General features: G+C 40.3%; 3 protein-coding genes across 8 annotated transcripts; 1 reads left to right on the top strand and 2 right to left on the bottom strand.

The window, feature by feature from the left end:
• The first annotated feature begins 2,364 nt into the window (after positions 1-2,364).
• On the top strand, positions 2,365-30,952 carry IL17D (interleukin 17D). 2 transcript variants are annotated; one of them, XR_008574453.1, is made up of 4 exons: positions 2,365-2,471; positions 2,612-2,910; positions 13,526-14,040; positions 30,888-30,952. XR_008574453.1 is itself a non-coding variant. In XM_054807497.1 (3 exons), the coding sequence occupies exons 1-3, from the start codon at positions 2,457-2,459 to the stop codon at positions 13,839-13,841; spliced, it is 630 nt and encodes a 209-aa protein (XP_054663472.1). In that variant the 5' UTR covers positions 2,365-2,456; the 3' UTR covers positions 13,842-15,482. The 2 variants fall into 2 exon arrangements, 1 of the variants encoding a protein (XP_054663472.1); XM_054807497.1 differs by lacking the exon at positions 30,888-30,952 and having other exon boundaries at positions 13,526-15,482.
• On the bottom strand, positions 18,630-32,324 carry EEF1AKMT1 (EEF1A lysine methyltransferase 1). Of its 2 annotated transcripts, none has more exons than XM_054807475.1 (5): positions 32,247-32,324; positions 25,003-25,156; positions 24,015-24,097; positions 23,139-23,419; positions 18,630-21,649 (listed from the first exon to the last, which is right to left on the bottom strand). In XM_054807475.1, the coding sequence occupies exons 2-5, from the start codon at positions 25,150-25,152 to the stop codon at positions 21,522-21,524; spliced, it is 642 nt and encodes a 213-aa protein (XP_054663450.1). In that variant the 5' UTR covers positions 25,153-25,156; positions 32,247-32,324; the 3' UTR covers positions 18,630-21,521. The 2 variants fall into 2 exon arrangements, with proteins under 2 accessions (XP_054663450.1, XP_054663459.1); XM_054807484.1 differs by lacking the exon at positions 18,630-21,649 and adding an exon at positions 21,722-22,551.
• A 3,516-nt stretch (positions 32,325-35,840) lies between these two features.
• Positions 35,841-121,069, bottom strand: XPO4 (exportin 4). Of its 4 annotated transcripts, none has more exons than XM_054839611.1 (23): positions 120,811-121,069; positions 98,255-98,360; positions 93,249-93,390; positions 92,853-92,991; positions 81,481-81,597; positions 80,542-80,695; positions 71,208-71,320; positions 68,612-68,769; positions 68,166-68,340; positions 63,344-63,520; positions 61,270-61,412; positions 61,008-61,153; positions 59,547-59,724; positions 57,652-57,811; positions 55,815-55,984; positions 54,679-54,853; positions 53,274-53,567; positions 52,201-52,381; positions 50,562-50,680; positions 49,668-49,798; positions 48,797-48,914; positions 47,457-47,549; positions 35,841-44,249 (listed from the first exon to the last, which is right to left on the bottom strand). In XM_054839611.1, exons 1-23 carry the CDS (start codon positions 120,886-120,888, stop codon positions 44,052-44,054), a joined length of 3,465 nt encoding a protein of 1,154 aa, XP_054695586.1. In that variant the 5' UTR covers positions 120,889-121,069; the 3' UTR covers positions 35,841-44,051. The 4 variants fall into 4 exon arrangements, 3 of the variants coding, with proteins under 3 accessions (XP_054695586.1, XP_054695600.1, XP_054695609.1); XR_008578997.1 differs by having other exon boundaries at positions 44,208-44,249; positions 48,692-48,914; XM_054839625.1 differs by lacking the exons at positions 80,542-80,695; positions 81,481-81,597 and having other exon boundaries at positions 71,208-71,267.
• Positions 121,070-121,896: the final 827 nt, after the last annotated feature.

Below are 121,896 nucleotides of genomic sequence, written 5' to 3'. Positions count from 1 at the left end.
AAGGTGCACATGGCTGCTATTCTGAATTTATTGATTGAAATATTATCATATATTGCATCAAATCCCGGACAGACTTTTTATTACTAAAGATTTTTTTCCCAATATTTCATTACATAGATATCTTGAAGTCCCTCAAATTCACAGAAAATTATAAATCAAAGTCAATGACAATGATACTGGTACCTTAGTAATATCTTAGTGACTTCTCAAATTCATGGTAGAACCTAAGTTTTGCCAAAGTGAATTTTTTATGATTCAGATGTCTCTAGGGTAAACTATGCCATGAGAGCTGGCATAGCACTCTTTCAGTTCCCATGTAATGGAATCTCATTTGCTGCCCTTCTGTGATTCTTATTATTATTATTTGAATCAATGAGACTGCTAATCAGACAATATGGTGCAACTAATTTATAGAATTAGAATATCATCTAGATGAGACTCAAAGCCTTAAACTCACTGGCAATTTAATGTCTGTGCAGTTGTTTCTGCTCCTTCTGCTCTGATTTTTTGAGCCAGACCTCTCCCAGAAATGTCAATGCATATAAAAGAAGTGCATAAAAGTCATGTTTTGCAAAGTGAAATGTGACATCCTCACGCTACTTGGAAAGCATTGAGAAAAGATACTGGTTTATCAGAGGAAGAGCAATATAAAAAGATCTGTCAAGATTAATATTAGTCATGTTGCCACACATATTACTCGAAGGTGTTGAAGTAACTGAAGGCCAGGTGCAGCATAGGGCTCAGGAGGTTAGACTGGCCTGGGCTAAATGGACAGGTCCCTTGCCCGAGTCTGTCACCCGAGGATAGGACTGCAAAGCAGAGCTTTGAATTCAATTGGAAACAAAGTCCTTCCTCAGAGTTGAAACCTGATTCAAATCCCACACGGTTCAAGGTTAAGACACTGCTCATGAGTGATACTGACCTGTGATGCATAAGGTAACAAAACCACTAAAAATCACACTTTGACTCAACTCAATCACTTTTCAGAAACCATGAAATCAAGTAACTTCATCACTTGATGAATGCCAGATCATTCTGTTTCAATTTCAGCCTGGTCTGTGAAGCTGATGTCTTGTATTTCTGTGGTACCAAGCTGGGGTTTCACAGTCCTTGTATGACTTATGAACACATTTTCCCTTATTCCTGATCAATATTTTCATATTTGACTATCCTTATAGTACATGCCTCAATATACATGCAGGGCTTAATCATAGCACACCAAATATTTTATTCAAGTGATAAATTTTAAAGGCTGTTTTTAGTGCAAAACATTTCAGTGGACCACATCTTTTATGACCTAGATTACTACAGATGCTCATTTTTGTGGGTTGTGCCAGAGACTCTGAATGTATTGCATTATGTGTCTGTTAAAAGTACCGAAAACCCAGCACAGAATGGACGGAGAAGTCATTAGAGGTGAGACTCACCTCAATCTCATTTAGATATGTACAATGCAAGTTTCTCACCTTCTGAAGTTGGCTTCCTTTTTAGTCAGTGGAGAGTGACATTGTCGAGCGTGTCTGCTGCGGGCCACCTCGGCTGGAAGAACAAGTGGATGGGGCTTATATGGACAGCTCGAAGCAGCCTCCTGTGCGCCATGCCCAGTCCTCCCACGGGACTTCAACCACCCCAATATCTGCTGGAGGAGCTACACAGCAGGGCTGTTTCTGGAGAAACAAACCAGAGGTGCTACCTGGAGCTAGGCATGTCGGAGATCCCAAACCCCTACAAGGGACAGTGCCAGTTGCTCCAAAGTGACTGAAAGAGTCAGGACTGCAGCAATCTCCTCCTCAGCTGCAGTTCCATGGCCAGAGTTGTGCTATTTTCAGCTCTAAATCCCCACATTTTTTCTCATCAGCCTTGACACCTTGGCTCCTACCGGGCCAAAACCATCCTGGCTCTGCCTCAGTCTCATGCCCTGGCCAAGTGGGTCCCCGAGTGGGTCCCACTCGAGGCTCTGGGCCTCAGTGGGCTTGAGGAGAGACCAACTCATCTCCACACCACTGAGGGTGGTGGCTGCTGCTGACCACAGGTACGAAATGTCGTGGAAGGGAGCGCTCGGCCCCTGACAGAGGAGGGGATGGGGGCCCGCAGCCCCCCAGGTCTGAAGGGAGAGCCGGGCGGGTCGCCCTGCGGGGTTACTGTGGCCGGACCCCGGAGCAGGACAGCAGCTGGTGGCGGACCAAGCCCGTCCGTGCCTGCGGGGCTGCCCCGGTGGCCAGGGGCAGCGGGGCAGGACGGCGGGGCCGTGCCGAGTGCGGCACCGGCCAGCTCCCCGGCGCTGAGCGCTCGCCTCCTCCGTGAGCGCCTAAAATGTTCCTGGCATGCGAGGCCAGGGGAGATGCAGTGAGGAGCGGGGCACTTTTCCAACAGCTCCTCCGCCGAGAGAGCCAGTGGCACGGCGCGGCTCCACTAGCCCGTCGCTCTCCTCAGCTTCCTCGAGCAGCCCAACCGCCATGCAGCGAGGCAGGGTAAGGGACTGCGGGCCGGGGACCGGTCAGGGCGGGCCGGGAGGGGAGCGCCCCGACCCCCGGGCCGGGGGACTCCGGAGAACGGCGGGTGTGGGGAGGCGCGCCCGGTCCCAGCCCCGCTGACGGCGGCGTCGTTGCAGGTGCGGGCGGCGCTGGCGGCGCTGCTGTGCGCGGCGCTGCTCCCGCTCCGCCCGGAGGCTGTCAAGGCGCCCAAGCGGCCGGCGCGGACCCGGACCTGCGGCGAACGACCCGAGGAGCTGCTGGAGCAGCTGTACGGGCGGCTGGCAGCGGGCATGCTCAGCGCCTTCCACCACACCCTGCAGCCCGAGCCGCCGGGCCGCCAGCACAACGCCAGCTGCCCCGCCGGGAGCCGGCCGGCCGCCGACAAGAGGTTCCGGCTCCCCGTCAACCTGCGCAGTGCCTCGCCGTGGGCCTACAGGTGACTCCGGGGCACCGGGGGGGAGGAGGGGGCTCCAGCCGCGTCAAGGGGAGAAGCGGTGCCACGGTGGCGGTGAGCTGAAGAGAGCCCGTTCCGCTGTGTGGGACCCCCCGGTGCCTCGCCTGCCCGGGGCTTTCCCCCCCTTTCTCCGCACCGTGCCCGGAGTCTGGTGCGGAAGGTGCCGGTCCTGAGGGGTAACTTGCTGCACCGAGCAGCAGCCGCACGGAACGGTGTTACAGTAGGCTTCTAAATAGGCAGATATGAGGTAAATATGTAAAAACATATGTGTGAGGAATATGTCTAATGGGCAGAAAAAGAAATGAAAAACGAATGAGGTGGAGCAAGCTGTGAGATGGAGTTCACACACCCCCACTTGCCTGGGAGCACAGACCACCTCTCAAAAAGTCACTTCGGCAAATTGTCATATGTGAAGTTCACTCAGAGGGCCCTCGGCAAAGGGCCACCACCAATAAAGCCCCTCCTGACTCTGTTGCATCCCCAAAGGGGCTCAGATGCTTTCCCTGAGATGTGACTTCAGACACTGTGCTGGTTTCTAAAACATGTCCGAGTGCAGTGTGTGTTCTGGTTACATACCAGCAGAGCCGTATCTTCACTAACATGGCAAGGGCTTGCTGTCCAGTTTGCTGTACAAGCACAGGCAAGGAACGAGTACCGCAATTTTCTACATCTGTGTTTGCAAACCCCCCCCCTCCCCTGAGGTGGAACAGGGGCTGACAGACTATTTTTAAGGGGGCATAAAAATAACTAAGTAAAGTAAATGTGTTGTTAGGCTGGTTAATATACAAAACAAGGGTCTGCACTTCTGTAGGGAATGCTGGAAAGGCTTGGAAACCACTGATCTAGAACACTAAAATCAACGTGTGATCACATTCTCACTATCAAGTCCTCTGGTAATTTTGTCTGAATAACACTGACAGAGTTGGGTTCTGTTTTTGGCTTTCAGTAAAGACACTGCAGACAACAGGAAGCTAAAATATGCACAAACTTAAAAGGAACTGACTTTCTTGCTACTTTCTCTATATTATCATTCATATATACCTTGATGCAGTTACTGTGTATTCAGCAAACTTAAATATCTCCTTGTTAGCGATCTCCAATAAACATTTATTTTGTGGCATGGTTTTTGCCCGCTTTTAGTCTAAGAAGTAATCCTACTGAAAGAAAAATGGTTTATTTGCTCAATAAGCCTTTCATAAACAAAGTATTTTTAGAAATAGTATTTTTAGTAATACATTTTCTCTAAGCAGACTGAGGATTTTTTAAGCTACCTAAGCATGCAAAAAGCAAGTACAATGAACAGAACAACTACCGTGAGGCTTGGGTATTTTTTGCGTTGGTTTTGCCACCTACTAGTGCTATCAGAAAATTGTTCTCCTGATCTGAAAACAGTGCCTTCCATGCTTATGTCTCATTGGGCAGGTATTTATTTTTTCTTGGAGCTCTGTATAGACTTACTTCTGAACAGAAAACCAGCTGCTATTTGGGGACTCGCTTACAAAAAGTTTATTAAGAAACTGTAAATCCACTATACTTTTCACCAGAATGGTTTCAAACAGTCCACTAACCCTTCACATACAAGTAACTTGATGACATCTCCAAGCTAGAAATTTTAAAAGATAGTGAAAAAAAGTATTACAGTGTCAAAGGCAGAATCTAAAATTATATTTAGGGGAAAAAATTGTTTCTCTAGGGTGCAGAGGCCTGAGTACACTGTCCAGTTAACAGATCTCATTTATAGCTTTTTTTCTTGATCCCATTTTTACTGTATCATTAGTGTGCAATGAGACAGCAACAGACATTGCAAGATGTGTAATGGAAGTGTAAACTATAAAATTGCTCATTATGAACAGTAAATGCACATTTGCTATTACAACCTGCTATTTCATAGATTTTGAAGCCATATAAAAGCATCATGAAGATCTGGTCTGATCTGTGGTGTCCAGCCAATTACCCTGGAAGCAAGTTCCCAAATCCCTTTAGAGCTACTGCATGTCTTTAAAAAGGACATGCAACTCTCCGTTAAGGATTCCAAGTAATAGCACATTACGTCTTGTCAGTGGCTAACCAATTCCACTTACACGATCCCAACAATTTCTTCTCCACGTCAGGGGTGTTATTCTGAAAAACTGCATACAGCTGTCTTCTGTAACACAGAACTTTATTAACAAGCCTACTTATGTTTAATTCTTTTAATCTTTCCTCATGAGTTGCTCCCCTTCGCTCATCTTGCCAAGATCCGTTGCTGTCTCTTGAACTGCCTTTGAATGACTGGAGTTGTTCTAGTAGTGCATGCCCAGAAATGAATTCACTGTAGGCAGTCCTCTCTTGTACACCCTGATAGGACATCCCTCAAAGCATGAATTTGACTATTTGAAACTTGCATCAAGATTCCTGCCCTGTTTCTATGTGTCTCACAGACATCCTGCTCTCCAACTTCTTTTCTGCCCCTAAAGAGTTACAGTGCAATTGATTTCTGCTCTGTGCACAAAGGGTCTTTCTTCTTTTTGACTTGCATTTTAATGTCTGAGATATCTCCTGCTGTTTCTCTGTCTTCATTGGTGTTGCAGCAGTTCCCATTGTTACCATCTGCAGATTTCATTAACATACTGTTTATACTCCATATTCCAGGTCATTAATAATAAAGATATTAAGTCTGGCTCTACTTACCTTCCCCTGCATATCTCCCTAGGCACCTGCTCCCAGCTGTTTAACGCTGTTTCTTGTAATTCTTCTGCTCACATGACCATTCAGTTCAACTGATTTTTTTTCATATCAGCATTTGTGAGAAAGAATCAAATATATTACTTAGAGATCTGTGTATAACATTCACCCTACTGCATTGCATATATCCAAGCTTGTCATTCTATTCAGCGTGGAAGAATTAGGCTTGATTGGCTCAAAGTACAGATAATCCTTTGTGGTGGGTTGACCCTGGCTGGAGGCCAGGTGCCCACCAGAGCCGCTCTCTCACTCCCCTCATTCACTAGACAGGGGAGAAAAGGCATAACGAAATGCTTGTAGGTCGAGATAAGGACAGGGAGAGATCACTCACTAATTATCGTCACGAGCAAAACAGACCAAACTTAGAGAGGGAATTCATCTAATTTATTACTAGGCAAAACAGAGTAGAGGAATGAGAAAATAAAATCAACTCTTAAAACACTTCCCCCCACCCCTCCCATCTTCCCGGGCTCAACTTCACTCCCGGCTTCAACCTTCCCCCCCTCAGCGGCACAGGGGGACGGGGAGTGGGGGTTACGGTCAGTTCATCTCACGGTGTTTCTGCCGCTTCTTCATCCTCAGGGGGAGGACTCCTCTCATCGTTCCCCTGCTCCAGCATGGAGTCCCTCTTATGGGGTGCAGACCTTCAGGAGCAAACTGCTCCAGCGTGGGGTCCCCCACGGGGTCACAAGTCCTGCCAGCAAACCTGCCCTGGCGTGGGCTCCCCTCTGCACGGGTCCACCGGTCCGGCCTGGAACTTGCTCCAGCGTGGGCTTCCCACGGGCCACAGCCTCCTTCAGGTGCCTCCACCTGCTCCGGCGTGGGGTCCTCCACGGGCTGCAGGTGGAATCTCTACACCCCCTCATCCTTCCTCCATGGGCTGCAGGGGGACAGCCTGCTTCACCATGGCCTTCACCACGGGCTGCAGGGGGATCTCTGCTCCGGCGCCTGGAGCTCCTCCTCCCCCTCCATCTGCACTGACCTTGGTGTCTGCAGAGTTTCTCACATCTTCTCACTCCTCTCTCCGGCTGCAAAAGCTCTCCCTCTCTAAGTGTTTTTCTACTTCTTAAATATGTTATCACAGAGGCGCTGATTGGCTTGGCCTTGGCCAGCGGCGGGCCCGTCTTAGAGCCGGCTGGCATTGGCTCTATCAGACACAGGGGGAGCTTCTAGCAGCTTCTCACAGAAGCCACCCCTGTAGCCCCCCCGCCACCAAAACCCTGCCACGCAAACCCAACACATCCTTATGTGGCTTCTTTCCTTGTCTTTATTCCGTGCTTACTATTTATTTTCTATTACTTGGTCTTTAATTTGGTTATACAAAAATCAAGATTTACATCATTTTTGGCTTACTACAACCCAGAGATACAGGAGTTGCATGTGGATTGCACCACAGATCCATCTGGTCCACAATCCTGCTGCTGGCAACAACCAACAGTTGGTATTTCAGGCAAAAGTTAGAGGAACAATATTAGTTCATCTGCCTGATACTGAAATTCCATCCTGATGGCTACAGGAGATCAGTATATAACTCAGAGCACAAAGTTTAATCCCACAAATCGCTCTTCACCCTGCCGAGCTATAAAGAGACAGCAGAGTTCCCTGAAACCTATAGAGTGGAGTGAAATCTTGAGCATACTGGGTTTGCTCAGCATGTCAGGAAGTTGGTCTAAGAATTACCCATTTTTTAAAAAAAATAGAGCCAGCGGCAGAAGCTCTGCGGTGAAATCATCATGCCAGGAAATCATCAGGCTGACTGTGTGCCAGTGTGTGACATCTATCCAGGAGTTGCCTGGATAGATACTGGTTGTTTAGTAGTATTACATGGACGGTGAATGAAATCCAGAAAGCTTGCTTGTACAAGGAGGTACTGGCAAGGGCCGTGGTGCTTGGCTATTGCTATGCTTCACAGTTGCTTCACGAGAATTAGTGATATGGGTTGTCTTACCACCTATAGATCCCTGCTGACAGCACAGGTTGGGTGTTGCTTGTTAAAATTTAGAGAAACCGTAAGCATGGTGAATGTTTACCAATGCAGGCTCAGCTCCAGAGATGCACACACAAGTTGCTCATGGATAACAGCCATTATAAAAAGGATTAATTTTAAATGTGTGCCTAAGTGTTTGCAGGCTGTGACCATAAAGCTCAGAGTAATGGTTGAAAAATGTGATCCCATTGAAGTCAACAGCGCATTTACAGGTAGTGTTGATTTGTGATTCCATTCATGGTGCTGCAGAGCACGGGTGCCATTTGGTAATCAGCTGTACACACCAGCTCTATTTTTATTCTCTGTTGTCTTAAGGTTATAATACGATTCATAGCTAGTTCGTGGGAATACATTCAGAGTCTTCTGCGTGAATTTAGCAAAAATTCTGTATGCGTATTCAAGAAGCCGTTCCTGCTTCTGAATTTCCAAATCTCATGGCTTCTGTGTCCATCTCTGGGGCCTAATCCTGCAGTTGCCAAGGATTCATTTACAGAGATTGAACTTTTATCGTCAGTGTTGATCTGATCATGAAATCCCATGTTAGCTAGTCCCTCTCTCAGACATTGCCCAGCTTGTTTTTTCTGCTTTTCAAAAACCAGTTTCAGTTTATAAGCATCCTTGGTTTAGTGCTCATCTACATAAAATATTTATAAAAGTAATACAGGCAAGTCTTTTTTTTACTGGTAAAAGCCAAGCTTGTCTGCAGTGCTTTTGAAAAAAGTCATACAAGAGGGCTTTCCTTTAAATAATACTCCAGTGATTTTCAAGAATCTTATCCAAGACATTTTCCAGGATTTAACATTAGCATGTGGCACAGTGTGCATATCCCAAAGATGCAGCCGAGGGAAAGAATACAAGGGGACGCAGAACTGCCATCCTTTTTATTTGAGTACATATTCATACAGCTCTTCAGAAAATCACTGTTAGCACTAGGCTATTCTATGCAAGCACTTATTGCCTGTATATAAAACAAACTAAGCATAATGTGAACAAAAGAACACCTGCTATAGAGAAATAGATGCCTTGCCAAGAGGGAAGAAAAGTTGTTAGCTCTTAATCCTGTAAGTATTTCAGACTGCAAAGTAAAGGGATGATGATCGGCTTGTTAGACTTCTGATAACATCCAGCTGTTAGTCTAGTGCTAACAGTGATTTTCTGAGGAGTCAGCGGTATCTGCCTGCCCCAGCACAGCATCTGACTCACTGGATTTAGAAGCTTGGAAACTATGAAGTGATAATATTATTAAAAATACTACATATGAAAGTAGCAGTTCAGGACAAGACAGATTAAGTCTTTGCAAGAGTTTTACTTCTGACAAACTTTTCTCTTGAGTTTCCAGGCTTAGTACGTAAATGGCAGGAAGTTTGTTTTTCACTGGGAGCTCTCAAAGCACTCGTAGGGTCGTAAGGAAAAGCAGCCTAGAACTAGTCACACTTCATTAGCAGTTCCAGTTCAGTACAAACCTGCTTCTTGTTCCAGCAGATCGAAACACAGCAACCCAGCATAGCTCACTGCTCCTGTCATTTGTAAATCAGGAGCACTGGCTAGGCAGAGTAAGCTTTACGTATCAGTAACCTGAGTTCACAGGACAAGGGCAACCCTCATCGAAATGGCTGGGCCGTCTGGTTTGCAGCAGTGGCCACAGCAAATGACATGATGATGCAGGGGATGCTTGGGTGCCAGAGGAAAGTTGCACTTCTCCAGTCCTCCACCACTCCTCCCAGCTGCTTCTGTTGTGTTCACTCCAGTTGGGTGCATCTTTCACTATATATAGCAAAGAGTTAGTGGGAACTTGGAGCATACGTTTTATCCAGTTAATTAACCTGATCAAACATGTTTGCTCTGTTCTAGGGGAAGACATAAAAACATGACTTGTAGTGCTTGGAATAATGGCGATCATAGAATCCTAGAATGGTTTGGGTTGGAAGGGACATCAAAGATCATCTAGTTCCAACCCCCGTGACATGAGCAGGGACACCCTCCACTAGACCAGGTTGCCCAAAGCCCCATCCAACGTGGCCTTGAACACTTCCAGGGAGGGGGCATCCACAACTTCTCTGGGCAACCTGTTCCAGTGCCTCACCACCCTCATTGTAAAAATGTTTTCCTTATCTCTAATCTAAATCTACCCTCTTTTAGTTTAAACCCATTACCCCTTGTCCTGTCACTACACTCCCTGATAAACAGTCCCTCTCCAGCTTTCCTGTAGGCCCCTTCACATACTGGAAGGCCACAATTAGATCTCCCCAGAGCCTTCTCTTCTCCAGGCTGAACAACCCCAACTGCATCAAACTACAGTAGCTGAGGCTGTGGTCATTATATGCACAGGGTGATTATGTTCAGTACGTGCAAACAGAGGAAGCATGTCACATAATTGTATTTATATGGCTGGGTTACTGGTGTTTGTTAGTGGTTCAGGCCCAAATCAGTCTGGGTTGCCTAGAAAGATAAAAATGAGGCTTTAGTTATATGGCCTTTCTTAGTAGGTTTGAGATGAAGATACAGAACCTTGGATATGGCTCCAAAGTTTAGTGACATTTGAGTTCAGCGTTTAATTTCAGGAGGCATTACTTAGAGCCTTCAGCCTTAAAGTTCTGGTCTGGAGGCAAAACCACATCTATATTTTGGATCTGTCTTTGGGTTTAGATCCTCTCTGATTCCTTCCAATCCTCACATGATGGAGTAGAGGTATCTACATCAAGCTTAGCAATATGAGAGATTTTTTTATGGAAAGCAGAAGACCACACCACATCATCCTTCCAAGAAAACATCATTTATATCTGACTTTTGCCATATGGGAATTTGGAGGGGGGAGTTTGTTGTAGACCATGATTCCAGTGACAGTGTACTCTTGTTATTGGTGAAAACTCTTATGTTTGCATCCAGAAGCATGTTCACGCTTTCCAGTAACATCATAAACCAGGTGCTAGAGATAATATAGTAGAGGAAATACCAATGACTTGACATATGGTGTGTTTAACAATCCACCACTGAAATTATTCACACTTGAGTTTGAAATGGGAATGTATCACAGGAGAAAAGTCTGTATTCCACTTTCTTCCCTTCTGCTGGCTACCAGACATTTTATTTCACATTGATGTGAGATCCTGTAACATGAAGGTATTTCCTGGGGAAAGTAAGCAAGTATAAATGGGACAGAGAAGCTTTGCAAAAAATATCTGTGACATTACAGATGTCTGGCTATGAGAAAACTGGTCAGAGTTTCCTGTGAGGAAAACAAATTCCTTAAAAAGACAAGAATCCAGATTATATGGCCATTGCAAAACAAACAAACAAGTCTTCTTTGATGACAGGATAATCAAGTTTGAGTTTGGCTAAAGCTGTGATTCCAGATTTGTTTTAACCTGATAAACTGGTGTTACTTCTGAAAAGGGCAGCTCCCGTCTGCCCTATCTACAGCTGCTTATTCACGCTGGCTTGTTTGTGTAGGGCTCTGTGTATATGTGGACCAAAATCCAGCTTTTGATGAGATTACTTGTCAGTTGGCTGAATTCCCCCATCCATCCTGTGACCAGAAGAACATTAGCATCATCCCAGGGGTGGAGGCGAGAGGGAGAGCTGGGCTGCCTGTGTTGGCAAGTGCGGATTTTGTTGACTAGGAGTGACTGTGTAATCACAGCTCAAGGCAGATTTGCACTGTCTCTTCCACAGCTGAAACCTCTTCTCATCTCAGAGACTGCCTGAAAAGATAAAAGGCTAATGCTTTGATACCCAAGGAAGTGGTACAACCCCTGATGGGGTTCTGGGAAACAATCTAGGAATCACTTTAAGTCCATTGTGTTTTTCAAAATTGGTTATTTTGAAAAATGCTGTGGGAAGTTTGTATCACTCCATAAATAATTATATTAATGATAGGTACTTAACTTATTCATTTTTCTAATGTAATTGCCTCACTTGATCTACTCTGTGGTGATCCTATCCCAATCCCAAATAGAGGATGGCTTAAAACCCAGTGCAAGAAGTTTTACTGGTTTTGCAGCACTTCACAGTAAAAATTTCAGGCTTGAACATTCTCTCTTATATCAAATCTTTGACTGTTACTCAGTTTTTTAGCCAAAGCTGCTGTAATTTCCCAGCCAAACATGGGAAATGATTGATTTAGTTTGCGAGAAAAAAATGGTCCACTTCACTGTTAGGAAAACTTACCAAGAAAAGAGGCAGTGAAATACTGCAACAGAGTCTCTGGGCAGGCTGGGGAATGCCTCTGAAGGTTTTTAGAACAGGCTGGACAAACATGGGCAAATACATCAGACTTTTCCTGATGGAGACATTTGGACTAGGTCACCTCCCAATGTGTCTTTGCACTCTCTGTGTGCCTGTAGGATACTTCTGCTGTGCACCGTGTGTAGGTCTAACCGTCTACTGTGCGAAAGGAGGAGCAGGGGGAACTGGCAGGAAAGGGGTTTCTGTTTGCTGACAGATAAGTGCTTCTGATAGTGCCCTCAGGGTCAGCATCCTCCCAAAGCAGGGACTGGCTCTGGGGAAGGAGCACCGAGGGGTGGCTGGTGGTGCTTCTGGGCTGAATGCTGCTCCAGCCAAAGAGAGCTGTCGTCCCTCTCCAGATGGACAGTGCAACCACTGCTGAAGCAGGGCTAGTTCTGTAAGTGTGTGAGAGCAGAAGGTGATCTGGAGGAATCTTTTAGAGGTACAAAGAGGACAGCTGGCAAGGGGTTAAACATATTAAAAAATCCTCTTTTTCTGGAGGTGCAAACATCTTTTCTAGAATAATGACACACAATTGTAATAATGTACAAGTTACAGCTATGCCCAGCAATTACTTCCTGTATAAGCAGGAAGAACGGTAAAGAACAAAGCAACAAATACATCACCACGACAATAAGCAGCATGGCTACACACTCTAGTACGTGTACTCCGCTGTGTACTTAGTCTTTTATTTCAAAAAACAAGCAGAATGTATCAGCTTTTACTCTCTTTGCTGAAAACAATGGCTATAGGCCAGCCAGGATCTGTATGACTCGAGACCATAGTATCACATATTTGTTTCTGCATCCAACAACATCCAGAGAGGAATGTTGGAACTTGGACTTTGTTGGTCCAAGCTGTACTTGGGTTACAATCTTTCCAGCTCCTGCTAATCAGGAATTTCCAGAGACAGGGCATTAATAAGCAAAAAGAAAGGTTCAAACAACAAACTGTAAGAGAACATAAAATAGAAGCTATACTCTTGAAGCTTTGGGGTAATGCTTTATTTCAAACTGTAGCAGGAGTGGGCAGAAAAAACATTAACTTTGCAGTTTATCTCAGTGTGGGCATGCAAACATTACTCGTCTCTGCAAGAGACAGTGGAGGTGAATTAGAGAAAGAAATACAGACTTCTGCTTTCAAGAGGAAGGTAACTTTATAACCTCAAGTATACTAGGGAGCAGAAACTATTGCAGAAATAGTAGTGTAATTTAATTCTATTTAAATTATAAATTTTTAAAACATCATGTCATGGCTTCAACAATAATAATGTCAACAAGGATTTGTACCAGTTTTTGAAGAATTCAAGGCAGATCAAAAGTTTGGAAATGTCCCAGTGTCCTTTTTAATGCTCTTTTTACCCATTCAGTCCAAAATGCAAAACTTACTCTGCTTAAACCCCTGAATCTCACATTTTAGAAAGCCAGTCATACTTCAGCGTGCACTGTAGGACCTGATCAGTTCTATAAGTTGTTCATCTTTTTTCTTTACACTTTACAAATAAGAAGCCAAATAGCAACAGCTACAGCTATTTTTCCTGGCAAAGAAAACAAAAGCAGTATATAAATGTTTACGGTCAAATCACATTATAATAATGTTTTCCAGATGAATAGATCTATTTTTAGAGATACTAATGAATCTTTATTATTTACTTCCCTATAGAATTTCATATGATCCCACAAGATATCCTAAATACATTCCTGAAGCATACTGTCTGTGCAAAGGCTGCCTCATGGGGATCTTTGGCGAGGAGAATTTTCACTTCCGCAGCACCCCCGTGTACATGCCAACAGTCATCCTCCGTCGCACGTCGTCGTGTGCTGGGGGCCGTTACGTCTACACAGAAGATTACGTCACTATCCCAGTGGGCTGCACTTGTGTACCTGAGCAAGAAAAAGAGGCTGAAAGTGTAAATTCCAGCATAGATAAGCAAGAAATGAAGTTGCTGGTAAGCCAGAACAAGCCGTCATCAGAATGAAGAATATATAAAGAATCATGTTACAGTATTGGCTTCACATCATCATTTCACCACCTCAGGAAACTGCACCACAGCAGCAAACACATCAACTTACCCTCTTTTTCTACTTACAGTTATTTCAGTTATAAGATGGAAAGTTTTGACCAGTCACTCAGATCATTAGAGGTGACAATTCATATTAAGAACTTCTTTAGTTCATGTAAGTATTTGTTGCAAATTCCAGTGTAGCTTTTTTTTTTTCCTTAGAGCAGAACATTTTATCCTTGCTTATTCACAGTAAATTTTAGAAGATGATGCAACTGTAAGACATGCTAGATATTACTATAGCAGACTACTGGTTGTAGATATTTTAAAGGAGTCTCTTATACTCTACTTTTAAATACTCTTATATAAAAAATCACATAGCTGCCATACATGTGCCAAATCAGCAGTTAGAAGGATAATTTCTCAGGCTGCAAGAGCCTTCCTTTATATTGCGCATCTCAACTCCAAGCAGTGCTATGGCTGTTACATGTTTGGCTATTTATACACTATAGCAAAGAAACCTTTGCTGAGTTTGTCATTTGTGAAACAATATTATATGAGTTTGCTATTTTCAAACTCGCCAAATTGCTAAGGGTACAAAAGTGTTGAGAAAAAGCATGCTAGAATATTGTAAAACTGCAGTGGACTTTTCTGATGTGGACTAAATTTAATTGCACAGGAAATACCAATTAGAAAAAACACAGATTGGGTCCCAAGAATTCTGTATTGGATTTCATTTGTCATGAACTGTTCCTTATGACAAAACTGTATTCTGTACAGTTGAAAGGACAAAACCTTTTCCATGTTAGGAGGGGAGATTCCGCATTAAAAAGATAAGTACAAAGGGTAGGCTTCATCTCAGGTGAGTAAACAGGCTAGGTCTTAACTTATAGATGCTACAGAGGTCATTGAGGTGAGTCCCAGCCAATCCAAACGTGTTAAATCCAACTGATTTATAAAGTTAGTGTTACTCATTTTCCCCTATGCTACATGTAACAGACAATCACCTGTAGAAGATGCTAGTCTGTGGAAGAGCAGCCTTCCATCTTTGCAGCTTACAGAAACTTGATGGCAAGCCATAAGAAGAAACCCTAGATACAAAACAATTTGCATTACCAGAACAAAGGACTGAAGGTTGACTCAGTCTAGTGAAAGAGAATCAAGAGTAACCAGGCATGTCTTGCGTGACCGTAACTCCTCAGGGGGCCACAATCACCAAAGTTGGTAAGCAGAACAGCAGAGAATATCTTTTATAGTTGAAGGATCATGACTGCAGTATCATTACAAAAAAAAATAAATACCATATGCAGCAATGTATTTGCTACATCAAGAATCTCAAAATTTGGCTTAATTCATAGCAGAGAAAGTCCCTATGCTACGCAAACACACACTCCTTTGGAGTGTCATTGGATGAAGAATGGAAAGATAATGAACTAAACAGAATTAACAAGTTAAACAGAGCATAAAAGTCATATGAAAACTCCTTGTTGTGGTCCGTAATTATTGACTCAGTCTAGTATAACAGTATTTTTATAGTGCAATCTGTATAGCTTCTTACAAAGCCTAAAACAACTTTAAGAACTCCAGAAACCAATAAAAGATTCCCATCACAATGTCAGATGGAAGTTTATAACCGCGTTTCTTGTGCAGATGCTTTTCCACAATTCTGCTTGTTTTCAGATCTGTGTTTCCTCAAATTGTGATGCTTCTATCTCAAGGGGATTCTCAAAGGAGGGTTCAAAGAAGGTCATAAAGTGTTTATACTACTCAGAGAACAGCTAATTGCCTAGCTGCTGCCAGCAATTAAAGGTAGTTACCTGTTCCCTGGAGAATGTAAATACTTGCAGCAATTACAGCCACTTTTCCTTCCTCCTAATGTGGAAGAACTTCTCACCTTCTGAGAAAAGAGAAATCGTAATTAAAGACAGAGGGCCTCAAAAGGGAAGCAGACCCTCAAAACTGGAGAAACACTGCATTAGATGATGCTTCAGCAGTCTAAGATCTTACGGTTTCGCTGTTAAATTGTGGGGTTTTTTTTTTTCTCCACACATGCACACTTCAGACAGGATGAAGTTGTACGTTCAGACTCCACAGCATAGAAAGCAAAGCCTTCACAGTAAAAGGCTGTAAAAAACCCCAACAACAACAACAACAAAATCCCAAACCACGCAGCCCTTAACGTTTAGTAAATAACCACGGGGGCTACCAGCTAAAGCTGACTAAACACTGCCCTCCAGCAAAACTCATGTTTGCCCACGCACTTTTGTTACACAAATTTGTCTGCAACAAATTAGTTTCGAGAGCAGATGGACTTATTTGCATGATGTGGAGGAAAAAAAAAATCTCACTTTTTGTTGCAACTCTTTTGTCCTGCAAGCATAAATTATCGAGTCAGGTTGAGGTTTTCAAGAGCATGTTCTGGGAATTCCTGGGAGTCACAGGCTAAGATCAGGTAAATGGAACACAATTGGTTTTGCCAATCCAGAAAAACAGATGCTTTAGCTTACATATAGCTTCAGGAATTGGATGACTGAAAGGAAAGTGTTAGAGAACTGCAAAACCTCAGTGGATCAATAGCTCATGTAGGTTGGCGACCTCCTCGTCATACTGCAACAAGTGCAGAAAGCTTCCTATGGTTACAGGTAACCTCATGTTATCTTACTGAGAAGCCCATTTTCCTTTTTTAATCCTCACCCTCTTCTGTGACTTTTTTAGCTGAGCCACTTTGCTTCCCAATGCAGCTTTCCAGTTTTGTTTCTCTTAAAAGCTATGTTTCAGTGTGAGCAACTGTTTGATAATAATTTGTTAGTGAACAACTGTTTGTTAATACTTAACATCAAGAACTATTAGCTACACAAACAATTGTTAACCTTCAAAATATCCTTCCCTATATAAACCCTCTCCACATTACTCATGTGGAAAAGGTTGAGTATTAAATGTAGTTTGAGTTTGTTTGGATTTTTTTTTTTTTTTAAGAGATCATCACATTGTGGATTTATATCAGTTTCACTTCAACTGTGGTGTGACATTTTCCAGCTTCTAGCCCTCTGGTTACAGCTGCTGCAGCCTTGCCTTTAATTTGCAAGGGGAGGGGGGTTCACTGGAGTTGCTTCAAGGCTCACAAACTGTTGACACAAGGCAGACATGAAATGCTTCATTGAACCAACTCCAGGCCCAATAAATGCAAACAATTCAAAGCTGAAACTATCTGGCAGCTGCAGCTGATTTGAGAAAATTCTTGTTGCGCCAGGAAAATCTTTTCCTTCAATGATGTTGTCCCTGGAATACATTAGGAGCCACAAAACACAGAACAATATCCGTGGTAAAGAGATTATTTTCTTCTCTGTAGTATCACTTAAGATAGGTTGGAAAATTTGTATCATGCAGGAAGGTTGAGAAAAGCCTGAGATGCTAGTTTTGGTTTACTAGCCAGTCATTACATGAAGGTGTTTGTCTGAATAGGTGCAGGTCTACAGCTGCAAGGAAACACGAAATCGCCAGCAGCAAGGGAAAAAGGCTGTGATGTGCTCAAAGTATAAACACCATTAATCTCACTGGGATTAGGGAGCAGCCATAACTACCTGGATTAGGGCACATGAGGGAGATCTAGTCAATCCTACAAGTTTTGCTGAGTAGCAGCATGAGCTACCACTTGTTTTTGCTGTACTCCCATCTAAGGAGGCTGTGAAGCATGGCGAGAACCAGAGCAGCAGCCCAGCTGAGACGCTGCTGCTGAGGGGCAGCCCCAACCCAGCCACTCTTGCCCACCTCGCTGCATCCTGCACGTAATGAGGGAAGAGTGACAAAACCAGCCACCTGAGATGTTTCCCACTTGCTCTGTTACAGAGGGGCATGGGCGGAGGGGAGAAGGCAATTGCATAGTACAGAGACAGGCTAACTGCAACGTCGAGCTGAGAGCATTTTTAATGGGAAGTGCAGATTAGATCTTAATGGCAGCAGTACCTTGGACTTCATGCAACAGCGTTTCTAGAAATGTTTCATTTGCCACAGTGGGGGAGATGCTGACAGCTGTAGTATATTCTCTTCCACCTACAGCCATCAGCCTGTGCACAAGACCCCAGGCTTCCTCTGCCAAACATCACATTGATTCTGACAGCAGGGCATTGAGATGTCCTACTGCTGCACAGTGCCTGTTCCTGCAGCAAGAAGCTGCAGCACATATGCCTCTGCAGTCGTAAATGCCACTGGAAGAGTAACATGGTGATAACACTTCACCGTCTGTTCCAATAGAAAGTCCATCCACGAGACACCCACAATAAAGCAAACCATAACTACTTGACACAGGGGCTTTTTCATAACCCTATTACAGAAAAAAAGAAATTTTGCTGTCACATAATATGACTTAAAGTTACTGTGATGGCACAAAGTACCAATTCACTATGAATTTTTGTGATTTGTAGCCTGTTCAGAAACACAGCTACTTCCTTGGAAACAAGCATGACAAAAATAGTTTACCTCCTCTCATTGATGACGGCTGTGAATACCACTAGTCAAGCTCTGCTTGGGCAGCTGCCTGCGCTCACTGGGCTTTTGAGAGGGAAGCCGGTGGACAACGGGCTACTCTGTTGAGTGCATCTACAAAGATTTACACGTACCCTCATTTTCATAACCGTGCATCTTCACAGTGCCGCTTTTCAAAGCCATCCAACCTACATGCAAGAAGTAGCAGTTATTTTCTTGGCGAACTGAATTTCTTGGTACAACCAAATGGTATACTTGTATTTTTTTAAGAAAGGTCTCTGATGAAGTTAGCAAAGTTGTATTTTAATTCTGATAGAGCACACCACCACATATTTAGCAAAATTAAGCAGACAAATGAAGGAATTAATAGCAAAGCCGCAACATAGGTGAAGTTTGTGCTTGAACAGTATGTTTTAGTTTAGGTGGGTGGCAAGGGGATGAGTGTCATCCCTTCTGGCAATCATACCCGTCTCACTTGAAGTCTCTGCGTAGTTTAAAGTCTCAGGAGTTACTTCATTGTCTCCATCTGCTTGGTGTGCAAGACATTGAGGTAATAAACATAAAACAGCTTACAGTTGTGAAGTATAGATTTGTGCCAATACCTATGCATTTAACATTTTGGTTTGCTTTCTTGTTTTGAAACTGGCCACATAAAAGTAATGGCATGGCCTCCTGGAAAACAGTTAAACCCAGCTGTGTGGCACCTGTGGGCAGTCATTTTCAAGGGGGATTCTGGCTTTATTGAGCTCAGCAGCAAGGATGGCTTCTGGTTTGAAAGGCAAAACTGTATCAGCTGTGGGCTCAGAGACTGTCGGAAGAGCCTGGTCTCCATTTTCCCTGTGAGCTCTTCCTCTGCTGCACTTTTCCTCATTTTAACAATACCTGTTACCAGTCTGATAGGAACCAAGGCGCATGAAAGAGAAAGAAAACTGGTATCATGAAACTGATGAACACTATATGGAGAGAGGAAGCAGCAGATAAAAGATGTGAGGAGGGAAAAGCCTTAGGAAGTGACCAGATCTCTTGGAACGTGGGGAAGAAAGTAACAGTGGCTTGGATGGGTATTTATGAAGTAGTGTTGTGTCCAGCTCAGGAAGCACGATTCTCTGGGCACTAAGAGAGGATTATATTTCATATACATTATTTCTGCTCATTTGTTTACTCCACCAGGTGGGAAAATCTGCATCCAAATGGCAGAAATGCACAGAAACAAGTATTCTCTCTACCTTATTAAAAGTCTTGTCTCACAAGCTTAATTAGGTTTATCCCCATTGCAAAATAAATTTCTTAATACTTCATTTTAGGTGCTTAATTTTGTAGACGCAGTGTTTCTGTTCACCTTTTACACAATCCCAATATAGAAATATGGCATATAAAGACAGCTATTTATGTTTTGTACAGTATATTTATAGCTGATAAAACCGATGAGTGCCTTGGAATTTATGAACCAACATTCACCCAAAGAGACATTAGTAGTGTAGTCAAAGATTAGTCAAAACCAACTTTTAAAATTCCCAGTTAACGAAAATCTCTACTATTCCAAAGCAAAGTTTTTCTAATGTATCATCTGTTTTGATTGAAATTGATTGAAACATAGCCCAAACCTTGTATATAAAATTCAACATTTGTCTATTAGAAACAGTAGGAGTTTATCAATACATTATGTTATACCTGCATGGCCTTCTAAAATTCAACAATTTCTAAGATGCTTCTATTCTACTACTCTGCTGCTGCCTGTGGAACAGGAGGCAAAGATGAAACTGGGCAATTAGGAAAAAGGACTGTGCTTGTAACTACAAACCTGACATACCTATAAATCATCTTTAGCTTGATATTGAAATGTATTAAAAAGCAGGCACTGTATTTAATCAGATCCATTATGATTTAAGATTTAGGGGACTAACATGTAGGGGTCACATTACTGCAGAAGTATCTCACAACCAACAGTATGAGTAACTTGAAGCAAGAACCCATGAACACAGTCTGTAGCAGGAATGCAAGCAGTGGCTGATGTGTGGCGTCTTTATTTAGTAATGACTTTGTATTTCAGGTGATTTGGCCTGACTAATGTATAGGATTCTTAATGAAAGTAAAGCTCTAATGGAGAAACCCTTATCGTGCTTTTTTCAAGGAGACATCAGGTTTATACCACCTCTGGAGATTAGCTTAACTAGTAAATAGAAGAGCCTAGTTGTGTGGGTTTTTTTTAAAAGCTCATGACTTTTTCTTGCTCTAACACATAAACATCGCAAAATAAGTGCACCGTACTTCTGCAAAGAGATGTTTAACAACTTACATTACTTTTTCTGTAGTACAGCATACATACACACACAAGTTTATACGGTCATAAGTGATGACAAAATAGATCTGATCTTTTACAAAAAGGAGGGCTGGGTTTGTGACCAGGCTTTAGAAAAAAGGTGAAACAATAACCAGAAGTTTTTAAAAAGCCAGTCTTATCTTACTTGGCAACTGGTAGGCAGTTCTGATTATTATTAAAAGCAACTGGAGAGGCCTCCCCAGAAGGAGACCTATTTTCTCTTCTAGTAATCCTTTATAAAAACGTCAGCCTGCTGGATAATGAATCTGAAAACACACGACATGTTCAAACCTCTCTCAATCCTTTTACTAAAGGAGCATCTCTCAAGATTGAAAAGAGACCACTATTCGTGCTCTTTGAACCATCCAGTTGTGGTTGTTATATATATGTGTTATTATAAGCCAACCAGCTAAAATCACTTCAGAGAGGTCACTGAAGAGTCCTTGAGTGCGTCCTGTTCTTTCAGCTGGGATAGAGTTAATTTTCACAAGAAGCTGGGAGGGGACACAGCCAGGACAGCTGACCCAAACTGGCCAAAGGGGTATTTCATACCATGTGACATCATGCTCAGGACAGAATGGTAAAAACTACAAGTTAGAACGGAACTCTAACAGAGAAGTTCCCATTATCCAGCACCTGCATTATTTGGTCCCCATTTACCTAATAGGTAAGATACAAAAGACAGTAACTGCATATGTCTACACATTTAAAAGAGAGAGGTTATCACACCGTGTTGATTAAAGCTAGCCCGGAAAACATTACTTGGAGCTGAATATTTCAGCATTGAGAAATGTGGAGTCACTGATAAAAAACCAAAAGGAGTTTGGCTGAAAAAGTTGTAGATCTTATGAGAATCAGTCCAGTCCAGAAGCATAGTTCACATAACATCGAAATTCATTGGCTAAATTTCGCGAGTGTTTTGGAATAAACTTGCATATCTTTACACCAAGATGCTTTGCTGCCTGTTCCTCCATGATTGCACCTGCAACAAAAATAATTAGTATTTGATGAGAAAAACAGTAACAGAATGTTTGGGCTTTTTTAATAGCTCCTCCCAAACGTGTATATATTGAGCCGGCTTTTTTTAAGGAAGCAAAGCTTAAAGCAGCAACATTGTCAACCCTCTTTAACAACTGAAGGTATTGGGAAATTTAAAATAAATCTGAAAGAATGGAAGATGCCCCAAGGAGATGAATGTCCAAGGAGTTTCATAAAAATAGGTAGAGGGTAAGATCAGTGCCCCTTTTATAGAAAACAGAAATTTGAACTCAATCTTCTTGCTACGTGCCAAAGAAATTACATGGTAGGGAGCCATGGGAAATGCAAACAGATTACACACACTCTTCTACTTAAATAAACTGCAGTGTGGTATTTACAGCTACATGATGAGAGATCACTTCCTTGGGCAGTATTTCTCAAACTTTGTAAACTGAAGGACCACCTATCCATTTGAGGGGAAAAAATTCTGAGAACCATCCTTGTGCATGACTGCCATGTGCAATTAAACAAAGAAGTAGGCTTTCTATGGCCATATATTATTTTAATTTTTATTTATTTTGCCTGCTTGGTTGACTTCCCTCAAGTTGTATGTATAGAGGGCTTTTGTCCTTTGTTTTTTGCAAAAGTTGCGTGGACATCTTCAGATGTCTTGTAATAAGATTACAGTTTAAGAAACACCATGACTCAGGCAGATACTCGTCGCTTCTTAAACCAGTAAGTGCATCTTCATCAAGAAGGACCTGCAAGTATAGTTGGTAAGTCTTCCAGTTTCACTGCTCTAGTCGCTGGGTTTTCATTCCTCCTGCTGCATTTCAGCATCTAAGATCTCCTCACTTGAATCACAGTGGCAGAATCTCCCATACATTGTAATTCACATTACAATTTCTATGTTTACCAGTAAGGACAGGTAATATGAAAAAAAAAAAAAAGAGTTTACTTTTTTTTCTTTTTAAGACTTAGCTAAAATCATCCCACTTTACTGAGCAGAGGCCATTCCAACCTAGTTGTCGTTCTTTCTAGTTAGCTCACCTTAGATGCTAGGTAGCATGTGGCAGCTGAAATCCTGCAGCTACTGACATGTTTAGAAAATCACAAATTTGTCAGGTTATTCAATAAGACGTTAGGTTGCACCTATGTTTGTCATATCCAGAATTCAATCATTGCGATTACAGAGACTGGCCCTTTTACAAGAAAAAAATATTTCTGGAACTCTGCAGGACTATCTTGCAATTCTTCAAGAATTTAGTAAAACTCATAATGCCATATGAAAAAAGTACTGACTTTAACTATTAAAAAACACAGCCTTCAGTTTAAAATAAAGGTTGAACTAAAGTATTCCCAAAAAAAAGCTCAGGATACCTCCTTGAATTTATGATAAATTACTGAGTTAGTATTTGTCTCACTTGAGTAAGTTTGTCTTTTGAGAGAGAAAAAGATTCTTAGTGGTGACCTAATATTTTTATTAATTATACCTGTGCAAAGCAGAATCTTTCCTTTTGTTAAGTATTTGATGGTCTCGGCAGTTTTTTGAAGACATTCCTCAGACAGATAGGGTGGATCTGCTATTACGATGTCAAAACTGTGTGGCAGGAGATTTTCAGGTAAGTTCAAAGGGTGGTTGTAATCATAGAAGATAAATTCTTCTCCATATACAGAAAACCTTCTGTCGTACTCCAGTATACACACTGAAAAACCTTTACCATCCTGTTCTTTCAGTTTCTGGTACACACTTGGTGCACTAACACATGCTATCCTGAAAAAGAGACAGAACATTTAAAAGGCAAACAACAACAAAAGCAGTCCTCGGGGCTGCTTTGGGAAAACATTTGTCCCAAAAATGTGATCTACTCTTCCTCCATTTTAACCAATAATTACTTTAATAACAAAGTTTTAAGTCATTACCTATTCAACCTCCATGCTGCACAAAGACTTTAAGCTTAACTACAGAGAAAATCTTGTTTCAGAACAGCAAGGAAATATACTCGAAAACCTAAAATTAAAAATGACTCCTTACAAAAATAGGATGAAAACTAAGTTTTTCCATCTGTTCTACAGAAACATTGCATGAAAAAAAGAATTAAAAGTCATTAATATGCTCTGGAGCTCTTTGTATTTCTCAAAAAATAAAGATTCATAGGCAGAGCCCACAACATTCAATGAAATGCTAAACGGTAACATCAGTATGAACTATTAATTAAATAACACCAAAGCATTTCTGCAATATCTCAATTGAACAAAGATGAAGTACAATGAGTAATGAATTAAACAGCATGCTCAGCCTATGTAGCAGAAACAAAGTATTTACAGAAAAGATATGTTAAATCTACAATGAAATCACTAAAACCTACCTGCCACCTTTTCCAGCTGCCACAACCGCTTCATTAGCCAGGCACGATGCAGTTTCATCACTGTACCAAAACTGGCTCAGTTGCTGAGAAAGATAATGCACAATTACAAACAATATCAAACCTTCTGACCATGCGATGTACAGTTAGTTGTGGTGAGTCACATTCAAAGAAAATCAAAATCCACAGCAACTTCTCAGTTCACAAACAGTAAAGCTGGAAAGCCGACTATTTTCCTGATAGCCTTTTTACTTCTGTAATTCAGTGACAAGCAGCAGGTAGCCTATACTGTGTGTTTCCAAAGCATTTACTGCAGTACCAGGAAAACCAAGTCATGCAAAATCACTGACAAGATTAGTTCAAACCGTAAGTGCAGATGCACAATATTTACGTGCTCTTCAGTTGAGTTACTTTGGCAGAAGAGGAAAAAGGAACTTGAAAAGTGACAGTATAGGAGGAAATAAAGGATAAAGTACCAACCAGAAGAGATCAGGAAGAGTACAAAAAAACCCCCAACCCAGAGACAAATAAAAAAAAAAAATCAGTCTGTCAGAAGAAAAAAAGCAAGGCAGCCATCCACAAAACCAAAGAACTAAACCACAGAAAGAAATAGGATGTGAAGGGAAAGATCACTCAAATTTGTTACACTGTTGGTCTCAAACTCAAGGAAGAATCTTTACTATCTTTCCATGTCAGGCTGGAGTTAAAATTTCCAGAAGGGACAGATGCTTCCGTTGGCAGCTTTATTTCCCTCTCTTCAGGTAATTTCATTTTGTACCCCCACACACAGAGAACGGAAAACCGTGCCCAGATTTAATATTAAAGCAAATATCCCTACCGTGTTACTGTCCGTGAGTGGTTCAATTTTGCCACTCTAGGAACATCTTGAGTGTTCCCCTTATTAATTTAATTTCAGTATCCATCCACAAAAGAAACCTGGTAAAGCCTGTTCCTCTAACTGTGCTTCATTTCTGGATGTTTATTTTCTTACCCAGTCTTCTTCTATTGAGCCAACGGAATATTGATTAAACCCTTGGGAGGTCTTCATGCCCTCTCTGTGCTGTTGTTCCAAATAGAACTCCTGGAGGGCAGCCAACGCATGGGATGAAAGCTGGGGAATGTCATCATCATCATCATCCATCTCTCTAGATGTCAATCGGAGGGGAAAAAAAATAATTAAATTACCCCTTTTCAGTGGTGAACACTTTTAATAATGGCATACTCTGCTGAAGTAAAACAACCTCTACCGACACTGCAGACTTAGTCTAACAGCTAACTGGGAAAAGCTCCTAACATGAGAAAACATACTCCCTCTACTTAGGAGCTCTTAAACCAGTGAGAGGCAGATTGAAATAACATGTCTCCAGAGAGAATTCAGGAACAGCAGCAACACTGTTCCCTTTCTACACAACACAGATTTGGCTTGTATTCTTACAGGTAAGTTGTCATTACAGTTCTTGATTTCCTGAATTCATACACCTTTTTTTGTATCAGCTTGCAGGAAAAAAAAGCTTTAGTGGATTTGGCAAATCCTATACAAATTACTGCCTTTCCTCCCAGAAATAATGATAGCTACTGGTCATTCCGTCCCATGTTCAAAAGTCAACACAATTCTGACTCAAAATGAAGTAAACTAGTATTCTAGGATCAGCATCACCTGGCTCTTACTTCCACACCAGAATGCCAGAAATCTTCTACAAACAAGAGCAGGCAAGAAGCTCAAGAAGATGTTTTTCTAAGAAAACACTACTTGACTGAAAAATCTGTGTATTTTGTGCGTAAGAACACAGCCATAAATTGTATCAGAGAGACATGGTATATACTAATGGAAAAGCGCAGCCATTTTCAGAAAACTCTTGAGGTGGGTTACGCTGCACAGTATCACTTAACCCTGCTCGCCCCAGGCAGCTAAGCAGCATCTGCCCAGAGGGAAACCTGAAGCGTTGGTGTCCGTCCCAGAAAAGACAGTGACACCTCGGGGAATGAAGGTGATGAAAAGAGGAACCCAGCACCTGAAAAGTACTAGAGAAAAGTGGAAAAGATTCTTCTCTCAAGAAACCCATTTTTTCTGCAACTGGTCTAAGAACTAGTACACAATAACTTTAACAGAACTTAGAAACAGGTGTACGCTGCCCTTCTGCAGAAGTCATCGAGAGAAACGTGCGTCATCTGAACTGCGTGCAACTTCAAAAATTCAGTATAATTTGAAGTATAGCTCCTCAGGATTTTTCTTCTCCCTATTCTCTGCATTACAACAGAGGAGACAGCTTTCAAGACATTTCCAAAAACTCAGCTTCTCCCTACTTGCTGGAAAAACGGTACCATTAACTTGCCACTGAGAGATAACTCATCAGTATTCATTAGAATAATTACTCTGCCATTCCACTGACATGGTACGCACCTATATGTGACAAGAGTAAAGCTCGTGGCTTTTCCAGAGTATCGTTTATTGACTTACTGGCTTCTCAGGCCGGGTTGACCAAACAGGGAATCGTTCAGAGCCTAAAGACCCACCTATGCCATTAGCAAGAGAATTCTGGAGTCAAGCTACCTACTAAAACCAAAATGGCTAGTTTTGTCCCTAGTTTTTGGTTGAATAGAACATAAATGCTTTTAAAGTATTTATATTATTATATTATGTATTATTTAAAGTATTTACTATAAAAATTACTGCAAGTTCACACAGATAATATAGTTTCTAGCAACAATGCTGTAACAATACACAATGCTACAATCCATTTTAGGCCCTGTACAAGAACTTTTTTCATTAAGACAGATGTTAGAAGTTTAAAATCACTCATCTCACAACTTACTTTTTTATTAAGTGCATCATACATGTAGTAATCTAGTTTGCTATTATCCCCTAGGCAAGGACACATCTATGCTTTGACACTAAGAAACTATAACAGCTGCAAACTTGCAGTTCTTAAGTCAAAAGTTGAAATTTTGATGATCAGTGAGCCCACATAGGCATTTGCAAGGACTAAATCCATGCCCATGAAATGAAAGTCTCACCGATAACATTGCTGATGAAGCATTACCCATTGTTTCAGTAGATAAAAAGGCATACAGTCATAGACATCTTTTTTCTATAAATATTTTTGTAGTTGATTTTTAATAGTCTTCCTTTCGGTTTGTAAAGTAAAGCCTTAGGAACCAAGCGGTAATTAACTGTGAGGTTGCAAGGAGAGGTAACTCAGAACATATGGTAGAAATATTATGTACATCTATTAAGAACACCTTCAAAATTCAAGATATTTTTCTGAACATACATATATTGCCTAGAAATACTGACGTAGGTCATTAGCTTGAAGACATTTTCATGCTCAAGAACTACATCAGAAAACTATTAAAGTGAGTTTACATGAACGAGACTTGTAAATTCCTTTGGCTTCAAGGCAGTAGAAAGTTCTACTGTTTGAAAGCCCCTCTATACCCCCCCTCCCCCCCAAAAGCTCAGCTCTCTCAAGTCCAGAAACAACCTTGAAAGTTTTGGGGGAGGATGGGAGGAAGCAGAGACATCCATGGTGCCTCTGGCGCTTAGGGAACCTTTAAACTCTGTTAACTCCCAAGGTCCCTGAGCCCTGAGGCTCCAGCTGGCCCATCCATGCTTGCCCCAGGCCTCGGGTCCCTCCAGAAGCAACTTGGAGCAGCCTGTCCTCTGTCCTCTCTACTAGAGCCACATGGGGGACGGGGTTGCATTTTAGGAATGCCCTGGGATTCAGAGCGTTTGCAACACATTCAGTGCTAGTACAGCCATATTACCTACACTAAAACCTTGTATGAATAGGGATACAAGGTTTAAAACTAGCAATGTGGGAAATCTTCTTTACTATTACTTCGTAGCTTAAGTGTTGCATTTGCACCTAATTAAAAAGCAAAACAATAAAGAAATCAGATCTCCAAGAATAGTTCAAGAACATTGCATATAGAGCTTGGAAAAATAAGACTCACGGTGAAGTCAAAGTTCATCTAAAGGAAAGCAGGAAAAAAGGGGGTAAGCTCCCACAGAAACAGCAGATTAACAGGCAGGGTTGTGTTCATAGGGTAAAATGGCAAATGCGAATGCTACTGGCCTCTGAAGGGCCAGATCTACCCATAAAACGGGAAAAGTGAGGTGACTACAACGATGCCACGTGGCCCACAGCTCACACAGTGCAGCAGGTAGGACGCAGGGGGTGGAGGTGCCTGCAGACTCCTTAGTCCCTTCCCCTCTGCACAGCTCAATCTCTCTCTTACTAGATGATGAACTGTTCAGGTAGAAGTCATCACTACAGAGTGAAAGCTCTTCAAAGAAAACAAAAAATAAGTGAAAAGAGATAATACCAAGTGAAAACAGGACTCCAGGAGACTCCAAGGCCTTGTCTATGCAAGAATACTGTACCTATTTAACATTACTTTCCAGCTGTCATGTATGAAAACTCTGATTTTATATAGCCAAATTCTAAAGGAGAGGGGAAAACAAGTTAGAAGGAACACTATGGAAAAATTAACTCGTTCAAAAATGCCTACAGTCTTTGGTCCCCTGTACATTTGGTCCAGCCATAATTATGAAGTTATGATCATCTGGAAACCAGTCCTCTTTGAGACAGAGTGTGGCTTCTATGCCCAAATGTAACTGTGTGCCCTGTCCAGAGAAGTTTGGAAACCTGCAGATCAGCTGAGGCAAGTGCCCTGAATGCCCTTGCCCCACTGCTTACCCCATAAAGACACAAAACATAGCTTCCTCCAGAGGCCAGATCCTTCTAGATCCACAGCACCGCTCAAGAGGAAGCTCCTCTTCCATGGGGGAAGGCAGGCAGGAGGTGGGATCCACATTTACAAAGCCACCTCAAAAAATACTCTCACTGTAAAGTACAGAATTGCTTCTTCAGAGCTTTTACCAATACATCGCACCAAAGGTGACCGGCTAATGTTTCTCCACCAAAGAGGTAGTGTCAAGCAAATTCATGTCTGTAAGTCAGGCATCCCCAAATGCACACCAGCTTGGAAATACCATTTGGTAAGTGTACAAGAAGGACACATTGCTGCTCTGCCAGTTCCCAATGCTCGTTCTTTCATGGTACCCTAAAGATGTCATCTTGTAGTAAAACGTCCCTTAGCTGAAGGGGAAAGGAAAGATTAATGAAAGGCCAAGGAATAGGAATAGAACTGGAAAGCCACTCTGTTCATTGCTGGGAGAGGGGAGAAAGAAGATGGTGTTAGCCCCTTAGATTTTTACCAAGAATATAAAAAGTACATGCGCAACTTCAGAGATTTTATTCTAGAGACAGATAGCATGTAAGGGAGTTAAATATAGTTGTCTGTATTTTTGACGAGCCACCCAAGTCAATATTTGAAACAAACAGCTGAACATCTATGATGCAACACATTTCAAGAAAAGCTGGACAGTGGTGTGCAACCGTAATGAAAATCACCTGGAAGGGGCTGCAGCCACCTGCCTGGAGGTGAACAAGTCCCTATCAGAGGGACCGGAAGTTACTAAAGGCTGGACATGTGCCCTACCACCTTAAAGCCAGGGAGGTACTGCTCTCTGCTCGAGCTTCAGCTCCTTAACACGTACAGGGATCCAGATCCCACAGTCCCAGACAACGATCGGAGGGGGTGGCCAAACTAACCCACATGTAGGTGCTGAGGGAAAAAAAAGCCCAGAGAAAGAGTGCCTCCTACTGGAAACAATTTTTCAGATCTTTAAATCCTAAAAAAAGTTGATTGTCAATGATTTGACAAGATACTGGGAGTATCGTCAAATGCACTTTCACAGGAATGACTGACAGGACAAAGTGTATGAAATACATCAGTCTAAAGTAATTTAGACAAAACAAAGTCCTCCTGCTAGCTAGTGTGGTCTAGCCAGAAGAAACGAAGAAACCTATATCTGTTTTGCAGAGTCTTCTAATACAAATAAAAACTTTTCCAACATCTGAGAGGTCATCCTCAGGCAAGGCAGCCAGCTTGTTCCCTCACAGTCAACTGGGAAAAACTCAAAACCTCAAGTTTTTGGGGCCCCAGTGCCATGAAACAGAACAGCCTCTGAACAAGATGGCCAAGCCGGGGGATGTCAGAAAAGCAGAACTGACAAACCTGCACACAAACCTGAAGCAGTTTTCTTATGTACTAATGGTTTTGTGGAGTAGGAAAAGAGGGACAAGGCAGGATTTGTGGACCACGAGCAGCTCACCTGCCACAGATCTGAGAACAGCTCCATTTCAGGATTAAGTCTGGAGAACTTTTTGTTAACATCTATGGCAAATGGTTCAAGAGGAAAGCTGTACTAGTTCAGAGCAAGGGTTGATAGTGGTCATTCTTGAAGGTGGCCGAAAGCAGCTGTCTCGGAGCAAGATAAGGCAATTACATGTGATACCTCCCCACTCTATACTCTCCCAGACTTTAGCCATTTTTCACTAAGGGAGTTAGTTTTGCATCTAAAGTGATTTATTCTGTACATGCAGTTCTCTTAGAGATGCTTGTCCAGTATCCCTTAAATTCACATGAAGCTTTTTAGTCTATAACGTCAGCTGGTAAACTACCTCTTCTTGCTGTGAACTTTGCTACTAGCCTCATGTGATGCAAAAACTTTGCATATCAGAAGAGAAAGCAAATATACAGTCTCTCCACACCACCCCACATGTCATTTCACAGACACCTGTAAGTTATCCCCTTCCCTTACTCCACAAGTTGGCTCTGTTCTAGCCTGAAGGGTCTTCACCTACTCCATTGGCTGGCTGACACAAGTCCACGCATTCGCTCATCCTTGTTACACACTTCTAATACACGTTTTTTTTTTTTTTAGATGAGACTAGAACTCTATACAATTATATAAGATATGCATGATCATGTATTTATGCTGTCGCTTTATGATGTTTTCTGTTACAGTCTATTTGTTTTCCTAAAAAAATCTAACATTGGAAGTGTTCTTCTGGCTGCCACCAAACACTGACACAATGCTTTTGGAGAATCACATATTATAACCCTGAAGTCTCCTGCCTGAGCGGAAATGGTGTCTGCTGAGAACATGATTAAGTAGAATTTACAAAGAAATGTAAAAGGTCCTGCCAAGAGCTCCAAGATACCAGCACATACAGAACCAAACTAAACAGCAGCTCTGGTCCCTTCATCTTAAGAAAAAGATGAGAAACTATTGAAACTAGAAGAGGTTCAAGAGGGGTAGTGAGACATCCAAAGACTAGGTTTTGAGGAGAATGAGTACGAGGAAGAAGTAACTCAGAAGGGGTATGACAGAGCCTGTAATCACAACTGGCAGGAATACTGTGGGCAGAGATCACCTACTGTTTCCCAAGGCCAGAACTAGAATGCAACAAGTGTGGACTGTAAGAGCCTGGTTCAAAAAAAATCAAAAGGAGCTGGTTCTTGACATGAGGTGTTGCTGAGCTACAGAAGTATCACTGTTGATGACAAAATTTCACACTGCTTCAAACTGACACAGAAAAGCTTATAAAAGAGAAACTCTGAGAAGATTACTAAGCATGTAGAAACTGCATTGGATTCAAAAAGTAAGGTCTGGAGGCCAGGTGGCTACTTGGAGAAGGAAAGTCTGATGTATTCTAGCCCAATTCTCACCCGTTTTAATACGCACAGTCCGAGAGGGAGAGTAGGCTGGACTCAGAACGGCTGTTACCCTCCTACACGTGAATGACGAAACACTGACAGTTTCTGAAGGCGGCCCTTTTCCCTGCTCCCTCTTGTATTTAATTGCTTAGAGCGCCCACTGCTGCCAGTGCATCACCGCCGCGCCTCTCCCGGCCAGCACGGTCCCCAAGAGGAGAGCCGAGCCGAGCCGAGCCGCGCCCCCCGCCGCCCCCGCCCTCTCCTCGGCCGCCACCTGGCCTAGAGCAGCGACAAGCAGAGCGCGGCCAGTCGGCGGGAGGCTCTGCGCTGCCCTACCATTGCCGGGGGTTACCCTCCCGCCCGCCGCCTCAGCGGCCCCTTCAAAGCTGGGAGCGGCACGTCCCCGCCGCGACAGCCTTGCGCTTCCCCCAGGCCCGGGGCACCGCTGGGAACAGTCCCCCGGTCCGCAAACGCCACTCGGGCGCAGCCGGCGCGGTCCCTCCGCTGCGGGAGACCCAGCCCGGGGGCAGAGCGGGCCCCAGCCCCGCCGCCCATGGAGAGGGGAGCGCCGGCCGCCCTCACGGGGAGGAAAGGCGGGCGGACGGGCACGCAGTCTCCCCGACCGCAGCACTCCCCGCACCGAGCCTGCCTCCTCGCTCCACTCACCGGCCGCCAGATCCCTCCGCGCACGCGGACCTGTCCCACCCCGCGCCAGTGCCGCGCGCAGCGGTGCCGGCCGGGGGCGCGCGCCCCCTGCCGGGGACTTCGACCGGGCGGGGCGGGGCGGCGGTCCCAGCGGTTGCTCCGCCATTGGCTGGAACGGCCGACCCTGGCCCCGCCCCACCTCCCCCGCTCCTGCCGGTCGCCGCTGACAGGGTGCCCGGGCTGAGGCGCTGCCGTGCGCGTATGGCGGCGGCGGCGGCCTGCGGAGCGGCTCGGCCTGCCCCCGCCGCGGTTCCCTCACCCTGTCCCTCGCGGCCCTCCCGGCCACTTACACACTCCGGCGGGTGCCCGCCTGCGCGGACGTCTCGTCCGAGCCGGGACCGGCGGCGCCTGTCCCGGAGCGTAGCTACCTGAGGGGGCTACTGGGGCGATGCTCCCCCGGCAGCCGGAGGGCAGCCGGCTCATTTCGCTGTGCCTTTCACCACTGCGGTGGTTCGGGCGGCTTTAAAGCGATCCGCAGAAAGGTTTCCAACTTAAATACGAGCTTCATAAAAACATACGACCTGTGCAGAGAGCCAGCGCCGTTAACTGCCTCAGCCCGGAGCGCTGCTGCCGCCGGTTCTCCCCCGGTTCACGCGTCCTTCCCCCGTCCTGCTGCGGGGTCAGGCCCAGGGCAAACCCGCGTGGCTCGGAGTAGTTTGCACAGATAGAGAAATCTTAGCTAGGATCCACCTCAGGCTAGACATCCACAGGTAGCCAGTCATGTTAGACTTGAGAACGACGGATGTCTGTCACGTTAGATGCCAGGCGTTGAAAAGCCAGGAGCTTCTGACTGCAATACCAGCCTAGCTCCCCGCGCTGTTTTGCTTGATCCGGCTCTCCTGTCCAGTCTCTCCATTTGAACTAAACGTTATCTGGTAGGAACAAGCTCCCTTTCTTGCGTACAGACAGAAGTCAAGCTGCTGCTTAGATAGTTTCAAAAGAGAGCAAGTTAGGCACGCAAACTTCTCCCCATTTCTCATGTTGTGCAGGCACAACACGCTTGTCTGGTACTTGTCATCTCACATTGCCCCAAACAAAAAAATTAAGAACTTCCTCACCCCTGTTTTGTGGGGGTGTTTTGGGGGTTTTTTTGTGGGGTTTTTTTGGTTGTGGTTGGTTGTTTGTTTGAAGTTCCTTCTTTATAAAGGCTTTATAAAGTCTGGTAATTCGTAAAAAGCATTTTCATAACATTGTCTTTTTGCTCATTCACTCTCCTATAAACCAACTCATAGAAGGTCACCCATCAGATTATTTATAATTAACCCAACAGCAGGCTCTCCTCGCATTCTCCAGAGCTAGATGTTCCTATCAGCACAGAGTTGAGTAAGAAACTGCTATATTACGTACAACCTGTTGTATCTTTATCTGCTGCAACACTTCGCTGTGGCTGAACAGAAAGTTCCAGGCTCAGCGCTGGGCACCTACAAGCAGAGCAGAACTAGTTCCTTGAAGAAGAAGTACTAAATTCTGATGAAATATTTTTGCAGCACAGCTTACGTAGGCAGCAGAGAATCAAATTTTCTTGCCACCACAGGCAAGAGGTGGAGATATGCTGATTTTTCATTCAGATCCTCATAGCTTTTACATCTCTCCCATTTAGAAACAAGGCTTTGCATGACAGTAGAGAACTGCGAGCATTTCCATTTGGTTTTAAAAGACTTCCAAGTAGTCTGGATCTGGCACTCAGTGCATTACCCCCTTTGTCTTTGAAAGGTCTTGCCAATAAAGGTCTTCAGCCCAGCACAGAAGATTGGCCTATGTGGAGTGCACCCATATCCATTCATGTTACCACCACTGCTGCAATTTAAAACAAAACCAACCCTTTTCCCTGCATTGCTGTAAAGGGACAGTTATCAGACACCTGCATGATATTACGGAGTGCAGTAAGAAATCTAGTTTAGATTCTACAGAGAAGTGACACAAGTAATTTTCTTATTTCATGCATGTTTGGAAAGCATTTTACGTGAAAAATGTTCTGCATAGGGCCGACAATGAAAGGATAGAGGAGACCAGGCAGACATACTCCTTCCAGATTTCCCAGAGCAAAAGTCCCCTGCTGTGACGAGCGATTCCTCCTCACCGGGAGGGTTACACAGATCATGTGAGGTCACATGGCTGTGCAGGGCCACATTACTGAGGTTATGATATCAGATACTGCTTGGCAGCAAACAGACATCTCAAACCTTGCTAGAATCCGTTTCGAGACAGTTCTAGAAGGAAAGCTCAGGAGGAGCTGGAGTGACCCTGTAGGAAGGAAAAAGGGTTATATCCTCAATGCAATCTCTTTGGGATGGGAGGACAAACGAACCACAAATACAGGAACACCTGTAATGTGCACCCTGCAAGAAATTTCTTATTAACAGTTAGGTTTTATTTTTATTGTTTCCTAATCTTTTTTACAGAAAGGTATGTCTAGTTAGGCCATCTCCCCTTTCCTTCCACTGACAGACCCATGTCATACAGCAGTGACAACAGTCTAAGGCTTGAACCTGACAACGCAGACCACTGTACTAATGAATTTCCCAGCACTGTCAGACCAGATCAGGAACAGAGCATGGAACAGTGTTTAAAACCACAGTTCTACACTGGAAAGTAACAGTTACGTTACTTTTGTGGTTTAGCATTTTTTCCTTTTTATTTTATAGTCTATTGTATTCTTTCTTTACTAATGAAAGTCTATACTTTCCAGTCCTCTTGCTGTAGCACAAGCCATAGCCATATGAAAAAGTATAATCAGTTTTAACTAATAGGAAAATAGATTATTAAATTCCTAATGTAGAGTCTCTGCTGTTGCCATTAAGTCTAAAAAATTTAATAGCTTTTCCCCAAAAAAATCTCGACATTTTTAGGGCTGGCAAGCCAACTGCACATTCATTTGGACAGCAGCCAAGCATGCAATGCTTTACAACCATACAAGGATTGCTTCTAGTTAATGTCAACATCATCCCACTTCTGAAGATGGAAAATAATAGAAGTGGAAATACTCTACCTGCAGAACAGCCTGCAACATCTCGTCTTTGTAAGAGAGGCTTACTGCACTTTTTCTTTCTGTTCTCCTACAGATGCAGGAGAAAACATGCACTAGAGCCCCATGGGGTAGCTTGGACAGCTTCAGGAGCCCTTGGGTCATGCAGTAGGACAGATGGACAGTCAGTCAGGTAGCCTTTTCAAAGCTTGCAGTCGCTCTCTGCATGCAAGTTCAGTAGTAAGTTTTCATCCTCAAAGAGTTTATGGGCTCTCAACTCTCTGTTGGAGATACAAATCTTCTTAGAAACATTACAGTGATACATGATGACAGTGATGTCGTCTTTATTTTGCCAGGCTTTGTGGATCCCTTGGAAGTAATTCAGGGACCACAAAGAGGGCTACAGACTTCCGACTGAAAAACTTTCTACTTAAGTGACTACTAGTCACTTCATACCACCTAGTAGTATTGACATTTTAAATGGATTTTAGAAGTATTTAAAAAAAACACCCTGAAACAGAATTACCAGTCTTTATACCTTTGTACATTTTAATATCCCCATGATTTCACTATGCCACAGTGCCCCCAATTTATGCTGTTCTCTCAAAAACCGCCCTGAGATACAGGCTAACGTACAAACTTGATGGAATTTTCTGGCCAGAGCCCTCTCGTGGTTTGCTTTCCCCCCCAAAGATGTAATCACTCTGCCATCACAAGAAGCAGGAAGGAAAATATATAAAATATATTTAGCAAAACCAGTAAAATTAAAATGGAACAGAAAATGCAGTCAAGTAGCAAACATTATGTACAGCAGCAGATTTTACAGTTTTTCCTACACATACCTCTACACTTATTTCACACACTCTTTTTAAGGAGGAAGAAGAAAATAGAAATAAGCTAGTGTTAAGAAAGAAACCAGCTTTTTCCTGAACAGTAAACGGGCTTTATCACTGTTTTTTGCTTTTGAAACTCCAATTCCGACTATATATACCTCTAAGAAAAATAAGAGGATGACACCATTTTCTCAGCCCCTAGAGAAAAATTACACTGTCCTCCTTTTACAGACTACACTGGTATCTTAAATAGTTACAGGATCTAGACATTATCTGGCCATCTTAAGGGATGTAGGTAACAAACATTTTAACCAAGATACAAAACAGGTATCTGATTTTTCCAGCTGTCCTGAGGCTGAGTGGATTGTTTAAATACATGTGCGCTTATCAAAATCCATGTTACAGTACATTTTTAACAGTAGTTTGTTAAGAAATTGTGAAAGTGCATAACAGCCTAAAAGCAGGCGAAAAGTACGTCAGAAGAACAGTCTTTCCTTAATGTGGCAGAAGGATGTAAGCCTTCCCCAGAGCAGTGATCTTGTGAGGACATCAGTGATATTCCTAAAGACTCCACACTGTGGTGGTGAGGGTTTGGGTTGGTTTGTTTGTCTGTAATAATTTGAATGAACAAAAGACCACTAGAAGCATCGGTGCAGTTCTAAAAGTAAATTAAATGTCCTGACCGCTTATTAAACCAAGTTATGAAAGAGGCTTTCAAATCGATACTTGTGTTGGAGTCTAGTGATGACTTTCATTCAGTAAACACCAAACACAGGGATTGGAAGCAGTTTGAATGTGCCACAAACCCAAACGGCATCATCCAAAGCAGTAAGTTAAAGCAAATCCAATATTCATGCCTTCACAACCACCAACAGCAGGCCAGACACAGAGGGGAGGAAAAAGGGAAGTACGTCACACCCAAAGCTCTGCCTTACTCCAACTTGCAAAGGCAACACAGTGTCAGAAAAATCAAATCTGATAACATCTGATAGACGTTAAAGTGAAAACAGTTGTTCTGTAAGAGTCAAATACACAAGGGAGGAAAACTAGTAATGAGTTATAGATCAGAGTGGGTAACTTTGGTTTTCTCTTCGGAAATGTAGATTTGTCTGGAATGTTTCCCAAAAGAAAGATGATTTTATTATTTAATTAACCACACTCACACCGATAGTATCACATTTCATACAGCTCCAAAATAGCACTTTCTCTTTTCCTCAAAAAACGTGTTGATAAAATGGCCACCATTAATTAAGCCTTGTCAGGATGGCACGGGTTATGAAGTTACAGGATAACACTTGGATTATGGATTTTTTTTTCTTCTTATGGATTAGCTTCATCTACTATTTTACTCCACATAAGGTTGCAAACTTTTTACTTTCTTCTCCTCCTCCTCCTCCCCTCTTCCAGTTCATGTATGACCATCTCCTTGGTTGGCCTGCCGACAAATTCCACTTGGAAGGTTGATCTTTCCGACCTTTCTGCTTACAATACATGGCAAATCAGTGAAGGAAAAACCCCACTCCCAACTCCACTGCTCACCACTTGAAGCAAATTTAAGTTTCATAAAGGCAAAATCAATGGGTTTTGCGTACACTTACACAAGTGTGAGTAAAGGCTTTGTACCCAAATCATTCAAGTTTATTCCAGACCTCATATTTAAGGTAAAGCAAAATAGTTCCATTTTCTACATGAAAGGCTCTTGGATATGCTGCTGCTGTTCATCTTACCGGCTGTTTTCAGGGATTTCCTCAAAAATACCTTAAATGTTTCTGTCTTCCACCAAAACATTCACTGAACTGAACCAGGCCAATATAAATATATAACTGCAATAATTTTACTTCTAAACCCAGTAAAATTCTAGCAATACATACAGCCAAGATGTACAGCAAGCTGCCACCACCAGAGCTGTCGCGTAGTTTTACTTTCAGGATTTGTGAAGCTTCTTTTTTTGCCCTTTTTTTTTTTTTAAAGATGTGAGTGCATGAAAGTAAGAGGGGGAAAAATAGAAAATAGCTGCAGTTAATCCAAATGTCATTGTATTACAGCACATTAGGAACTGCTGCCTGTTGCTGAACCTTTCTGACATACATGAAGTAACACACTGCTAGATATCCCTTACGTGGGAACAGATTACGAGTTTGGAGAACATTTCCGTGCCAGATATCATCAGAAACTGTTTAGATTAAATCTACACCAAAAAAATAATTCAAGACCCAGAAATCAGTATGCCTTCTGGGTAGAAAAACACCACCAATAATAGTGACCTGAAAATTCACTGTTAAAATTTTTTTGGAAGTTGAGGGAAAAGCTTAATTTGATTATATATTCACAGCCACTTCTGGTACTTGTAGTCCAGTCTGAGATACTCCTGTTGCACACCTCATCACGTTTGTTTTGGTTTTTTTTCTGTTGATGGACAAACTCAAGCCTGAAGTGCTGATGTAAATTTAAGTCATCCCATCAGCTTTAACTGGATTTCTTTGCATTCACAGTAGCCAAAGAGCACAACATGCAGCACAACGTTCCTATTTTTTTTCTACCGTAAGGAGGTATAACAAATGCTATTTCAGGTATTCAACACAGGTGAATTTTAGAAAAATATTAAACAAGAATACACACAAATCACACACGGCCAAAACAAAATAATAAAAGTCTTTAGTGGAAAACAATTTTATCCTCCTCCTGCTTATGGATCTTAAAAATACACAAAAGTGTTCATTTCAAAATTGAAAATTCAGTTGTGATAAGGCTTGATTCCACAGCTGTTTCCCAAGTCTTATTGCAACAAATTGTAAAATATTTCTATGCAACTTCATATCTGCAACTGTACAGGTAAAACAATACTTGAAATCAACTAGCACTGCAATCCCTGCATTTTTAATATATAAACTCAACATAGTACTGAATTATACATTTAAAATATTTACACACTTGACCAACAGCAGTACTAGCATTTATTGCCTTAAAACTGCATGTTCACTGCATGGAGGTTCCTTATTTTGCACAAAGGGAACAAATAAAAGAGGATAATATTTTTTTCCTAATTATAAACTCTAGAATGATTCAATGGGAGGTTGAAATGTGCTGGAGAATGCTATTAGAAAGGATTTTATCAATTTCAAGTATCAAGCTGTAATAACTTGGAAAATCACATGGGTAGTATATTTCCCTTGAGGTTGGAAGGGTCTTCCAAATCTTTTTGTAAGAATGGCTTAAAAGGACAGGAAAAGCAAGATAGGGAAAGGGAAGAAATGGAAAAGCAGAATCTACTTTAATTCACTGAGGAGAAAGGAAAGCCAGGGATATCTTACTTCTCAGTTGCTAGGGCCCCAAGAAATCTCATATTGACAAAAGGGGGTTGTAAGACAGTTGAGAGCTTAAGGCTCCAGAGCAAATCACACTTCATGATTTGCTTCGTGATTAGTAATAGAAAGCATTCATCTCATTTACTGCAAAGAGGGCACAAGCTACTCATATTAAAAGCAAATTTATGGGGGGGTGGAGGTGGGTCAGGGTTGGCTCTTTACGTTTGAATTGTTATCATTAGGCTTTGGTTATACTGAGCGACTGGAACAGATATGGGAGAAGTGAGTGGTGTTTGTTCCTTGCAGAAAAGTGTAAAAAACCCAAACCAAACAAAAAAACCCTAGCACCACAAGTGGCACTTGTCACAAGTAGAGGCACCAAAGCCTGAATAACTAACAACTGTCCTCTTACTATGTAGACCAGAGCCGAGGCACACTGGTGGGGAATCTCATCTCATTGACGAAGTAGCCACTGTTTCAATTGGCTGTAATTGAAATAACTACAATTTACAGCAAGCATCACTGTACTGCAGTAGACCGGTTTTGGGGAATACTGCACCACTGCTGCCTCTACTGGGCTTTATAATTATGAAAATCTTCTGTTTTCATTACAGTAAATCTTACACCTCACAAAACTAAAATTAAAAATATTTAATATTTACATAGCATCTCAGATCCTCAATGCATTTTATAGGCATAAGCTAATCCTCACAACATCCCTGCGAGGTAGGTAGGTATTATCGCTATTTTAACAACAACACAGATCTAGCAACTTGCCAACGGCCACAGAGGATCCAGTGGAAAAACTGATACAAAATTAGAGGAGCCTGGCTCCTACTCCTGCGCTTATATTCATCAAGCTACTTCCATACAAAACACGCCTTCTTACGTAATTATTTAACCAAAACTGAAATTACTTGAAGTGTTTTACAAGCGAAATGCTGCAATTTGTATTTTTGAATAGCTTTACAGATCACAAATTAGAATTTGCTTTACATTTTAAAGAATTAGGTTTTAAATGGACAACTGACTGCTCTGAGCAAGCTTATTTTCTAGAACTACATGGCTTAGATATAAAGGGATTAACCCAGGTAAACACTGGGGCTTTAGTGAGTGCTACACATTGTCAAGAGGTGACACTGATTCAAGCCCCTCTCTTTCAACTAACAGGATTTGGACATGCTGAGAAAACAAGCTTCTCATTCCTGAGGAAAACAGTGAGCCCTTTATCACTGAAGAGTGAAACGCAAACCTCTGGGCAATAAGTAGCAGATTCCAGCGGTAATTCACTGAAGATAATTAAGGCATAAATGCACATGAAAGTGGAAGTTTCACGTAGTAGTAGTCCACTTCTCCCTGTCCATGTGTATCTGTGCTTTTGAGAAGGTCTTGAATTTCATGACCTAACTAGATGGTCATGATTGCCAGCATAAAAAAATCTAGGTTGCATAACAGAAAATTACTATGCCAGCATTAGAACTAGCTATTACAATGGGAAGGAGCTGGCAAAATGGGGAAAAAACTACTTGATTTCTAGTCTCAGAATGAAAACACTGGAGCAATAATCTGGTTTAGCAAAAAAAATCTAGATAAATATATTTGTTACAATTATATCATGCAGCATTTATAATTCAGTCTGAGTTGCCTTTTTTTTTCTTCCCTTCAAAAAACAGGTGTATGTTTAGAACCATTATTCACTTTGCACAGTGAATGGAGAATCAATGCAGTGATGCTATAAAAAATTCAGAACACTTGTGTGGAGCCAACTCTCAATGTTCACTAAAAATGGGCTACGAGTCTTTCCTATGGGCTTGAATGAGATTTTGCATCTAGATATACAGCAACTGGATGTGTACAAGATCACTGAAGGATTTTTTTCTTTTTTTAATTATTTTTTTGGAAGGGATATAGAAGCCAAATAGTTACGGTAGAAGCAGCCACCTAGACAGCAGGAGTATGAATTAATAAAACTTCTTCCCAGAACCTTTTGCAACAGTTTCATGGATGTCACTAAGCAGAGACATCTTAGTATTTGCTCTAAAAGAAACATAAAATGGCATGGAAAGATCCCTGTTGAATACATGAGAATGGAAGAAAAATTAAGAAACAAGAAAGGAAGAATGTTGTCTAGCATAACATCAAGCAGGAAAACTATAAAAAACCCTTACTAGGACAGTTTCCATTTAACATATAATATTAATTTTAAATGAAGGGCAAAGGAAAGTTTTAAGCAACTTTCAAAACTAGTCTTTGAAAGTAAGTGTTTGTACTTTAACAAGTCTTGATAGTCAAAAGATGCTGTGCGTCTCTGCTTGCTACAACACAATGGGCCTGACAACAGAAGTACTGGGTATGCACGTTACTTTGTCCTGAACACCAACTCAATTTGTGCTCCCATTCATCAATCACAATATGCAGGAGGATTTCAAAATTTTAAAGTTAATAAATATTTTTAAATAGTGACCCAGCTTTAGGATTAAAAAAATTATAGTGACAGAGCTAGTTAAAAGAGAAATGATGACTGAGTATATCAGTTATTCAGTCAGATCCAAAAAAATTGAAGGTATTTGCTATGATCTCTTTGAAGACTTTGGCCTAGGTATTTGACATCGAGCACATCATGACCAACTAGCAGCTCCTGCTGCCGCTTATGTTCCCAGGCTTTAATGCCCTTCATCTGAAAAAAATGAGGTTTCAGAACTGCTGCCCTATCCAAACTCAGAGAAACTCTAGAAACAGTTTCAAAAACATAGCAAACCCCAGACAAATTTAAAAAAATCAGCCATCAGAACAGTTTAGGATCTGCCAGGATCAATATCTTTTGTGCAAGTGCACAGTCAAGAAATCATTTAAAGAAAAGCATTAGAGTTTCAAGAAAAAACTGAGCGCAATACCCCTGTTCTAAAAATACTACACAAATTATCTTAGAAATAAAATACTAGCTGGGAAGGTACATTATATCTAGGAGGTTTTATGGTCACTTTTTAAGGTGTAAATCTGCCCTAGCTCAGTTTTCACATTAATTAAAAGAGAAAAGTATCACAAAGAGATGGCTTTTTTGGCCTTGTGGATCCATGCTTGAGACAGGTATGGATTTAACTAAAAAATAAGAAAAGCCTTAGATCACTCATAGCACAGTATTACACATTTATGTCTTAAAAATTCTGGCTATTGTGACTAATTTTGAGATGAATAGCTGAAGAATGGCACAGAGTTGCAAACATGATGCTATACATAGCCATGTAAAGGTGTATACTGTACATTTTATATAAATTTTAAAAACACATGGGAAATATTCAACAGCATAATCTAGCAGAGGTCTTAAACGAAAGGGCCCACTTCTATGTCCATGTATTTCAATCAATTTTACTAGACATACAGCATTTGTGTTTGCTTCAGTCTTCTCTGGCTCATGACTGGAGACAAAGCAGCCCTTGTGCTGCTCCCCCTTGTTGGTCCGCTATACCAAGAGCACTATACTCTGCTGTTGCAATAGCTACAGTGCTGGTATAAAACATTGAGCAAGAGCAGAGCAGCTGGAAGGGCTCTGCAGAAGTGGGGCTAGATTCAGCAAAACAAAAAATCCCCCACAGCACTACACATCCCAATTACCTTTCCTGACTCCAGTCAAACAACTATGGCCCATGATAAATGGGTTTGACGCCCCTGTTCTAGCATAATTGTTTTAGCTAATGCCCCAACTTTAAAAGTCTGCCAGTAACTTACACCTTTTGAGTTGTTATTGCTTATAGCAAACAGTTCAGTGTAGAAATACATTGCAGTTGCTTGCAACCCAGGTACGAATCAAAACAGATACTGAAAGTAAAACTACACATGAACCTTGCATTAGACACTCATTCCAAAATGACACATCAACGTGAAGGGCTGCAACAGGTACACAGCAGCTTAATGCCAACATCCTAAACCAACTCTGAAGAGTCAAATCTTGCCTTACACTTCTTATCTAAAGTATATAAGCTTTTTTTTTTTCCTTTTAAATTAAGGCAATGAAATGGCTACAGTTCCTAAAGTTCATTTTAGGGGAACAAAAATATACAGCTTTTTTTTTCTCTGAACTTTAGGCAGCAGAACATAATGTAAAAACCTACATTGCATTAAACATGCAATATCAGGTTGATGTAGAAAAACAGAACTAAACACAAGTTAAAATACCATTTGGTTTTTCTTCCCCATTGGAACACAAACTCAAACTTTAAGAGAGGAAAAATAAAGCTTAAAATCAGCTAAACTGTTTAGAGCTTTATATGTATCTGCATCACACTCTAACATGATTTTGGGTAGAAAAGAAATCTGTACGTTTATCTGACCATTCGTATTTTAAACCAGTGCGGGGGAAAAGGCACTGCATTTTTTTTCATTGTGCCCACATCTGTTTGCACATATATGGAAAAAATTTAAATTCAAATTTTCTGTTCATTCTCTCCCACACACATGTACGACAGATTGCAGCTAACACATAATAGCAGAAGCTGATTCAAAGTTGACCTCTCCTATTCCATTGTGTTATGTTCAGACTTCCAGGCTCTCTAGAATCTGAGATGGCTGCAAAGAACCCAGAAACAGGTACAAGATTTAGTCAGCATTCAGCATTTCTCAGTGCATTTTGCAGAAAGGGTCTAAGTTAGGCATAGAGTTTTCTTGTTTATTTTACACAGAGAAGTCCACCAACATTTGCCATAAATTCTTCTAAACTCTTTAAGAAGGCCATCTTCTGCTTACGGTCCAGTGTAGGAGGAGTGCTGCTTGCAGTAAGCTTGTTGAAGGCATCTGCTAACCGCTGGTAAATTACTGGATCTTGTTGAGTTGATAGCAGTGTTTCAACTAGCTCTGAATATTCAGCCTGTTGAATAAACAAGAATGCCATTAACTTAAAAAAAAAAAAAAAGATACCATGTATACAATGTCTCTCATCAGGACACAATCCAGAATGGAGGCTGTGACAGAAAACTATCAGCACCTCTCCGCCTGTGCTCCAGTTTCACTGACTCGAGTACCAGAAGCGACTATGGACCTGCAGCCTTTCATACATACCTCTACACCAGGTAAAGCCCTGGGACCATCAGGTTTTTTAGTAGAGGCTAAAGAAGCCTCTAGAGCTGGGTACAGTGCTTGGCAGTGCAGAGTAAGAAGAAAACTTTAAGGCACACCCTTCAAAGTGCCTTTTGGCTCTCACTTAGCACAGGCTTACTCCCACAAACCGCACTGCTCTTTCTTCACGTCTGCCCCGGGTTCAGTGTGCCGTACCTACCATCTCCTCCCACAGGTTCTCCCTTTTCTAGATTGCCTTCCCTGGCACAGAGAGCTTCGATTCCTTACTAAGAGTTTCCTACTTATGCTCATGCTTGCTTGGAGAGAAACAGAAGACAAAGAACACGTCACACGTGACTAAAAGAACACTGCCATGGGGCCCCTGGAGCAAGTCCAGAGTGACTACTGAGCTCTAGGAGGAAGGGTGAAGGACACAGGAGCCAGAATGGCAGTCGCCTCCATTCTGCTGGTAAAGGGCTTGGGTGGGGTCAGACACCACAGGAAGTTGCCACCTGTGGCTGATGTTACATGGTCTTGCCAGCCTGGCAGGAAGGGCTTTAAAGGGCACGCTGCGGGATGGTGGTAACACCTTGTAGATAAGTGAGGAGACAGAACGCAAGGAAGCGTGATGGGTTTAAGAGTGCTCATTAGGAAGGATGAAACAGGTTGAAAGGAGGCCAGTCTCAAATGTCCGTGCAGGAATGCATTCAGCTTTGGAAATAAATAGGAAGAGCTAGAGCTCCATGTGCAAGATGCAGAGCTGCAACAGCACTGCAGGCACTGAGTTGTGGTGGGACAGGTGGCGTGACTGGAGTGCTCCGATGGATGGACTCTTTAGGGAAGAAGCGGACAGAAGAATGCCATTTATGTGAAAGGGCAGATCAAATTAAGGATGCTTTTCTATGGACTGCGCAATAATCTAGTTGAGTGCTTATGGGTCATGATCAGAGGAGAGGTGGTTAAAATGATATCAGGGTGAGAGCTTGTTACAAATCACCAAAACAGGGTGCGTAGTCGACTGAGCATCTTCAAGCAACTTGAGGAAGTTTCCAGATCAGACTTAGGAGAGATTATCTCCCTGACATTTGCTGGAATGCCAGATGGGCCACCCAGGGGCAACTTTGCATCTGCTACTCACAGCTAGGAAAAGCTGGTCAGGGATGTGGTAATTAATGGCAGCCTTGGCTGAAGTGATCATAAAATAGTGGAGTTCAGGATCACTAGGAGAGTGAGGAAAGAGGGCAGCCAAGTACAGACCCCAGACATCACGAGAGCAGATTTCAACTTATTCAAGAGACTGATGGGCGGGATCATGTGGGAGAGAGCTCTGAAGACAAAAGGAGCTCAGGGGAGCTGACAGGTCTTTTAAGGACAACCTCTTCCAAGCACAAGAATGGTCTGTCCAGATTCTGAGGAAAACAATCTAAACACATCAGGACACTGACTCAGCTAAGTAGGGAGTTCATGACTGAAGTCCAGTGCAAGGAGGACACATGCAGGAGATAGAAGCAGGGACAGCTACAAAGGAGGAAAACAGAAACGTCTGGACAAGGACAATGACAGAAAAGCAAAGTTCAGCTAAAGCTGAATTTGACAAGGGATGTCAAGAACAACAAGAGCAGCTTCTACCAGTACTTTAACAGTAAAAGAAGGAACAGGGAAAATGTGGGTCCTGCTGCTGAATGGAGCAGGTGATTTAGTGACAACACACAAAAGAGAAGGCTGAAATACTCAGTGCTTTCTTTGCCTTGGTCTTTGCTGACAGGTCAACCCAGGTATCTCTTGAGAAATCCTGATGCATACAAGCTCATGAGACCTGACAGAATCCATTCAAGAGTTCAGAAAGCTGACTCATGTCATTACAAGGCTGTGCTCTATCATCTTTGGACAACTAAAAAAATCATGAAGCAAGTACTCCTGGAGGCTGTCTCTAGGCACGTGAAGGAGAAAGGGATAGAGAAGAGCCAGCATGGATTTACCAAGGGTAAATGATGCTTTACCAACCTGACCGCCTTCTGTGATGAAACGACTACATCTGTGGATGAGCGGAGAGCAGAGGATGCCTGATGTTAGCAAGTCTTTAGCAGTCTTGCAGAGCATCCTTGTAACCTAGCTGGGATTTTTATTGTCTAGGTGGATGGACTACTATGTGGGTGAAAACACATCTGTATCATCAGCCTCTAAAGGACTGTGGTTAATGGCTCATATTCCACCTGGAAGCCGGTTACAAGTGGCACTGAGAGCTCTCATCTGGGCCCTGCCCTGTTAAATATTTTAGTTGGTGACCTGGAGAAGGAGAGGAAGTGCACTCTCCTCAAGTCTGTGGATGAAACCAAACTGGGGAATGCAGCCACAGGCAGGACTGACATTCAGAGACACTTCGTCAGGCTGGAGGAATGAACTGACAGAAACTTCATTAAGTTCAAAAAGGACAAATGCAACGTCCTGCAGCTGAACAGACTAACCCCCTGCAACTATACAGACTGGAAGCTGACAGGCTGGGGAGCAGATTTGCTGGATACACGACCTGAAGGTCCTGGTGGACAGCAGATTAATCAAGTCAGCTGCATGCCTTGTCAGCAGTGAACACTAGCAGCACACTGGGCTGTATTTATTATTTGTCTTCACACAGCACTTGTTAGATTAGATGTGGAATACTGTGCCCAGTTTTGGACTCCTAACACAAGAAGGATATTGAAGAACTTGAATGAATCCAGTGGTGGGCCACCTAGACTGTCTGGCAGGTGCTGAAAGCACATGACTTATAAGGATAATACAGCATTCAACAGGCTGCTTTGGAATATCCATCTTGGAGGCTTTCAAGACACAGTTGGAAAAAGTCCTGAGCAACCTGATGTGAATTCAGTGTTGATCCCGCTTTGAGCAAGAGGTTGGACTACAGACCTCCTGAGGGTCCCTTCCAACCTGAGCTATTCTATGATTTGCCAGGCGCACTGTAACTAACCACTCTCCATTAACAATGGCTGGTTTTCAGGGTTAAGTTGTCTAAATGCCATACCTGATGCAAACACACTAATGTGTAGAATGCTTCACCTGCTGCAGTTGTCATTTCTGTATTGTGCTTCTGAAGTACCAGCATATCAAAGACCATCTGAAATCACAAAACAGAAGTAGTTATGGAGGTGTAAACTTAACTTTCTACTTTACCAACATTTGCTACTGAACCTCATCTTCCTTTCTGATAATAATAATAATGAACGTGTATTTACAAACAAGGTTGTTGTTTGTTTTGTTGCCTTTTTTTAAATTTAGGTATCAGTAATTGGAAAGCCAAGTTCTTTTAGAAGTCGAGTCTTGGCTTAACAGCACAAATTCACATCTGAAAGCACTGAAACCTGTTGCTGATTTATACGTGTTCTTCAGAGAGAAATGGCATCTCTTGTATTTTTCACCAAAAGTTGCAAATATGCCGGAGAAATAGTGAAAAAAGCCTTTGCTCTTCCAGAATAAAACAGGGAAATTTTTCCTCAAGTTTTGGCAAGTCCTACAGCTCACAGAAAGCCAAACAGGGAACAGATTAATAAGAATGTTATTTTAAGTGGAAATTTAGAGAAAAGGCAGAAAGCTATGTTAACTTAGCAGAAATATGAAGACAAATAAAATTATTTAAGGTGTTTCTCATTCTCTCAGCTTGGCTGATGTATGCTTTTAATGAGCAATCCCCAGAAGTTCAAATGTCAGTTTCGTAAGAAAAGATGTCTTAAGGAAAACTGAAATCTTTACAAAATCAGAAGACAAGCACACAAATTCCACAATTACTTTGTTCCCAGTTAGCAGGAACCTGGTTATTACCAGGTCACTCCAAAATTTGATAAGAGTGGATGGTCCTAAAAGGAAAGTACTAAATATGCTACTGGATTGAGAAAACACATAATTTTTGATACATTGAATAAATGACAGCATTTTCTTTCTAGTTCCCAACTATGCTCTTTTTTCTGCCTCTTGTTTTAGTACTCTACCCAGCCTCCAGTTCACAAAATTCTGGAAGCTTTCTATTTCACAGCTTTCATGGTAACTGCTAAAATTGTCAATCAGGTTCATCCTAGAGCTTGTGTGTAGAGCATGGATAAATATAAACTGCATTTCGAGAAGCTCAGTCTCTTGTTGATTAGCAATAACTAATTTTGTCCCTCTGCGCCTCCATCCTCCTTTCTACTCTAGTCCAATGTTTGCAGTCCTTCATGCTCTTTCTTCTTAAACTGTCAGTCTTTTAGGTAATAGGCTGTTTCTTACAGCATGTGTGATCCTGATGAACCTGGTCAGACATGATCAATGTTTGTCCTCGTGATGCTACCTGTATGCAAAAAACCAAAGTAACATGAAACACCGATGCCTTACCTTAAGAAAGTGCCTTGTTGCTAGAAAAAGGGTTGAATCTGTTTCTTGTGCTTTTGCACACTGTTCTGCTAAAGGTGTAACAGCCTCTAGACAGAGCTGGCAAACCTCGGAACTCATTCTGATAACAGGCATTAAAGAGTCAAAGTCAGATTTCAGTTAAATTGTGCTAAAATTTCCCAGTTGTGTCACTAGAAAATATTTTAAATGCTTGTATGTTCCAGAATTTCTTTTTACTATACAGCTGTTAATAAAAAAAATTTAAAAAAAATAGAAAGAGGGGAAGAAAAAAGAATTCCAAGTTTGTTGCCTTCTTTTATTAGCTACCCGTCCTAAGGTAACATAACTCTCTCTGACATAACATTTTCAGAAAGAGTCCCTTATGGTCAAGCTCATCTGTTTCTGACACGTGCCACAGATTAGTGAAAATGGTACTCCCATTATGAGAGGGAGAGCCCATTGGCACTCTGACAGGAAATGCTCTGGAGCCAGCCCAGTAGAACAGCAGCGATGTTTTGTATTACCAGCTGAGAAACTAATTCAGGAATGGCTTTGGGATACCAGCTGAAGGCTTATGAAGTTACACACTCTGAAATGTAGTAATGGAGGAGGCAGGAATGGCTGCCAGAAAAAACTTACACGTTAAACCACTTAAAGGCTGAATTCAAGCAACATAAGGCAGAGGAAATTCAGCTAATACTAGAATCTTAATAGACACTACAGTGAAACCCTCCATCACCAGAGAGCAGAGAGTAAGAGCTGATTACTGATACAGGTATTGATAGAAAAGGGAAAAACCAAAAATCAGATTTTTAACAGGTCCTTATAAAAGCAACTCAGATTTTTAAACACTCCCAAGCTCTATAAAGGATACGATGACATCCCTAACTCCAGTGAGTACATTAGGCTCTTAAAGAGGTCCTCTGGAAGTTGTGGAATTTTCTCAGGGAATATCTCACAGATGAAAGTGATTAATTTGTAATATTGATTACACAGGGATGGAAACTGTCAAAAGAAAAACACGGTAAATTTAGAATCAACCACATAACTCTATTCTGACATAATTTCCATCTGTACAAGGAGACAGGACTGATGCTTTCCACTGAAGAAAAGACAATTTTAGACAACTTCAAAGTCACTAGAATGGCTACAACTTTATTAGCAAACACTGTGGTACGATAAAAAAAGATTGCTAAAGCTGAACAGCCGATGGTGGGAGTCTGGTATCTGCTCTATACAAATTCAAGGAGTTTTACTTCAGACATGAGCAATTCTAGTCCAGTGCAACCCAATGGAATTCCACCATTCCATTGCTTCATGTTTTACCCTTCTGCTGACAAGCTGCTGATGTTTATGATACGAAAGCCAGCTGTATTGTGAAAATAATTAAAGAGTTACTACTTATTCTCATGATTTTTAAATTTTTTTTATTTTTTTTTTTACTAATATCACTGTTTATGCTTCCTATCACATTTCTGACACTATCAGAAAAAGGATTTCACAAGCCACATTTCAGGTTTGGCTAATTGTTGACCTGCATGGATTCACTTTTAAGAGAAAAAAGTTCTGTTTAGGCCCTTCAAATATACATTTTCTCAGCTTACAATATTTATTTTCAAACTATCTAGAACTACAGCACAGTTCTTTACATTTAAAAAAGCCTAGAAAACTCAACTTATGGAGATGGAATGCATATAGGAATGAATTTTGGAAATTCATTACTATAAAGCTTTCATATTTTAGCAGCTAGGTGTAAAAATATACTTACCTTCAGCAGATCCTGGGACATTAGAGGCAGAACTAGATTAACCCCATATAAGACAACATCTGCTGCTGATACAGATCTATTTGTAGCTTGCCCAGGCTCATGTCCTCTAAATACTTCATCTGTAGAAAAGACAAAAAATGTTTTGTATAAAAGGAGAATTCGACATATTGAAGGAAGAATCCCATTTCTTTATAATAACGACATTTTTAAAAATAGGACTATCTCCCTCTCCCCAAACAAAAACATGAGGCACTGTATTAAAATAGAAGCTTAGTGAGTGGCGGCTGCCACATCACTCTATATTTATATTCATTAGGACTAAGCATTTCATAATCATGTGTACCAGATGGCACGCTAAACCAGAACACTTCAGGGCTCCCTTCCATTACAGAATATTGCATTTGTTTCTAGTGATAGCTGCTTCATGCCTGCACACATAAACAGATAGTGAGCAAAATATTACTGCATTTTAATCCTTTATATATGTATTATATATTTACATATGTTTATATATGTTTTATAAACACAAGGAGAAATAAAAGGGAGAGTTAATGCAGAAAATTCTGTAGTTTAGACGTCGCCAAGTTTTCTCCACTTACAAGTAAGACCTACATTTCCATCAACTTGCAGTGATCTTACTTTTATAATTCTTGGATTGAGTCAGCAACATTATGCAGACAACTTTCAATACATTTGATCTCTGGGTCTTACATTTAGGTAGTATTCACATTCCTTAGTTTCATGTTAAGTATTTTACAGTGTTCTCCATGCAACTAACATCCAATATGTGACCTCAAAGAGAATATGTTACATGGCATTGAGTTGTCCATTCAATGGACAAAGTCTAAATCTGGTTCTGTTATCTGTGTTGTGCATGCATGACAAAACTAAACTGATGCACTGAATTTTGGAGTACAAGGTTCTCTCTCTCAAGATGTACCTCAGAAAAACAATGAACAACATCGAAACAACCTAGGCAGATGCAGTTGGTTACTGAGCATGTTTTCTGTGCAAACTGCGTAGGACATCGCAAGATCTGAATCATGCGAATGTGTTTCAGCTTATTCAAAAGCAACACAGCACAGCTAAGCTAGAACTGGCAGATCATATTCAGGACTACTGCAATTTTAAGTGGCAAATATATGGAAAAAAGTAACAGGCTGAGAAACAAGAAAGAACCCTTAACTACACACACATATCATAAAGCATGTTCTGTGAATGAGGAATACAGAAAATCCTCAAACGTGATGGAATTTTAATGAGTTCTGCATTTAAAAAAAGTTGGATCTTGTACTGAGAAGATAATCCATTTGCCCTCTTGCGGTAATTTACTATTCCGACTTCTCTGTGGGTTTTTTGTCATGAAACTGCTGCTACTACATGTTCAGATTTGCAATATTCAGATTTCAAGCTGTTTCATACATGCCTTATTTATTTTACAAGAGCAATACTAATTTCAGATGCTAGAATACTGTGAAAAGTCCTTTGCTACTGGCACATTAAATAGTAATTTCCACATCCCGATCTAATCAAGCCTCAACTTCAGTCTTCACTTTACCTGGATTGAACACATGCCTCACAGTGTTTTTTACAGTTTAGAACACAAGTTACAGTTCAGCAATTGCAAATTCCTTCATACCTGTATCGCTGAAATCTATGAATTCTTTTGATAGAAGATTAGTGAGAAGCTCCATAATAAGGAGGAGATCCTGGTACTGGTCTTCTTCTGCCGTAACATCTATCCGTTGTCGACCTAGATTATTCTTGGAATACACCTGGAGCAGAGTTAGGCAGGCCTCATACAAGTTCATGGCTTTGGCCTATAAAACAATGTTAGATAGTAAGAAAACTTTCCTATGCTAGAAGTGACATATTTTAAGATGGCGTTACTTGGTTGATGATATCTTATGATTTTACTTTCAGTTATATAAACCACTTTTTGTAACAACTGCACACAAAATCATCAAGGAAGCGGTCATCTTAAACAATAGGAACACTTACAGCCATATATTGATGTGCTACGGATCGAAACAGCAGAACATTACTTTTACCAATCATCTCTAAAAAGACAAGGGTGGCTTGGGACAGGCTGACGCATCTCACTAATCTCACAAACTAGACTACCAACAAAATCCCTTGGGGACTCACTTCAGCCACCAAAATTTGGAGCCACAATACACTGTTCGGGCATACCCAGTTTGGAATAGGCAGGAACTCTTCTAGATGCAAAAGCAAAATTAGCCAACAGCACGAAGATGGAAGTGTACTGCACTGACTCATTTTACCCGTTAACTTCTTGGTACCTATTAATGACTTGCTTAGGACCAAGGCAGTGTCTCTATGGTATGCATTTGTCACATAAAACAGTGCTGCAATTCTCCTAGACAAGCCTTCAGAGAAGTTTGAGATGGTTAAAAATGTACTCAACATGGTCTGCACTCTTTTGCCACCAATACATAGAGTTAGACTGGTGATGAACTGTGGTTAAGTTTATCGGTATAACAACAGTCTAGATGTCCTGCTTTTAATCTTTGTGAGTGTATGTTTTTAAACAAAGGAATTCCTCTAACAGATGTGACCATATAGCATATCTTTCTCTACAGAATCTAAAAATCACTACACTATTTTGTTTAAGGGATAGCACCGTATACACATGTATGCACACGCGCACACACGCGCGCTTCCCCTCCTTCCCCTTCTGGTTGTATTTACCTCTCCAAGATAGCAAATTTGTTTATGTGCAACTTCAACAAAGACTTCTATTATGAGATTAACAGTCTCTGGTGTGTTTTTGTATACTTCCATTAATCCGATGCAATTATTAAGGAAGTCCATTAGGAAATTGAAGAGAATTGCTACGTTATCAATCTGGGTAGCCTCAGCAATGCCACAGAGTGCTTCCAATGTAGCAGTGATTTCCTGTTTCACCTCCTCCTCCTGGCAGATCTGCTGAAAGTTTTCTTGGTTTATCACATTCAAGAATCGCTGCTGAAGTGGCTGAAGAACCTTGAAATTTTAAGAAAAGTCATGTTAAGATAAGCATACTACTATATGAGATGTGAGGTTTAAGTAATTTAGCAAGCTCATGGGTTGCTTTTGGCATGGCAGTACAAGAACCAATTACTTCCAGTTTCCAACGGCTCAATTATGTTATTATCTGTCACTTTAATGTAAGCTGAAGTGGTAGCGATTAGTGATTCTCATTATCCATCATCATCTGCAGGCTGGTTTCAAAATGAGCACCTCCATAAATATTTTATGTTATTTTGTAGTGTTTAAATAAATGACAATGACTTTCTCTGGCTCACAGTATTTGATTCTCTTCCAAATTCAGTATTAGGGGAAAAAAATTGTAACAGTTCATCAATGAAAGCATTAATTAAGATTCATGTTCACAATTATCTTTGTCATAGTACGATTCTCAACAGCTCAATCAACCTCTTCTGTAATCAGCTGTGTTTGAGACCAATTTAGAAGCTTCCATAAAAATAGTTAAATGTTTTTCCCAATTACTTCCTGTGCATTCTAGTCTTACCTTCAATCACTAATTTCATAGCTTTGCTAATAAAAGCAAATTTATCTCAGAAGGCCAATGCTTTACAAACTCAGGCAGTGCTTCCTGATCACATTTCAGCTACTGTCTAGCACCAACATTTCTGATATTAAATATCTGAGCTTTAATGGAGCCAGGGCACAAAAAGCTGGTCAAGGCTCTTCATTATGTTCCACATTAGCTTTTGACTTACTGTCATTAAGTGAATAATTGAATAATTCATTACACCACCAAATTAAAATAAAAGGAAGAAATGACACAGTTTCAAGGGAAATTCTTAACCTTTTATAATAGCCTCTTTCAAGCGTGCTGCTATACTGGCTGCGTCATGAATCCTCCAGGTAACGATTAGTTGTTTCTGTTTAGGTTGTGAAGTTTTAGATAGAATTTTTGGCAGCTCATGGGTGCCAAAGAGAGAATAATTAAAAAAAATTATCAATATTAGATGTTCAAAAATCAAAAGATTCTATGAGAGTTGATTTTGTATCACCATAAAATTCCCTAAATCCACTTGTTTGTACTGCTTGCTAAAATGAAGGTAACAGAAGCATCAAAATAGCTTACCTCAGTCCAGTATTGTTGCTTTGTTTCCGTATCCATATGAGCAAAACCTCCTAAAACTAAAGCTTTCATTAGTGTTCTCTGCACAGAACTGGACAAATAGTGAAGAGGAGGGCTTCGCCTTGCAAATTGTTTAGCTAAATTCCACCAGTTTTCACACTGTATAACTAAGTTTGCCCTAAAAGAGGGAAAAACAGTTTAATTACAGAAAAGACTTCACAAAATTGTATGAGCAGAGCACATCAGGTTGCTACCAGTTGTCAGAAGATTTTTTTTTTTTAATTCCTTTTTTTTAAGGCTAAATTGCCTTTTGACTTTCATCTTACTAATGCCTCACCTCTAAGATTTCTAATGTATATACTCTGAAAATAGCTCAACTCATATGGGAGAAAAGCAGGGAAGTGCTTTAGTTTTACACACATACACACACAGAGTTAATGGACATATTGCATGGATTAAAAGCTTAGTCTCATTATGTCATGATAAAATAAGCAGTTTATTCCAAAACTAGCTCCTGTGGGTTTTAATTTTTTTAAAAAAGAAAATTCCTCGAGCATTTAAATCCTCAAACTTCAGAACAGTCTTTCAGCAGACTGTGAATGCAGGATTGCATGTATAATTGCATGTCAATTCACAAAAGTAAAATATTCAAGAATTTCCTGCTTCAGAGTTTGCAATACCAAAGAAAACTGAAATTTGTCTGAATCCACCAAATCCTGGATTTAAAATTTTTTTTTCTATATATTTACAAAAAACATTTTATACTGGCTTAGCCAGCATCTAAACACTTAACCCGGAAGAACTTGTTCAACAAAAATAAACAACGATGCAAAAATCCTTGCAATAAGAGTGGAGACCAGGAGAGTTTTCCTTTTTCGCTGCTTAAGAGTGAGGCACAAAGGTAAGGGAAGGAGAGTGCACTTGTAAACAATAACAAAAATTAGGTTATGTTTTGTCAAATACAGGTCTCACTCCTCACTTTGTCAGACAATTTTTTTTTTTCATTTATAGTACGCTACTAAAGTAATTTGACTTACAGAAACATCAATATGAAGTAGCCTATATCTGGATTACTTTGGCCAAAAAAATTTAAAGGAAGCAAAAGAAATTTTTTGACTTCCAGAGATATAGCAACTTACCGCTCTCTCCTTTCCACTAATGTTACTAGCAGTTGTACAGTATCATTTGCAAGGTCCTGCTCTGAACTCCACACTGCCAGGTTACTGATCACTTTTTCTAAAAGGTAACCCACAATCCACTGGGAACCCTCTGTATCAGCACCAAATGCTGTACTAAATGGCAGACTTATCTATAAGAAAAGCATTAAAATGAGTGAGTTTTACAGAAGCCAGAACCCCAAAGTGTATGGTAATCATTGTCAGCAAATTCTTTTCAGGCTGTCACTTCTTCCCTACTTAAAATACACAAATGCTACATAGACAAAGGCAAAGAATACCTGTAATAGAAAAATCTTTGCCAAATTTATCTTGCAATTTTAAGCACAACACCTAAAACAAACAAAAGTTTCAACCTCATTACAAAATCAGGTTTGAGTATGTCTAGCTTTTAATGCTAATGCAAGTTCAAAAGTTTTAAAAAAATAAAAGAAAGATCCCAAAATCATCTCCCAAAAGTGTTTCCATTAATTTATGATTAAATTCCTCAACATTCAGTGATAAAAATTATTAGAAGTAACCCTAATATTAATCTAGATTGAATCTTCTAAAAACTTATTTTCATCGCAATTTTTCTGCATCTGCTTTCTGCAGATTGTTCTTTCAATCTATACATCTTTTAGGAAAGATGTCACATTCTGATCCTGGCATATTAAAATATGCTGCCTTGAAATTGCCTCTTCTCCTATCTTTAAAAAAAAGCTTCTCAAGAGTGAAATCCAAGGATTTTGTAATAATTGTGCAGGGGCTTCCTGTAAGCACACCATTAACATTTCTGACTTTAAAACTCATAATATACACATTACTGAGCATAAGGTTTAAATAGAGGTTTCCATCACTTTCACATGTCAACACAAACTAAATGTGTGCATTTCCTAGATACTCTATTTTATGTCTCTTCACATTCTTTCTCATGTGGATCTCCTTACATGCTGTCCAGTTCTTCCCCAACTGGTACTTTTACAAATTCTTAGCTGTGCTGTAAGTAGAAGCTGAATAATATGATTCCAAATATTTACTAGTCTTTGGGATACCTATTTTTGTTAAGGAGGGGCCTCCTGAAGCGTTAGTATTCTTAGTTGCTTCAGTAGTTGAAATAAAGGGGAGGAGGAGGAGGCTTCCTTCTTGAAAGTTAGGGCCAATAGGACCTCCTCAGGATGGGTGGCCTCCATCAGCTGGCTGGATTACAGTTAGTTCGATAAGCAAAATCAGGATCAAGGTCTAATCATGATTAGTGCTTTCCAAACACAATAAGAAGTTGCCCTTTACAAAGAACGCACCGTTGATATCATGATATATACAATGAGAACAGGGAGAGGAGAGAAAGTAGCATGACATTAGCTGATGTATACTACCTTGTGATGGTGTTAAATGTCTAATTCAGAATCATGACCAGGTTACTCACTAAATCATCCATCAAGGGCAACCACTGTATTAGAGATAACTGTAAGATCTGATGGATAGTGAGAAGTTGCTTATAAGATTGCTGTAGTCAGCGAATTTCACCCACTATGCAGCCTGAGAGCGTGCTATGCTAGTCTGCTATGCCAATGGCTACAAAAAAAAATAAATCACATTTGCACCAAAATGTGCAAGAAGGGTACCCTAACAACTTATATTTCTAATTAAAAAAAATAAGAAAACATCAACTTTCAAACAAATTCTAAAATAAACCACAACCTATTCAACATTAAAAATGCTTTATCATTGCAGTTTAAAAATAGTTACACTGACATCTGCATCCACAGGATAATATTATTGCTAATACTCACCAATTAATTCATAAAAGTTACATCCTTACCTGATCATACAGCTTTTCGTCTACTAGGAGGTAAGTCTTTGCCCAACGCTTGAGGAACCATACAATATCTTTGCCCATCTGGGGGCTCAGGAGGTGTGTGAGATTTGCCCTTATTGCTCTAGATTCTACTTCTGACACCCTTAAAATAGCAGATAACAACCTGCAGATTTAAAATACAATGAGGACCTTGAGAGTGGTTTTTGGAGAAGCAATGTGACTACCAAACACTTTCATTTTTCATGAAACACGACAGAAGGAACAGTATAACAAAGTAGTTCAACTCTAATGAAGTAAAAAGCACCTGAATTTATTGTTTCTTTAAATGCAAGGAGAGACAGACAGGATAGACTGGCAAATACCCTCCAAAAAGTCAGAATATGCATTAAAAGATAAAGTGATTGTCTTTGACATCAAAATCACTGCAACAAAGAATCCTCACAAGCATGCTGACATCGAGAGAACAAAGACAAATGGACTACTACTTGGAGTACTTGAAAAGCATTTTTGAAAAAATGATTCTCCCTTCCTTGCACCATCAAGCTTAGTGACCAAGTGGGGCCTCACTGTGCAGCTTATGCTGTGTGATGCGTACTAAAGAACAAACACAGAAATGACCAGTTATTTCTCTCTTTTTCATTACTGCAGAGAAACAGTCTGAAATAGCAAATCACCAGGTGATTGCATTAATGCAATCAGTCCATAAAACTACATTAAATATTAGCTTTTCTAGTATATCAATTAAATTTGGTAAGAATGTGATACTGCACAAGGAATTTAGGAGTTGACAGTGCTCTATTTCTTGAAGATGTTTCAGAGCTATTCCCAGAGAGCCTCAAATCTCTCCGTATTTAGATTTGATTTTATTCCCGTGACCACTGAGATGCTGCATCAAGAAATCCTGTTTGGTGGCCACTTCTAGAAGCTGCCAATAGGATCAAACTTCTAAATATTGGGCACATCATTGCTAATGAAGATCCATTTTTTCCTAGCCTCTTCCAGAAGAAGAAAATTTTAAGTACACAATAACTAATCTTGGGTTAAGAATCTTCCATGTCAATTAAAAGTGGAATGCAATCTTCTGAAGTGTGAGGATTCAAATTGACAAGTCTCTTTGTGGGCATCAGCCTTCTTGCAAAAAGAGAATGGAAATCCCCTCTCCTGCTCCTTTTATAGGCGAAAAGTGGTATGTGTACGTAAGTGACAACAATTCCTCCCACACGGAGGACCAATTTTGCTGCTACTGCCAAGCTTGGGCAGTAACTCATGTTCAAAGTAGACAAGGTCACCGATGCTCTGGAAGGAGTTTGCTTAAGCTGTACATGTGCTGAATAAGCTACAGATTATATATTACCTAAATATTTTGATCTACCAACTTTTTAGTAATTTAAGTAATTTTAAGGATTTTCTGTAACAAATAGAGCAAAGATGGGTTTTCAGTAGAGAGATAAAACTGTTTCTGTTTATTTCCAAGACTTTGGCTCTTGTCCTCTGTTAAGACTATTAGGTCAATCTAGTCATTTCAGCCTTCCCATCCTGACTCAGCTTTATCTGTTTTGATGCTTTACTCTCATTTTTCTTTTCAGTCTTCCCCTGGATCACCTTGACTTGAAATATCATCTGTATTTATCCTGCCTTTCCCTAAAAAAAAAAAAATCGCTTCATCTTTTCTGTATTTTCTTAATCTCTCTTACAGCATTGCCTTAATGTCTGTTATACAACCGTTCTTATAAATTATTTGCCCTTACTTTAATACAAGAGAGACATTTCTTTTCTAATGTTCAGTGTTTACATACCGCTTTTTCACTTTTTCAAATTCACAGAAGTCCACTCACATTCTCACTTTTTTCCTCTGAAAAAGCATTTAACATACTTAGTAGTATGAGATGCATCCTTACCTAATTACAGAATCAGTTCTGTTGTACCCTGGGATGGAAGAGGCCTTTTCTCCTGGAGATCCCAGGATCTGAAGTGTTGTATTGATGTCAACCTCAGCTGAATGTTTAATGGAATATTCCATTACTTCTGGAGGTATTAGCGGAGTCTCTCCCTGAGTATCATTAGCCAAGAGGTAGCCTTACATTAAAAAAGAAAGAGTGATCACAACTTTCTACCCTAGGTTAACTTAGGGCTTTTTGATTAGAGAATCCATTGGCTTAACTGCAGACATCACACCAGAATCAAATGTTTGTACAAACCCTGACTAGCACTGTTTAAGTACGTGTAAGTTAACTTTAGAATCCTTAAAACCATTCAGTAGTGAAGAACCTAAAGTGACAAGAAACCAAGACTAGAAAAGAAACCACCAAATTAAAAAAAACAACAAACAAACAAACAGAGATAAACTTTGCTTCATGTAAAAGTACTACAGTCAATTCAACTACTGAAGGGGAAAAAAAAAACCAACAAACACAAACCAACATTTTGTTGTCGCTTTTTTCAGCCTTGATTTTACAGTTTCCCCACCAAGTCCATCTCATTTGGGACTTCTGTTCTGCTAACATTTCAAATCTGTCAGAGGCTTTCAGACACCAAGTACATGTGCTATAATAAAGTTTTCCTTGTATAGCAACCGCAGATCAGGTGAAGCATGGGGTTTTATACAGTACTCTGGTGTCCAGATAATGAATATTAATTCCAGCTTTTGTCATTTTCAATGTCTGATCTTATAACTATCTCTGAACTACAAACTCCATCCCAAAGTGATACAAAAACATTATAAATCCATTCATGTCAACATCTGAGAGCAACTAAAATGTCAGATGTTCAAAAAGATCCCACAAAATATTTCATAAAGCATACATTTCTCCTAACAAAGTAGACACTGTCTTAGTTGTTATTATGATTTGCAAACAGATGTAAGATAGTTCCATCTAAAAATCAAAATGCTTCTAAATTCAAGTTCCCTGAAACATAACAAAGTGCCAGGACATGGATCATCAGCACTGAGAGATTCTGGACCTTATTTGATTCTTTGCCACCACTGAGTAATACCGTTATCCTGATCTCATGTTGATTGCCTTATAAAGTCAGGTGCCCCCAGACAATACAACTGACATATGAACAGACTAATTTCTTGAATAGGTTGACTGATAACAAATCTAAAAAAATCTGTAACAAAATTAGGGGAATTTCCAAAGGACATTACTTCATGTGAAGATTGATGAAATCTTTTAAAGATAACACTCATGTTACTTAAGGCAGATGAAAGTGAAAGACTTTGTGAGTAGTGTATGTAAGATGAAAGCATCATAAGGGATAAAATTTATAGTCAGTTAAGAGCAGTTGATATACAGGGTTGTTTCTTTTTCCTGATGTGTTCTAGCTGCAATAAGTACTATTTAAAGCTGTTCACTAACCTGTGACTAAAATAAGCCAATGAATATCCTCATACAGGTCATCAAGCACTTTATTGTCAATCGAGCCTGATGCTGGTGAGGCAAGTAACTGCTGCTGATGTCTTTGCAACTGACCATGGAGCCTTGTCACTCGGTCTTCTAATAAACTGCAGACGAAGAACAATAAAGTAACTTCACTGTTTTTAACCTGTTTCAGCAAAGTCAGGCTTTTCAAATGTGATGGCTTTATTGATTTGCATTCATGACTTTTTTTTTTTGGTACCTTGTAAGAAGAGGTATACAGTGTTCTGCAGCAATTCTCCCCAGCATGCCTACGCTGGCCAACTGGTCACAGAACTGATCTCTGTCATCTTCCTGCAGTTCACTTATTTCTTCTTCTTCCCGAGAGGCCACACCATTAGCAGTCTTTGGTTATTTCAACAAAATTAGAAGCAACCAGTTAGTGTTATACTTGTTAAATTTTATCATCACAATTTTCTACATTTCTACAGGCTGGACAATAGCAAAATAGCTTCTGTACACCACAGGGTATATAAAAATCAGCTCTGTGAAGCGTCTACTGCTACAAGTATGATATAAGGCACTGGATGACCCTGGCTCACAGAGATGATCTGCAAAGCCAGTGGTCAGAAGATTGCTGAAGTACATTTGCACTTCAAATCACACATATAGCAGAACAAGAACCATTTTAAATACTGGAACTTCCATGCTTTCCCTCTATTCATTAGTCAAAGATACTGTTCTCAGTTGTCTGAGATCTTACAGAAACCACATAATAGGTAGTATTTTTCATGATGAAATGAAAACAATCTTTCAGTAAAGATTTTCCTTAACTCATTGTTCGAGGGGAAAAAGCTTTAAAAAGTAGATGGAAAACAGAAGACTAATAATCATATTATTATCTCAGTTATCATCTTTATCTCAGTTTTATTTCTTGCTGATGCAGAAATTGCGCTGTTTCATTTTTCAAAGCTTGTCTTGGCTGCATTATAAAACTACTTAAATAATAATCAGACCTTATTCCTTGAAGACATGAACCACAATATGTAGAAACTAAGTATTGCTGTTAAAAATGTTTTTAAAAATCTCTTAAAGAGTCGTAAAATTTACACACCTAACAAAGTAAAATACAAGTGACAGAGAAAGGTATCGGTCTGCTTTGTTTCAATAAAGGCTCTGGAAAACTGAACCACACACAACTCCTTAACCAAAGTGCTTTTAACCCATCTTTACTTTATGTAACCCAGCAAATCATTCTCTTTTGGCAACTTCAAAGTTGCAGCTGTTTACTGAAGGGTGAGCCTCTGCTCTCAAAGCAGAGACTCAAAGTTCCTGTTACTGCTTTGATATGGAACATGAAGCATTCTAAAATGCCAGCTGTGGCTTTTAAAAGGTTACCCATGGGATAAATGACTTATCTCACAGAATGACATGAATTAACCTGTGTATACAAGTTATGTCAAGACCGCCTGATATGAATTCAAAGTTCTTTTGTGAAATATTTCTCTCTGTTTTGGCACTGTTATTACCATCTGTTACATATTGAGATAACAGAATTGAGTTTTATATGGTACTTTTCAGAATGAGGTATCTTGGAGATCTTTGCACAGCATCAAATTAAGGAGAGATTTTTATAAAATTATTGAATTGAATCTATGCAATAATTAATTCATCCAACATCTACATCCAACTTCCTGTATGAGAATCTATTTTAGTAAGATCCAGACTCCTGGCAAAAAGACTAATCTGCTTTCTTTCTCAATGGTTCAAGAGATACTGGAGGTACCTTTTAAGTTTTCTCTAGAACAGTCACCTCAAAAATTCAGTTGGGAATTCATTTTATCCAATATAATATAGCAAGTTTCTTCTAGTCTGAGCATAGTCATTCTACATTTTTTCAGATATTTATGCATAGCAATTATACTTCAAAAGTATACTGTGAAGATAATGTATGGAAGGTAATAACCGTATAAAAGGCTTCCAATTTCATTGGGGATTTTAACTAGGACCCTAGTCCAGAGAGGGACAGTCAAAAATCCAGTCACTGCATCTGTGGGAAGAACAGCAAGATGCACACTGACTTGAGTAAGAGGTTTATTTTTTTCTATTTTTTTAAAAGTGATTTCCAACTTTGGATTCCTTTTTTTCCTCTTCAGAATTAGAGAAACAGATGGGAAAATGACCACTACGTAACAAATTCAGCACATTTTTCATTTCCAAAGTCACAAATAGCAATTCTACGCTAGCTCCCTTGAGCTACGTCATATAGTACACACCAAAAGACATGGGCTAGTTGCTATATATCATCGTCAAGAACTACCAGAATGAGAGCTTACCAAATTCCTTGTACCATCAGGTGCAGCTAGATGGCACTGAATGTAGGAATTAAAGACCTGAACAGCATGTTGGGTAAAGAAACCTTTATGGAAATGTTTGTCATCTTGTACCAAAGTAAGCCAAGATTCCAGCAACTTATCATATGCTTCCATGTATACCATGTCATCTTTGTCAAGCTGTAAAAGATGAAAGAAACAAAAATCATATTCCTAAACTAAACCCAAGGAATATACTTATATTCATTGTTATTTAACAGATGTTGTTCTAATGTTGAAACAATTTTAAAAAAATCATTCACAAACCCCATCTATGGATAGCCAAGAAAATATCAGAATGAACTGAAACAACGCATCGAAAAGGTCAGTGCAGCTTTCATGCTTGCTAGGCTTTAAAAAACTGTCAAAGGGTTTAGCTATTTCTCTTCATCTGATGCTCAAAATCAAAACAGTCTTCAATTAAGCCTTTAATGTATAATTACCTAAATACAGGAGCTACTGAGCTTTTACCCCAAAGATGCCAAGCATCTCAGCTCTTATTAGTAACAATAAAGAATCAAACTATTTCTTTTTAATTAATTAGACAGATATAGAACATGTACATATAGATTTATATGTATTCCACTGTTTCTGAAATAAAGAGAAAAGATGATGATTGTCTGTTCCAGAGGAAATCATTGTAACATTGCATGTGTTCAAGGAACCCTACTACAGGTAGCCAGTTTGTATGATGATAAACAACTTCTCATTCTATGAACTAACAAAAAAAAGCTGGATTCCACAGAATAAGCCTGCACCTCCAATTGCTTAGTGCATTTTAACTGATGCTTCATGGGTTTAGTTATTCATATGTGTTTCTACGCAGTACATAAGTTGCAAAAGGAAATAACATATCTGAAAAACAAAGTCCTGGGTTACAGGCAAACTAAAGAACCCAGGTAGCAAAGAGGCCATTTCTTTTAAAAAAAAAAAAACCTACCAACTTTTTGATTTGATGCAAAAATTGAACTTTAGTAAATATATCCAACTTCAAATAACTTAAGTATGGCTATAGGGATAAACATGCTGCTAAAACAGGACATTTCTTTCCTCTAAGACTTCTCAAGTTTTAACCAACAGGATCTCTCACAAAAGTTACTTTGAGATAGCAGAGCTTAGTAAAATGATTCCTTGATGAAATAAAGAGATATTAAGGCCTTAATCATGCTCCAGACAGAAGAATTTCTGACTTTCAGTGAAGCTACAAACACAGCTGGATGAAGAGGAAAAGAAAACATTGGATGGATGACTGATTAAGGGGGAAAATAGATATCACATTGGAAGCATTTCAAGACAGCTTCACAGCATCATTGTATAACTGCAAAGTAGTCATGTTTACAGAAGTTAAAATATGAGACACCAATGCAAGTGTGAAAACAGAAGCTGAAGGTGACTAGGAGAGAGGCAAAACTGTATTCAACACTAACCGCAAATTTAGGATGAACATCACCAGCATGTCTTTTTAAAACTTGGCTAAAGGACACATGAATTCATAGGCAATCATTCAATCCTGAAATATTTTGACATATATGTGTGTGTGTATATTTACATATATAACTTTCAATAATTTATGAGAATCCAGAGCATAAGCCAATAAACAGACATGTCTTTTATGAACAAAAGAACTCAACTCTATCAAATTAATTTATTTGTGAAGGTAATACAGAAGTTAATGCCATGGGGAAAAAAAAAAAAGGTTTTAACACTTTATGGTATTCTCATAAGGAAGCTAGGATTAATAAGTGCCTCCATAAAGTACGTGCCCAAATACAAGAAAGAGTTTATCCATACTGAACAAATTTGGTCACAAAGGAACCTTAATAAAAACTCCCAATCCTTATTTCAGATTAGCTACAGCTGGGCTACCAAAGATGTCATACAGGTAAACTAAGTGACATGCTGTCGACTGGGGAGCTGAATCGTTCTGACGGATCCAACAGAAGCAATGGCAGAGCCCAGTTCAGAACTCAGATCTTCAGGAGAGGCAAGATACAATCAGTGAAGTCAAAGCAAAGATGCTTAATTTCTCTGGTATGGGAAACAAAAAGAAATTGATATTTCTTCCTTCGCAGCCTGTTGACCGTTTAAAGAAAGAACACTTCTAAAATTTGTCAAGCAGCAAAAAGCTGGAAAGAGTTGGACGCATAGCAGAAAGGACCAAATTCAGAATGATCTCTTCCATCACATGCCTGTTCATACTCTTCACTAATTCAGATGGACTATTTGATTTTTACTTCTGCATAACCACTATGTCATGAGCAAGGGGACGCATAGCTGTGGACACGCATCTTCTCTCAGACCCAATGCTATTAAAGGAAAAGATTGCTGGTCCAACTTGTACCATAAACTAACTCCCAGAATTGCTGAAGCTTATTGACTTCCACCAGTGCAGCTGTCCAGGCAAATGTTTCAACTTCCTTCAGCCAACCTCAACAGGCAGGTTAATGTAAAACAGCATTTGAACATGATGTTTGAATTATGGGGTTTTTCTCCCTTGGTTGAAAATCAGTATTAGCTGCTTTGAAATGATTTGCATATTATGGTTCAGGACCTCCCAGTTTTGACAGTTTCCATAGCAGGTCTTCAGCTAAGCAGATTCCTCGTGCCTGGCAGGGTTTCTGCAATGTTCACATGAGACGTTCTGCTGGCATGTGAAGTGGCAGAAATATGGGGAAAACAGCTTTTCCGGCCAGCAAAGCTTAAGGAGTACGCCTGCCTGCATTTTGCTGCACTTTGGATTTCTGCAACGTTCCAGGAATATTATCTGAGGGACTATACTGAGACCACCGTACAGAGTATTTTATCTATCAAAAGCTCTTAATTAGACAGCACATGAGCTCACAGAAGGTGTCACTACAAGCAGTCTAAGCAAGAAGCTTGGGGAACACATTAACCATGTTCCTAAGCCAAAAGATTGTTTTCAGGGATGCAAAGTAGTATTTCTACAGGCACAGCCCACAGTATCATTATGCCATCTGGATTAAGTCAGCAATAACTTAAAAGTACACGCTGCAGCGTGCCTTATTGCTGACACACTGTTAAGGTACAAGAATTATTTTTTTGAAGGCCCATCACCACAGAATTCTGTATCGTCTGTGCAAATCAGAGAAACAGCATGAAGTTGAGATATCTGTAAGAGCTATGACAGAATGGAAAGGTGCAAGTCTAATGTTTCTCTTTCCACAGAATGATTTAAAGATTCAAGGAGAGTGAGAAAATTGCCTCTTAAACAAAATCTTGCATTCTCTTTCTGATGTCGATGAATCTGAGAACATTTAAGTTTAATACTGAAAAGACTTTCTTCAGCAAAAACTATGGGATTCTAAGTGTAGGCAGCCACAGTTTACTAGGCATAACTGGTCAGTCATTTCCAAAACAAACTTTGTACCAGACAGTGGTACAAGCTACCATAAGCTTTTGCTGAGAGATGAAGTGTTTTGAATGGCGTTATGTTGAGCACTGTTTTCATGGTTACATATTCTAGCTCTCAAGTAACAAGAGTCTAATTGAAGAAACAACATCCCCTTAGTCCCTTTAATTTAAATGATAGGTGCCTATGGGTTTGCTGAATCTTTCCTATAAAGGCTCCAGGAACGTTCCTAAATGTGTTGGCGAGCACCAGAATATTTGTTAAATGGTCTAGCAGAAAATCTCCAAAGCAGGGCACATTTTGACCAATAAGGTTTGGAAAGTAGCTGTATTTTAGATTCTAAATTTAATCACCAATTTTTTGATTAAGACATGAACACACCTGGAAGTTTAAGTGAGCACTGGGCCAAATGTAATACATTTTAACCTTGAAGCAAAGGCATGATCTAATGCTCTGCAATGAATGCTAATTAACACACCTGCGACCTCTGGTAAAGAAACACATCCATCACCTTTATAAATAAATACTTCTATAATTATTTTCAAACTCAGGTAATTAAGTTCAGTCAATATAGCACAACTGGTAAAAATTCATACTTTTTAATGATAACGGGGAAATACTGGCTAATATCTTGATAGTCTCATTTTAAATCAACAGCTACTGAACGTATATAGCTGAAGTGCAAGATTACTCACATTAATTCTTATCAGCTTTTTTCCTTAAACTAGGTCTCCTTCGGTTTTTTTTTAATGCAATTTTTAGAAGCAGAAGACTTAGACTATCCCAACTGCTCTTTAGTGTTAGAATCAAAGTTTGAAAGAAGTAAATAGAAAAAAAACTCTCTCTGAATTCTTGTGCTAGAATAGTACACAGAATTACCATTTGAACTGCGTCAGCAATGAAGGGATGATTTGAACAGCTTAGAAGTATGAGGTTAACAACAGATCTTAACAGCTACATTCACTTAAAACAGAAGTTCCTGACTCAGAACTCTTGACAGCAGTTAAGTTTCAGTCTGTCCATATGTTCACGTAGTCATTTTAAGCTTTCAGGACTGTAGCTCATTCATTATCTACAACAGTTTTCAGAGAAGTCCTACAAGAGCAAGTCAGCAATATTTAAGGACTTTAGTATTTTTTCATGAATCTATTCTTTTTAAAATGAAAATATGAGACAAGGGCTTTAAATCTAAACAAAGTCTGAAAGATGCACACAGTGTGTGATTATGTTCATTATGTTCTTTGAAACAAAGAAAACCTTCTCAGATGTGATTTCAGAAATATCTGGAACAAAACCACTGAATTCCCAACAGTTTTTAATAAAACAGCCAGATTCTCATGTCACTTGTGTTTATCACAAATAGAGAAAAACAACAACAACAAAAAGACTACCTACTATTTTAGAGCAGATACTTACCACTTCTTCCAAGGCAGCACTTCTTCCAAAAGAACAAGTGAGGTGTGCGAGGCAGTTAACAAATGAAGAGAAAAGTTCATTTGGAATGGCAGTTAAAATATTGCGAGGAAATACAGTTATCAGGTTGCTGATAATACTGGAAATTCCCACTGCTTCAGAGTCTTCTATTTCAATTCTACAGATAGAAATAGCAGTTAGTGTTTTGCCATTAAGAAAAATGCTAAAAGTGAATTGATTTTGTTGATACATTTTCAATCAATAAATCTATTTCATATTACTTAAGCACCACCATCTTTAAATTTAATTTCTTAATTTCACTAATCCAACAGTAAGCACAAATTATAGCCAGAAATAAGCAAGCCATACCAGTTCTCCACACAGATACGCTACACTCCAAACTAAAGATTAAAAGATGCCATCTAAATTTAGAGAGCAGGCATACATACCCATTGATAGTATTCAGTAATCCCTCAATGAAGTGTGCCAGGTAATCAACTTGTGAACCTTCATCGGGAAAGACTGGCCCGTGCAAAGATGCCAGCTGTGCCAGACACTGTAATGAATCTTGGGCCATATCTGTATCTTCTCTGATTTTTCGATGTACCTTTCAGGAAGTGAGATAGTTAATAATACACGGAAAATAGGGTGTTCTTACAACAGTCACATGGCTCTCAACCCAAAAGAGCACACACCAAAAAAAGCTTACTATAACTTCCATTCAGTCTGAAATGCAAGGGTTTCTACAACTCTCTAAACCATAATAAATGTCAAGATTGTGACTCAGCTCACAAAATCGCAAGCCTTGAATTAACTCACTGAAACTAACATTTAGTTAAGTCTCACCTACATGTTGAAAATTGAACTGTCTACTGAATGTTATGTCTTAAAGAGAGAAACAGATGCCAGCCAGCCAGACATACTGCTCCTTCTAAAAACAGCAATAATGACAGTCATCTCTATTATGCTAACTATGCCTAGGCTACGGAGTCTTGCTAAAGTTAGTCAACAAGTTCAATCAAGATTATACAGATGCTTCTTTAGCAGAGGTAAACACTGAAGACACATACAAAAATGAATGCATCACTTCCTTGGCAACACCCTTAACATTATACAAGGCCAACAATAATCTTCCCACATTTCTGCGAACTGTTATGTCATCACTTCTGCTGGCGAGACATTCTAGATTCAAATCTTCTAATACGTCAGTAATCTTATTCTCACAAACATACTTTAATTATCAAGTACAGATTTTAAGAATTTTCTTATGCTCATGCCTCCTATTTTTTACATAAGATATAATGAATAAATACAGGGTAGCTTTTTCACCCAGAAGCAAATTTAGTTAAAATTATTTCATCAGTATTATACATGAAAGTTCAGTTCAAACACTAACCATTTCTCTGTGGCATTATAGTTACCACTTCACCCAACTTATAACTAGTTGGATTAGTTGCACAGTTAATCTCTGAAAGATCAAACTAGCAGGAGAAACAAACCCTGCAATAGAAATACCCCTCCTAATATACATCCCACACTGGGCTGAGATTAGAACTGAAGGCCCTCTCTTTAACATAGCAGTCCTGCCAACTTTTGCAAGGTTATTAAAATTTCTTAGATCATATAAATGAATATGAACTACTACCATTCACTAACATTACTTCAAATAGCAAACTAATACGACAAGCCTCAACCATTGCAAATCAGGAATCTAAAACCATACTGCCCTGGCTAGCATTCATTCAAAAATAATCAAATACAGGCGGGTTTTGGTTACTATTAAGAGAAATGCAGATGTATTAAAACAATTCTGCATGTTATTCAAAACATTCTTATCATTAATAAGTAATTGTAAACCAACCAAAGAAACAGATATCTAACTCTGACAGCTTCACACTATTAAACGAGGAAGGGTTAATATGTAAGCCAAAAAGTTATTTGCATGTGGAGGTTCACAGCTGACAGTAGCAACTGTCTGGATAGTCTAGACAGCTGTTCAGATTGTGTGTAGCTGCTAAGAGTTCTGCCAGTGATTTTTTTTTCACCTTTTCAAAACTGCTGGAACAGATAAACTTGCTGTAAAAAAAAAAAAAGATATTAAAAAAATAAAATCTAATTTATCAAAAAATCCTACAAAGTAAGGACATGTATCTAAGCATGTATCAGACAACTCTCAAGCAGCACTGGAGACTTACATTTACTTTGTCTAATAATAACAACTTTGTCCAAGTTTTCAGCACATTATTTCTCTGCTTTGCAAAAATGAAAACAGTCCGAGAATGCTGAATTCTCAGGTCCCAAGCGATGTAACATAAGATAAAATAGCATAGTAAATGAATTTATAAGCCAACATATGTTGCCGCTGCAGTAACTCCTAGCTGAACAAAGACTACAGACTTCTCACCCCGACAGTGGTAGAAAGAAAACAATACTAATTTTATCCGGTTTTAATATCATGGGTTTTCTTTTAAGCTACAGAAATTCAATATTACATTCCCCTATCCCAACTCTACGTCTTCCCCATCCCTCATAACTTATCTATTGTAACTTGCTTGGATTTACTTTGTGCAGAGGAAAGAGATGCAGAATTCTGTATGCTGAAACTGCTAGAAAACTGCAATTACGTTACTTATTTTCAGCTGTTCTGTTGAGCAAATGCTTTAAGATCAGTAAACACACTGTTCATTTGATCTTTTTTGAGAGCTGTTACACCTTATCTGAAAGAGATACTCTACTACTGCTTACCACACTCGGTTTTGTTTGGTGAATGCATGTCCAAAAGTATTAAATGTATAAAAGTTTAGACAACTATACACCTTTTTGTTTTGTTAATGGTCATCAATTTAAGGCAACTTATAGGCAAAATACATATTCAGTAACCTAGCAAAAAAATACAATCCTTCTGTTTGCTTTTTAAGGCAAGCTGCAGTTAACAGAATCAGTCCTACCTGATGCAAAAGGAGGAGTCCAACAACACAGTTTTAGAACAGGAAGGAGCTGCTTTCCCTGTGGTCTGTACTATCAAAGTTGAAGAAAGAAACTTACTGTAAAGAAAAGCTCCATAACTCTGCTGTCCAGGAGGGTCTCGCGCCAGGATTCTGTTGGCTTTAGCATCACATTTTGTGAGGATTCAAACATAGCTATATAATGTCTGCCCAGTTATCTGGTGTCAAGGTCAACAATAACATTCCTACTTGGCTTTAAAAAAATCCTAGATACAACAGGATCCATTCAGAAAGAATGTAATGGAAACAAACTTTAAGCCTCTTCACATACACAGCATAATTCATGCATGAGGCCAAGGAATAAAAGGTATTAAGTATTGAAAAAAAGAATGCTCCAGGAATGTTAGATAACAGTTTGATCATAATTATGAGACATACCATAGTGATACGATCACTTTGATAACCAGGGTGTCTAATGTGACACAGCGAGAAGGGAAAAAAGCAACCGCAATTAACAGGTGTTAAAATTTATGCAAAATGGGAAATCATTTTCTAAAAAATTTTCCTGGCAGCTTTTAAAAAGGCCTTATGATAGCTAAAGATAGCTCATTGAAATCTATATCCTATTTTTCTAAATAGCCAAATATGCATCACAGAATGCAGGTATGTTAGCCCTGCATTAATCTACATTTTTTAATCACACTGCGAAGAACAAAAGCATAAGGCACCACAAGGCATTGTCACACTAAACACATGTAAGAGACGTGTGTGAAAAATGCGCACACCATGAAACCACGATTTTGCTGCACTCAGTTCTTACCATGCATTTTGGCATAACTTAATTTACAAAATTCTGCAAATGCTCTAGTACAGAAAACACAGAGATGCGAGCAAAAACATTTAAAGAAGCAGGTTACATTCTTTGTCAGTCAGAAGAGCTTTCATCAAAGATTTTGGAAAGTGCTTCCTTCTGTGACACCCTCCAATCCAAGTAGTAGTAAACCAGTTTTACTTTGGCAACTTCTGTTTTCGTCTATTTTAAGCCCTTCATTATCCAACCTGATCCCTTTCTAACCCAACCATCACAATAAGTAACAGCATGCTCAGCAGCATGTAATGTACTTATTGGTAATGAACTGCATTAACTTTTGTACTCTAAGTCATCGGGTATTAGAAAAAAATGTGTATCAAAAACCTATTTATATGTCTAGAGTAAAATAAATTTCACAATGGTATCATTCAAGAAAACAGACCACTCAACTTTTGATGGGTTTTGTTTAAGAGAACAATATATAAAACAAACATCTAGCTTAATATTAAGAATTGTGGCACAAGGCAGAATGCACAATTTTAGTTTATTTACACTTGTCTTCTGAGTTCTGCCAAAACCAGAAATTCCTAACAACACTGTGCAGAACCACATTCCAAAAAAGCGACTTTTTCCATGGCACAGTACCAAGTGGACATTCACTGTTGGTTTGTGTCCACAACTGTTGTCAGCATGTTATAATGCATAAGAGCAATCAAGGAAACCAGTTTCACCATTTTCAAAATTATCAGTGTGTGTTGAACCGTACCAGATCTGCATTATTTCAGATGGAGAAAAACTAAAAATCACAGAATTGTCTATTTTACTTCCATCTCAAATACAGATGTCATTTAAATGATCAAAAATGCTTCAGTTCTCCAGATGGGGGGGTGTGTGTGTGCATGAAATTATCACATGCAAGCACCCCTTATCAGAAGTAGTATTACAAATTAAAACTAATTTTATCTGGCAAATTAAGCTATGCTTTTTTTTTCCTTTTAATTTGGAACGTTTTAGAAAAACAGTATTTTAGAATTGTTTACTGACAAGCATGTCCTTTGCTGTAAATCTCAAATAAATGACTGGCTTGGAAATACATTGATATCAGAAGATGATCATAGATACATTATCAAATCTCTGAAAATCAATTTGCTCTTCACTAGGTTGAGTCTACAGAGGGGACCAGCTACATAACATTTTTCACATGGAATGAAAGAAGGGCTAGTTTGCTGTCACTATTTTAACAAGCCTCAGTATTTAGCAGCCCTATCCTGTTATTTTTAGTACTGTTTCTCACGCTAATGGACTGATGACACATCTGACAATAGCAGATTTGTTCACTGAACAATACAAGTTATGCCTGCACCTATCACGGAGATCTTACACCCATTTTCTATCACATATGAGATGTATGCCAACATTAGCATAAGTTGGTTGTGGAGATGCTTGCTGCCATGAAATACCTCAAAACTTACTCTGTGCTATGGTTCAGCCTTATTAGCAGCAGTAAAGTTATGCCAAACCTGAAAAAAAATGGCACTAAATTACCTAGTACATGGATGTACACAGGACAAATGCAGTCTTCACCATCAAAAATTAATTTACTTCTCAATACTTATGAGGAAACAAAAAGTACAGAACTAGCACAACACTCTTTTGTAAGCACTCAAGCTATAACATAGACTTATGATAAGCATAGATCAGTCTACTATGACTTCCTAAAGGGTTTGGGTTTGGTTTTGTTTGATTTTATTTAAATGAAAAACAATTGTAAACCACTTCCAGTCATATATACAAAAATGTGTAACATTCCCAATTCTACTGAAGAATGAGTAACTCTCATTACAGTTCACTTTGAATGACACGGAAATCCAGGACAGGAAACAGCTACCAGAAGCACAGCACTGTTTCACACAGTTCACAAGACCTAGGACACCGATTCCTACAGAGACTAGAAACTTCTGCTTGAATTGGATCTGATTCTTCAATAACATATACCAAGTTCTACTGAAAAGCATGAGAATATAACTAGATGCCTTCATGTATGATAAGGCTCACATGCTAATTAATGCCTAGAGAGGAAGAGAAGACCACAATGTTTAAGACAGATTTTCTTTTATCTTTGCCTAAATTTATGGATGTAGACATTAGCTCTACGCTTGGCTTTGTTTCATGAGCTGGAGAAATAAGAGTAACCTTTCTAAAGATACAAATTTCTCATTTTAAAATTGTAATTTGGAAAAAAATTTGAAGCTTTATATGCTTCTTGGAGGAACATATTAAAAAAAGACAATAAGACAAAACAGATGTGTAGTTTTCCTCCCACTCTTTGCCTCTGTCCCAGGAAGGGACTGATGGGTGAAAATGATATCAAAATATTTCATATCCTGAGGCAGCCATGAGGGATTATAATGTTTCACTTCAGGACTTCCCACAAATTCCAGTATCTGAGATTGGATCCCATGGTCTTTTTCCTAAGAGAGGAAAGGCTTGCCCTTCCACAAAGCAGTAAATTAGGAATCAAAGCTGAGATTTTTTCTGCCAGACTCCCATGCACAAATTTATCCTCAGGAGTAAAGAACAACTCAGAAATGGAGGAAAAACTTCTGGAGTGCTAAGGCCTGAATATCTTTCTTAAAAGTTATTTTAATCACTTTACCTTTGTTGTTTGGAACATTTCTGGAGAGCTTTGTTAGTCAGACTTACATTTTACAAATAAAAAACTGCATTAGAAAGGTAACTGCTTGGAGATCTGCCACCCCGTGTTATAATGCTAACATACTGCTTATATTTGGATTTTTAAGATCTCCTCTGGCTTGCTAGCTAGTCAGCCAAGCGCATGGGATGAGTCTAGGAGCAACGGTCTAAAACTGATGCAGAGGCTTGCTGCCCCCTATGGAGAAACGCTTCACAAACCTTTGTATGACTTACACTCTCAGCAAACATATCCAGCATTCAGGAGAAGGAACATATGCTTAAATATTTAATTATTAAACACAAGTATTCTTAACTGTCATGCGAATGAAACAATACTTTGTGTTGGAGACACTGGACTCAGATTGCAACAACAGGCATAGGAAGTGTAGGAAGGCCCAAGCTAATTTTAAAACTGGCCAGTTCTGGAGCTGCTAGTGGTGTAACCATGCCAGTACCAAGTCTCATGTTGACCACCCAAGTGGATTCTGTAGCTCCTGCTACAGTTATACAGCTAATAGTATGCAAGCTAATCACTTTAAGCCTAACTTACACTTAAAGTACCTCTGCAGAAGTCACTGCCATGCAGACGCAGCTCAAGAGTCACACCATTCCACTATATACTGGCTGCCACCTAGGAAGCTGATGACAAAGCACTGCAAAACTGAAACTTAAAACCACAGGGGCAAGAAAGCAGAAAAGGGAAAAAAACTATATATTTTATCAGTTCCCTTTCATAAAAAGGGTCATTACTGGTCTCTTTTCCTCTTCTGATATTAATGCTTTTAAGATGCTCTTACATTGCAAACTGATTTCAAAATTCATACAGGAAAACCCAAATGATGAAACACCAAATGTTAAAAAGTTCAATATCAATACAAACATGTTTAGTGCAATTATGACCAAATTCAGGGGATCTGTCAATCTTCTTGGGTTTGCCCAACTTTGTCTTAAAAAGTTGCTAGAAAGGATTGTCAAGAAAACACACAGTACTCTAGAAATAATTTCTGAACATCAGGGATTTCAAAGTCAGGTCAGTTTTCACCTATGAGTGATGTCTGATAAACGTAAAATGCAGCTCTATTTTGCACTTTCATAAATAGAGCTATTTTAGTTACATTGAATTTTTCTTTATATCCCAAACAACAGCCAGGATAGTACCCCGAGTCTTCATCTTTCAGATAAGGACAGACTGCTGTAGTAAATTCAGGATATTCCCAAGCTGCTAACAAACACAAGGTCTATGGAAAGCAGCCCTGCTGCTGAAGGAAATCTGTTTTGTCGCTCCTTGGTACAGGTTCAATCATTTCTGTAGCTGCGCAACAAATCAAACTGGGGACCTCAACCTGCTAAAAAAAAAGGTTTTCAGCCAGCTGGTTCCCTGCTCAGTATCATGCTCATGGGAGGTGCTAGGGCAGGATGCTTTTTCAGCAGCAATGCCAACTTAAATCATTCCCCAAAACAAACCTCAAGTTTTCTGGAGCATTGTGTGTGCCTTTCATGCACTTCCATTATGCATAACAGCTGCTACCAATCTGGGTTGGACCAAGTTCAAATCTTGAAAGTCTGCAGAGCTATATGGTTCACAGGATCTCCCAGAAAGGTGTCTCATTCTGGCTTGAGGTTTAAAAGACATTTTCAAAACAGATATGAAAAGCTTTGTTCCTTTAACTGTGTGGCCGAGGAACACACACTTAAAAAGCATTCAGATCAGACAAAAGCTTCTGTCAGTTCATACAATTGCCATCACACTATTAATTTCAATGGAACAGCAACAATGCACATTAGTCGAGTGCATCCCATTAGGTTTACGTAACCTGTATTTTAAATCCAATCCCCTATTCTACATTCACTTGAAAATTTGCCAGCTTGCCTCCAAGCAAGTAGAGGCACCAAATCCAAAACAAGAACTAAAGCTCAAGTTCCTCTTTATTCACGTACTCTAATCCGTATGTTAATGAATAAAGGATAAGTAGTTCTATGACAGCTCCTAATGACAGATAATAGACACCTTTTTGTAGATGGGAGACAACTGGACAAAAATCTTATGTTCTGTTTAAGAACTTTTGCATTTGAGAACATTCATCCAAAGTCCATTGGAACGTGGCTGCTAAGAACAGATAAATCCTAAAGTCAAGAAGTAGTGAGAAACATCTCTGGAGGTAAAAGAATATGAATTATAATTACATCTTGACTCCGCAGGACATATATGTCCATGTCAAGGCGCATTAAAGCCCAGCAACATTCAGCTCCTTAACTGGAGACTTTGGACACTCACAATATACTAGGAGTGAGATCCCTGAAAGCACTCTTGTAAAGGAGCGGGCCATAGCTCTTGGTATTGATCTCCTGCGCTTCCTTAATTAGTTAAAACATTCATTTAAGAACAGATGCAGTTAAAACTAGTTCCATTTGAGTAAACCATACTTAACAGTACTGTAGCAGCACTGAAAAAAGAAACTCTACAGAAGCCAACATGCCACAACAGACTACCATATGTTCTTAGTGCAAAATAGTAATCCTATGTTATTGTCATTTCCAAAAGTACTGCCAAAAACTTCCAAAGCATCCACAAACACCAGGTGAACTAATACCTTGAGGTAGCAGATAAAAATAAGATGATTGCCTGTGTATTAGACAATGAAATGGAAGAAACTGCACGTGACTGAAAGGAGGCCTCCTAGGTCACCATGCCCTGCCCTTCCTATTGCAGGCACTACATCCCAAGACACTTGAAAAATACTGAGTTCCAACTTGAAAGTGGGTAGGTCCCAGCCTCTCTTCTTTTGTTGCTCCAATGAGGTGGCTATTCCAGAATGCATCTTTCATGCTAGTAATAGACAATAAAGACTTACTCTTACTCTTCTGGGGCCCTCAAGATAAGAAGGACACAGACCTGTTGGAGCGAGTCCAGAGGAGGGCCACGAAGATGATCAGAGGGCTGGAGCACCTCTCCTATGAGGACAGGCTGAGAGAGTTGGGCTTGTTCAGCCTGGAGAAGAGAAGGCTCTGGGGAGACCTTATAGCAGCCTTCTAGTACCTGAAGGGGGCCTACAAGAAAGCTGGAGAGGGACTGTTTACAAGGGCAAGTAGTGACAGAACAAGCAGTAATGGGTTTAAAACTGAAAGAGGGTAGATTTAGATATTAGGAAGAAATTCTTCCCTGTGAGGGTGGTGAGGAACTGAAGTTGTGGAGGCCCCCTCCCTGGAAGTGTTCAAGGCCAGGTTGGATGGGGCTTTGGGTAACCTGGTCTAGTGGAGGGTGTCCCTGCCCATGGCAGGGGGGTTGGAACTAGATGGTTTTTAAGGTCCCTTCCAACCCAAACTATTCTATGATTCTGTTGTGATTGGTGGCAGCATTGTCCAAGACTGCATTTAACAATGCAACACATACTAAGTTATCCTATAACAGCACAAGACCTCTTGAGAAGTGGTATGTTTTGATGCAATTCTCACAACATGGTAATTTAAATAACATGCCTCTTGGCGATGGTGACTGTAGAGTTAAAGCACATTTATGCTACTTCCTTTTTTCAGAGATACAAGAATCTTGCTAAAGACTATTGTTATGCTGCAGGGAATACTGAGAATCAATACTATCTTGCTAGGGGAAATACCAACTAAAGGAAAAGATTTATCTGTGGATACAATGGATCATTTTACTCCATGTTTCGAGTATTAAATTTATGCCCATCGCTTTGGCATATGTACTGTCAAGATTTGGAAAGAGGATACCAAAATGATACCAACTAATCAATCAACACAACAATTCTTACGTTCTTATGTAATGTGCTATCTATTTAGAAACTGTAGCCAAGTTAAGTTTCACCGCCCATGAGCTAACAATCAACAGTTACTTTTAAATCAGTCTTGTTAAGGAAGAGAGATTTATGCCACAATACAATCAACATGATGCTATAAACCCCAACAGTTATTGAATCTTGGTCAGCTAAGACCCATATTTCTCAAGGATGATTAAAGCCATTCCAACTTCTGTGAAAACAGGTCCCTACATAGAGGAGGGAGACCCAAGCTGGTGCTATAATTCTTATATCAAAAGGAAATGTTGAATGGTAGGAAACAAAAAGATGGTATCAAGTGGAGCAGAAGTTATGAAAAGATTTGAAATAGAGCCATGTAAGAACACTTGTGGTGGTTCAGACTAAAGGTCCATCCAGTCTCCAGAAGTGGCCAGAATTTGTTTAACAGCTGTAATATCTAAAGTAGGCCAAGTAGCAGAAAACACTGTTAACCTTAAGCAGCAGTATGGCTTGCTTAGCTATTTCAATTAACACCTATTTACTAGCACCTATAGACTAAATCACTTCATGTTATACAGAGGTATAAATGAAAGGTGGAACTCCTAAGGCTCCACATCTTGCTTGTATATATCTAGCTCCACCACTGCAAACCTTAGCCTAGGATAAAGTGCTCGTGAAGGACTAGAGCCTTCCCTTTCAAACTTTAACAAGATCAGTATTTAGGACTACATCAAAGGTATGCACAGAGCAAGACTAAAATTCAGAGGGAACCATCACTGCACAACACAAGAGCATTTCCTTTCTATTTAAAATTACAGCTTTGAAAGAAAAAGTGTTCACACATTATTTGAATTCTTACAAATCCCAAATCCTCTTCCAAAAACTTTTATAAGATGAAATAATTTGACTCCAGTCTCAGTCCTGTAGGCACAGGCACTAAATTCCTCTCTGGACCCCTGTCAAATCACTTCAGTGATTAATATGAGTGAGATATTTACTTTTAATCCATGACACCTTCCATAAAGAAGTATTCTGCTGGTATTCTGCTTTACAGATGTGAACCAAGGAATATCCAGTTTTAAATAATTTCACTTTTGCTGCCTGCTGCATAACAAACAGAATCAAAGACTTCAGAAACACAAAGATATCACCTTCTGACCATCAAACCAGGAAAGCAAATAAAATCCTTTACAGTGGATTTGAAGGCAACATCGAGATTCCTGCAGTATGTATAATTTAGTAGCAATTTCAAAAGGTTTTAAGGAAAAAAGCTTATAAACTAGCTTAAAAATTAGGCTCTTGGAAAGCTTGCTAAGCATCTTAAAGACAATCTAGCTATTAAGAGGCATTGTGATGTGTTACTGCAAGTGCTGTCGTAACCCTCTATTAAATAGAGAACATGATTGATTATTTCTACAATTTCTAGCCTATTTTTGGGGCTGAGCATTTTTATATCTCTTTTCTTCTCTCCCTCACTAAGACTCTTTCTCTTTCTGATTCCCATTTCCTCCTTCACCTTCCATATCCACCTTTCTCTGGACTTCCATAATCAGCACACATCATAAAGATGTCAAAATGGAAGCAGTGGCACCTGTGCAAAAAGGAGATGCCATTTCTCCTCTCAGCTAGCAAATACTTTTTCTTCAGACCTAAGAAAAAAACTATTATATGTTCTGGTATATGACTACACTGTTTTATGGGGAGTCGGTTGAGCATGCGCTCTCCTAAATGATGAGGCATTTACCTGCCTCCCTCCCCTTTTCTGAGAGAGAAAAGTAGGACAGATCAGATCTCCGCATAAAAATTAAACAGAGCTTAAACCTCTTCAGCATTTGGTTCTGCACTAAATCAGTATATTACACTCTTCCTCTCCCCTGCACCAACTAGACAGACCATCAACCTGTAACTGGGGCCTGCTCTGATGAACTCATTTTGAATTTTATATAAAATATTTTAAAAGTTTAATGAAGAGCAACAGCAGCTTCTGTACATAAGCATCTGTTAGCAAGCACGAGGGTGACCAAGAACACTAATGGAAGAAAACATAAATCAAGGACTAAATATAAGGCTTATAATTTTTACATTTTTCTCTCCTCGCAAAGACGTTACTTATCACCCTCTAGAAGTGACCCAAGCCAGCTGAAATAAAGGGCCTGACATTAAAAGGATATAATTTGGAGGAAGGAAGTTCCAGCTTAAGACCTGATTGGCTAGTGCAAGATAACGCTGAAACACTGAAGACATCTGAGCATTGAGGTTTTCACGTCTGCTGAATTCCTGAAGTACCTCTACTGTGAGCATGAAGATCTGCCGCAGATCGTCCTCCTATAGTCAGGACGAACACAATGTATTAATAGAGTCTCTCAGTCATTAATTAAAATGTTGATTAAAAAGAAATACTTTTCTAAAGAGAAAAGAATTTTCTAGGTTCACCCTATTTTTCATTAAAATACAGAAAATATTCTGAAGTTGTCAGTCAGACCCCCCCACCATGCCAAAATTAACAGATTGTGTTTGTAAAGAATAAGAAAAAAAATCTTCTCATAAATGCTAGTGATTAAAAGAAAAACTTAACAACATGTTTTTAACAACTGGTGGAGGAGAGGGTTGGTCTTTGGCATGAAAAAAAGTTGGTAAGTTGTTCCACAACAGTCAGTTTAAAGCGATGCCTTCACAAAAACATTTCTGCCTGGCCAAACAATACATCTGAGACAACCAGACTACACCATCTGCAATAATATTTTTAAATACATAGCTCTCCTTGGCTTTAAACCAAAGCTATATTTAAGACTATCATTGTTCCACAGAGTATTCGTTTTGTTTGCAATTGGTAGCCAAGGAATTAAAGAGTCCAACCACATAAAGATCTGTAGCTCTACATTCATAAAATGGGCAAAAAGGGATTGCACCTTTTTAATACCAGTTTTTAAAAAATATATTATCAACTTTCCTGAAGTAGCCAGTATCTGCATTTATAATATATTTGTCCTATTAAATGGTCTTAGACACACGCTGTACCTGAATGCACCTGGCACAAGAAAGTACTTCTGTTTCTCAATGCTTAAGTTTTAGAAAGACAGGTAGCATATATTGACACAGAACTAGTTTACCTGAAATACACGTTTACAGTTACCATGGAACTCCATGCTTAGTCCAATGTTGCTGGTTTTACTTGAACTTGAGAACTCGCTCAACAACGCCGTTAAAATGGAACAGGCCAAAGTTTGCTATAAAAAAAATAAGGGGGAATAATATAACTAAAAGATGTCCAATAACGTAATACCACCTACATTGTCCTTAAATTTTTTTATTAGCATTTTTCTACAACTAGTACTTCAGTTTCTTCTAACACAAACTAGAACAAGTCCAACTTTCAGGAGTATAGATCCTTGGGTGAACCACCTCTGGAATCATCAAGGCTCCATCCTTACAAAAGAAATTCAAGTATTTGAGCAATATAAAAGCTAGCACCTGCACAATCATCACTACAAAATGGAAACAAACTTACTGCAATTCATTTCCCAGCCTTGCCGTTTACTTTCTCTCCCTGCACGCAGGGCTTTACAGGTAATTACTTTAAGGGAAGATTCATTTTCCACTTATTTCTTTTGATCTAATAATTCAGGTCACTCTGAAGTTTGTTTTGGCTCCTCTTTGCTACACTTACCGTATCAATATTTGATCATGATTAAATTTATACCACCAAAAGTGATAAAAGCTAGTCAAAACCAACAACACCTGCAATACACCATCTACTACATCTTTTCCCTCTCCACCCACCAAAAAAAAGAGAGAGGAATACACAGAAAGCTCTGATGCTTGAATGCTTTTGGATACTTCCCTCCAAAGCACAACATCCACAAGCCTCAAAAATAACCTTTAAAACTGCTCTATTAGAACGATGTCTCTGAAGCGATATAAAAATTGGTGAGAAAAAGGCATGTTGATTTCAGAGGGACAGATTGATGAAGACTGAAGGTTTAAGTGTCTTTTTCATTCTCAAAATTTAAGGTAAGGTAAATCAAATGCTTATCCTGAAACACAACTTAAAGTCAACTTTCCTTTATGAAACACACTGCTCTAGCCTTGTTGCTGTTTTTTGAAATAAAAGCTTTTTTTCCTGATGCCAAAGTCCAGTAACCATCATCACCAGTTTTAATACATTTTTTTTAACTGATCATTACACACAAAGGGGAGTAATAAAATATTGTGCAGTGGAGATGCAAGTAGTTCTTCAGAAGTGCACCACACACTACTGTAACAAGCACAATAGAAACTGTATACACTTTTTGTTAAAGAGATGTTCTTAACAAAAAACTTCAAAATTACTGGCTATCCTCCCAGACTGTTCGGAGCCAAGGTGCCAGGGATGGACAGAGGGATAGGAATTGTTAAAGGGTCATGCATGCCAGCAAGTGTCCAGGGGTTAAACAGAAATATGCACACTACCTCTGAACACCCGAAAGATTAAAGTGGAGATGATACTATTTATGCAAGCTCATACAACAGCTGAGACCAGTGCCATCCACCCACCAACTGCAACATCTTTGTTCAGAAATGCCTCTGAAGTCAGTACCTTGACCCCCCAGACAACTAGTTATCTTAGCCAGTATACATTAAATTAACATTCTTACTTGCTAAATAAGTCCCAGACAGATCAAACATAGCGGCTTCATGATAATATATGGGTTTTCTCTTCTACTATATAAAAAAGCTGTAAAGTGGACCAGCATATTGCCGATCAGTTGCTAAATCCAAGCGTTCTCATTTTAAAGAAATAACTATTTATTTCAAGTGGACTATTTCTCTTCTACTGTCACACGTCACATATGATAAAAACAACATTTAGCCAGTGAAAAACAGCATCGCACTTTAAACTACTCCAGCAAAAGTGCCATTTTGCTGAGTTCTGTACTAAACTGAGAAATATTTCTAATTAGCTCAAACATTTCAGTATTTTATTTTCAAATTTCTGGGTAAGCTATTTACACAATAAATATATTTTATTTAGAGGAAATCCAGATTTGATCCGATATAAAAAAAAAATAAAATCAATGTAGGCTAACACTGAGTTTTAAATCCAACATTAAAAGTTCCCTATGAAAATAATTAATCTGGGTGAAGAAAAACCCCACAAACTAAAATAAAACCCCAAAGTTTGGCTCTAGAACAACGCTTGAGATAAGAATACATGTTTTTAAAGGAATAACGCAAAGTTGCCAGAGAACACTGCCCAATTTGACTATGTGCCAGATGCAGAAGCCTCACAAGGGTCTCTAAAGACTTTAAAATGCAGGCTTTTATTTGATGCTTCAATTACTGACGCACTGATACTTTTCAGCTCAGAGAAGCCATGATGTAAGGACATCATTAGTTGCAATTACAAATCTGTACAGCTTGATGCTCTATAACATACCAGATTACCATGTGGTATTAATGTCTGCAATAGTACAACAGCCTGGCTAAAGCTAAGCTGCTTCTGCTCTATCATGTCAAGATCTTCACACCAGCCACCATCCAGACCACCGCAGGACAGCGATGCAGACTGCCCATCGCTTGCAGCGGTTGTCAATTATTGGAAAATAAATCAGTAAGTTCAAATGACAGGTAAGGAGCAATAGGAAACAAAATGTTTGTTCCCAGCGTGACTACAAAATAGTTAATATTAGCTGAAATAATAGATATTTTCTTCTTCCATTTTTCCCAGTTTGTTTATATGGTATATAATAATTTGTCCCTTCTGTTTGGATAGTAATATGCTATTTATTGCATGATAAAAAGTGTTCCAGATATTTTGTGTGCTTTCCTCCTGATTTTAAGGAGGAATTTAAAAGGAAGGTTAAATTTTATGACTGATTGTAAAGAAATTTCTTCAAAGATGTAAAGAATGGATGCAGCTAGGCTGACGATCTGCTAAGAGTATGATAAAGCAGCTTTAGCAGTGACCTGCCCTCTGATTTCAATAAGTTATTTCAGGTAGTTCTGACATCAGTACGTGCTTTGAGCACGAAAGGAGAAGCATGACGTTACTAGAGATTCACACGCTTTACTCCCCCCAGCAGCCTGGTGCACAGCAAACACCAGGGCACACCATATCCCTCTGCTCTCCTCCCTCCCATTGAATTCCCAACATCCCACCAACTCCTTCACCTTGGTATTTCAATACCTGGGGTGCAAATCCTGCCCCATTCCCTCACCACTCCAAAGGCCCTGTGTGCACTACAGGCACATCCATGCCTTTCCTGTCACTATCTGCATCTGTGCTTACCCCTTGCACCCATGAGGAATTGTAAGTACTCCCGTATATCCAGGTGACCAGAGCAGGAGAAGACCAAAAGATAAGATATTGGACAGTAATTTAAAATTTACTGCAATAACAGGCTGAGAGGAGATTGCTTGAGACTGGTTTCCTAGAAGGTAGATGCCAACCCCTAGGACTTACAGACAAGAGCAGAGGAACAGATCAAGACCTGTAATCTGTCCTTGCAATGCCAAGCATTTGCTTAGAGCTCCATACAAAACCACCACTGCTTCCCAAAACTGCCATAAGACTATAGGAATTTACATAGATTGTTGTGCATAGCAGTGAGATTGCCATTTTCATATGAATATTAACAAACTAATTAGCCTAAAAGAACATGTGCTCTGCCATCTATTGAACTCTTCCGAATACACAGTAATACTTCAGAAACTCTGTAATAAAGCTTAAGTAACCTTTAGAAAAGTAAAATTTTACTTTATGAAAAATAACTTTACTGAAGGTTAATTACTAGTATTTTAAAATACTTTTAATTTACGTATATGTTTGGTATGAAGACAGTGAGTATCTCAACACAAATGCAGGCTATTAGATGAAAGATATCAAAAATCTGAAACCAACATAATTTCAGACAAACCAATACAGTTGTGCTCTGTGAAATAAAATTACTTCCTCTTACACATAGTAAATTTGAATGCACTTAACACATGTAAAGTTCTACGGTGGAGGGTTTCTTTTGTTTTGTAGTGCTTAGGGATTTTTTTTAAGGTTTTTGCCACACTACAGAAAAGATTAACAATCCAATTTAGTAATACCATACAGTAATAAGTAGAAAATGCACGTGAGACTGGGCATCATATTAAAAGTCAGATCTGAATGTCTATTGTGCAGTAATGCCATTAACTTCATACCAGTAAGAGTACACCTCTGAACCTAGTTTGACTCACTCGCTAGCAATTTCACTAGTTCTGCCACAAGTACATACCCAAACAATAACCCCATCTAACAAAATAAAATACTTCTCTTGTTGAGAGCAGACTGCCTCTGAGAATAGCTTGGCACTCACCCCAGTTAGCTTTATTACCAGGAATAAACTTTATGAAAGATCGCTATACATAAAATAGACTCTCAGCTGCTCAAACAGAAGATCAATGGGACTTGTGATAAGAGATTAACTTGGCAATCAGACACCCAGTAGTAACATCGTTTTAGTGGTTTTCTTTTTAAATTACTCTAATAAAACACAGACACTACAGAAAGACCATGCACCATTTTAACAGTAAACAACATTTATATATCATTCATAAAACTCAGATGCAGAAGGTAAATGCAACTTATTCCTCCAAATGGAATGTCCCGTATAACAAAAGTTAAAGCCATAATGTTTGAAGGGATTTCACACTTGTGCCTGGACTGCCCATGGAATAAGTGAACTGCTTCATTTGAGGGTAGTTAGGTTACAAAGCATCTGAAAGGAAGAAGAGTTCAAATACAGCTTAGGAAAAAATGGACATGTGGTACACCAGCTCTGAGGCAGAAAAGCCAACAAAGCTGAATGAGCTACAACCCGAAAATTGTTTTCTCTGTTCTGAAATGCAGAGCAGAGATACAGCTAGGTTGTCAGAGGTTTGATTAAATAATTCATTTTACTATAAAACCTAAACTATCAAGCAATCCCTTCCCCCCGCCCTCTGCGAATGTCATTTATACTGCAGAAAAATAAGTATATTTTAAAAATAAGTCTCACCTGAACAGAGCAAATCATAACATCTACCCTGTGATGTTAGATCACTGCCAGCCTGAATATGCATTTACAGGACTTTTTGTCTGTATAATGTAAACTCTGTTACTAAAACCAAAGGGAAGTCACAAGAAGCATTTAATAATATCCCTAAACCAGCTAATTTTAACTTGCACAAGAGCAGGAAGAATCAAAGAGTAAATCTGTCAGAGGTAGAATTTGCTGTGCTGTTCCTAGGTGATAAAATTCTGTAGTGAGAATGTGTCAAAAGCAATTTTACCAAATAAATTGTTTAAAGCAAGGCTTCCTTTATAAAGGCAGTAATATACTTCTTCCCTAACTTCCTTGAATAAGCACAGCTGTATTTGCTAACATTTTCAGAGTTTCTAAATCCCCAGAATGCAAGCTGCAGCTCCAGATGGAAAGGTTAACAGGATGGCCACAGGACCAAAAGAAATACCATTATGTGCACAGAGTAACAGCTTTTCAACTTGCAAGTTTTGCACAACTGGGGGGGGGTGGGACGGACCCAGGAGCTGAAGTAGTAGTTCCCAACCAAAGAAAACCAGAACATATTCTGAAGAAATATAAGCAAGCACCGGGAAGAACCCACTGGATTTTATCTGTTTGTTCCTTCCCAAATGAACCAACTGGTGGAAAAAAAGCCGTAGAGCAGGGACAGGATGATAGGAATAGGACCCACAGCTGCAGTTTTGTGCTGTCAGCAGTAAGGGACTGGCTGGGCAGCGCACCCCTTTCCTTCCATTCTCTCTCTGCCACTGTGCAAAGACAGACAAGCAGCACCAGGTTAACACACTACACCTACAGTGGCACAACAGGCAAGACCCGGATTCCCTTCCTTGGGGGGAACCAGGCAAACCTAGCAAGGGAAACCCCCAAGGTTGAGCCAAGAAAGAGAAAGCCAATTCCTCTGCAAATTGCTGGGGGCCACAGGAAGATGATCTTGTGGCATGTGAAGCATGCAGGCTTTGGCCAAAGAGAGAAGGGAAGTAGCAGCCTCTACTAATAATGGAAGAGGTCCAGGCAAAGTTTGCTGGCACTTAGGGTGCAAAACATGCTTTTCTTAGTTTCTCTGGAGACAGGTGAAGTTGTGAAGCAGAAATCAGGAGGAGGAAAAATAAGTAATCTCATTAAAAAAAGTGAAGGTCTGAAAACCATTTATCTAGAGGTAACATATCCTTCTCCAGGTTCTTGTCTGAAAGACACCAGTTGAATCTCCACTCCTACAGTAGTTGCATGAACAAATCCAAGACTTTCAATTAAATTCAAAATAATCAGTAGCAAGACTAGCCATGCAGCTCGCCACCAGTATCCCCCAGCTTTAAATATACATCATCCTAGCAAGTGCTCTTTGCGTGAATGTGTCCCCTCTCCCCCCACTTTTCCCAGTACTCATTCCTGGTCCTTCTTGCCTGCCTCTGCCCGCCATACTGCCAGCTATGCCAAATGAGCTGTTATATGGCCGTGCTCCACAGCAGATCTGCTTAAACAAAAACCAAAAAGAGGTTAGGAGGGAGAAGGCTGGCTGTTTTTAAGTAGATTCCCACACAGATCCAGTTTATTACTAAACGTATATATTCAGAAGGGCAGTACCTCTGAGAGGAAGAGCAGCTAGGGTCAATAAAAAGAGGCTTTTCCCATCAAGCCTGTTTATTTGTGTGTCATCACAGCAATAAAAGAAATATAGGTGTAACACATGGAAAGGCATAATTTCTTCCTTCCCAGTGAGTCTCTGAGGTCTACAGGTGAGGGCCTCCATGCCTGCCCATCTCGTAAGACAGCAGACTTGAGGAAATTAAGAGTCCTGGATGCCATACACAGAACACGAGGCATACATCTCTCCTCTGGATCATGACTCCTCACTTCCCAGTCCTGTCTTTGAAACTGTAGCTCTATTGTAAATGATAATACTGGAAGCTATCAATTTCTCATATTAAAGTTATTAAGCAACTAAGCTGGAGTCTTGCTATACTGCATCTCCAGTAAAGTAGGCTCTCTTTCAAAAGAAAAAATCAGAAAACTTTAAAAGGCATCCTGGTTAATACAACTACTAAAAATTACTTATGCTTTAAAGTTCTCTTACATTTCTATTACCAAGTTTTAACCTCATATTTGGAGTTGTTTCGGGATCCCTAAAATTCCCAAACCAATCTTTAACACACTTAGGCCTTTATAGAGCACTTGTCAGCATGAAGGAAACTGCTTAAATATCCTGGTTTACCATCTGGTTTTTATACTCAATATGTCTCAGGGGGACTAAGGTTCACAGGACAAGGTAATAATTTTATTAGACCAGAAGATACAGCTGAGAATAGAGGGGGGAAAATATAAACGTTTTTATCAAAATGTAAAAGTCATGAGAGCCTCTCCAACTCCTACTCTACCACATGAGACAGCAACAGTTATACAGGGATCCAGAAGTTAAATTCCTCTTAAAGAATAGAAATAAGAACCACAAATGCTAAATAAATATAACTACTTATCTATGCAGCCATTATTACTGATAGATTAATTTCAATGAAGATGAACGTCTAGAGTTCTGCTTACTAATATTCCCCACTGTTGACATGAAATCCATCCACGGCACATTCCTCAGCAGTTTTAGGTAACTTGAAGCATCTGAATCTTCTCCCTAGCCCAACCATGAACATTGGGAAACAGACCAACAGATTTACAGATTTTAAGAGAGAAGTAACTGTTAGGATCCCAGAGCTCTTCCAGTAAGTCTTGACAAGTCTGGCATATACAGAAAAATTTAGGCTTCAGGAATGGAGCTTTATATTAGAATACATTCTACTGTACGCACTGTAGATCTTAAAAAACAGCTTCTGTTGCTTCCCAGTCCTGTGTCAGGTCTACTGCAGTTGGACCCCTCTGCATCTGCCTACCCATGTTCTGGAAGAAATTGAGGTGTGACCCATATCCTAGTCCAGTTTTAAACAAAATCCATCTGATTGTGTTCACATGCAGACCAGTTCCTCCTCCTGGGAATCAGTTGCCTTAGCTGCCAAGATTCCTGTCCTTCTGGCAGGCATGAAGGACAAATGAAATCTTTCAGCTATGCAAAAGCAGAATATTCTAATACAAAAAGAAAAGGCCAAGAAATTGAAGGCATTTATAGTTGAGAAGACTATAATTCTCCAAAATCTTGAAATCAGTGATAGAAAACATGTATTTAGCATTTTAAGTTTGGTCCATGATATGGTGTCTACTGCCAGAAGCTGTCCCCCAGAGATGAAGATTTTGAAAAGAGATCTTGAAATTGCCATTGGAGGGAGATTACAGACTCTCCTTCCTTCGTGAGCAGAAGGATGGCTTATATCGATGTTACAGGAGGAGCCAGGAAAAACAAAACTAGGAATTCCAAAGCTAATCCTTGTCCTCCAAGAGGATTACTACCTAAATTCATTTATAAATTAATAGGCAGCCGGACCCTCTATAGTTTGCTTTCCCTTCCCAGACAGAGGTTTCTTCCATGAGATCCATAAAGGTCCATATGGCAGAGAAGCGGCAACGGGAGTCAACACTCCAGGTTCAAGGCCTGGCTCTAACCACACATCCTTCCCATCCCTGTAGTATTACCTCTCATTAGTGCCCTGTTATTTCCTTAACATGTACACTGTGTTCCACTATTAAGAGATTACTCAACACTAAAGCCATCTTTTTCATCTCCTGCCACTTTCTTCCTCTCATCACTGTTCCTCTCCTCTTTTCCTTCATTTTTTCATTCTCAACAGTTTATCCATCAGTCTTGCTCCCATGTTGGTTTGCCACATTACTCAACATATCTTCAAGTTCCATCTTCAAAGTACATCAATTTCTAAAGATATTTCAAACTAATACTCAAGAAGTTAAGGTATTAAGTATATTAAATCCTGCAAAAGGACACATGCAAAAGACACAGCACCATCTACATTTGCTGCTGCCCTTATTACACCAGCCTTCAGGACTTGGCACTTTTCGGTAACATCTTTTCACAGCCAAAGACTTCATGGAGAAGGAGCAAGCAGGAAGCAGGCAAGAGACCACTTAGTTTTTTTAAAAAGAACTTTCTCTCAATTACAAACTGCTGTAGAAAGCCATATCAACAGCTAAGAGCCATGTTTGAGAGCTTTAAACATTTTTAAATACGAAGTGACGTCCTGCTGACTCCATATGTTATTTCTCAGCTGCTGGAGTGAACCTCAGGTAGGAAGACACAAATGGGTGGGCAGTAGGTCAGAGGAAACATGGAGCAGAAGTCTGGGAAGGATACAAAAACGAACCAAGAGACTTTACAGAGAATTAGGAGTCACAAAGGTATAACACTTCTGAAACTTGAGTGTACAAGGCTGGAGGCACGGCCTGAACCTACTAAGAGCTCAGTTGTGGTAAGTACTACACTAACACACAATTTTATTATTGCTTATTACTGTGTATGCCAAGTCCTGGGTCACATGAAGCTGTGCCAGTACCAGAGCTTCTCTTGCAGCAAAGTCTCAAAAGATTACAAGAACATTTTTAAGAATGAGAACTGTTTTATAATATAAAACCTCATATGTACATGGGAGCATGTGTTTATAACCAGCCTGCCCAAAACTAACAAAGATATACTGTGTCTTACAGAAAAGATGTTCCAGCAGCATCATGTATCATTTTTATTAGTACATTGTATTAGCATACTGGAATAGAAAATAGAAAATAGTTTTTCCAAACTATTTGTGCTCAGATTTTAAGAAGGGTATTTAAAACATCTTTAATATAGAAATATATTATATCTTCACTATATAAATATATTTAATATATATTTTATATATAAATATGTAAATATATTTATATAGAAATCTATTTTATATATAACACATAAATATTATATATAAAAATATAAAAATATATTTAATATATAAAGATGTTTTAAATACCCTTCTTAAAACCGAGCACAAATAGTTTGGAAAAAACTATGGAGAAAGTAATGCTTGTGAAGATGGGTAGATAAAGGGAAATGAAAAGCTGAGCCAAACTTGGTCTTTGTACAGTGGCAATGAGTGAATCTTGGGAGAAGAGGAGACTGGAATATTGTCCCTTCCCCCAGCCAGAGCTCCTCTGTGAAGTGCTCTGCTCTGCAGCAAGCCTGGGATGATATACTTACAGCAGGCAGTGTAGTATGTCTGTACATTAGTGCATGCACAGAATATAACTGTAGAAGTTGGACTGTGCAAGAGTTAAGAGAGGACTTCTCTGTCAACGTCCACATTTCTGTTTAGTCAACTTTTGTATCTTTATGGAAAGATGATATAAACATAAGCATACACACTGGCACACGTAAAACTTGAAAACCTCAGTTGTAACTGCATTTTAATAACAAGGCTGCATTCCCTGAAAAAAGCATGAACTCAGCATTGTTCTCCTAAATAAATACCCATTTCTATCAAAATTATGCACAACCAAAAGGCTGAAGTGTTCTCCTTAAGCTAAATAACAGTGAAATTAAGGTTTAGAAGTGTAACTGAAATTTCCATACCCTGGAGGGATATCACTTGTGCTCAGAGGTGACACACTATTTTTAGGACCATGACATGAGCTGCATTACTTCTAGTACACTTTGATCGAATTTTCAGAGTTAAACATTTGCTGCTCATATCTAGTACAGATGCTCTAAACGCTCAGCAATGTTACGAGTCAGTTCCCTCAAGGTTTGTTTTGTTTGAGAAAAGCTTCTGCTAAAAGTTTCAGCATGGAATCTACATAATCTTCAATTTGCATCTGGTAGGAGAAAAATCACCTCTCTTTAATCTCTAGTTACATGCCTCTATTATGACCTATTCTAAACTTATCTCCTGGCATAGCAAACGGAATTTCACTAAATGCATAGATAGATATTGGACACGTTGTTTCCACTTTGAGCTCAGTATGGAAGGTAACACTTACCCCTAGTAGTATGACATTAAATCTAGAGTAAGTTTTGTATTTCCATTCCACGTTTCACTTCCTCACACCCCTTTCTCTCCACCTACCCGTCTCCCAGAGAACAGCAGAGGCCTATGCCTCTTGCTGGGTAGCCTATTCCGACAGCTGAGCCACAGGAGGGTGCAGCACTGCACAGATGGAAGGGGAATAGAGCGTGTAGAGAACCTGCCAGCTAATGGAAAATCCGTTTTAGATCATGCTGGTTTATTAAAGAAACCCTGAGAAACAAAAAAAACCCCCACCCCGTGGCATTTAAAACAGCTACTCAGAGAAACTTATTCCCTAAAAAAATATGATGTAATTGTTTACCAGAGAACTACACATACTACTCCTAATCCCAAAACATTCTCATTCAAAAACCTCTGATTTGGTAAATTATTGCTTGAAAAGCTATCAACTTAATTACTAATTTTAGTTTTTAGATAAGTATACAAGATTGTATACTCACTAAGTATATAACTTATGTTGCTGGTACAGATTGCTTAAATTTTTGAAGAAAAAAATAAAATACTTACCACAGTCGGGTTACCACTGCTGATCAACTGGCTGACTTCATGAAAAATGCTTTTGCAGTCGATTGATTTGTCTAATGATCCCCGTTTCACTATCACCGCTACTGCTAATAGAATCTGCTCCCGAACATACTTTTGAAGGCTGGAAACAACATTGCAAAAATATATTTACAAATAATTCTGAACATCAATGCTCAATAAAATTTTAAACACATTTCTTTTTCAAACGTTTTGTGTGAATTCATAAGGGAAAGCTGACAACTCTACAGAAGTCAAAGTGCTAAGAAAGGAAGATCAATTATTGTTGAAATGGTCTTCCACCACTACCCTGGGAAACAAAAGGATAATCCAGACTTTATGTAGTATCCTACATGTTCAGGGTACTTTTTCTATACTTACTTAGGCCTTTGTAAGACATAGGTTAGAAGGAATGTTCGCAGTGACTCGATGCTAGTTTTTTCCAAGAGAATCCATTCTCTTACAACTGCTTCCATTATCGCTGTAGCAGCTTGAAAAAGGACATAGTCCACTTTACTAGTTTCTGTGGGGAAAAACAAAGGCAACCTAAGTATCAGAAGACATACGTGTATTTCTCTTGCATGTATTTCTAAAGGAAAATAATAATGGAAATTACTATTATTTATTATTAAATGGAATTTTGCTATGAAAACAGATAAAGAATTTACAACTCAAAAGGGGGCAAAAAATAATCAATAATCCAATTATCAAATAGTCCAATATTATTTGAGTCAGTGACTCCGGAAGAAATGTTAGCTGTGCAAGGAGAATAGGCCAAAGATCAGGACTAAGAATGCTAACACAACAACAGAACAAAATAAAGATGACAGATTTAGCCCCCCATACATTAAGATATGATTAATTTGACAGGCATGTCAGAACTGACGACTCCTCTATCATTTGGGTGCCTGCCTTTGGAACTAACAGTGCAGAAAATTACAAGTATTTTATAGATGACAATGAGAAGCAAGTCCATTTACACTGAAAGATAACATTTGTGTTTAACGATCAAAGCAAAAGTTTTACAGACTGGTGTATTTAAGGTTCTCTACATCATGATCAATATTCCGTATTTATCTTGAGGTAATCAAAATACAACTTCCTATCAAAGTGTAGGAATCATTAACCCTTATTATCTGAATATCTGATTGCTTTGTATATAGCTGCACTAAAGAAACTAGAAAAAGATCTTATGGAAAAAGGTAGCAGTTTGGGTGACTGTAACTTATAATTTGTAGAGAGACCTCAGAATCTGAATTTAATTTATATGATGATAGAAAGCTACAGAGAATTTTTTTTTGTTCCTCTGCTTTTATAAATTTTAACTTAGAAATAGCAGGTAGTATCTCAGTAGCCAGCTGCAAAACATTCTGAGCTCTGTAGAAAGAACACTCAGAAAGGGTGTAGCCACAGGGTGACAAAAGCATAAAACATGAAATGGTGACATAAAATTCCTGAACTAGAAGCAGAGTTTGGGCAATGGTGGGCGACCTGCCAGGACTAAAAAAACCTGAGGTTGTTTGAAAAAACCTTGGTCATGAGATGATGGGCTTTAAAGGACTACGAAACAAACTTTCTTCCCCTGATTAAATGCACACAAGTTTACAATATACATTTCCTTTGTATGCAAGTTCTATACCCAAGATAGCAGCCAATTTGCTAAAATGTTTTAAAGTAATTTAGTCAAGCTCCAGATAAACATGCTTAAATCAAAATAAACCATCTTTAAATCTACTTAGCTTAATTTGGAAAATTAAGTAACCACTTTTAATTAAAAGATATGTGTATGTCTAACACATACATAAAAATGAGCCAAATTGTTTCTGCACAGGAATTTTAATTCTGGCATTTGTTAACTTCAGGGTCTTTGGCGTTTCAAACTGTACAAAGCTCACACAAAAAGAGAACGCTATTAAAAAGAAGAAGAGGATGGAATTTCTCCTGTGCGTCAAGTACCACAGATGCACAACTGCAATCATTAACAGCACAGACCTCCAGAACTCAGTGTAAGCTTATAACTAGTCAAAGCACCATTATGCTCTACATGAAGTTACTAAAGAAAGGCAGGACAAGTTTTGCCAGTACGTTTAACAGCTATAAGCTTACAGCAAAAGAACGTAGAGCCTCATGCTTCCTGGGTTCAAGTCCAGGTTTTAAAAGAAACTGCATGGTAGTGGCTGTTCCCCTTTTCCTTATGCTCATTGTCTCCATTGCTCTCCCTGTATCATTCGTACACTCTTCCTTCCACAAACAGCATCAACATCCTTGTTATATCTCTCTCCACCTCCATTCCAATCGCTCGCTTGACCATTTTTTTCTATTTCTTTTTAAAACCATCTACTCTGATCCTCTGGTTCCTGCCCATCCTTACCTGCACATATCCCTTCAGTACACTTCAACTCTTTTATTCTTCAACATGAACAGCTTGTTTCCCCTCCCTGGTTCCTGATTTCATAATCTCTGCCTCTCATATCTCAACTCCCAAGTCTTAACTAGCTGTTCTTTCTGTCCAGACCATACAAACACTAACTCAAGAAGCACAAAGTTTTGGGAACAGTCTCTCAGTTCCAGGTTTCAACATCACAACTGCCTATGCTACCAGGAAAAACCTGCCCCATGTGGAAACATACTGGTGGTAGCATATGAACAGTTTAAGGATGTAATATTTCTAGACACCCAAAAGGTGTTAAAAACAGAATCACATTCCTTCCAACCAGCCACATTTCAGAAGAAAAAAAAAACCCACAAAGAATCTCTGCAGTGATAGTTCATTATTAATGCTAAATGGAATTCCCTTTTTTGAGAAGATGCAGTGATTTCATGAATTTTCATTATTTATTTCTGATTAGTGACAAATATATCACTTATTAGAGATTGAAATGGTCTGCAAACAGTTACTTAGTCTGTTCGTTTGTCCATTTAAAATTCTCTAAAAATCTACGTGAAAATAAAAAGCATGAATTTTGCTGACCCATAAAGCAAAAAGTATAATTACAGGCTTCACAACCAGATGAAGTACTACTAAAATATACTAAAACCAGAAGAAACTCATTTGTAGAAAAAAATTTGGTTGGGGAGTGGGTGTAGGAAAGGAACCACACCCTGCTCTATGTATCACAATATAATTTAACAACACAGTAGTAAGCCTGCAATACTGACATCAAAATATTCATTAATTCTAAGTCTCTAAGCCAGTAAATTTAGAAATAACTGTTTTTAAAAGTGGAATAAATTAAAATAATTTTATTTTAAACATAAATCTAATATTTCTCTGTTCATTCTGGCAAATTCTTTGAAAGAAAAGTTGCTTTTTGTGGTGTTGGCGTGTGTTCTTTTCCACAAATTTCCAGGTTTTCCTCACTGGGTTTCAGAGTCAGCTTTCACTGAAACCTCCCCCTTGCCTCTCCCCAACACTCACATCTGGTCAGTACAGCGGTGCTGAGCAGAAATCTTACATGCTTACTGCTCCTGCAATTTTCAGATTATTTAGCTGCCGAACTCTAGTAAGTCTCTATAGTGCCTGTAAAAACAGATTTATTTTTAAAGACTTGTAACACAACCACATTTACAACATTTCCATTAAAACCCAAGAAATGTCTGATAAAAGGTGATACCTACCTCCTTCCTTTCTCCACAGGTATAATCCACAAAACTTTGAATCAATACTCTATTGTTTCTACCAGGTGGACAGAAGCTTTTCTAACTACTTTTTTTTTCCCACCTTTTTTTTTTTTTTTCCACAACAGTTGGGCTGTTAACAGCAACTTACTAATACATTCAACCCGAAATAAATTCTCACCATGGAAAGTTTCAGCACCAGTGCAAAATCTGACAAAAGTGTATAAAATTGCATGGTTGGTTGATTTAATGGGAAGCATCATAGAATGGTTTGGGTTGGAAGGGATTTCAAAGATCATCTAGTTCCAACCCCCCTGCCATGGGCAGGGACACCCTCCACTAGACCACGTTGCCCAAAGCCCCATCCAACCTGGCCTTGAACACTGCCAGGGAGGGGGCATCCAGAGCTTCTCTGGGCAACCTGTTCCAGTGCCTCACCACCCTCACAGTGAAGAATTTCTTCCTAATATCTAATCTAAATCGACCCTCCTTCAGCTTAAACCCATTCCCCCTTGTCCTGTCACTACACTCCCTGATAAACAGTCCCTCACCATCTTTCCTGTAGGCCCCTTCAGGTACTGGAAGGCCGCAATTAGATCTCCCCGGAGCCGCCTTTTCTCCAGGCTGAACAAGCCCAACTCTCTCAGCCTGTCCTCACAGGAGAGGTGCTCCAGCCCTCCGATCAGCTTCATGGCCCTCCTCTGGACTCTCTCCAACAGCTCCATGTCTCTCAGGCCCCCAGAGCTGGACGCAGTACTCCAGGTGGGGTCTCAGGAGAGCCGAGTAGAGGGTCAGGATCACCTCCCTCGACCTGCTGGTCACGCCTCTTTTGATGCAGCCCAGGACACGGTTGGCTTTCTGGGCTGCGAGCGCACACTGCCGGCTCATGTTGAACTTCTCATCAATCAATACCCCCAAGTCCTTCTCCTCAGGGCTGCTCTCAATCCATTCCTTGCCCAGCCTATAGCTGTGCTTGGGATTGCGCCGACCCACATGCAGGACCTTGCACTTGGCCTTGTTGAACTTCATGCAGTTCACACAGGCCCACCTCTCCAGCCTGTCAAGGTCCCTCTGGGTGGCATCCCTTCCCTCCAGCATGTCGATCACACCACACAGCTTGGTGTTGCTGGCAGGCTTGCTGAGGGTGAACTCGATCCCACTGTCCACGTTGCCAACAAAGATGTTGAACAGTGCCGGTCCCAGTACCGACCCCTGAGGAACACCACTCGTCACTGTTGTCCACTTGGACATTGAGCCGTCGACCACAACTCTTTGAGTGCGACCATCCAGCCAATTCCTTATCCACCGAGTGGTCCATCCATGAAATCCATGTTTCTCCAATTTAGAGACAAGGATGTCGTGTGGGACAGTGTCAAATGCCTTGCACAAGTCCAGGTAGATGACGTCAGTTGCCCTTCCCTTATCCACCGATGCTGTAACCCCATCATAGAAGGCCACCATCAAGCCAAGCAATCCCACTACAGGTAGTTCTACAAGCTCCACAGATTAGACAGTATTACGATAATCATGTCACAGAGGAAACATGAATCTATTAAATCAGTTTAGGAACTTAGCTACCTGAAGTTCCACCTTACAGCTTTAAAGCTGCCAGAAACAAAACCAAAAAGGGCAGCAACAGGAATCACTCTCCATCAAAAAGTACCCCTCATCAAAATCAGAACTGATGTTCCTATTCCCAGCTACAGAAGAACAGCAAAGTTCCAGTTACAAAAACAGTTACTTGCTTAACTTCCTTTATTAAAACTTACCCAAAATGTGTTTGCAAACAGCAAATGGTGATTTTGATTTTCTAAATGATAAGAATATGTGCTCAGCATGTTGGCGTTGTTCATTATTGACCATGGAAGGTGGTGCCTGAAAAAAAAGAGAAAAAAAAAAGTTATTCAAGCACTAAAACCCCATTCCAATTGTAAATATATATGAGAAATGTCATGAACTTATAAATATTTGCCTTGTTAAACATCAAAACCAAGCATCTCTTGGTAAAACTGCCTTCTCTCTCTCGGTCATGGCCTCTTCTTATATACCACTGTGTATTTATACCATGTGCACATAAGTGTGAATATTGAGACATCAGGCAGAGAATGAATAATTCTAAGCACTGTGTTCCTAATGACGTTCCTGAAGAAAGATAAGTCAGATCTAAATTCAACCCAATCCTTTTTTGTATTCAAACCAAAAATACCATTGCACACCACTAAATGCTGCTACACAGTCACAGAAACAAAGCACTGTTTTTCTTCAGTTTTACATTTGCTTTAAAATATTGAATTGTATCATAAATTCAAGGGATTAAAAAATTACTGCAGGTATGTTCTAAAATAAAGTACTAACAGTAACATACTACCCTCTAGTGTTTAACATTAAAGTTGACATCCTAAAGACTGAGTGAAGGCTCCGAACGAAGAGACAGGTCAGCCCATTTGGGGATGGCTACAGCTGTTCCCCAGCTGCCTACACCCATCCCCTTATATCATGGGCACCTTGGCTGCTCAGGTCACTACTGCTGAAAGCCAGCTCCATGGTGGATTCTGCCTGAAAATCAACTACAGGTAAAGCATGAAACTACACAGTAAGCTGGACCATTGCGAGGTGGGATATCGCCGACGGAGCGCAGATGAGAGCTAACTGCCTGCATTGGAGCCTCACCTCATCGAGCAACCCCTAGATCCCTCCCGCTGCCCCACACAGTAAAAACAACCCTGCAGAAAACATCAGCTGCTCACAACACCTCTGCTCCCCACTTTTGCCACTGATATTCTCCAATTTCTGCTATTTGGGATTTATCTGAACAAGCACACAGCACAAAGTGACTCTTACAGGAGATTGGTACTGCAAGGCAGTGTAAGCTGAACAGACGCACCTTTCAGAAAGGTGCACGTGTAGAAAGATTGCACACAAACTGCACAGCCGGGTCAAGGTGACAGAATAGGTTATTGAACTTCAGCTGAACTTCCAAACTCCAAATTCCAGTCCTGTTTCTAGCAATCTGAGGAGAATGTGTGCGCCACATACCTTTTGGTTTTGATTTATACCCACTGCTTTGGGAATAAAAGCACAAAGACCTTAAGTTAAAAACCTTGGTCTTTATGCTAAGTGAAATATTTTCCAGTAAATACAACATATCAAATCTGATTTAATTCTTTCACCCGTGACGAAACACAAGATGACAGAAGATTCAAATATGAGCAAATAACACCACAGATTAAAACTCAATAATCTGAGTAAATGAAGCAAAGGAAAGCAGGCTGCTGATCCTTGGCTCAAGGGGGTGCTAATAAACAGCTGTGCTCCTTCTCACACAGTGAATTTCTGACTCTCACAACTTTTCCTGTGCAGATATGATGAATGTCTGTGAGTGGAGCAAAATAAGTAGTGGAGGAAAGCAACTACAAAAAAAGCCTTGTGGATGCAGAAAAAATGCTCTGTCCCTTCACAAACCTGCTCTGCAGCCAATTTGGGGACAGGAACTCCCTGGACAGTGATTTGAATGTATGCAGGACAGCTCTCACCAGCTCCGGGGACAAGAGCACAGTGTTTGTCCATGCCTCCTTCCTCAGAAGGCAGTTTGTGTGAGGTTGTGCACACACGTAGGTGGCAGCATGCCTTCAGTTCATGCCTGTCTTCCACGTGCTCAGAGCAGCCTCTCAAGGGCTAAGCCTGCAGGTTACAGGCAGATGTATGCACAGAAAAGATTTTGGATTATTTGGGGCATTACACGCTGCTGAACAACTGAGAAGTAAGCTCGTGGCGGTACCCGAGTCCTTCCAGGACAATGAGCTACTGTGAACTCCAACCCAACACAGAAACCCAAACTTTAATAACTTTTTGAGCAAATGTAAACTTGTAAATAAGCAGCCTCACCAAACTGGAGCACGTGACACTTTTGTGATAAAACCTCAACTCTCCTGCGTGCAGCCAGCCATCAGCAGGAGCTGTGTCCAGCCACCCATGCTTTCTGCAGTCTGAAGGACAGTACTTCTCTGTGTGGACTCTAGCTACGTTCACTGCAACAAAGCCAGCTGTACTGAATGCCCGAAGAGTATTTGGAGCAGGTTATCAAAAACGCAGGAATGACCTACACAGCAACAGCTTGACATGCACTCCAGTTAGTGCTACTGCAAATAAATCAACCAAACAAAAAAGTAGTCCCCACTTTTTTCCCCATGTTGTATGGGCAAGCATTTGTGCAAACGCACAGAGAACCAGACCGGGGAAGTGATCACCGAATCCCACCATCATACCAAAGGCAGGTTATTTTCATCTGGATCTATTCCCTAGCTACCAAAAGGAGAGGTCCCACTCCCTTCTTGCTCCCACTTGCATGGTCTTGTCACCTCCTTGCATTATCCCTTCTATCAACTAGCCCACCAAAAAAAAGGGGGGGGAGCAGAGGGGGAAGGGGAATGAACACTTTTTTGTTACTTTAATAAGGATCAAAAAGTCATAGACAAGTGCCAGAGCCAGTGCAACAATCGGGAGGAAAGGAGTGGAGTGACACTGTCCTTTCAGCAGCACTGACCTTGCACTCACAGCTCTGCAGTCTCGTGAAGCCTCACTAATTACAGTCACATCAGAAAGAGTCCTTTGGATGTGACAAAGCATAACATTTTGCAAGTCTGGGATCATCTATATTCAAATTCTTAGAGCAAGAAGAGTAAAGCAGGGCTACATGATCTTGCACTAATTTTACATTTACAAACGATATTTAAGTTTGTCATATAGAGATCATACCTATTTTCACTGTTCTGTAATACTTAAGGGCACTTTCAGGCACATCAGCAGCAAATTATGGCACCACTCAAAAGAGAGGATTAAAGTTTTGTGGGAAATACCCCCTTATGCTTACAATAACTGGAAACTTTACATTATTTTAACTCTTCTACTTAAGTCTGATTACAGAAGACCTTTGGCACCTTGAAAAGGCACATTGCACATCATATACCTGTATTAATTTTAAAAATCACAATAATTTAATAATACATTATGAGAGTCTAAGTAGACTCTCAAAACTGTCCAGAAAAGTTCAACAGGTAAGCTTTAAACTGCAGTATAGAGCCACCAGAGGGAGCTTAAAGCTCAGTCTACTGCCTTCACTGCATTCAAACAGTAGTTACCCGTACACAAAGTATTTTAAATTTAAGGCTTTAAAGGAAAGCCTAGCTTATACATATTCTGTGTACAAATTTCACATTACCAGAACACTGGCTTAGGTGAGCCTGAGAGCCCTGGAAGCCAGTACCCAGCATCCCCTCAGCACAATAGAGTTAGAAATGTACCCCAAGTACCCATTGTGCTTGGAAGGTCCCCCAAAAATACCTACATGTTCACTGCTATCTTTCTAATTGTCTCCTTCAAACTCTTCTCTACCATCCGGCTTATGGGGGGGAATTAAAAACCAGCGTGGTAAGGATCAAACTCTTTCGGCATGTTGAAACTATTGCCAGCTACACCACTTTCCTTTCTGTACCGTCTGACGTTACCACTAACACCCATCCGCTCTCTCTTTTGTCTTACAGGTTACCTATAAAAAGTGCTCCTGGACAAGGATCACCTTTCTGGTTTTAGCATAGCAAGATACTGCCCCATAAGAATAGAGCTCCTATATAACACAGTATTATAGATAAAATTACATCCTTTCAGCTACCACAGCTGTCTGGATATGGAACAGGAACAGCAACAGCCATGCCTACTGATCAGATCCAGCTGGACTCAAATGGCAATTATTCACACAAGGGAAAGAGAAACTGAAATAAGACAAGACTGGAAATACTCTGGCAGACTAGCACTAATACTGTCAGGACCACTAAACTTATCTGAAAGCCTACAAAACTAATAAGTAATGTGACTCCTTCCCTTCCATGTCAACCAGTTTATAAAAGAAACAAACATAGTTTGTTCCACTTCATTATATCCTGCTATCACTAGTCTGAACAAAAACAGAAAGAGAGAAAAAAATTAAGGTAAGGTATTTGATGACAAAATTCTAACAAAGCCAATAAGCATACATTTGAAGATTTAAATCCTGCACGTGCTTACAGAAAACCCATATTTTCTCTGTGGTTTTCTGCTCAAGAAAAAAGCATGGGAAAGTCAAGGTCTTTGCTTCCTTTCTCACTCCTCTTAGGAGAACACAAATAGTTTTAATAGTTCTCAGACATGGGCAAGCATTTCAAAAGTTGGGCAGTCTCAATGGTAGGGAGAGAGATTAGGCTCTTATATCCTTGATTAGATTCTTAATGGTTTCCTTTCACAGACTGACATATCACCTTACATTTGATTTTTCACTTTTTGTACATTAAAAAGCCAATAAACCAGCCCACTCTCGGGAGACAACCTATCTCAGTTTATATGGGTGTTACAGTAATGAGATAATTATTTTGGAAGGACAGGAACTGTCATGTAAAACTAATCCCAAGTCCGGTTATGCCTTCCTTGACTATTAGACCAGATACTTTATAAAAAGGTAATGTTTAGATTTTCTTTCCCATGTGAAACCTGATAAAAACAAAACTGGATGCAGCTTTCCATCAGAAATAAAAGTTTCTCCTCAATGAGTTCAAGGTTAGCACAATCCCTTTAAACCCTCCTTCTCCCCTTTCTTACCACTACGAGAATGTTACGAGAAACTGCATCACAAAGCAAGCTCCATTGCCCTGCTCCCTACTAACAAAACAGGAGGTGTACGGACATTGTTTGTAACGACTGTTTACCTCTCGTAATCTTAGTATAAGCAAGCCACTGATCTAAAAAATGCAGATGTCAAACAACAAATTAACAATATTAAAACCTCCAAACAGCACGGGCTCCTTGACAGCCATGAGAGTACTGGTAGTTTTTTAACGAGCTTTCCCATCCTTACTGCCTGCAACCATCCTTTTGTACTATAGGAAGAGAAAGAGCAGCACCTGGTACAGCAGCATCATTTAATTCCGTAAGTTTACATATTGCCACTTACATTTTTCCTCTCCAAAATAACCCATCTTTGTTTCTTCCTTGTCTAACACCGATTTCTCATTTTAACTATGATAATCTTTTTTTCTGCTCCTCCCTTAATGGTACACCATCAATTTAAATGATATCATATTATTCAATGATGCTACAAGAAAGGACAGCACAACTGGGAATGATTAAAAAGGCTAAAAATTTGGCATACATTACCTAAGCAGAAACTGATTAACACAATCAGCTATTACAAATAACTTAAAATATTAATTCACAGTGACACTCAGAACAGGAAAGAAGTAGATATGAGAAAGGGTTAGACCAAATGACATCTGGAAAATACACATGACTAGCAAATACCTTGTGAAGGTACACGTGGAAAAAATAAAGGGTAAAAATAAGGGGCTTGGGCGTTTTGTTCTAAATAGAAGTAGTAGTTTGATGCAGATAGATGATCTGAAGCTACAGAGGTATTCAGAAACACATGCTTTGCACAAGCATTTCCTACCTCAGTAACATACCTTTAAGAAAAAAAAATAAAATTATGACTTGTCATGATGGAGAGTGCCAAGCAATGAGGCAATAGATACAGGAGAAAGGTAGCAAATAGGTTGCAAATATCAGATGCCCTCTTTGTAAGACTAAAGTTGAAGTCACCATGTATTTGCCAGTAACAGGTTGAAGAAGTAACACCACATCCACATTTGAAGTGGTGTCTGCTTTTTTAGCTGCTTCCCCTTATTTCTAAAAACACTTTTTGCTTAAAAAAAAAGTATCAAATCCCCCCCAGGTGATTCTGTTCAGGTAGTTTAACAGACATACAAAATACAACATTTTTTGATCATTTATTATTAGAAGTGAGATTATTTTCTTAACTATTTTAGATGCAAGAGAATAGTACTTATTGGTCACTTGTTAATTTTAAGATATTGTCACTATCAACAACTTCTAACATTCAAGTGACAACATTATTATTAAAATCAATAATGGAATAGTTCTTTAAGTATGATTTATCTAACTTTTGCCAAGAAAAATCCTGTTCATGATCTTGCATAAAGATAATTATGGATGGGATGAACAGCGTTCATTCCCTGCAGACAGAAAAGTTTGCTAGAGACAAATTCTGATTTTTCACTGACTTTTGCTATGGTAAGACAGCACTAAATACAACCAAATTCAGCATCTTTCTACAATTACACTGCGGGAAATCTGCAAATTAGCATGTCACAAAGAACAGTCACGCACTCCTCCAGACTTTGCTGCTTAAGAGAACACAAAGAGAGTACACCAGAGTGTTTTAGGCTGACACCCACAGTATTCCCACCTACAAAAAAGGTCCCCTATGAACAGTACAGCCTAAACACTAGTAGGATTATGGAAGGCAAACATGCCTACTACAAGAATTTTCTTGGGTTTAAAAAAAAAAAAAATCAAATTGCTTGTACCTGCTACTACTAAAGCTAAGAGGAACTTTCTTGCCAAAGGCAATGTTTATGTCTGCAAGTAAAGTACATTACAAACTCAACAAGGGTAGAAACAAAAATCTGAGATTTCTACTGAAGTGTGACTTCATAAAATTCACCACAAACTCTCCAAACTGAGCTTCCCCAAACATGCAGGGGAATCTTGCCTTCCCTGCAGTCAAGAGGTAAAATAAAACAAAACTGCTCCCGAACTCTGGTCTGTGGGCTATTATCAGCTTATGAAAAAAACAATTAAACACATTAGCTGTTCTTCAGAACAGTGTCTAGACTCTGTGCTGCAGAGAGCCTGGAAGCCTAACAGAGACAATAAGAAACTGAATCTCTATCAATATACAAGGATAAGCAAAAGCCACCACAGACGGCGATAGCACCACTAGGTCTGGACCTTGCTGACAGCCACCATCAGGCAAGACACACTCAGAGGAGTGAAGAATAAAGGAAGCCCAGATGGCTCGCCAACACGTCCCAGCAGGCAGGGAAGCCAAGTAACAGCGAGGCATATGCAAAGGAGAAAGATCATAAGTGAACTTGAGAAGCATGTGCAGGGGAACACCATGTGATAGCGATAACGTAGCTGAGGAGTATGGGCAAAAATAGAAGGAGAAAGAGGGAAAAAAGGGGAGGAAAAAAAAATAAAACACAAGGGCAAGCAATAATTTTTAACTAGTGCACATACTGCATTTAGGACAGCTAAATATATTACTCTATCCATGTAAGCAACTGTTATAGCTGTAACATACCTAAATAATCAAGGGTAATGAAATTTTAACTTACTGTGCTCTTCTAAAATGCTCAAAACACCCTAAAACCAGATTTCTGTATCTTAAATAATAAAAAACACCGTTTAAGAGAATTACTCCACAGTTCTGCTATATAGGCGAGTTATACAAAAGAATCAAATTCTCAGAATAAGGAGATTCCAAGTTTAATTCTACCAAAGTCACATCAAGCCCCAAGACTGCACTACCCTGACTGCTGTGGAGTCAAGGCATAAAGAGCTTCCATCCCAGTTTTACCAGTAACACTTTTCAAGTGATTTAAATAACCTTTCTCCTACAGCATATCACAGCACATTCGATAACTGTCACTTGCCTTATTAAAATAGCTCATCAGGAGATCAAATGCAGGGGTCAGACAGAGAGAACTAGATGATTAGCCACATTTTTGTTCTCAGCTATGCACCCTATTTCTCTAGCACTGATACCTGACAATGCAGGGATGTCTGATGCACTCATGAAGCAGATGCCACCAGCCAACAATTCAGGCTACATGAAGATGCTCAGCTCCACAAGTGGATCAGACGTTCCTGCCTTGGACACCAGGCCACAAGGCAGTTCAGACAACTGATACTAAGAGCAGCTTCTGCTGTCCAATTCAGATCTGTCGTTACATGACTGCCAGAGCTGTGAATAATAACTAAATTGCTACAGAAAACCTAGCTAGCATGATAAACAACTTCAACTATCTTCCAATTACTTCCTTTGCACTTGTTTTTTGGAATAATCATTTAAATTACAGCAGGAACTCATCTTCCAACTTAAAAAAATACCCAAGATTATTTTTGAAGATAGGTAGGAAAGATGCAATAGATGGCTTCCGATCAGACCTGCAATAGAAACAACATGGTAGAAACTTAAGACTTTCTGAACAAGAACTTTGTTTAATTTAAAAAAGCCTTTCCCGAAAGTGATTATGATTTGAATTATTTAAACCCCAGAGTGCCCAGTATTTTTTGGTATATATTTGGAACAAATGCGTGACTGCTGGAGGAATTACCTCCTACACATCTAGTCACTCATGTCTTGCTTTCATGCAGAGGCTTAACAATAGGAAAAAAAATATATTTTTTTCTTCATATCAGATTTTGCTTTGCATTTTGGAGTTGAAGTACTTAATAAAGTCTTTTGCAAGTAAATCAGGAGATAAATTGTAGTTTGTGATAAGATCTATTCTCGGTTTTTAAATGGTCTTATATAACACACTATATATACACATTAATTGACTAGAGAGCCAAAGTAAATCACTACCCTCAATATCAAACTGTTTTCTGAGATTAGACTTCCTCTCCAAGATAAGCAAAAAACCTAACGAGATTTTACTTCTCCACTAACAATTTGACCCCCAAAGATAGACAATTACAGGTTCTGCACCGAAATTACCATTCATTTACATACACTTCAGATATGTGATTCATGGTAGCCAGTCTGCAGAGGAACTGTCCTCACTGCATGGCGATGCAGCTTCCACTGTTCATGGCTGCTTCTCAGCATCAAAACAGGTACTGCTGCTTGAAGAAGAGTAGGTAGGACTTGAAAGGGAAAAGGGAGGAAGGCGGAATGGAGTCTTTGTTTGAGGAAGTAAGGCCATAGAGGAGCAAGAGAAAAAAAACCAGACATTGTTGAAGGCATAGCCCTCAACTAGCTGTGGTAGGACACTGACAAATGGATGTCTGTAGCTGGTCTATGTATTTATGTGAGCTGTTCATCCACCATCATCTCTGACTGTTGTCGATCTCCTCACAGCATTCATTTAGGACTTCCTCTTTTCCAACCACTGTGCACACTGCTCAACAAGAAAACCCACAAATTCGACTGAACTAACAGTACACTGACTCATGCCAAACTTCTGGAAGCATTAGGTGAACAGGAATAACCCAGACTCAATCTAGCCCACGGAGGGTTGCTCCAGCAGAATTTGGAAAAAATGATCAAATTCTGCATGGAAAATTCTGCACATCCCAAGAGTTAGAAGTTCAAACTTGTCAGTGTTGGACCAAACTCACAGAGCCCCATATAAAGTAACCACAATAGCTGCACACACAATTATCACAGACATTACATACACTATGATCAAGGGCTGGTTTTCTTTTTAAATCTTAATGCTTTATAATCAAGAAAACGTTTCAAATTGGTTCCAAGAAAATTCAGTGTAAACTTCAACAGTCTTTCACTTCTGTAAGTTTAGGCAATGGACACTAGGATATAGCATAACACAGCAGTGAAGACAAAATCCTTTAGAAAATTACGTGTGTGCTTTATAGCTATTTGTTCGTGTTTCCTCTGTAACTGCAGTTAGGACATTGGTTTAAGCACACTGACAACAGATAAATCTGAAAAGTGTCCTATAATGGATATTTAGCTTACAGTAGTCTGGCTGTGGACAGCCAGAGGATGAATGCTGACACGAGGTTACAGTTCAGACCCTTAAATAATATGTTATTTATTTTCTAACCTACACATTCAGTCTTCCAATGTTTCAAAGCACAAGCAAGGTCCTACAGGCAGTTAGTTCTCTTTAGCAAAGTAATTTCTGTAAAATGCCTGGCTGGTGGCGATGGGCAAATCCATACACAGTTCCTTTAAGTCAGTAAGATCCTACAAAGCAACAAGAAGTCAACCCATGAAGACCAGAGAAAGCTCAGTCAAGATAAAACAAGTGTGACTCAATACAAGAAAGAAGGACAAAGATAAGAAAAACATCATAACTACACAAAACAGTTATGGAAAATCTTATTATTCCAAATCTTTTTAAACCATTTAATGTTAACAAATAAAGTGAGCTTGCTTTGACTTCAGCAGGAGTGAAAACATCACTACTGCAGTAGCACAGGAACCGTAAAAACATACATTACTAAAGGAATACAAAGTCATGAAGTGCCCTTACTACAACTGCACTGGCCTCAAGTCCTGCTCTCGTGATTCCTTTGACCGTTCTCCTGGAGCTGGAGTGAACTTGGCCTCCTCATCTGGCAGGAAGAAAAAGCATTGGTGGAAACGGACCAAACTTTTCCCTCAGCTACTAGGAACATCAGGCATTTCCTTCTTTCCCCTGCAAGGAGGCATGGAAGATAAATGGGTCCTAGGTTCAGGTCCTGAGTCTGTTATTCTAGAGGGTGGGAAGGAGAGGCATCTCAGCATCAACTCATACTGCAGCCTCTACTGCAGGGTAGACTATCCCCATGAAAGGTCCTGTTCTCCAGCACGAGATAAGACCCTAGCCCATCCACAGCCCCTGAAATCACAACTGCAACTCGATCACAAGATTCAGGTAGTTCATCTTGACATTGGCCATTTCTGTACCTATAAGACAGTACAGGCACAGCTTAACAAAAAAAGGCGGAACTGTGACAGTGAATTTCAAGACAAAGTTGTAGGTCAAGGAAGAACTGTAATGACTCCTCTTCTACTAGACAGTAGATCATAATAATGCTGGTAAGGGCCATACTCATTTTCCAAAGCTCACAAGTTGAGATGTAGGTGATATATAACCTAGTTATCAGGCTCACTGTACATCAAATATTGTCAGCAACTGCCCTCCTACTGCAATAGAAACTTTAATATTACCCCATGTGAAGAAGTATCTTGTAGTATCTATTTTTTCCTATTGTCCCATTTCAAATTAAACTTGCTGAAACTACAGCTATAACCATCCACTGCTGCAAACAGCCTTGTACAGTAAGCATGCGCAGATGGAGTAGGACATCACAGGGGGAACAGGACATCACATGGATAACCTCCATCCGCCTCACACACACTGCCTAACACAGAAGTTGAAAGTCATCACTCCATGAAAGACAAACTGAGATAATGATGCATTTTGGTTTCTGAGAGTTTTAGGCTTTGCCTCTCATCACAAAAGCGTTTCCTCCCACCAAGCTAATGAAGAAAGGCAGGCACACAGAGCAGCCGGCTTCCCTACCAGAATTCAGGTTTTATTCAGCACTTCCTCCTCTGTCAATCTTTCTAAAATTTCAAAACCATTTTGTCCCTTCATTGTTATTTGGAAAGAGTTGATTAAAAGCGAGATAAGGATTTTTTTTTTTTTTAAGTTTTCAAGGTTTATCTAAATTTCACATAGAAAAATCCTTTGGCTTAGTGTACTTTCAAAATGGCACAGCCTAAAACAACTACTTTCAGCTGTTAGCACATTAATGGAAACTTACAGACACACACAAGTAAAATACACATGAAATGCAATACCTGAATCAAGTAAGCAACCAGAAATGTAACTACAGGGAACATGAAATCAAGATTTAGCAAAACAAGAGCAACAGAATAGAGGCCAGAGGAGGAAGCTCATCACCTAAGCCAGCCTGCAGGGTAAGGAAGTCAAGAGGAATTGTGAAACTGAAAATGATTTTGTAAAGTGAATCTGTCACTCAAAACCAGGACAGATTCTGGACTTTTACTAAACACCTCAGAAAAGCTCCTTTCCCTAACATTTTGCCAATTACTGGGAAATGGCAAAAATATATCCAGAATTGCACACACTTGAGAAGGTAGGATGTCATTTACTTTTACCTTGTTTCACTGATTTGTTCCACTCTTGCAGATACAGCCTGAACCATGTTATCAAAGAAGTTACATCTCTGTATTCATCCTCCATGATACAAAGGAGCAGACACACAATAGGTATTTTGAGAGATTCTCTTCTAAAAATCATTTCTTTTATGAAGAAAATTATTTTTTATTCCACATACACATATTTTGGGGGTTTATTTAGAAGAGGTAATTTTTAAGACTCCCTTGAAGTTAAGTGCCCGAGTTCACTCTAAGAACCTGCATAAATTAGCTAAGTCTCAAGCTCTGAGCAGTCACAGGGCACCACATACTTACCGAAAAAATGATTGTGAAGGAATGTGGTCATAACTATATATTTTATTCTTAGGGCTGTTAGATGGAATGTTATTGTAACTTGAACAGAAGAACAGCTCCAGAAACAATATTGTCATTTCTCTTGATATTAGAATTTAATATTTATATATTCCCCACTAAACAATTCATTATCCTGAAGCTACCCAACATCTGTTCTTAATCCCACTTAAAACAACCTCACAAAATAAAGGCTTTGCAGCTAAGCCTCCCTAATTCTCTCAGGAAAAAGCATGTTTATTTTTTGGGTTGGGCTTCTGTTGTTGTTGTTGACAGGTAAGGGAAGCACTATCTGTGTTTTTTTCACCAGAGAGGAGTGTACGTGTTTTGTAAACCTATTCACACATTTTCTCAATACAGATGTAAGACTTCAGCCATCTGAGAAGCTACCAAAAAACCACAGAAAATTCAAATAGCAGCAACATTATTAGCAAAGCAAATAGAAGATGACAGTGACTGAAGAAATGATAGAACTAAGCTAAATGTGAATGGTTAAGACCTTAACCAAAAAAACCCCAAACCCGAAACTATGGTCAGTGCAGAAAAGACCCAAAGCTCTGTTTGCACATAAAATCAGTGAAGTTTTAAAGTAATGCTTTTCAGCCACTGCTTTAAAACCACACAAACTCAACTTTAAGGCTCCTAATAACAAACCAGCATCTGTAGCTGCAAGGGGGAACATTGTTTTTTCCCCCAGGGCTGCAGTCCTGTTGCAACAGAGATACAGATCTGGCCTTACCTTTGGGGATCTCCAGTTACTGTATACACATATATACATATAGATGCTGTGGAGGAGTCCTCATGAAATCAAGTGTGTAAAAAGTAGCTTTAAGACCAGAGGTCTAACATGAGAAGAAACTAACTGAGCTGTAAGGTGAAACACACAGCAGGCAGGCAGGGTGCGCCAGCAATGCCTGGATGAAGTCATGGCAAGACAAATGAGGAACTGACTGAAGAGCCCATCTGATGCCAAGACCACCAATACAAGCCCAAGCTCTGGCAGACTGGGTTTGGGGAAGTTCATTCCAAAACATTTGAACCACCTATTTGCAGAGCCAGACAAAATCAGCAAGAGAGGACCCTGCCTTCACTGCATGCCCAAGGCAGAGAAGCTATACATGTAGATCCTGGTCCAGAGAAGACCCCAAATTGATGATGCTTGCCCCCATATCACTGGCATGGGAACACTCTCCCAACCCCAGCCAGGCCGTGCATGGAGGTATGACTTCTCTTGTGCTGCCATGTGACAGAAAGGTGGCAGTTCTGCAGTAATTCATCAACGAGCGTGTAAATGAGCCAGCGTGCTTTGTGTTTGTACAATTGTTTCTGCTGTTGTGTTAGCTTTGATACTGTTTGCGTACCTTCACTAATGCCACAATTAACAATAGTTGAAATATTGTTTTATAATAACAATATAATGAAGGATGGTATAACTCAGTGTTGGTTGTCATCCAATTGCACCATTGATCTTTGTACAAACAGCTGTCCTGTGGCATTGACCAATGCAACAGCCTCTGGAGTACACCCAACTACTGGATTTTGAGACTCTGTGTTAACGATACTGCAACCCGTTTTGTGAATTCTACAAACTGCCTCTGCCCTCCTTCACCTGTTGTTGGAGCAAAAACCTTGGCAGCCAGGATATATACTTGTGATGCGAGAGTCAAATTCAAGGTCCTTCCAAAGCAGCCTGAAGACCTGATTGAACATGGCTCAACCATTAAAAGCTATGAAGTTACCCATTTCTGAAAAACTGGAAATATAAAGTCAAGGAACATACCACCCACTCCAATACAGCCTTAATCCCATACTACAGCAACCCCCTCAAAACACCAGCACTTTAAGCATTACAGTCCACTCTTACCAGGAAAACAGAATACTTCGGTAAAGTATACACAAAGACAAACATCATGTAACTTTTCTGCAGCTCTTCCCATGAAGAGATTTCAAAACATGTTCATGAAGGATGCTGGTATTATTCTTTCCCTTTGTTACAACAGGATCCTAGTCTAAGTTGATAGTAGTGAGCAGAGGCTGCCAGAACTCCAAGGCTGTGGTTCCCAGAGAGGCAATGCAGTGATGGAGACCTGCCTCCTCTCCTTCCAACCACGCTAGTTCCTCTCCACTCCTAGATGCCCATTATTAACGTTATCTTGTGCTAGCTTTGGCAACTGACAGGTACTTCCATAAGCCAGTCCAGCTCACTAAACTAGCAGATAACCAACCCAGCAAAAAGATAAGTAATAGTTTTCCTCAGCCATTAGGCTGGTTTAGGCTTCTGTGAAAACATATGTCTGTGTCACACTTACAAGCCTGGGACTGCAGATGTTCATCACCTTGGCCAAGCTCTTTGAAATCCCAGGGACCGTTGTCATAAATGGTAAAATTCCATGGCAAAACACCTTTATGCACTTTATTGATTTCATAGCCAGAAATTAATTATACAAAGCCTTCAAGAGACCCTGGCATAAGGCATATTTTCAACATTACTACAGCTGCGCCTCTACCATTTTGCACAGCTGCACATAACACAGCTGGACTGCATGACAATAAATACTGAAATTCTTAATTTCAGCACAAACTGTGGTATATCTTTAGCCTTTCTTCATATTCACTTTTATAGTTCTGTAAATTTTGAATTTGGTAGGCACCACTAAACCAACTTATCTGACTTCGGGAGTAACAAAAGCAATAAAACTTCATTCACTTGCTCCTATATTAGTGCAAATAACTTTAAGTGTATTTTTTATCTAAAAAAAATAAATCAGTCTTGATCTGAAGATAAAGAGAATTTTATCTGCTACTTCCTAAGTGATTTAACAGTATAATTTGACCAAAGTTTCTTTTAGGAGCATAGGGAACCTTTTTCAACTCAGTCAAGGTAGCAAAATTGTGTATAATGCAACATAGTAAAAGTTACCAGAATTAAAACTTTTCCTCTTGCATCCACTTCCCAATCCAGTTCACCATGCAGCCACTCAGGTGGGTGCGCTACTCTATGTTTCAGCAGAGCCAAAGGCAGCGCTGTACAGCTGCCACTCATCATTAACTCTCAGAAGTAGGAGAGTCTGAGGTTTTCCTTTTTGGGAGGCAGGGAAGGGAAAAAAGAGGGACTCTTTAAATATATCCTCCTGTCAGCACTCCCCCATTTCTTAAACTCCTTACTCAAACAACTACTCCCTATTCAACAGGATGTTTTAGACAGATTTAAAGGGATGAAAAAGAACTGAAGACCCACATCAATGTCTCCTACAGCTCAGATCTGACACCCTCCCTTCTATGCCACATCTCCCAGCACATATATGGGTTTATGCCACTCATACACCCTGCTACGCATCAAAATTCCTCCAAATGTTACCGCATTCCCTTTACTAGGTCACAGCCCCAACACAGGCATCAGTTTCACTTTCTTTTGTTCTGGGGAAGCCAAGGAAACCTGGAAAGCAGGAAAGGAGATAGATATGAAGAATACATTTTCCCCAGTAGAATGGAAAAGGACATGACCATCAAAATCCAGAATTCCACCCCTACATCAAGCCAGGACACAGAAGTGAAGATCTTATGTATACCTAATCCAGACAGACTTTTTAGTATCCAAACAGTGTCAGAAATTATGAAAAGGAATATATTACTTAGCTACTTGTGACAGCATCAGCTCAACTTAATAATCAAGAGGATTTCTTCCACCCTTCCATATGGAAAGCTGTTAATTAACTAATGAACACAGATTAGCATAACAACGATAAGACTCTTAGGAAGCACGTCAAAGGGAAGACAGCAGTTGGTAGTGCCTGAAGAAGACGTATCCAGATGGAGTTACGGACTAATGAAGCTCCCCAACGGACAAATCTAGGAGCAGACACACAGTATTTTCACTGACAACTCAGAACAAAATATAGAAATACACCAATGCAACAGCAACGTGTCAAATGAGTGTGAAAAATCATCTTGATTCAAAGACTAATACTCCCTCTGTGAAACAATCAGGGGAAATAAACCCAAAGTGTGTAGAATCCCATTTCACTAGGTTTTTCATTTCATCAGGTGTTACATTTGCTTTTCAAAGATACCAGAACCTGTATCAATCCTCACATTCCTATTCTCAACTCCTCACCCTTAGTACTGTGTGCTTTGGGTATGGTCCATGCACGTTTCTTCTCAGCTCCCAGGTAAGTTTCATCGGTGTGCTGCACACTGCACGTACTTATCTTCCAAGCTGTAATCTGAACCGTGTGCCTGTAAAATGCACCAACCATACCAGTTCTTAAGCAAAAGGAGGAAAAACTATACATACACGTGATGGACTTAGTACTGGTCCAGAAAAAGATCTGGACAGCTTGGGTATAGTCCTCTGAAAACACCACCTTGCTGCTCTGCAGTAATAAAGAAAAGCACAATGTTAAGTACTATTAGGAAAGGAATACAAAATAATCCCAAAAATTTACAACCATCTAAAATCCTCAAGTATCCGCATCACAAAAGAATGCAGTTCTGGCCAGTCCATCTCAAAAATGGTATCATAAATCTAAAAAGCTACAGAGGAGTACAGGGATGCTTAGAGGTATGGGGAATCTCCCACATGAAAAAATGACTAGACAAGAGCCTTCCGTTTAGCTAACAGATGACTGGAGGATGCAATATGATAGAAAGCTATAAAAATCACAAAGTGTACTGCAGAAGAAAAATCAGAATGATGATTGGGTATTTGTCGTAATTCATGAACGAAATGATCAAACTGCAGGGCTTCTCTCAAATAACATAACATTGGGGTTTATTTCAAAACACACCTATGGAGCCCATCACTACCAGACAAGTATAATATAAAAACCAAGAAAATAAAAACCCCCACAACTGGACATATTAGTGGAAGAAAAGTTGATCAACAATCATTAAATGCAACAATGCTACCTTGAGCTCTTGAAATTGCTAATTCAAATAACATAAAGTATATATCAGTGAAAGGATTATCCTCATTTTTTAGACCCTTTCTTTAAATCAGCAGCTAGAGGCCATCACTGGAAGCAGAACTCAGCTGGGCACATGTCTGGTCCAGCCATAATATAGCACACATCCAGCTTGTTTTGCTGGGTGATGGCATGGAGGACTTCCACAAATCATCTCAACATTGAAATGATTCATTTGTCTCATTTCTTTCAAGAGGTAACCTGCCATAACAAAATCAGAGCTAGTCCATCTCTTCCCTTCATCCTTACTATTATTCATGCTTCACGGCCTGCAAAACTGCCCCACAATGAAGACAGGCTGCAATGAGAAATTGAACTTCCTCATGGAAGGACAATTGTCATGGTCCTGAACCAAGAAAGGCAGGTCAAAAAACCCAAAACAAAAACAACATACAAATTGTCAGGGTACATGATGTAAACAGTTTGTTCTTTGATTTTCAGCATACTAAAGTGATCCCTTATGCTCTTGTTCTATACACTTATTTCAACATCTGAAAGAAAAGTAAGTTTGACCAGTGTCAGACTACCCTACTTCAGCCTAAAACCTCCCTCAGAGGGCAGGGTAAGCCACAAAGAAATACCCCAAGACAGTAATGTATGAATTCCCTCACCATCATCCCCAAAACACACCACAGTGAAACCAGAACATTTACAAACTTTTAAAGCAGGGAATTCTTCTGCAAAAGCCTTTGCTCAAATGTTCTCAAATCTGTCTGTTAATGCTACCCAGACTCATAAGGCATAGACTAGCTTAGGATGACAAGGACCTCTGGACCTTACTTTGCTCAATCCCCTGCCCAAAAGAGAACTTGTTTCAAAGTTAGATCAGGTTGCTCAGGGCCTTGTTCAGTCAAGTTTTAAATATCTCCAAAGATATGAGATCCCATAGCCTCTCCAGGTAGCCTGCTCCACTGCCTTCACCAACCACACTTACTGTGATCATTTTCTTTGCCTTCTATCCAGCTGGAATTTCCCTGAAACTTGCAACCTCTTGTCTTTCCACTGTGCACCTCTGACAAAAGCCTGGCATTTCTAATATCAAGGCAGTCTGAGTTGGCAAGTAAATTGTACAGTGAAGGTATATGATACACTTGAGCCAACCTGACAGCTCACCACTGCTAATAGGGGCAGACCGGCCCTGTGCATGTCCAACAATCTAATTTCAGCCCCCCCTGTGCTAGCTCTGCAACCTAAATGGCTGCACAGATAGCCAATTCGTCTTGCTAGCCTGACAGAAATCCATTCCTTTTTTTAATTCCTATGTCATCTCAGCAATATTAATATGCTCAGCACAGAGTCACAAGGGAGAAAGTGGAGCTGCAGGTAGGAGCAGAGCACCCCTTTTTGGAGAGGGCCGGGGGGAACAAGCTATAACCTGTGAATTTAGATTTAGGTGTCACAGAACATCATATGCTAAAAAAAATTCAACCTGCTTTAATAAACTCCCAGCAATAACTAAACAGTTTTACACATGGGATGACATTTACATTTCTTTCCTTAATAATACAACCTCTGTCTTCTCTCATCCATGGAGACAGTTATTGAAACAGTGCTTTCCTGATACTAATGATATTCAGTATTAATTACCACTTGAGCTAAACAGAAGATAATAGATGGGAAACATATACATTTGGTTAGGGGATGCCATGCCAGTTGGAAATGGAGGAGCAGTAAATTCATTCAGTTCATACAGATGCTGGTGTATGGTCTTCACCAAAGCCACACAGGTCAAAGGTGTGTATCAACCTACGGCACTGAATAACCACACAGCATGTTACACTTTAAGTAAAACTTGACCTTACTTCAAGCGAACAGCATTCAGCTTTGTTGGAAAGGAATTAAGTACCCAAAAAGCAAGTACTTTTTAGTATAGGAAATACTCTTACACACAACAAAGAACACTGTCGCAGGACCAGCATTTAAAGTCATATTTGGCAGCTAATGACAACTCAAGTTTCATCTTTTGTAACAACTCTTCAACTTATACCAAATTTCAATCATTTTCCAAACTAAGCCTTTTGAATGTGGGCTACCTAGAATGTGTTGAAAGGTGTTACTGGTAACAAAGGAAAAGCATTTTTATACAGCTGTAGAGGAACTTGGTGAGAGAACAAATTGAATTTTTTCAGTTTTCATACACTGTACACCATGGTTTGTAAAGTCCATAGAGATCAGCAGTTTATGAGATCAGAACTAACATAGCTCCTATCTGACATAAAAAAGGAGTTTTCCAAAGGAAAACTCAACTAACCCAGAGCAATTAGAAAAAAAATTAGGAAAATACTTATCAAAGATTTAGAGAGCTCATTGTAATCCATACTTACCCTCAAGGAAAGTTAATTAAATGCATTCAGGTCTTTTTATTAGCATGTCTGAATTCCTCAGTCCATTATTATCTAGTCCATTCCCCAAGGCTCAGTATTTCAGTTTGGAATCAAGACAAGTACCACATAAACCACCATCACTCCCTGCTCCATCCTCAGATACGTTGCACCACCTTTGATACCTCCCTAACCAACTGTATTTTGCAAGGATTGCTACTGTCTGAGCTGCCACAAGAAAACCTCGCTGAATCCCTCCACAACTCCCTGCCCAGTTAGAACTTGCTGCCACCTATTGTCAGACCATTCACAGCTCTGCCCTTTCCCATCACTGCAGGAATGGCTCCACTGCAAGGTGCCAGCTTCTGCTGGTAATGACCTCCATTACAAGCTCCAGGTTCACCACCCTCCCCCTAGTCCTCAGATTTTTACATAAATACCTAAGTGATCCCACCAGTTTGCTCGACCAGTTCACACCTCCTAACTGCCACACACAGTTACTTCTTGCCCTCCTCCCCAAGTAGACATTTTACCAGATTTTACCAAACTGTGTAGTCCTCTGGCTAAATTAAATTAAGATCATCACTGTCCAGGTGCAGTCCTGAAACACGATTCAGCCCTTGTTTTTCCACAGTTGCTAGTGAGAAAGAACAGGAGCAGAGCGCATAACCTTTTCAGTCTCTGTGGTCTCATGTCCACCTTTGTAAAGCAGCATACGCAGCGAGCTGCACTCTTCCTCTCCTTCATCAGCCCAAAGACCTGATGATTTTTGAGAAGAAACAACACAGAGCAATAACCCTAAGCAGTTCTCACAGCTCTTCTCGAGCCAAATCAGCTTGAAGCCTGATTCTGGGTTCTTAGCCTCACAGATAGCTTTAGTAAATATCTGGTTTGTGCAGTTTCCTCAGGAAGAGCCATCTAACTAATTCTTGTCAGTTCAGTGCTGTCTATGAGACTTCCAAGAGCAGCTGTGGAAAAGAAAAAAGAAGAACAAGAAAAAGCTAATGACAGCAACAAGACAGCTTTCATACTGTCAGACGCTGGAGGAAGAGAGGAAGCTAGAAATTCAACAATGATCCTAACAACCATGTGCTTACAGATCTGAGACTTTGTTTTACCACCAAGTTTAGCACTTATTCTTCAAGAGAAGCACAAACGTTAGCACAAAAGGCTTGCATCTTTTCACTGTATTAACATTTTTATTTACCTAAACTCCACATTAAGTGGCATCTCCCTCCCTATGGCAGCAGGGCTAGGCTAGGGAAACTATGCCAACACAAGTAATATTAAGTTTTCTAGCACAGATGCAAAACTTTGGACATGCCACTCCATGTGCTATCAGTTTGATACTGAAAACTACCTAACCGCCAGCTTCCTTCCACACACGTGTTCTGTCTCATAATAATACTTATTACATATTTCCCCTATGCAGTCAAACACTTCTGGTAAGTACAGCAACTGCGTTATTTTTAAAACTGAGACAGACATTATGAGAATGTCCAACAGTCGACACATTTATGTTTTGCAAAGGCATGCATGAATCAAAAGCAACTCAAAGCTTAAGATACATCACTGTTCACATACTTCGAGAAGTTTTTTTCTAAAAGGACTAGTGCTTGTTGCTAAGCTATCAGTCTTTACTTCCCTGTTTGGAAACATAGTAAACGTTTTTCAGGCTTTGATTTCACAAGGAGTAACACACATATTTTGATGAGGACATCTGCGAGTAAAGCTAATTGCCTGTGGCTTTACAGTCGGGCCGCTTTGGCTAGACATTAAACTTGCAATCATTCAGGCTCTGGTCACTGATCAGTTATCGATATCAGGCAAACTTTCCTACTATTGGCTTGGTTCTCTTGAAACCCATCTAATATCAACAACTTGCAAACTTTATTTCTGTTGGAATCACATTTTGGTAAGATAAATTTTGTGGGGGAGGCGTTCAGCTAGCCATTTCTAGAAAATCTGCAAAACACACCTGTAAACAACACAGGCCAATATACGGCTTTTCTTTCAAAGGAAAAAAAAAAACTTTTACAAGCATGCACGACCAGGATGTTTTAACATCAACGGTCGCTATAGCCATTTAGCTCCAGCGCAATTCTGATAATTGCCCTGTGGACTTTCTCTTCCATGCAATCATAGAAAATAATACACAACACGTTCACAGGCAGCACAGTTAACCGGTAATAAAAAGATCAGGGCACGAAGCCTCACTGAACGCCTGGCTTTAACGCGGCAGCACCGTGAGCCTCTGGCTGCTCCGTGCTCCTTCCTCCGCTGAAAGGAAAACTCTGGAAACGAGCGGCGCTCAGCCCGCGGTTCGCGGCACTTCTGAGGTCGCCCCCACGCTGCCGACGGTGCCTCACTGCCCCTCGTTGGGCCGGGGCCCGGGCACGACCCCCCCACCGTCCCGCCGCTGCCGCGGGAGGCGCCCCGGGGCCCGCCGCCGGGAGGGAGAGTTGCTCACCGGCAACTTCAGCGCGGGTTTCCGCGGCGGACAATGGGGGTGCGGGGGCTCGGGGCGTGGGGAGGACGGGACGGGACACCCCGCCGAGGCGGGGAGCTCGGGGGGCGGGCAAGCCTGCCCGAGGCGGGGGGTGGGGGGGGAGTGCGGGCGGCACATGGAGGACCGGCGCGGCGTGCGCGGCGGGGGCCGAGCCCGAGCCCGGCTGCGGGGTGACAGGGACGAGCCGGCGCGGCAGCGGCCGCCCGCGGAAGGGGAGGCCGGCCGGGGAGCGGGAGGAGGCGGGGAGGGGGCGGCGGAGGCGCCGCGCCCCGGCGGGCTGCGCCCCGAGCCCCGCGCCTGAGGGGCGAAGGCGGCAGGAGGCTCCGCGGGCGGCGGGAGCGGAGGCGGGGAGGGGGGGGAGAGGGCTGGCGCGGGCGCCCCCGCCGCGAGGCGCCGCTCTGGGCGCGGCGCGTGCCGCCGCCCGCCTCACCATCAGCACTTTGGCCGCGTTCTCCAGCTGGGCGATCACCTCGGGGGCCCCCCCCGCCGCCGCGGCCGCCGCCATCATGGTCTCTCTTCAATGACGCGCCATGCGCTGCATTCTGGGACGAAGCGGCCGCGCAGCCAATCCCGGGCGCGGCGCGGCCCGGCCCGGCCCGGCCCCGGCGCAGAGGCGAAGCGGCGCCGCCGTCGCAGCGTTACCGCCGGGCGCCAGCCAGGGGGGCCGCCCGAGACAGCCCCCACCCCTGCGCGCCGCGCACCTTCCTACCCTCCCTCCCCTCCCGCTGACCGCCCGCCTCCGGGGCGGGCCTGGCGCACGCGGCGGGACCTGCGGAGCCCCGGGGCGGAGCCCGCCACCGCTGCCCGCCGCCGGTTCGAGGCCGCCGCACCTGCCGGGGCCCGCGTGTGGGCGGAGGAGCGCTGCAAGGCCTCCCGGGCCGGGTCAGGGAAAGCTGGCTGAGGGCACGGCGAGATCGGAGCGTGGGGAGCGTTTGGGCGCTGCCCGATTCAGTCGCGTTTTCCCGGTGCGTGTCGGTGAACTCGGGCGCTAGCTGCAGGCGGGTCCTTGTGTTTAGCTGTGCTTGCACATTTTTAGTGGGATGAGAGGTACTAGTTTTTAAAATGCAGCTTAGAAAGCGGTGGAGAGTGGAGAAGGTGGCCAGCATCTTTCCAAATGGAACTGCTTTGTGGCAGACAAAAACCAGCCAAGGTTTAAAACCGATCTAAAATGCATTTTTTTCCACATAACTCCATCTGGAGCTCACTTCACGTTATTGGATGTGAGCTGCAAGACAGCATCAACTCTGAAAAATATGCTGCAGAGGACATCGTCGTACACCTGTAGGAGCAGAAGGACTCTCAGATTGTGCGTTCACTGGCATTTCATTTTGGTTTAGGAGTTTGCCTTTTAGACAAATCTGATGGTTTCCGCTTAAGTTTGCACACTGGAGCAGACTTGGAGCTTTGATACCTTCAGATGAAACTGCCAAGGAGTATTCAGTGTGTAGGACCAGGCCAGTTCTCCTGAGTAAGTCCCTCACAGTGTGGACCACTGAGCAGCATCTGCTCTTTTGTT

Source organism: Grus americana, chromosome 1, assembly GCF_028858705.1.
Source record: "Grus americana isolate bGruAme1 chromosome 1, bGruAme1.mat, whole genome shotgun sequence".
Taxonomy (NCBI): Eukaryota; Metazoa; Chordata; class Aves; order Gruiformes; family Gruidae; genus Grus; species Grus americana.
This window is presented reverse-complemented; position numbering and strand designations above follow the sequence as displayed.

Excerpts from the sequence above, each read along its gene's own strand:
- IL17D (XM_054807497.1), top strand. Across the intron at positions 2,911-13,525 it reads GCCTCGCCGTGGGCCTACAG|AATTTCATATGATCCCACAA; the intron begins GTGACTCCGGGG and ends ACTTCCCTATAG.
- EEF1AKMT1 (XM_054807475.1), bottom strand. The coding sequence starts at position 25,152 with ATGGATGATGATGATGATGACATTCCCCAGCTTTCATCCCATGCGTTG. Across the intron at positions 23,420-24,014 it reads GCAGCTGGAAAAGGTGGCAG|GATAGCATGTGTTAGTGCAC; the intron begins GTAGGTTTTAGT and ends TCTCTTTTTCAG. Across the intron at positions 21,650-23,138 it reads AAAGATTCTGCTTTGCACAG|GTGCAATCATGGAGGAACAG; the intron begins GTATAATTAATA and ends TTTTTGTTGCAG.
- XPO4 (XM_054839611.1), bottom strand. The coding sequence starts at position 120,888 with ATGATGGCGGCGGCCGCGGCGGCGGGGGGGGCCCCCGAGGTGATCGCC. Across the intron at positions 92,992-93,248 it reads TATGTCTTACAAAGGCCTAA|CCTTCAAAAGTATGTTCGGG; the intron begins GTAAGTATAGAA and ends TGTTGTTTCCAG. Across the intron at positions 52,382-53,273 it reads AAATTTGCTATCTTGGAGAG|GCCAAAGCCATGAACTTGTA; the intron begins GTAAATACAACC and ends ATTGTTTTATAG.